The 144,179-nt window shown below is 46.7% G+C and overlaps 2 protein-coding genes across 6 annotated transcripts; both read left to right on the top strand.

Moving 5' to 3' along the window:
* The first annotated feature begins 2,768 nt into the window (after window positions 1-2,768).
* On the top strand, window positions 2,769-27,466 carry LOC135250617 (uncharacterized). Its single transcript, XM_064327127.1, has 10 exons — window positions 2,769-3,348; window positions 3,754-4,867; window positions 5,122-5,188; window positions 5,343-5,915; window positions 6,018-6,142; window positions 6,469-6,529; window positions 6,776-7,128; window positions 10,282-11,201; window positions 15,171-15,384; window positions 27,335-27,466. The coding sequence occupies exons 2-4, from the start codon at window positions 3,995-3,997 to the stop codon at window positions 5,444-5,446; spliced, it is 1,044 nt and encodes a 347-aa protein (XP_064183197.1). The 5' UTR covers window positions 2,769-3,348; window positions 3,754-3,994; the 3' UTR covers window positions 5,447-5,915; window positions 6,018-6,142; window positions 6,469-6,529; window positions 6,776-7,128; window positions 10,282-11,201; window positions 15,171-15,384; window positions 27,335-27,466.
* Window positions 27,467-53,672: 26,206 nt separating this feature from the next.
* bcor (BCL6 corepressor) lies at window positions 53,673-114,626 on the top strand. 5 transcript variants are annotated; one of them, XM_064327125.1, is made up of 14 exons: window positions 53,673-53,693; window positions 69,619-69,697; window positions 70,754-73,744; window positions 75,654-75,710; window positions 76,111-76,276; window positions 78,758-79,021; window positions 80,408-80,749; window positions 84,872-85,176; window positions 88,716-88,991; window positions 97,728-97,894; window positions 100,967-101,112; window positions 107,761-107,838; window positions 109,943-110,093; window positions 113,548-114,626. In XM_064327125.1, the coding sequence occupies exons 2-14, from the start codon at window positions 69,695-69,697 to the stop codon at window positions 113,837-113,839; spliced, it is 5,238 nt and encodes a 1,745-aa protein (XP_064183195.1). In that variant the 5' UTR covers window positions 53,673-53,693; window positions 69,619-69,694; the 3' UTR covers window positions 113,840-114,626. The 5 variants fall into 5 exon arrangements, with proteins under 5 accessions (XP_064183195.1, XP_064183193.1, XP_064183194.1 ...); XM_064327123.1 differs by lacking the exon at window positions 53,673-53,693 and adding an exon at window positions 54,677-55,583; XM_064327124.1 differs by lacking the exon at window positions 53,673-53,693 and adding an exon at window positions 65,802-66,425.
* The last annotated feature ends 29,553 nt before the right edge of the window (window positions 114,627-144,179 follow it).

Genomic DNA, 144,179 nt, shown 5'->3' with positions numbered 1-144,179 from the left:
GAAAATCTAGGAAAAATACTTAAAATTATTTTTTCACTATGAAACTTCTTCTACTGGCCTTAATTAGTGTAATCAACATTTTAAATGAAAATGGTTCATTTCATGTATTTGCAAACCCCCCCTGTATGGGGATTGACCCGGGAACATTTTTGCTGTACCTAAAAAATGAACAGAACAGGAGGGTTAACAACCACCTAAACAATCTCTCATACAGACTTTTTAAAGGGAAATTACATTGCTGTGGTGGAAATGATGGTGATACTGTGTGACAACTATATTTTGTGTAAAAAATAATATTGACAACTGTCTCACATTAAATACTAAAATGTTTTTTTTATTATTTGAGTATTTGTGTATTTGAGTACTTTGTCCAGGAACATTAAATGTTTTCATATAAATTATATTTTTACACTTTATTTTCATTGTTGATTTTTAAAAGTCTGGGTGTGGGACAAGGGCAAAACAGTGATATTGAAGCCTATAAGGCTGTTGAAAAGTAAGAAAAAATCATAATGGACACATGGTAAAAAGTTTCTAAGATGGTTTTATTGTTAATTTAACAAAGAGAGAGGGAATTGTACAAAATTATATGTATTTTTTAAAATATGACCAAAGGACATGAAAGTGCTTGTAGTCTAAGAACCACCTATATATATATATATATGTATGTATATATACACTAGGGTTGAGCCGAATATTCGGATGAAACGAGTATCCGGTACGGATAATGTACTTTTTACGAGCACGAGTACCATCCGAGTAAAATGTGTCAATATCCGTACTCGTGATGAAGGAAAATCCTCATTGGGTAGCTGTGTCCAGTGTCCACATCATTCCGTGATGGCCAGCCACACACAGAGATCCTCCTCTACACAGAGCCTATACAAAGTTCGCTGCCGCTGCACCATACAACACAATCTTGCCATCGTCACAGCCACTCTGTCCACAGGGATCTATTATCTAATGTAATTGTCATATATTCTCAATAAAATAAAGTTTGTAATTGTCAGATTCGGCTCAACACATTATTCTCACCATAGCTAAACACACATTTACTGGACATTCACAAGTAAGCACATATTACTGATTACAAATGGACATTTCTAGCTTCTAGCATCTAGCTTGCTACAGTGCGGCCAGTTAACTAGCTGGGGCTAACTAGCCAGTCAGCTAGTGACTACATGATATATTACATTACAATTACATTACATTACAGGCATTCAGCAGACGCTCTTATCCAGAGCGACGTACAACAAGTGCGTCAGTTGAAAGTGCAGAGGTGCAGAAAAACACACTAGAGTGAAGTAAATATAAGCATGTACTTGTATTTAGCGATCTCATACACACACTCTACTAGCATCATTGACATCCTAGCATTCTTATACATCCACTGCACTACTGCAATATCACTTTTTGTTTTTAGACGTCGTCGCTCACCTGGAATCACAAGATATACAGTACATCGTGGTTAGCCAACTGCGTCTGCCCCACTGACTTTAATGGGTCGCGATGAGACAATTACGAGCACGTTGCTTGTCTTATGTTGATATAGTAAATAAGGCTGTATTAGTATTACTAAATGTGTGAAGGCGATTTTTAAATACAGTTTATTATGTGTATTTTTACTGGACTTACATTTTAATAGGTAATGATGTCCAGTTATTTCTCAAAAATACGAAGTAACAACGGGCAAGCACCAGCTATAATAATCGCAGGGATTCAAGCAATTCGTTTCACAATTCCCTAGCCCAACATCAGTCTGCTCATCGGTTTAACTTTCACTCCGTTTGTAATCGGTGTCATATTAAACACAAACCCCAATAATAAACAAACACAGAGCGGAAGTTAATTTAGGGCCAAGCGCATAACGTTGCTGCTGCAGAATTCTGGACTTCTATGACCTCACAATAGAATAACGTGACATCACAGCGGAGGTCATTGCAGGTGTTTCTTGGAATTAAATAAATAGAGACAAATTGCAAAGAAACCATCCTGAATGTGGTTTATGAATTGACTGTAATCTTGACTATTCTTAAACCAACATGGATTAACATGGACATCGTGTCCAAGTTACACATTGAAGCCAAAATCCGAAAGGTAGGCTGTTATCCACTATTTGGTATACCCATTGTTATATTTAAAAAAAGAAAGACTTTACCGTGCTTTTTAAATGTGGCTTGTAGATATTTTTGCTGAACTACAGTAGTCAATTACCAAATACAGCTAATTTAATAAATTAATTTCAAGTTTTGATTATGATCTTCAATCATAATTGTTCATTCTGACTAATATGATCACAATTACTGAATACCCACAATAGCTAATAATGTTTTATAGCTAATCTAGAACTACATCTGAGTTTTTGTTATTTTTCGGGGCAACATAGATGTACTTGGTATTCGTGAAGGCCTTAACTGTCTATGAACCTCTCATGCTGTGTATCTAATGCTTGTGTTTAATTTAAGAAACGCATGTTGATTTCATTTTTTAATAAACAGGAAAATAAATAAATGGACAGCATTGTTTGTATTATCTGAAATCTGACACATTTTCTTTTTCTACCGAAGGATTGCGGCATTTTGCACAGCTGTGTGGAGTACATAGCAACAACTGTACTCTGCTGGAGTAAGAGCAAATATGAAGAGCAGGTAAGAGATTATTCTTCCTGAGGGAGGTATTACAGCGATGACTATTAATATTAATGCACATTAGTTTAGTAACCACACAGTTTTGTTAACCCTCATTTAAGATTAAATATTAAATACAAAATGTTTCACAGGTGAGTTGAGCTGCACAGTCAGGCTTGAGGGGTGAAACTAAACAACCCACTGCCCATTTCACAGTGTAGACATGATTTTACACACCAGCACAACACAACCTTTGTCTACTCCACTTGTCATGGTTCTGTCTTTTTGTTTCTCTTTTTCCTTTTTTGGGCCGCCAGATGGCGGTAGTCTTGTTCCTTTTCCCTGCTTAATTGTTTTATTGGTTCCAATTATTCTATTATTGTTTTTCAGTTGTGTCTAGTTATCCCTTCCCTCTGTGGTCTGATTGTGCATTGTGCCCTCCTGTGTCTTGTTAGGGTCTAGTCTATTTAAGTCGTCTTCTTCCCTGACTCCGGGTGCTGGTTCCTTGTGTTTTCGCTTGTGTTTCCTTGTGTCTTGCCTGAGCGTTTGCCCGTGTTTCCCCATGCCTGTTTTTTGTCCACCTGTTTCTGCCCTGCCCGTTTAGGTTCCCTTTGGATTTTCTGTTTTCTGTTTTTGAGTTTTGTAATTAAAGTCTGTATTCAGACTTGTGTGCAGATTTCAGACGGACACCTCTGAGCAGCGAGATCGCCTCATTCACCTGGTAGGGACGGCTCACGGCCACTATACTTCCTTTAGTTACTCATTCAGAATAAGCAGCCCCGGTATCTACTGCAGGCCTCTGGCTCAGGCAGCTCTGCTGCACAGAAACGCCCTAGTGATGTCATCAGAGTAAAGTCCAGAGAGGAGAAAGATGCTATGAAGCAGGAACACTTTTATTAGCAAACTGTGAGGTACAATGAGTGGCTACTGCCAAGCAGCTAATTGCATTCTGCTCAATCCCTATATCTGTAATTACAAGGTCACACCATTGCATACTGTCAGTAATGCTGTCCCGTCAGTAGATGTAATGGGTCTGTCAGTACATGTAATCGGTCTGTCGGTGTGTAATGGGTCTGTCAGTAGATGTAATGGCGTGTCAGTAATGTTCTCCTTGTGCTGTGCTCAGGTCTGGGAGGTGAATATGAGGTTAAAGCTGCAGGACATCTGCAGAGATGTAGGGATGAGTCCCAGCAGCTCAGAAGCCCCTCTAATGAGTGCCCAGGATACCCAGCGTGCCGCTCTCGCTGACCTGTGAGAGCGGCCCACTGCGAGAGCTGGCACAGGCGCTGGCACACCCGTTCACCTGCCCCCCCCACACCCTGTCAGCAGTGGTGGGGGACGGCGTTACCGACCTGCTCGGCGCCGTCATGGAGCCAGCCAATCGCAGAGCGTCGAGCAGGGCCATCAGCGAGGTGGCGGTGGGCATGGCCATATGCGTCCATGACGACCTGCACGCTGCGGGATGGGCAGAGGAGCGGGCTTTCGGGGTGCAGTGCTGGAGGTGGGCCAGGTCCAACATGGTGGGGGTGCTCCACAGAGACCTGCTGGAGCAGGCCGGCTCCCCTGGAGCTCTGCAGGCCGTCCTGAGGGGGAACAGCGCCGCGGTCACCTCCGCCATCACCACCGCCATCGCCAAGGCCCTCCTTGCGGCTGCTGATACCACACTGAGCGCCGGCCCTGCCACGCCTGAGGAAGAGGAGAAAGAGAACGTCCCTGCGGCAGAAGATCCTGTGAACACTGCAGTGGAACCAGAGACGCCAGTGGCCCAAGACAAGACATCAGTGGTTGATAGTGAGGCATCCACAACTTCAGAGGAGGAAATGGACTCCTGCGTGACATCACTGGCGGACAGTGACTCACCAATCACATCTGTGGTGGAAAGTGAAGCAATGGACTCCTGCATGACATCACTGGAGGACATTGACTCCCTAATGACATCTGTGGTGCAAAGTGGGGCAGTCATGAGATCACTAGAGCCAATGGACTCCTGCGTGACATCACTGGAAGAAATTGGCTCAAAAATGTCATCGCCGGATAATAGTGATGCAGTCATGACATCACTTGAGGAAGTAGACTCCTGCATGACATCTCAGGAGGATATGGACTCACCACTGACACCACAGATGGAAAGTGAGGCACCAATGACATCAACGGTGCTAACTGATGTGGCCATGGCAACGCTGGGGGGGATCCCCACGACTGAGGAACCTCTGGTGGAGGAGGGAGGAAAGCCAGATGGAGTAAGTACTGTATGAAAAGCTCCTCCCACTGATTCAGCACCCTGCACAGCATGTCTGCCAATCAGTGATGTTATCAGGATATCAGGGCTTGATTGGCAATTTTTTTTTGGCTTGATTGTCTGTGATTGGTTATTTCCAATTGTGGAACATGGACAAATGTCCTGATGAGAAGTTTTTTTTTAAAAAGAGAAAAGTGTGATTGTATAGTTGAGATGTTCCAGACAGTGCTTAATGAGATGTGTGTGTGATTGCAGTTTGACATGGAGATCCCTGTTCCACTGGACACTGCCGCGGGTGATACACTCCTGGACCTTCCACACAGTGAGTCACAGATAGTATGCGCTGGGTGGACACTGTTGAAAATGCTCCTTTACTTTTGCACCCAGTGGCTAAATAATCACAGTTAGCAGCTCCCAGCACAGACCTCTACACAGAGAGGCTGTGCTGAAAGGAGTCTCTCCCTCGTCTTTTTCAGAGGAGAAGAAGCAGAAGAAAGGAGTCAGGCTCTTCTTTGCCCGAGTGTGGAAGGCCCTGAAACGCAGCTGCTGCTGCTGCTGCGTTTCCACAGAGACCGACTGAAATTTTAAATGTTTAAATGTCTGTGTGTCTGTCTGTGTGTTTGTGTGTCTGTCTCTGTCCTTTTTGTCCTTTTGTCTGTCTCTTGCCTGCCTTGCCTGCCTGCCTGCCTGCCTTTCTGTCTGTCTGTCTGTCTGTTTGTCTGTTTCTGTCTGTCTCTCCATTTTAGATCTGGCCATCACCAAGAAGAATTACTAATTAATAAAGCGCACAAAAACAGCAAAAAGAAAAAAACAACAAAAAAAAAACGAAAAAAGGATTTTTGCTTCAGAGTTTGGATTAAACAGCGAAGGCATTTCATCACATGTTGCAGTGATGACAGTGTTCGCATTTATGGCATTTTCTTGTGTATTCTTAGAAAACAAATGTTTTAAAATATTACTTTCAGGATTGCAAAAGAAACCTGTTGAATACAGATGGGACACTGGAATGATACAGTGAAATGGAAGCCAGGACTCACACTTTGGTCCTGGTGAGTACACAGTGGTACAGTGGTGTGTTTTAGTGGTACACAGATATGTGTCAGCTGAGTCTCTGCAGGTTAGCACCACTGTTCCTGTATGTCTGATTACAGAGAGGCAAACAGTGATGTGATGACATCACAACTGGCAGCGGATGCCAGCAAGATATATGGAAACTACAGTATCAGTAGAGATGGACAAATCCACAGTGGCAGACGTCATTTACCAGGACGAGAGGGTAAACCAGCAACGACCGTCATCAATAATCAAGGCCCCATCACCTACAGTGCTTCTGCATGTCATTTTATTAGTCGTCATTGCACAAAGACTGAAATATTATGAGCTTGTGAGCAATGCACAGCTTAGGCTGGGTCTCTGTGCGTATGAAAGTTGGCCCTGCATGCAGGCTGCTCCTGCTATCCCAGGATTCAGTGTGGCTGAGGATACGCACAGGAAAGCAAAAAGAATGTAAATTTCCCCCAAAATGTTTTTTTACCTACTTACAAGGTTCTACAGTGGAAAATTAATTATTGTTTTCTGATCAAGTTTTGTCTATTCACACAGCTCCTCCACACAGGCCAAAATGTGGTGAAGTTAAAATGTTTTCTGGATGGACACCGTGCAGGTAAGAGACTGTATGAGTGACCAGCCAGTAGCTTTGAACAAGAAACACATGGAATCAGAATCACACAAGGGAGAGCACATCTGTGTGCCTCACAGCTGGAGCAATAATGGGGTAATAAAGCAGTAATAAAGGGGTAATAATGGGTTTATAACCATTTGCACATGTTTCAGGGTTGCTATATCTGTTGGCTTATTACCTGGTAATTACCTGGTATAACACAAAATGTGTCCATTTTGTGTTTATCAGGAACCATCCAGAGAGACTCATTTCAGGGGGAGCCTAAACAGGTGTGAGGATGAGTTGGTGGACTTTGCGCCCTGACCCCCCGGATATGCTGGATTTATTAGGCACAGTGTGAGCAGTGTGTGTTGCTGTTGCTGTGTGCTGAAGTGGTTAAGGATGAGAAGCTTCTGTCGTAGCCCCCAGGCTAGGAAGGGCTCTTCCTGGCCGACCCTAGGGCTGGTGGACAGGCCTGCAGCAGGGATGCTAACACATGTGTAGCGTGGATGCTAGCACATGTGTAGCGTGGATGCTAGCACATGCAGCAGGGATGCTAGCACATGTACCCCTGCACAGAGACACACATCCCCACTTTGCAGGTATGATTTGCGAGAAAATTGGTTAAAGCGCTGTATGATTCTTCTTGGAACAATGTCTTTTGCTTTTTTCTCATTTATCAGAAATAACTGGTAGATTTATAACACAGTTTTACAATGAACATATTTTTGCTGTGTGAAACTTACATTTCAACATAATTTCCTGGTCAAGCTCCTGGTTTGTAACTCACTCAGTCACTCACTCGCATTTAGCAGGCTGAAGATTCTCCACAAGGGGGAGCTATTATTTGTATAGCATGCATTGCTGGAAAAACACCGTGGCTCTTAATAGTCTGGGTCATCTTGCTAGGTTACCACAACAAAAAATGATCAGGCAATGTAACACACTGAAGTCATTGGAAACAGGTATCATAACGTTCAAAACGTAGCTAAAGCGTATCAACTACTTGATCTAACGTTACTGTGCATAATTTATACAATATTAGCTACGTTTAGCTAGCTAGCTAGCTACAATCAATGTAGTTAGCTAATTCATAACTATTGCAGGCTTATTACTGGTCAGCTAGCTACCACAAGTTTGTTACCTGAAACGAAGTCAGTGCTAGAGTGAGAGCACCTATTCGACCACCTTCGTTCGACAGACGGGAAAGCGTAAACTGATTTACAACTATATATGAAAAAGGCGAAATATCGGTAACAACCCGTACCTAGTTATGTAGAAAAAATGTCCTCGTTATCCTCCTGTGGTTATTTTTTCAGTACTTTCACCATTTTTTTCCGGTGCCGGCAAATAAGTCAGCGGTGGTCCAGCGCTACCTTTGGTTGCTAAGCGGACATCGACCACCCCATATAAATTAATGGAACTTGCCATAAATTTGCTAGTATACTGTCGTGCGTATTTGAGGTTAATATGAGAAAGGGTGGTCTCGATCAGCACGTCTAGGAATTCGTACATATTCACTGTTGTAACCCAAGTCGCAGGACGCAAAATAGCCCTTAGGAAAGCAGTTTGAAATTATGAAGTAACCTTGCGCGCTCTGTCTACTACTGTCTTCACACCGTCAGTTAATTAAAAAAAATAAATAAAACCAGAGTAACAATCAAGGCTGCAAATAAATAACAGGCTGAATCTTGCATTGTGTACTACCTATAGCACATAACTACTTATTTGACCACCACCCACACACACACACTCTCTCTCTCTTGCATTTTTATGCTATTTTATTTGAAACACTTATACGATCAGTGATTATACAATGAGTGATACAGAGTGTAATTTGATTGACACTGAACCAGCAGTCAGGGTTTGCTCAACCTTACAAGGCAGTGAGGATCAAGTCAGTGGCAATATTGCATCTGGTGATGGTGGTCCTCCTCCAGCAAAGACCAAGAGGACCTCTGCAGTATGGGACTCTTTCACTGTTTGTGAAAGGGATCCCTCCAAAGCCATTTGTAAGCTTTGCAAGTCCAAAATCAGCAGAGGTAGGGATTCAAAACATTATAATACAACATCTCTACATAATCATCTGTTATATGTTCATCACATGAGAAAGCCCTTTGGATCAGGCACCCCCTCCACCTCTTCTGGCAGCACTCCTTCTCAGGGCACTGGTCAGGGTTTTCCCTAGGTTTTCAGAGGGCTTAGGCGCTCTCAACTATATTTTGGAACAGTGTTTTTTTGTTTGTTTTTTTAATATGAAAAAACGCTTTGACCAGCGGTTTTCATCAGAAAAAGACGTTATGTGTTCACGAACACAGCCTAACTTTGTTTAGATACCAAGCCACGTTAGAGTTAACGTTAGTTCAATCGAGGTATCTTTATGTAACGTCAACTAACTAGCTTCACTGGCTAACGTTGTACTAAATGTTTTCCTGACCGTGAAAACTGGATTACTTGTTTACATTTTGGACAGATGTGGCTAGTGGGTAAATCTATCGCTGTCTCCGTCGCAGCACTTCCGTCGACACAAGCAAAATCGAAATCGCTATCCTAAAATTTCTTCTTACCGTGAAGAGTGCCTGACCCGCAACCGTAGTAATGTGTTAACAAAGCGGCACAATTATATCGAGAAATACCATCTTTGGGAAAAAACGCTATATTCTGTAAATGCATTTAACCTACCATGCATAAAAACACAAAAACGCTCGTCAATCACCCACTTCTATTTATAATTCCATCATAGCGCGGAGTGTTTAGAACCATAAAGCCACCTCTCCATTATTATTTTATTTTTTTTTGTCAGCGCATCACCGTTGTTTTTACATTCATTCTGATATGGCACCTAAATGCCTTTTTACGTTCATTCAGCTTAAGGCGCTCCGCAAATTCACCTAGGCGCTGCACCCAAGCCTTTCTATGGTAGGGAAAACCTTGCTGGTGTTCAGGTGGGTGCTAAGGGCTCACCTTCCTCTCCCTCTTCACCGATACTCACTGCATTTGCAGCCAAGCAGCAATTCCCAGAAAACCACCCTCGGTCAAAAAGAATTACAGAGATAATAGGTAAAATGTTTTGCACTGATCTTGAGCCTTTCTCTGTGGTGGAGAGGAGTGGTTTCAGCAAGGCCGGCCCTAGGTTTTTGGTGGCCCTAAACAAGTCTGTCGAGCGGTGGGGGGGGGTGGTTTACCTGGTAAAATCTTTCATACATTAAGTTGTTATGAAATGTTCTGTTGCCGTTCCATTTTCACTTTATACCGCTAGTTCAGCGATAGGGGATGAATAACGTAAATACGAAAATAACGTTAATTACCTTCGATAAACATTGGATCGTGTGACCCCCCTCGTGGTCGTGTGGCCCCCCCTTGCGGTTGTGGCCCTAAACAACCGCACATAGTATTTATGCCCAAGTATAAGATCCCATCGAGGCACTATTTCAGTCGAACTGTAGTGCCTGAGTTGTATGAGGCAATGAGAGGGGAGTTGGTCCAGTCACTTAAAGCAGCTGAGGGAGGTGTCATAAACCTCACTACTGATCTCTGGATCAGCAACCACAATGCTCATGCAAATCTCTGTATTACTGGGCACTGGTGTGAATGTGTAGGGGAGTCTTCAGTACAGAGGAAAGCAGGGCTGCTAAATGTTGGTGTGCTGGACATTGAGCACACATCAGACAGCATTCTGTGCTGCCTTAAGGAAAAGATAAGAGAGTGGGAAGAGTCTGTTGGGCAGTCTATTACAATAGGGTTTGTTGTTTCAGATAATGCAGCCAACATGGTGAAGGCCTTGAGGGATTATGGTCACAACATCCGGTGTTTGTCCCATATGCTTCACTTGGTGTGGCCAAAGCACTGGAGCTGAACAAGATTGTGACATCTCTTCTCTCCAAGTCCAGGAGCATCTCTGGCTTTATTCATCGCCCAAGCAAAGCCACCAACAGACTACATGAGCTGCAGATGCAGCTGGACCTCTCCCTGCACACGCTCATAACAGATATAAAAACAGGGTGGAACTATATGTTCTGTATGCTCCAGCGGCTGGTGGAGCAGTGCAGGGCTGTGCAGATTACGACACAGGAGTCCAATATGGGTAAAGCTCCAACAATCATCTACCCAAATGAATGGAGGTTAGCATCAGACATGATGCCTGTTCTTAGTCCTTTTGAGGAGGTCACACGGGCACTCTCAAAAAGTGCGTCCACCTCTGAGGTCATCCCCCTACTGCATGGCTTGTGCTCCATCATCAGGTCACTGCATTTGGGAACTCTTGCAGTTGGTGAGGATGAATCTGATGTCATGGCTGGTGGTGATGATCAGGATGCCACGGTGGGGCTGGGGCAGGATGTTGCTGCTGAGTCCAGGGAAAAGCTATGCACAGCAGCAAGGAAACTGGCAGCCAATCTGAGTAGACAACTAGAGTGGCGTTTCGAACCCATCTTTTCAAACTCCACATTTCTGCTCGCCACTCTCCTTGACCCCAGATATAAGGCCAGCTGTTTCCCAAACAGTGTTGATGTGGAGACACTGAAGAGGACATTAGTCCATAGGATGGAGCTCTGTGGTGCTGTGGCTGCACCTGCAAGAAACACAGAAGAGACACCTGTCACCAGCAGCTGCTCAGTCTTCTCCTTCCTGCAGAAAAAGAAATCGGCTACTCCAATGAGGACACATGCACCATCAGGTAATGTGGAAGCCTACCTGACAGATGGGGACATCAGCCTTACTGATGACCCAGTGAAATACTGGTCAGGCAAGCTTCAGTGCTGGCCCAGTCTTGCACATTGTCCACCTATAAATGTCCAGTCTGAGCGTGTTTTTAGCACAGCTGGAAATGTGGTCAGTCCACAGCGTGCAAACCTAGACCCTAGCCATGTGGAACAACTGGTCTTCATTACAGTTAATGACGATTTGAAAAAAAGCATAGGACTATTTGATCAGTAGAACAATCTCTCTCTCTCTCTCTCACACACACACACACACACACACCCCCACACCACATAATTAACACTGTTTTACTTTGTGTAGAAATAACAAAACAAAAAAAACAAATAAAAACGTTAGGTAGTAAAAAAGCCCTGTGATCACACACACAAACATCACACTGTTTAAATTTAATTTTTAAAAAGTAAAAAAAAAAAATCTATAAAAAACAAAGTTATGCTGAGTATGAAAACTCTAGTTCATGCATTTTACTTCATACTTCTTAAAGTAATAATCTCGAAGATTTTCATTAAAATAAATGTCTTTTAAGTCACTATCGCTGCATTGGGTAACACAATGGTGATTGAGCCTATTTTTATATTAATTTATACTATTATTATTATCATAATTCATGATTAAAAAACTTGGTGTCTGTGGCGACATTCCCAGGAAAAAATCACAAGCGGCGCAGTTAGTGACGCGTTTTTCATCACCCATCAGTGGTTGGTCCGCCAGAGAGGGTAGGCGGAACTAACGCAAGGCTCGCTCTTCAACTCACTTGTGTGTGAGCGGCGTACTGTTTTTTCCGGTGTCTGCATGCGTTACAATAACAGAGAAAGGGGTTAGGGTTAGGGGTTATGGAACCCTAAAAAGTTTTTGTGTAACATGAGAGATCATATTATTTGTTGATGTAGATTTCGTATTACATTTAATGACAATGTAACTTTACTAAATTACATTACCAACGTCCTGTTAGGCCCCACCCACTTCAGGTGTAAGCCCCGCCCATTCCGAGTACGGATACGGACACAGATAATTCGGTTGGTTGAACAGATACAGATAATGATGTACTTGCTCATCCCTAGTTATATCATAAAATCATAAAATGTGATACAAATATTATACTGTATCATTAGGGGAACGGGAGACCAATGATATATTGTAAAACAGTGAGGGAATTATTTAAATAATAGCAATAATTGTAAATGTAAAGCAACCGTTTTAGGTGCTCAACACAGTTGTAACTACTTCATTGATGTAAAAGTGCATAAAAGTAATTGGATACTGATTTAAATGAATTATGCTGGAATAAGGTGCAATTAATTTGTAAAAATGTGAAAAGTTTTATGAAATTACATTTCAATCACATGTAAATAATTACGTAGGTCACAGTAACAGGGCTGACACTTTCCAAGGCTTGAGTGACAAAAAAAAAAAAAACATTTATAATCCATACAATTTAGGTGCCTGAGTTGGACCAGTATGTTTTCCTGTAACTCACACATCCTCTTTTGAATAGAAAGTTTAAAAAGTAGAAAATTCATATTTTAAAAATAGCATATTACCATGTTAAAAATATACCAGTTTGGGAAAATGACTCAATTACACTTTTCTGAAAGGCGTTTTTACTTCCAAACTCCCTTTTCCATTTCATAATGACTTTTCAAAATGGCAAGACCTCCTGTCAATTAACATGAGCAGGGCGTGACCACTCATAGTCATTGGTTGCTCACACATTCAGGTAAAAGCAGCAGAACTCCAAATATCGGTCTGCATGTTAAAATTATACATAGTAAGCCCTAGTGCTACAGCTTTGTGATGTACTAGCCACTTCATGCACATCCATTCCCAACATAGGGTGCAAATCAATAAACAATGCAGCCACACAGTTATTGAATGAGTGCAAATCCTTTATTGGACTAAAAGCAAGTCGCAAAAACACAAAAAACGCACAGGTTAAATTTCATAAAGGAAAACGCTACATCATTCTAACCAATTCTAACACTCCTGTGATTAAGAACATTACTTGCTTGCTAGGTAGCTAGCGGAGCTAATGCGGCTAGCTGTCCCACTTGCTATTCCTGCCTTGCCGGGTTGGTGAACTGTCTTCATGGCTGTCTCCCAGAACACAAACAGAAGCTAGTTTTAACTAGTGACTAGCAAATAAAAGTTCCTTTATTTAGATCCAACACCCAAAGGTTTGCTTGATTGTTTTCATAACTATTATCATTAGCACATTAACTAGATAACGCTAGCTAGGAACATCGGTGATTAAGAACCTACTGTTTGGTAGCTAGCAGGGCTACTGCCGCTAGCCACGCCAGTCACACTTCCCGGCTAGAAGGGCTGTCTTTTTTATAGAGCTTGTAAGTGAAAACGTCACCAAGCCACTCCCCTCGTTTTCCCGTAAATTTGGCAATGGGAAAATGAATGGGAAATTTTCAATAAGCAATATTTTTAGTTACAAGTTGGGAACCAGTTAGCTATTGGTATGCGGTACTCATGACTTATGAAATATGAAATCAGCAGCACGTTTGACCCATGACAAGTACCAGGTACAACATTGTGTGCGTTTAGTATGCTTAGGAACTACACATGCCTACTACACATTAGGTACTATGCTCCCGACGCACGCTTATATCATCATGACTCAGATGGAACATGCTTGCACCCTTCTACTTCTAGTGTCACTTTGATATCGTATTTCCACGATATTTCCAATTTTTACATTTTATCAATTTTTACATTTTTCCAATTTTATATCTACATATTTGCATTTTCTTGTTCTTTAGATGGCTACTACTACTACTAGCTGGCTAGGTTAGTTTCTTGTTAACGTTAACTAGTAATTTTTACTGTGTGTATATAAATACTTAGCTAGCTAGCTAACTGTTATAGATTTTTTGATTTTATAGCTATAGTCATTATTAGCTTTTAATCTTAGCTAGATTAGTATTTAGGTAGTTATTTTATATTTTTAAAACTTAGCTTGCTGGGTGTTCGCCAAGATGGCGCAGTGCTTTGCCCCAAGCTGCAACCACGAGTCTGATGTGGACGCCTGTTCCTTCTTCCAATTTCCAACGCACGAGGTGCAGAAGCGAAGTTGGACTAGACTTGTATGGTAAATGGACACTAAATTTTTTATCATTTTACTAGCGAAAATAACCGTAACGTTAGTGTTGAAGACGCAGATGTCCAGCTAAAATGTAATAACATTAACATTACCGTTACACGCGCAAATTGGACTACCTAACACAATCATACATTTTCAACAGTGTATATTTATTTCTTTTGAAAACTGCTCAAGTATGCTTTGCGAAGAAACTAAAACTGCCACTGTATTATCCTTAATCGCAAATTCAGAATTCACTGGTCATGCTTGTTTGAAAATGTATGCCAAGCAAACAACTTGAATTTTAACCCTCCTCTTGTGTTGGGGTCAAAATGGACCCATTTTAGAGTTTAACATCACTGAAGTGCACAAGTGCTGGACATAGATAACTAAATAAAACATATACACATGCATTTTTTTTGTAACTGAATTCTTAACATAACAGGAGGGTAAAGTGACTTTAGTAAATGCAATCGCTATAGCGACACATAATGAAATGTAATAAATATCTGTGTCATGTAATGTTAGGATAATGACTTTTCTATTCGGTCGCTGTGATGCCGTTTTATATGGAAGATTGTCACTGACTTTATGAAATATAAAGTTTAAACCAGCTCGTTAAGTGAAAAATTATCATAACAGACGGTAGAAAAATTGTACTGGACAAGGCAATATTTTGTGTATTTACGGCAGACATTGACACGTGAATAAACGTTTATTATCAACACTGTCAAAATCACTAATTGTCTGCTTAATGAACAATGTGTTCAAGTATTGCACAGTATGTCTAACTTATTTTTTTATTTTTTGTTTGTTGGTCTGCATGTTTTCAATTAGGCAAGCTGACAGGAGGCCCAGCAGCAGATCAAGGCTTTGCAGCTGTCACTTTCCAAAGGGCAAGGAGAAGGGACCTCTTTGATTTCCTTGGCATGGTACTCCATCAAGTGAGGTTTGCAAAGTCGGTAGCGATTCAAGTGGTACTCCTGAAGAGGGCAGCGATTCCAATGAGGCTCGCAAAGTCAGCAGCGACTTAAGTGATCCCCCTTCAGAGGTATTTACTCCTGAAGTTCAAGCCATCATTGAAGAGAGTGAGGTCACTAATGCACAAGCCAAGCTCCAGTCTCTAGTTGAGAAGATTCAATACTGTAGGCAACGGTATTCTGCTTCCCAGTTGTCTGAAACGGTTATTAGAGACAGGATTGCCAGACAAAAGAGCCTTACAGGCTTTTGTGGGTTTGTGGTGCGGTTTCAGGACACACTAACTTACTACAGTGGGTGGAGGTTGGAAAATGTCTGTCATTATAAGACCAGATATTCATGATGTTAATTAAGCTGAGACAGAACTACCCATCTGTTCATCTGGGGGAGTTGTTCCAGTGCAGCACAGCCACAGTGAGTAATATTGTGTCTACATTCACTCAAACCAAAGAGATTTGAATACCAAGAGGTGACACTCAGGTCATTGTTCTGCAACCGCCTGAAGAGGCGCTCACGTAGCAGTACCGCCATTATGGACTGAATCTGCCGAATTCTGAAGGTGATTAATCCAGACAACAACATGAAGACTACAAATCAGCCGTGGGGAAAAGTATAGAAAAACCGAAAACAGTGTTCAGCAATAAATTGTCAGAACTATCCAAGTACAAGTCCAGAGCTTGCCTTTCACTGGTTCCCCAAAGATCCTGATGGTAATTTTTTTTTCAAATTTATTCACAAAAGTGTAGAAATTGAAGTTTGACTGGACTTGTCAAAGTGCAAGCTAGTTATCGACATGGCAGTGGCAGAAATACCATTATTTACATGCTAACGTTAATAACAACGATTCCTTGTCTGTCCTTTCACAAACGATAGATTTTAGTAATAAATTGGTATAGGTTTTTATAGAAAAAAATCAGAATAAGACAGTGATTGCCTTTCACTGGCTCCCTATAAGATTACAGATAATTATTCAGTTAAACTAGACCAGCCAAAACTCCCTTGTTTTATATGGTATACGTTAGCTGTTCTTGTAAATGACATGCTAACGTTAGCTAACGAACGTTAATTTATTCCTGGCTTGTGTCTGTCCATTCACAAACGGTTGGCTATAGGACTAAATTATAATAGTATTGCAGAAAAAATCCAACTAACGTTAAGACAACCTGATTAAGACATGATGTAAACATTGCCACGGTCTTAGTCAGATAAACATAATCCGATTAAAACATGTGGTCCGGGCCAATATTATTATTCAAAAATAGATTTAGACATGTAAACAGTTTATATTGAAGTTGTCATATGTATAACTTATATATGACCTATATGATCTTTAATAGCCACTGAAAATGTATTACATAGACTCCTACATTTTAAATGTGATAGCCTATATGTATTCGTTTTACTCTCAAAATGACAACGAGCAAAGTAAATATTCTGACCAGTTACACATTTCAGCTGAGATCAAACGCTGCTCTTGCCATTACCTGTATATAGATTTTGGTGAATAAACTGCAAATTCGCTATGCATTTTTATTTTCAGCAAGACGAAACGTTACAGCAGTGGCAAAAAAAAAAAGTCCCCGATTTTATTCTATGGGGCCTTGGACATGGCGCTTAAGAAATCTGGTCACCTTACTATTTGGGTGATTTTCTAGATCTGTTTCTCCTGTCCAGTCCGTGGTTCAACAATTGCAATGTCACAAAAGTGAGATCGTAATAGTGAGAATTACTGATGATTTATTATTTAAAGGAGTAACATGGTGGTTGAACGTGACACTTCCCAGTTGTCTTTAGGCAACAACACAAATGTGCATAATTTTTTTATTATTCAGTCATTTCAATGTACTTTAAAACGTATTTTTCTAAGCCTAAATTTCCCACTATAAAAGTTCACCTGAACCGTCTGGGCGTGGTAATGAGAACTGTCAGTTAGCTATGATTGACAGACCGTGCCCCGCTACCCCCATGATACGCGCTCTTTTTGGGAGACTGAATTTTCACAAGCTAGCTAGCTTAGTAGTATATCAAGTATCGATAGATAGCTAAGGTAAGGACATTGACTTATATCCAATTATAATTTTTGCTATCTAGCTAGCCAAGTTAAGATAAAAGCACAACTATAACGTCCTCATAAAAGCAAACTAGCTAGCTAACGTTATTGATAACATTGCCTTATGAAAGCAAACTACCTAGCTAGCTAACGTTAGCTAGCTAGCTAAATGAATATAACCAGAAATAATCTAATAGTCCTTAAAAGGCACTCTAATTTAAGTGAACCTAACATTAGTCAAATATTTGCATTGTCTTGCCTGTAAGCCAGCGGCGCAAACTATGGGTCTCGAGTTATCCATGGGTTTACGGGGCGTGGAAAGGGGAGTGGTTACTGTATTCGTGACGCACCAAGTTGACAACTTTCTCAACCGGTTGAAAATAGGACGATAAATTTAAAAAACGCATTTCTCCAAAAATACAGAACGGACATACTTAATACTTTACTCGTTGTGTTTCTTCAATGCCTCTTGTGTAAATAGCACATAAAACCGAGAAAGTGTGAAAATCACCATGGTACTCCTTTAATGAAAGTGTCAACATGAAAAGGGAAGTGTATGACACTGACCGTAAACAATCAACTTTCAGTCCAAAATGGCGGCGGCCTGGCTCAGCAGCTGGGTGTAGATGTTACATTACATTACATTACATTACATTACAGGCATTTAGCAGACGCTCTTATCCAGAGCGACGTACAACAAGTGCATTAGTTCAAGGTGCAGAGGTGCAAAAGAAACACACTAGAGTGAAGTAAAGATCGTAGTGCCAGAAGTGACCACATAGATCAGGACTCCAACCCTGTAGGGCAGGGGTGGCCAACCCAGGTCCTGGAGAGCCGCAGGGTCTGCTGGCTTTTGTTTTTACTCGGCACTTAATTGATCAATTAAAGCAGTTGATTACATAGTTAACTCATCTCACCTGGTTTATTTTGTGTAAGTGGTTGTTGTATTTAAGGTCAAAACAAAAACCCGCAGACCCTGCGGCTCCCCAGGACCGGAGTTGGCCACCCCTGCTGTAGGGTAACCTTTCCAGCAAACAAACAAACAATCCTGCCAAGTACAAACTAGCACTGAAATCACATTTGCCTAATCAGAATCAGGCAAAAACAATCCTGCCAAATAAAAACTAACGTGATCGTATTAGCCTAACTAGGTACATTGAGGTAAATAGAGTAGAGATAAACTAGAGGCTAGGGAGGGGTGGGGAGAGGTGCAGCCTGAAGAGATGAGTCTTTAGTCTGCGTTTGAAGGTAGTCAGATTCTCTGCTGTTCTGACCGCCACGGGGAGGTCATTCCACCAGCGAGGGGCCAGGACAGACAGCAGACGCGAGCGGGAAGTACAGACACGAAGAGGGGGAGGTGCCAAGCGTCCAGAGGTGGCAGAACGGAGAGGTCTGGCTGGTGTGTAGGGTCTGATGATCCTCTGGATGTATCCTGGTGCTGACCCCTTAGCTGCCTGGTATGCAAGCACCAAGGTCTTAAATTTGATGCGATGTTTGATGTTGCATTGCACGAACCAATGAGGTGTCGCCTCTTGGTATTCAAATCTCTTTGCTCAAACGCTCCATGAATTGTTATTTAAATGGGTAATAATCAGTCACATGTTCCAATAATTTTGCTCACCTAAAAATTGGGTTGTCTGATAAAAAAGTTGATATGTTCTAAGTTGTTTAATAAATCTAGATAAAAATACCAGGAAATAAAAGCTGAAATTCGGACCTGTCATCTCATGTACATCTTTTGACCTCAAACTCAATTGTCTTCAGTGTATAGCAAAAACAAAGGAATTGACTTTGCTGTTCCAATACTTTTGGAGGGGACTGTATATAATGCGTGTGTCCTATATAGGATATTATTTATTTGGCCAATGCAATACAGGACTGAAAAGTGTTCTTCTTTACAATTCGGGGCCCCACTTGAGAAAGCAGCTTGTCGAACTGGGCTTCTGGAACAGCACCTCATTCAGACGCAGCTCCTGCACCAATCGATGGAACTCCCCGTGCTTCTTCCGTGTCAGCTGAATGGGGTGAACCCAAACACGGCGACAACGGCGGCATTTTCGCACACGGATTGCTGCAGCGATCGCAATTAGCTTCCTCTGGTCCATTTCAGATAATGATAAAAACCAAAAAGCCGATTTCTATTTATACAGTGTTCTCCCTCCAAATATTCGAAAAAAGCGGGAATGGATCCTATTTGACATAAATATTTAAATCACAAAAATAAATAGGGAGCCTAGTTTATCATAATAATTCAAATACAAAATGCAATCTTACGTTTTCATATTTTTACATTTTTATTCAAACTGGATAACGATAACATGAAACACGACATTAAACCCAGTCAACATTTAATGAACACAACTGTCTGTCAAAAATAGGTGACACTCCCACAAACAGCCGATTGTATAGTGTGGCTTCACCGTTATTTAGTCATACATAGGCTTGGGCGATCGTGCAAAATTTCAGTCGTCCAGTCGGCCCAAGTTTAGTCATACACATGATCATTTTCCACCGTTCTGCACACAGACCACGGAAGAAGTGCAATGGATCACTCTCCCTGATTTTGACCCGGTATTTTTCCAAGGGCCTGTATGCACACGAAAAACCATAATTAACTTTACAAATTAAAAGCAAATGTAGTCTAAGTAAAGCTCAGCTGTATAAATTTTAATGAGTAATTATCGCATGTTAGTAACTAGGAAGCAAAGTTATGTTGATTGTACAAAGTTGTTATCCGTTTTATATTTACAACACGTATTTGAATCCATTTTACTGTACACGTTGACTAACATTAATATAGCAAATTTGTTAGTTAACTGTAGCTAGCTATTACTAAATTCTTGTACATGAGTCTAATCTAACGTTCCATGTTAGCTAATGCTAGGTAGGCTATGCTAACGCTATGTTTTATTTAAACATGTAACTGTTTTCGATTAGCCGATATAATCCAGTTTTGATATTGTTAGCAAGTAACGTTGAAGGAAATTGGTTGCTTTGTAACATTGCAGGACGCAAACGATTATATTAGGCTTCTACATATTTATTATGTTACTAGGGAGGGCAAAATGGAGTTTTAGAATTTAGACTGCAGTGTGTGCTCGTGAATTCGCCAATACATTTCTCATAGAAAACGTAGTTTGTCCACGTTTTTACTTCACAGCAGTGGTGATAAAACTAACAAGAAGTGCTAGTGTGTTGTTAGCCTTTACTGATCCCCCATATGAGGTTTATATGATGTAGCTAGCATAAGCCAATAGCAATAACCTATAAAATTAGCTTTTTAATGGTACTTAGTCAGTCGAACCAATCACGCAGCCTTCACGTCCACCACACAAAGGTTGGATAAATTTGTATACAGCGGGAAACAAACAGCGGGAATACAGCAGCGCGAGACACACACAAAATAGGGAAAACACAGGCAAGATTGCCACACAGCCCCCATCTAAAGGGTCGCTAGTCTCCGACGACCCACAATTTCTAAGCGATTTACCTCGTAGTCAACTAAATAATTTGGTAGCCGTCGCTTCCGAGTGGGTCGGCCCGTGGTGGGCTGTGCCGTTTCCTCCGCTGCCGGTGGTGTAGAGGGGACAGGGCTGCTACCTTCTTGTCCGACCGCTTCGGTGGCGGTGTGGTAAGCGCGAGTCGGTCTTGGTGGAGCACCACCAGGCGCCCTCGATTTGGCATGCGCATGCGATACGTCACCTCACTCAGCCGCTCCAAGATCTCGCCAGGCCTACGCCAATGTGACTGCAGCTTAGGGGACAGGCCCTTCTTGCGCACTGGGCAGTGGACCCACACTTTATCACCTGGCTTGAAGGCCTGCTCCTTGCAGTGCTGGTCGTAGGCACGCTTCTGTCGCAGTCCCGCAGTGTCCTGGCCCTGGCGAGAGAAGTCGTGTGCCACTCGCAGTCGTTCCAGCAGCTGGCGGAAGTAGCATGCCTCTGTACGGGCTGGTTCCCCGTGCTCGGGCGGGGCCCCCGAACACCAAGTCCACAGGCGTCATCAGGGCGGCGGGCGTGCAGAGGCTAGACTCCTGTACGGCAGTTCTGTAAGACCACAGGACCAGGGGCAGGTGGCGGTATCGTTGGTGCTGGCCGGCGAGGATTGTGAGTTATGCAGTCAGGGTCTTGTTGAAACGTTAAACCAGTCCGTCGCTCTGGGGGTGGAGTGGAGTTGTGCGGGTCTTGGCTACTCCGAGCCGACAGCAGACTTCAGCCAGCACCCGCGATTCAAAATTTCGCCCTTGGTCGCTGTGGAGTTGGGCGGGGACCCCGAAACGGGCAAACATCTCCTCGACCAGCTTCCCCGCTGTTGTTGCAGCACTTTGGTCTGGCACCGCGTACGCCTCGGGCCATTTTGTAAAGTAGTCCATAGCCACAAGAACGTAGCGGTTACCGGCCTCAGTGACAGGGAAGGGGCCGAGGACGTCCACCCCCACTCGCTCCATCGGGGCCCCCACCACGTAGTGTTGCAGAGGGGTGCGGGAGCGCTTGGTAGGCCCCTTGCATGCCATACAGGAGTCACAGCAGTGGACATGCAGCTCCACGTCCCGGCGGCACCCAGGCCAGTAAAAGCACCCCCTCAATCGTCGCAAGGTCTTGCTGTTCCCGAAATGGCCTGCCCCCACCGAGCCATGCACCAACCCGAGGACTTGGGGGGGCGTGGGAGGAGTTGGAGGAGGTCGCTTCCAAGCCCGGGTGCCTGCACCGCCATACAGCAGCCGTCCCCAGCTCAAGGTTCCTCCTTGCCTAGTAGGTCTTGAGCTCGGGGCCTCACTCGAGACCTCAGCCCATTTCAGCGGTGTTCTGCCTCCAGCCAGCCTCACCTTTCTAGCGTGCTGTCGGTCCTGGCCTTCCCGCAGCTGCCTGCGACATGGCAGCACCCGCCTCGCTGATGTTAGCGGTAGCCACCGCTAGCCCACCTGGCTCTATCTTCCTGTCGCTGACAGTCTGACAATCTAGCTCGCACAGGACAGCGGGACAAGCGTCAGCGTGGTGGTGCCGTCCGCCTGGCTCGATCTGGATCGCACTCTTGTAGCTCTCTAGCCACCGTGCGACTTGGCCTCAGTGCTGAAATTAGGAGCAGGTGGCGAAGTGGTCAGTGCGGAGGCGGAAGTGGCTACCTTGGAGTGGCCACCTCGGAAGTGCCTCAGTGCCTTGACTACGGCCAGCAGCTCTCGGCGGGTCACGCAGTAGTTTCGCTCTGCCCGGCTCAGGGCACCGCTGTAGTAGGCGACAGCTCTCTCTCCATCGCTGTCCTCCTGAGAGAGGACGGCTCCCACCCCCACGTTACTGGCGTCGGTGTCGACGATGAATGGGCGGTGCACGTCGGGATACGCCAGTACGGGGGCCTCCGTGAGAGCTGTTCTGAGCCGGGCAAAGGCTTCTGCGCATTCGGTGGTCCAGACGAACGGCTGGTACTTGTCGGTGAGGCGATGGAGGGGACTGGCAATGGAGGCGAAACCCCGCACGAACCGCCGATAGTAACTCACCAACCCCAGGAAGCTGCGCAGCTCACCTACATTTGCTGGAGTCGGCCAATCCCGCACAGCAGTCACTTTAACTGGGTCGGTGGCTACCCCTCACTCACTCACAACGTGCCCCAGGAAGGCTGTCTCCCTCCGGAGCAGCTGACACTTCCGGGGATTCAGCCGGAGCCCAGCCTGGCGAATCGCCTTGAGCACGTCGTGGAGGTTAGCGACGGCGTGCTCGAAGCTACTGGCAGTTTCGGGGGACGGTCGACAACACCCTTTCCATCAGCCGCTCGAACGTGGCAGAGGCATTGCACAGTCCGAACGGCATCACGCGGAACTGCCACAACCCTTGCCCGATGGTGAAAGCGGTTTTAGCCTTAGCATCCTCGGCCATTTTGATTTTGATCTTTGCGCGTTACACCGTTGAGGTGCCGATATTCCACGCAAAAATGCCACTCTCTTCCGCACTAGGACAGCAGGAGCCGCCCACGGGCTGTTGGAGGGCTCAATGACGCCTGCAATGGCCATCTCTCTAACCTTCTTCTCTGCCCCCAGCCGCTTTGCGAGTGACAAACGGTGAGGGCGCAGACGAACCGGTGTAGCGTCACCAATGTCAATAGCGTGCTGCACTAGCTCGGTCTGCGTGCATTCCTCATCGTGGGCAGTGATGAGGTCTGCATTGTCCTTCAGCAAGCGTTCAAGCTGTTGGCATTGGTGAGGGTCGAGGCCGCTGCAGCTGCGTCGCCACAGCTCGCGGACAGCACTTACCGTCTCAACAGAGGGGGGGGCAGGTTGTGACAGTGGGGCAGGCGAGCCACGCTCTGTGTTGGTTAGCTGGGGCGGCGGCTGGTGAGGGTGGGCTGAGGCTGCTCGGCGACGGGTCCTCCTGGCGTTTCCTCTTGGGGGTGGCGTGGAGGGGGTTCCTCTTGGGGGTGGCGTGGCCGAGGGTGGTGGCATCGATGGAGAGCCAGGCATTGGCGATATGATTGGAGCCTGACATGTCTAGTTTGTAAATCCATTTAAACTATTCACCAATCAGCTGGGACTTTAAGGTTATAAGGTGGGATGTACCGAGTGTCCAGCAAAAATATTGACCTGGACTGCGTCGCAAATATAGACCGTATAAAAATATGGACGAAGTGCTTCATGACGTCACCCACTGATTTGCTATGGTTAGTGCTCACTGGCGCATGAAGCCTAAACTAGGGCGCAGCCACATTGCCCGTTGCAACCATCGCAAGCGCAGTGGAGCGAAAGACGAGTCCACGACTACAGGAAAATCTACCCCAACTACCTTACATAGACACTCCCGCATCTGGACAACAAGCGTGGCCTTGCAACCACAGAACCGTACTGTCATAACATTTAAAAAAAGTTAATTGTGCAAGATACGTTTAGTGTTACGATATTTACATAGAAAAATTGATAAAATAGATAATTAGCTAACTAGCTAGCTAGTAATATAGACAGATAGATAACAGAACTCTAGATAGCTAGGCAGATGTATCACAAGATAACTAACTAGCAAGTTAGCTAGATAGACAGATAGATCGATAGCAAGACAGTAAAAGCTTGCTCCCCTGAGCTAAGCAAATCGCGCTAGCTTGTGTTCTTAAAGAAGCTTCAAAACTGCTTACAAATCTGATTTCACTTACAACATATACAAATTATAAAAGACGAGACTTTATGAGAATCAACTGAAACCCCAAACTGGTCAGAAATCGCGTTTTGACATAAAACCTTGTTTATCTGAAAATGTCTCAAATGTATTAAAGGAGTACCATGGTGATTTTCACACTTTCTCGGTTTTATGTGCTATTTGCACAAGAGGCATTGAAGAAACACAATGAGCAAAGTATTAAATATGTCCGTTCTGTATTTTCGGAGAAATATGCGTTTTAAATTCATCGTCCTATTTTCAACCGGTTGAGAAAGTTGTCATTTTGCTACGTCACGAATACAGTAACCACTCCCATTTCCACGCCCCGTAAAGAAATCTGACAGGACACACCGTCCTGCTGTTCAGACAATGCAAATATTTGACTAACGTTAGGTTCACTTAAATTAGAGTGCCTTTAGATTATTTCTGGTTATATTCATTTAGCTAGCTAGCTAACGTTAGCTAGCTAGGAGTTTGCTTTCATAAGCCAATGTTATCGATAACGTTAGCTTGCTAGTTTGCTTTTATGAGGACGTTATAGTTGTGCTTTTATCTTAACTTGGCTAGCTAGATAGCAAAAATTATAATTGTATATAAGTCAACCTCCTTACCTTAGCTATCTATCGATACTTGATATACTACTAAGCTAGCTAGCTTGTGAAAATTCAGTCTCCCAAAGAGAGCGCGTAGCATGGGGGTAGCTATGGTAACGGGGCACGGTCTGTCAATCATAGCTAACTGACAGTTCTCATTACCACGCCCAGACGGTTCGGGTGAATTTTTATAGTGGGAAATTTAGGCTTAGAAAAATACGTTTTAAAGTACATTGAAATGACTGAAGAATAAAACAATTATGCACATTTGTTTTGTTGTTGCCTGAAGACAACTGGGAAGTGTCACGTTCAACCACCATGGTACTCCTTTAACCGAAAGAACTGGAGAGAAGAATCCTTAGAATAGCGGTTAGTACAGTTGAACGCAGCACACAACATTTTTGGACCTTGGACTTTTAAATGATGAGATCGTATGTAGCTAGCTAATGGGAATAAAACGACAGCATCACACCTGCCCCTGAAGCACTCTGCCTGGCTGCGAGGATGGGGAAATCCTTATATGGTCATACGGTAGTAGGACAAGCCACATTGCACGCACTGAAATTAACCCAGATTTGGGAATTTTGGCGGAATTATTTTAAAAAATCAGACCCAGGGGAGACATTACAAGGGATGGGATTAATTAGTTAAACCATCATTTCTTGTGTAAAAAATTTATTGACTTTATATTTCCTCAGAGAATATTGGCCTCATTTCAGGCTTTCCCCATTGACTTAACATTGGGTGGGCGGGGTTTCAAGTTCTTTTTGCAACCAGGCGTTGCAGTTCACGCAGTAGCCACTAGGGTAAAAGGCTTCACTCATAGAGGCGAGTTATTGTCCCTTGGACCCAAATGACTCACTTGTTCACTCATTCACTATTCCCTATATAGTGGGAAATATGTAGCACACTACATAGGGAGTGAGCGGCAGAACGAACGTTTGCTTTGGGACACTGTTGTCATCACCCTGCGCCGCTACTATCTTTTGAATATCTGTCACACAATAACGGAAATTGCATTCGTTATTTATGTGGCGAGAAAGCAATGTTGTCTTTGGTCCCTGATAAAATATTTTTTGGACGTAATCTTTACATGTATATATGAAATTCTCGGTTAAATATTCATTAATAAAGGCATCGACCAAATGTATAGTAATACACTGTTCAAAAATCTTTTATCAGGGACCGAAAATGACGTTTTGCTTGAGTTGCACTGCTAGTACCGAGATTAGCTAGCAAGCAGCTCTCCAGAGAAAAACCGTTAACATTACACTTGGCACTCTAACAAAAATTGGTGACTTTTTTGTATCGAATATGCAAATATAATTCATGATTTGACATAACTAGGGACAACTTGCATTTGCACAAGGAGCTACCGCTCACTTGTTCCAACCGCCATCTTTGTTGAAAAAAAAAAACTGTAAAGCCCTACCGCAGTGTATTGTGGGATGGTGGGCTTCCGGATAGTGTGCATAGCTTGTACCCTACATTTTGTAGTGCATTGTGGGGCAGAAGTAGTTCGCTATATAGTGTGCTACAATTTTGTTTCTCAGATGGGACACGCTACAAAATGGCTGGTGCCAAAAGTAGTGCACTATATAGGGAATAGGGAGTGATTTGGGACGCAGCCCTGGCTATCAGTCAGAATTCTGAGAGTTCGAACTTGCACCAACTGCCATAAATGAGCGCGTAAAATCAACCAGTAAGAGCCATTGTTATGTCACTGTTCCCAAACTCCATAAATGTAAACAATGGAATGTTCAGTGAAATTGGTCTGTTTTCGGTGCCATCGGGGTCCTGCTGCTATCATTGGTGGAATGTTCGGAAAATGTGTGTTTAAAAGCTACAAAAACAGACCGTTTACCACATTAAATTTCCACTTAAGGACAATTATTGTCTACAATACGTTACTTTAAGGTTAAACTGATATTTTAATTACAATATTCGTGTTGATTTCCGGAAATATTTTTTTTCGGTTGCCCTCCCTAATGTTACACATTTAAAATGTCCATACAAGTAGACTCCAGCCATTTTTTGCATGATAACATTTTAGTACTTTTGTGTCTTTGCATATAGCCTAGTTGAGAATTATCCATTAATACTAGTTTTTACACCAAGTGAGCGTGGCAGTGAAAAGGAGAGTTATCAAATACTCTAGGCTAATCTGATTGAGCATTGAGAAAGGTACTAGAAGAAGTAAACAATTGAAATTTGCCAAATAATAAATTTATTTTCTCTTTTCAAAAGGGACACTGCCTACTGAACCGAGGAGGATCTAATCACCTGATCTAATTTTTTATAATAAAAAAACATGAACTAAATTACTTGACTGGTTTCTTTTTTAAACAACACATTCAATTAGAACAGTTTAAGCCCTTGTTGTGGATATTATTTTGCTTTAGTGTGTAATTGTATTTAAGGGGTTACTGTAAAATAAGGTAGCCCGAGCAGCCCATATGAGAACCAATAAATACCCACTGGTAGCCCATATACAGACCTCTTGTGGCCCACAAGGGCCCAAGCTGTAACTCACCTTGGCCCCATTATTAACCCATGCTGGTAGATACATGTAGGGCCCAAATGGGAAAAACCTGGTTTGACCACAGGGGCCCTATATGGAGCCCATTAATGCCCCATCATTAACCCATTTGGGCCAACACATGTAGGGCCCACATGGAAAGATGCGGACAAAACTGGATAGGCCCCAGTTAGGTAGCCCGGGTAGGCCCCAATTGTCAGCCCATGTGTAACCCATGTGGGCCCCACATGGACATGTTGGCTGGAGTCTGGCTTGATTGACAGTTCATTTATTCAGTAGGTGAGAGTATAAGCTTTCTAACGATGTATAACATGTCTAATTTTGCATTTGGAATAGCATTTTATAGGTCAGCGTAACCGAAAATTTTCTTATCGCATTCACTTTACTCATTCACTGTGGTACCGTAGCAGTAAAAGAAGCTGCACCTAACGAAACGTTGTTAACGATTTTTCGTAATTTCTTGGAAAATACTATTTACTATTATTATTATTGAGGACTTCTGGGCATAGCTAAGCCATATATTTGCTGATAGACATATCTGACATCTGGAGCAAAACAGAAGCGGGTTGAACTGTATCGTTGATTTACTACTGTACACAGATAAAATTTCATCATTAATATGTAAGTATTACTGCTCAAAATATTTTGGTTACACACGTTATTTTTGAAATTGAGTGTCTTTAAATAGGTTAGTGGTATTATATAATGTGGATATTGTACACTGCATTGTAAGCGTTAGGTAATAGTTTTTGTGATGCATGTAACAGTGATGGTTAGTGGAGGACACGCTAAAAATAAAAACCAAAAACAGACCAAAATACACAGAATCCTCGTCCACGTCGTCAGCCAACAAAACATAACATAACAAAAACAAAACAGAAGGGGGAGTGACGACAACAACTGGCGTATATTTATTACATACACAATGGGACGCCGTCGCTGATCCACCACGCCACTTGCTGTGGTCACTAGTTTTTCATACTTCCTAGTCCTGGTTTTAGCAAAAGAAACGGTAACCGTTCCCACGAGTCCTGAGCAGCGCGGAATGGCACAGAGCAGCCCTGGTAACGGTTCAGCCCTACGATGGAAAAAGGGCCTATTGAGCTTCAAAACGTGTTTTAGAGACCCACGGAGAGTCAATGGGTGACGTCACAGTAGCTTTGTCCATATTTTTTACAGTCTCTGGTTCAAACCCTGCCTTTGGCTTATTTCACCTGGTCTTAATGCTAAATCTTCAAGTTCTTTGGTTGACTGTGTCTCATCCTTTCAGCTTGCAGTCATGAAAACCACATTTCATTAATACTTAAATAACAAACAAGCATCCACATGCTCCCAGTCTGCTTGGACCCCGACAAAAGAACTCCATGACTGCAGCTGTAGTCACGTCAGAGGAGGGAGTAGACGCCCCTGCAGTGTCTGACGATGTTCCCTCAGCAGCAGTGATGCCAGCTGACGAGGTAGATGGTCCTGGTGCAGCGGAGGTTGCTCCAAAATATTTCAATAATGCCCCTGAAAAGATTATACATTAGATTTTTTTTTTTTTTTTTTAATATAGGCTGGAAGACATTACATAGGTATGTTATATGTATCTTATCCAAATAATCCAAATTATCCAAATATGATCTACAAAAATACAATTTAACATAGCTAGAAAGCAAAAGGTTAGCGTGAAACTATTTGGGGCAATTTGGACATTTAATATGTTATGTATTAAAATAATAAATAAAAACACAAATTTAATGTTGCAAGAAAACATTGGTAGCTAGTTAACAAGCAAAGCTAGCCTTTATAAATTATAAATGATGCTTGCAATCCTACTCATGTTAGCTAGCAAGCAAATAGCACGAAATCAAGCTTGTTCTAATGAAAAATGTTTCAGCTAAAATTAATAATACATTCATTACTTTCTAGCCAGCTTGCCAGGTTAAAATGATTGTGGAACTGATGTTCAGTTTAATTCGTTCAAAATCAAGACACGACTTTAATGTTGCAAGAAAACATTGGTAGGTAGCTAACAAGCAAAGCTAGCCTTACAATCAAGGAGGTTATTCGATGCTTACCCTACTCAGGTTAGCTAGCAAGCAGTGAAAAACTAAAAAACAAGCATGTTCTAATAAAAAACATTTCAGAATCAGCATCTAAATGTCATAATGCATTTATTACTTTCTAGCCAGCTTAGAACTGACTGTAGCTATGTTCCACAAGTATTAACCAAGGAAAATAAGCCAAACCATGCTTGACAAACATGAGTTTTTACAATTCCTTACGACAATGAATTATTTTTCACCACGTAAATAATTCAGTTCATGTAAGTAGAGATGGGCAACCCGGCTTCAAAGAGTAAAAAGACTATGTATTTGCTCCACCGCCACACACTAAACCAGCTGATTCTAATTAGCATAACTCTTCAGCATGATAGGAAAACTAATTATTGTAATCACCTGGTTTATTGCGTGTTGGTGGAGCAAATACATGGTCAGTCTTTTTACTCTTTGAAGCCAGGTTACCCACCTCTGCATGTACGCCTAATGCTGGCCCCACACTAGAGGATAATTGGGCCGATTTTGTGCCCGATTCGCTTTTCCCGACAATCGCGGGGTCGTTCCCGATTCGAGGCTGGTCTGAACCGATTATCTGCCCAAATGATCCTGTAGTGTGAGGGGTTTACAGACATAATCTTAATGTTACCGACTGGATCGGAATCTCCCCAATCTCAAATCGTAAATATCAAACATGTTTGATGTTTACGACTTTAAATCCTGTAGTGTGAAAGGAACAGCGAAGGAATATTGAGCAGAAACCCGCAATAGCCAATGAGAGCGAGCTGACCGGGAAGCGTCACCAACCAAATTTTTGTCGGCTTGCCGAAACCGAAGAAGTTCTCTGCAGACGAAATTATTTTATACACGATGCGGTTAGGCAACCGCATGTAGCAACAAAAGTATCAGTATTGTTGTATTATGTATATATGTAATTATTGTAACGTTGCTGGCAGTGTGGTCTCCATGGAGACGGGGAATCAGCTTGTGGAAATAAAAAAAAGTCCCTGGAATCGCCACACTGAAATCGTTTAGTATAAACGCCAAGTGTGTGGTCCTGCGTCTTCACTGAATCATCTGGTGTTTTGCGTTCTTATGATTCAAATATTAAAAATCAGTTAAATCTGTCATTATGTCTGTGGTCTCCCACATTTTTAAAATCGGTTAAGATTTGAAAATCCTCTAGTGTGCACCAGGCTTAATGTTGATACACACTCTTCTCTTGAGCGTCTAGCAGCGATTATAGCCTTACAATCGAATTCTGAGTGACTGGAGATAAAACTTTTTGTTGTACTCCACGTAGATCATAAACCCTTGAATATAAAAACGACTCATTGAAATCGGTTGAAAAATGTAAACATTCTAGTGCTTTTTATCCAGAAAAACTGCAGCTCCCCCGTTTACTTGCATTTTTTTGCCAGTCTTGCCTGGACCAATATGGCGGCCACGTTGATGGATCGCAGCAACGGGCCAAAGCGGCCAATGCGGCGTCTACGTATATGTCTATGCGAACAGATCGTTGCCAAATATCACATGATCTTAAATCCACCAATAACAAATGTTCAATATGACACGTGATTATTTTTTGTGTATTGTGTAATAAAGCAGCACTTATGTGTTCCCTTTGATTAAAGAGTACAGGCTCTTTCAATAAACAATTAGTATCTATCAACTATATAAAAAGTTAAACACTTTTATTTAAATAACTTTGAAAAAAATAAATGAGAAAAAACAATATAGCTATTAAACAAATTATAACCACAAATATATAGACAAAACTAACTATAGACAAAAATATAGCATGAGCAGATCTTATTAAATTTCACAAAGTATCAATACAAATGATTCATTTTAAACTATTCACAAGATTGACTTAAAAAAAATGTTATATCCAAAATATTTTTAAAAAATAAAATAAAAAATAATATAAAATAAACATGTACAAATATTATTTACGAAAGGGTACAAACTATTTTTATTTTTTACATTTCTTTTTAATGTCCTCTAGTCACTTTGCCATGGTCTCTGTGTTTGGGCAGTATATTTTGCCTTTGTACTGGTTGTACCCTGTTGCGTCAGTTCTGAATTGCTCACATTTTCTGCATGAATTAACAGTCATGGTCTTACTGAATGACTGGTAGGTTACTCTGCCGCCAGTGCACCTGAGGGTAATCATTAGGTAGTATCCAGGTGGACTGGAAACATGCTAGGACTAAGAAGGCATACAAATACACCCCTTCAGTGGCTCTGTTATGCTATGGGGGACATTTTCCTGGTATGGTTTGGGTCCCCTTAGAGGGAAGGGTCACTGCAAATCAATACAAAGTTATACTGATTGATAACATTTATCCTATGATGAAACATTTCTATCCTGTTGGGAGTTGTCTCTTCCAGGATGACAATTTCCCCCATCCACAGGGCATGAGGGGTCACTGAATGGTTCAATGAGTATGAAAATGATGTGAATCATATGCTATGGCCTTTGCAGTCACCAGATCTCAACCCAGTTGACCACCTCTGGAAGATTTTGGACCGATGTGTTAAACAGCGCTCTCCACAGCCATCATCAAAACACTAAATGAATGAATATATTTTGGAAGGCTGGTGTTCTATCCCTCCAGTAGAGTTCCAGAGACTTGTAGAATCTATGCCATCATCATTGAAGCTGTTCTGGCAGCTCATGGTGGCCCAACACCTTACTAAGATACTTCATGTTGGTTTTTCCTTTAATTTGTCATCATTCTGTATATCCATAATGCTACGAAGTGCTGGTGGGAAAGCAAAAGGATGTTCTTTTAATGTGGCCCAGTAAATGGTGAAAATATTTCAAAATCATTTAAAATTGCAACGTTCTCTTATCAGGCATGCAAAAGGAAATAGATGGAGCATTGGATGATTTGTTTGCATTATGCTTATGAAACACACAACACTATTTCATTTCACTTTAAAAATGATTATCATAATATGATCATTATGACAAGTTTAATTTGTACAAAACTTTTTATGAGTAGACTCAGTTGGTGAGGGTTTTCAGAAAACATGACAATGCCATTAATATTCAAAAATTGAAGTTTTAAGTCAAAAGTCAAGTGGTAGTGTTTCAATAAATTTGAGTTTATCACTGCTGTGAAGAGTAATGACAGGTATTGACCAGGAGATGTCACTAGAGAGGCAGGTGTCAAATGCTTCATGACCCTGACACTTCAACTAACATTCACTTCACCTGTGTCATTGATTTAGAAAGCTTTACTCTGCCCATCACTACCTCAAAGAAATAACAGCTTATGCCACGGAAGCCTGTCCTATGGCGAGAAGATAAAAATTATCCTTTTGTTTGCCCTGCATTGGCAAGAACGTCATTGAAGAACTGGAGATGGTCTATTAGTGGGTATCATCAAGGTAGGGATCCAAATGAAAAGACAGAGTTAGGAAACATAGGTAAGTGCGGGGGAAAAAAGACTTTACTTGGAACTTGGAGCACGAAACACAAATAACAACCAGGATAACACAAGTGAGCAACACTAAATGAGGGACTAGACACAGCACAGCTAATGGCATGTAAACATAAGATTAAATGAGTACAAGGTGGGAACAAGAAACTTAAATACACAGGATATCAGGTGAACCTAATAAAACAATGACAATTGGAAGAAAAGACAAGACAAAAATGAGAAACTCTAGGTTTAAGGAACTGGCGGCCTCTAGTGATCAGAAACAGGGACTGTGACAAATTGGTGTCCCTCCTTCACCATGTCTAGAACAGGGTTGAGATAGGCCTAGATTGCTGGAAAGTGATGAGACTGAACATAAAGGCACAGAAGACTGTCCTGCAACAGTGTAAAAACGCACACCAGAGTCATGGGTCATCCGTTTATGCAAACCTTCAAAATGAGCTGACTGAACTTCAATGAATTAGGCATTCATTGGTCCACAGATGTTCATGCAATTGCCTGTAAGGCCAGTAACTGCCAGAACGTTAAAAATATTTATCCAGAATCTGAACAACCGGCCCTGCAGTTGACTTACAATTACAACCCCTTATTTTCAAGTCCTTCATTACAGTGATTGTAGACTTTTGCCAGGCTTTTCTCCGATTCTGAGGATATGCTCCACAGACAACTGGGGATTTTAACATAGTCTGTTTTGTATGGGTGCATTTCTTCACACTCACCATAGGCACAAGTTTTTGACCCTAGTTGTACATACTGGCCATCTCCAATGGACGCACAAGGCATTGACAATGTATGGGCTCACCAATCGATTGACCACGGAACCGATCGTTTTTTGTTCCATAACACGCGATCAGTGACCAGCAGATTTAATTTTACTTTGGCTGATCTGTATCCCAGTTGTCAGAAATGTGAGCAGAGCCCAGGCCCTAATCGCCTTCTTTCCCATTCCAGGAAGAAATGAGCGTCGTTAGCACTACAGTGTTCAATAACCAAGCCCCCTGCCTCTCCCGCGGCACCCCAAGCTCTGTTTTTTAAAGTAATTCCCAAGAGTCCGAAAGAAAGCACCACAGGCGCGGGTGAAAATCTTTGTTGTTAATAATACCCAGTTACGTTCCCTGAATGCAGCAGATAGCAGCAGCAGTCCGCGTCATCTTTTTTTCCCAAATCACTTTAGCGCAAACCACACCCTGTAGTTGCAACGAACGTTCAGAATCGATTCCATTGGTCAACACGACGAGAGCGCTGACGACGTCCCTCCATACCACTGACAATACAAAAATGGTCAGTGGCATATTATTTGGGTGTTTTTGCTCCCTTACAAATATAAGGGCATTTTATGGCTTCTCCCCCACCCCCCCCCCCCCCCCCAAAAAAAATTCCTACACTGTGCTATGTTATTAACTGCATCAATATACATGGATTAAATCTAATAGGAATCTGAATGCACATTTTGAAGGATCCATGCCATGGCGTGTCATTTGCAGCAAATCAAAACGATAAGACTGGGTGGGCTGGTGGGACGTCTTCAAATACAGTTGACAGTCAAATCAAATCGCAAGCCAAATCTAACCAATCAGCCCTCTCATCGTGTTTTCGCGCTAAATCTTGTTGACCAATGTTGCAACTACGGGGCGTGGTTTGCGTTAAAGTGGTTTGGGGAAAATAAGGACGCCAGCAGTCCAGGCTTGCCATCCTCACTCACACCACAGTACTGTAGAATTATGGCAAGCCCTTTTAACATCTAATAGCTTGTCTGGATTCACATTACAGATATCTGTAATTCATTTATGACTAGTCAAAATGCTAATTTAAGATATCTCTAATTACATTTTGACTAGTCACTGGTGGTTTTTTTACCTCATGTGCTTGCTATTTGGGGGTACAGATGTAGCAAGCCATTAATTAGTCTAGGTTTATTATTATTATTATTGTTGTTGTTGTTGTTGTTGTTATTGTTGCATGTTCTCCCCCTGTCTGTGAGGGTTTCCTCCGGGTACTCTGGTTTCCTCCCACAGTCCAAAGACATGCAGGTCAGCGAATTGTAGACTCTAAACTGCCCATAGGTATGAGTGTGTGCATGAAGAGTGAGTGAATGGTCCATGGTGTATCCTGCCTCTGGCCTAATGCAAGCTGGGATAGGCTCCAGCACCCCCTGTGACCCTGACCCTGATAAGCAGGCATAGGCTCCTTCACCAGTTCCTTTGTTGTTGTCTTGGGGTTCAGTCGAACCTATTGGACCAAAGTTCGTTCAGCCCTGGGAGTTAATTTGTGCCTCCTTCCTGAACGATGCAGTGCCTGTGTGGTCCCACAAACAAACAATTGTTTGTACAGATGCATGTGGTACCTTCAGTTGTTTGGAAATTGCTCCTAAGGAGGAACCAGACTTTTGATAGTCCACAAAAGGCAGTGGCTCTAAAGGTGGGCCCTTAAATACAGCCACGGGTGCCAATTAACTCCCAATTAACTCATAATTATGACAACTGGCCGATCAGAAGCTTAAAAAAGTCCTTACATCAATTTCTGGAATCTTCCAGACTGTTTAAAGAGACAGTCAACTTGGTGTATGTAAACTTTTGACCCACTGGAATTCTGATATAGTGAATTAAAGCTGAAATAAATCTGACTCTAATCGATTGTTTTAAAAAGATTGCTGATGTGAACAAAGTAGATGCTCTAATTGACTTGCCAAAATAAATGTACGGTAACATGAAATGTGCAGAGTTGTGAAAAACTAAGTTTGAATATCTTTAGCCTAGGTGTATGTAAACTTTTGGCCTCAACTGTAGACCCATGTTTCTATTCAGTGTATATAGCTCATTTCACTGTATCTCTTTCATCATATCGACTGATAGGACGCTTGGTACGAAAACATTTCACTGCTAGCTAGTTAACATCCTGTTTTACTCATCTGACATATTTTTTGGCTAAGTTCTGATTTTTTTTCTGGTCCAGCTAAACAAGCAGTAACAATGAATTGTATAAGAACTAGAGGAGAAACATGGTCACGTGGTTCAATTCAATCCAATTCAATACTTCTGCATGTGATACCACCGCAAGATAGATGCCACGGCCCAGGAAGTCAGCCATGTATTTCCTATGAGTGTTGTAGAAATTGATAAAACTCTCTCCTGCATGAATTAGGTGCCAAAAGCACACATTGTGGCAATCAACAGAAACAGGCAATAACATATTACATTTTGGATCAAAATGTTTTGTAGGCTGAAAATAATAAAGAAAAATATGATCAATTATTACCATTCAGAGTGCATTGACTATGTGCACTGATCTGTAATTGGTTAAGAATAAAACCAATCAGATTTGTAACAGGGTCATGAGACAACCATAGCTTCACAGCTTCATCACGTGACAGGGCGCATCTGCACTGTTGCTTCAATTTTAGTTCAAAACCATAGATAGCCTACAGCTACATAACTGTGGGCACAGCTAATTAGCTCATTAGCTACTTGTTACCTAACAGTTATGAAGTTCGTATCTCAGATAGCTAGCGACTATTGCCTTTGTGTTTTTGTCTTGTGCATAGTAATACGGTTTCAAATGCTTTGATGCTAATAATATTTCAGAGGACAGAACATCTCAAGATATACAGTGCCCCTTCACTTTTTCCACATTTTGTTATGTGACAACCTTATTATAAAATGGATTAAATTCATTTTTATTCTCATTAATCTACACACAAATTCCCCATAATGACAAAGCGAAAACAGGTTTAGAAATTTTAGCAAATTTATTAAAAATAAAAAACTGAAATATCACATTTACATAAGTATTCAGACCCTTTACTCAGTACTTCATTGAGGCACCTTTGGCAGCGATTACAGCCTCAAGTCTTCTTGGGTATGACGCTACAAGCTTGGCACACCTGTATTTGGGGTATTTCTCCCATTTCTCTCTGCTTTTCTCAGGTTCTGTCAGATTGGATGGGAAGCATTGCTGCATAGCTATTTTCAGGTCTCTCCAGAGATGTTCAATCGGATTCAAGTCCGGGCTCTGGCTGGGCCACTCAAGGACATTTATAGACTTGTCCTGAAACCACTCCTGCATTGTCTTGGCTGTGTGCTTAGGGTCATTGTCCTGTTGGAAGGTGAACCTTTGCCCCAGTCTGAGGTCCTGAGCACTCTGGCACAGGTTTTCATCAAGGATGTCTCTGTACTTTGCTCTATTCATATTTCCCTCGGTCCTGACTAGTCTCCCAGTTCCTGCCACTGAAAAACATCCCCACTGCATGATGCTGCCACCACCATGCTTCACCGTAGGGATGGTATTGGCCAGGCAATGAGCGGTGCCTGGTTTCCTCCAGATGTAACGCTTGGAATTGTGGCCAAGGAGTTCAATCTTGGTTTTATCAGACCAGAGAATTTTGTTTCTCATGGTCTGAGAGTCCTTTAGGTGGCCAACTCCAAGCGGGCTGTCATGTGCCTTTTACTCAGGAGTGGCTTCCGTCTGGCCACTCTATCATAAAGGCCTGCTTGGTGGAGTGCTGCAGAGATTGTTGTCCTTCTGGAAGGTTCTACCATCTCCACAGAACTCTGGAGCTCTGTCAGAGTGGTTCTTGGTCACCTCCCTGACCAAGGGCCTTCTCCCCCGATTTCTCAGTTTGGCCAGGTGGCCAACTCTAGGAAGAGTCCTGGTTCCAAACTTCTTCCATTTAAGAATGATGGAGGCCACTGTGTTCTTCAGGACCTTCAATGCTGCAGAAATTTTTTTGTACCCTTCCCCAGATTTGTACCTCGAAACAATCCTGCCTCGGAGGTCTATGGGCAATTCCTTTGACTTCATGGCTTGGTTTTTGCTCTGACATGCACTGTCAACTGTGAGACCTTATATAGACAGGTGTGTGCCTTCCCAAATCATGTCCAATCAATTGAGTTTACCACAGGTGGACTCCAATCAAGTTATAGAAACATCTCAAGTATGATCAATGGAAACAGGATGCACCTGAGCTCAATTGTGAGTGTCACAGCAAAGGGTCTGAATACTTATGTAAATGTGATATTTCAGTTTTTTATTTTCATAAATTTGTAAAAATTTTAAGAACCTGTTTTTACTTTGTCATTATGGGGTATTGTGTGTAGATTGATGAGAATAAAAATGAATTTAATCAATTTTAGAATAAGGCAGTAACGTAACAAATTGTGGGAAACGTGAAGGGGTCTGAATACTTTCCGAAAGCACTGTACGTTGTCAAACTATGTAGCATATGATTAAATGTATCAGACTATTTACTTGTAAGGGGGAACAGCATAGCTTGTTGGCTACACGGTAGTTTGCAAATAGCCTGGTCTAATTAGCTTCCTAGCTAGATAAGCTGGCGGTTATAAAGGCAAGATTTGTTATTTTGTACATAATAATATTATGGGTTCATATCTCAAGTTAAGCATTGTTAGACTATAGCATAAAAGATTACACGTATTGTATCCATATAGGCTATTTACTTTTGAGTATCCTAGCCTAAATCCTACGGTTACGTCTGTGTTCACACAGCACCAATGTACTAGCCTACCTAAACAGCTTGCTAATCTAGTTAAGTAAATAGCTATTCAACTAAACGGTTATTTTAGCAACTACTCGACTCATTTCTCCGGTATCGTCATGGCATTTTGCAATAAAATCACAAGGTCATGTTACTTGAAACAATTTAGAAAACACTGGGTAACATTGCTTTTGAATACAGCTTGTTTAATTTGTATGAGCTAAGACAGCCAATATTTTTTCATGTAAATTGGCACAATTTTGATATCAGTACTTTTAATGGCAGGCCTAGATTTTAATTAATGACTTATAGACAGTGGTTTATATGTGTGAGTAACTTTTTTGTATGTTGAAAATGTGTTTTTAATCAGTACTCAATCAATGTACTGTGCTCATTTTGAGTAAGTGATAATAGCATCCTTTACTATGAATGACAAGTAAATGAAAGTGTAGTCACGTTTTCAAAAGGAAATGTTTTTAATGGGCTGTTGCCGATGACAGACCTACTAATTGTCTGTATGTCGGTAGATGATATATAGGGCTATCTAACATTAATTTTAAAATGTGGCGTTGTAGGGTAGCTACAGTAGCCTAGCTACCGGTACAGGCACAATGTGACCGTTTTCACTTAAAGAAAATCAATATACTTGCCGTGAAGGAGTCATTATCTTGCATATCTTTATATACGACTGGTAACGTTTCTTAATGGACCGCAGTGCAATGCTGGTTTTAGTGCTTCATTTCAGAGCCATGTGTAGTAACGCTGTACACTCAGTCTGGTGTCTCGTTAGCAAGGTAGCTAACGTTAAACTCTGTCAAAACGGGGGAAGGAGAACTGTCTAAAGTGTGGGTATATTTTATTTTGATTTCAAAAACATAAATGAGTTTCCCGTAAAGATTGGCAATAGAATGGGTCATACTGAAGAACTCAGTGACTTCCAATGTGGCACTGTGATAGGATGCCACCTTTCCAAGGAGTCAGTTTGTCAATTTCTGGCCTGCTAGAGCTATACCAGTCAACTGTAAGTAGCCTACTGTTATTGTGAAGTGGAAACGTATAGGAGCAACAACAGCTCATTGGCAAAGCGGCAGGCCGCACAAGCTGACAGAATGGGACCGTTGAGTGCTGAAGCGTGTAGTGTGTAAAAATCATGTTGTCAGTTGCATCACTCACTACAGAGTTCCAAACTACCTCTGGAAATTATGTCAGTGCAAGAACTGTTTGTGAAGATCTTCATGAAATGGGTTTTCATGGCTGAGCAGCCGTACACAAGCCTAAGATCACTATGTGCAATGCCAAGCATCAGATGGAGTGGTGTAAAGCACACCACCATTGGACTCTGAAGCAGTGGAAACGTGTTCTCTGAAGTAATGAATCACGCTTACTGTCAGTGAAGTCTGAAGGACAAATCTGGGTTTGGCAGAATGCATAGTCCAACTGTACTGGTCCGAATAGTGCTAACTGTAAAGTTTGGTGAAGGATAATGAATAAAGAATAATGGTCTCGGGCTATTTTTCATGGTTTGGGCTAGGCCCCTTGGTTTCAGTGAAGGGAAATCTTAATGCTACAGCATACAGTGACATTCTAGAGAATTGTGTGCTTCCAACTTTGTGGCAGCAGTTTGGGGAAGCCCCTTGCCTGTTTCAGCATGACAATGCCCCTGTGCACAAAGCTAGGTCCATAAAGAAATGGTTTGCTGAGTTTAGTGTGGAAGAACTGGGCTGGCCTGCACAGAGCCCTGACCTCTACCCCTATCAAACACCTTTGGGATGAATTAGAATGCCGACTGCGAGCCAGGCTTTAAGTCCAACATCAGTGCCCACTGCTCAACGTCTCAAATGCTCTTGTGGCTGAATGGAAGTGAATCCCCGCAGCCATGTTCCAAAATCAACTGGAAAGCCTTCGCAGAAGAGTTACGGCAGCAAAGGGGGGTCCAGCTCTACATTAATGCTCATGGTTTTTTAATGTTCATCAATTAGCTACATATGGGTGTGATGTTCAGGTGTCCACATATTTCTGGAAATGTTGTGTAGTTTTGGAGTTTATGCTAGCTGCATAATGTTAGTTAGCAAATGGCTAAGGGTGCTGTGGGCCATTGCCAACAAAAGAACACTACAGATGGGCAGAGTTTTTTCAAGGTCATCAATAAAAAGAGCAAATTTCCAGTTAACAGCACATTATTTGTTTTGTTTTTGGGAATATGCATTGTGGACTGTCAATGTTTGCTAGCTGGTGTTCCATTCACAAATTAATTGATCTAACTTGCACATTTCAGATCAACAAATTCAGTGATCTGCTGGTTGGATTGCTTGGGTTAAATTGTATAGTATGTTCTTATACAGTGAGCAAGCTAATTTATTTTGGCGGTTTTACAGTAGTTGGGGTGAGTTGTTGTAAATTACTCATTTGCTATTGTCTATCAGTGCATTCCACCAATGATGAAGCTGAGATTTAACATTAACTGTTTTAAACGGATGTATTCAATGTTGGATTAGTTGTAACAGTCACTTCATTCAATAATGTCTTGACTATCTAATCTATTGTTTCTCTTAGGTGTGGTGACTTGTCATCCACTAGCGTAGTGCTTAAATTGAGCTCAGTGTCTTTGGAAAAGAGTACTGCCATTTCTGAATTTTAAATGCTTGCATCCAGCTAACAGCTATGTGTAGATTATTATGTACACCCTGCCTGGCCTCTTAAAAGTGCAGTAGGTAAGTTTAGAGAAACAAGCAAGAGAGAGCTAGATTTTGGAAAAAAAAAAAAAAAAAAAGAAAGAGGGGGTTCTCCCTCAAATGCCCCTCCCTCTAAACACAGGCACACAGGCTTGCCTGACATCCATTTGGAGATTGTGGGCTCTATTTTCCAGCCAGCACGTGGTGAGCTGGGAGAAGTCGCGCTGCCGAAATGGTATTTTCACCATATATTTTCACGTGCCTGAGCGGTTTGGTCATTTTGTGACTCGCCGTGCGCCAAAGTGGGAAGAGAGCCGCTGCTGGGGCTGTGTCAGTCAATATTGCATGGTGCAGTGCAGTTTTCCAGTCTGTCATTTGCACCATTCGCCACCCACTTGCCACTTGCCTATGACGTATGGCGCAGGTCATTGTCTGGCGGATTGGTAATTTGGGGCCTTTACCATGCAATGCCCGCACGTTTCACAGTCTATTCAAAAGGCAATCAACAGTTTTCCTGGATCATATGCTGTCAAATTTGACTTTGATATAAATCCCAGAAGTAGGAATAATGCATTTATTGCTCATTGTATTTTGTTTTGTTTTTTTTAATTCCTGTATTTATTTCTATTTTTAATTGTTTATGGCTGTTCTTATATTGCATTGTGGTCCCTGCAGTAATGTATTTCGTTCTTTTTCTTACATCAGTCTGTAATGAGATGAATGACAATAAATGCAACTTGAAAAATCTTTTCATTTTAATATCAACATAAAACAAAAGTAGTAGTAACAAAATGTAGAAATGATTTGCATTTGAGTGGAACTCATTACAAATTCCTATATGTATTAGTCTATACAAACATAATTGAGCAGTCTAACCTATCTTACTGCTGGAAATATTTTAATCAGCTTGAACATGTATTTGCTTGTCCACTGTCTAGTATTTTTCTACATAAAATAATTATTTGTGTGAAGAAAATAACTTTTTTGGCATATGTACTTTATTTCAATTTACTGACGGTCACAGAATATCATTACCACTCGTGGTCAGGACGATATATAGGGGAGAACCAGCAGAATTGTAAAAATGTTCACTTTTCATTGAATTAGAATTAATGCAATCAAGAGCTGTGTAATTACAGTGCAAAGAGTACTAGTCTGCTACAAAAAATACATTAAGTTTAGTGTACAATTTAAACAAACATTAACATAATCCAATGTTCCAAGTATGAGCGGGACAGTTAACAGAGTTAACAAAAAATAATTGCATAAAATTTTACTATCTGCAATATTCACAGGACAAAGCTCTGTTGATTTTTAACAGCATACTGGGCGTTAATGTTTAAACCAGCAACTAATTAGGAAGGTCACTTTATTTATCGTTTATTGCCAAAAACGGAACATATGTGGCATTGGATCAGTTGCGGTTTTGTCATGTTTTAAATACGCTTATTTTGTCTATGTAGACAGGCCAATAGGGAAGAGTAAAGAAATTTCTTTTTAAGACAGATTTTACTTTAAGCTTTAAGTCATTTGTTGGCCAGTTACTGATCATGTGTGAGGTGAAAACTTGCTTTGTTGCTTAGCAATGTCTATGGGTAAGTAATACAATTCAAACCTATGCTGATTCGGAATCAGGAGATAAATAATCGAAATATGTGTGTTTAAAACATGTCAAAACCACCACTCATCCAGTTCTGCACAGTTCAGTTAAGCCATGCCATTGTTGTGAATGATGGACTCGTGTTATAATTATAATAGAGCACTTAAGCTAATAAGCTACAGGTATAATGGGAAATTAGCCCATAATAAAACTGGCCCATAATAAGCATTTATGTGATGTTGTGATTCTGATGGAAGAAAATTTGAAGAAGTTTGAACCAATATCTCTTATTTATGAGATTTGTTCAACTCGATTTTAAAAAAGTGACAACCCAACTCTGCACCTCCTGCAAAGGAACATCTTGTGAGACACATCATTACACGATTGTCCATGTCTTCCAATGCAGCGGTAGACTACAGAAATTGGCAAGGCCCTGCGGCTCTAAACGGGAATTAAAAGAGGTCATTTGATTGGCTATTAACAAACGTAGTTGCACCACATCCACATGATAGTATATTCAGCGCAACCCAGCCCTGTTGGCAGGTGTGCCACGTGCTTCAAGCTGTGCGCCGCTCATCTCTGGTCCTGAAAATAGCGACAATCACAAGCCACACCCAGTGCGCCACATGCCATGCCACTGACTGCGTCCATGCGCCGTGCAACATTGATTCCAGAAAATCACTGTGGTTCATTTGAGTCCCAGAGCCTTAGAAATGGCTTTGTGACTCGTTCCAGACTAATATATTTCAACAAATTTATATTTCAACAAAGAAACTTTGTGGTGATTACTTCACTCTGATGGTAACATTCAATATGAGTGAGGTTCAGATTCAATAGAGCTGGTTGTAATCAAGCCTGGCAGTCTTCAATCAGCTATCAATTACATTTGTTGATTGGGTAACTAAGGGGGCAGTTGCATTTTTAGATGGGTGATATGGGTGTTTGGCAATTTTTTTCATTAAAACAACTATTTTAGAAATGTGTATTATGTTTACTCAGGTTCCTTATGTATGTGTAATGAGAGCTGCATCTGATACAATTGTGTGATTGCATGTAAATATCCTAAACGGTGATTGGAGCAAGATAGCTGTGTCTGATCCAGTTGCGTCTGTGCAACCCTCAACAGTACAAGAGGATCAGGAAAAGACATTGTTTTGTCATTCATTTAAATGTTGTTATGGTACTGACTAATACCGTAACTGCATTTAAATGAATGACAGAACATCTTGAATAGGTGTTTCAGCCACATGTTTTATACAAGTCATGTAGGTTAAATCATAATATGGATGATTGTAGGCTTTTTTTTGCCCATATTATGGCATGATACATCTGTCCGGTCCAATGCAATTGAGGTGCCTGGTTTGTAGAAAGGAAGTAAATAAAAGCGGTGTAATGTCCTCACATTGGTTTTGTAGGAGTGACTGCTAAAATCAGTCGGATCTGCATTACAGTTTAAAATTTCATTTCTGGTCCAGATTAATATAGCCATTGCCCACTCTGGTAGACAGGTTGGGCGGCAGACTAGGGCCAACCATAAGATCAAAGATAAATTGCACTTTTTACAGGAATATTGCAGGCCAAAATTTGTTTGCCTCTCCAAAGCATCTCATTGCCCCCTCTGCAAAAGTGGGCAAGTACTGGGGCATCCTGGTAGACCACGGATGACCACAGTAGTGGATGACCAAAGAATACTTTCAATTGTGACGGAAAACCCCTTTTCAACTGTCAAACTGATCAAGGACACTCTCCAGAATGTAGGCATAGATATGTCAAAGACTACAATAAAGAGAAGACTACATCAGCATAATATCAGAGGGTTCACAGCAAGATGCAATATGTCAACCACTAGTAAGCCTCAAGAACAAAATGGCCAGGTTAGAACCTAAAAACTAAAAAGCTAAAAACTACATTTTAAAAAACTGGAACAAAATCTTATGGACAGAAGAGATGAGTATTAACCTGTACAAAAGTGATGAAAAGATGAAAGGGTGGAGAAAGAAAGGAACTTCTCATGATCCAAACTATACTTCCTCTTCAGTGAAACATGGAGGTAGTGTTAGGGCTTGGGCATGTATGGCTGCCACTGGAACTGGCTCACTTGCATCTGTTGATGATGTGACTGCTGACAGCAGCAGCAGGACGAATTGTGAAGTGTATACAAACATCTTCACTGCTAATTTTCTACCAAATGTCCAAAAACTTTTAAGGAGCTTCACCTTGCAGCAGTGCAATGACCCCAAACATACTGCCAAAGTAACCAATGACTTTTTCAAGGCCAAAAAGTGGTATTTTCTTTACTGGTCTAGTCTATCATCTGACTTGAATCCAATTTAACATGAATTTCACTTTCTGAAGACAAGACTGAAGGCAAAACACCCCCGAAACATACAGGAACTGAAGAGGGCTGTGGTACAGGCCTGTCAGAGCATCACCAGGGAAGACACAACAAGAAGTATGAAATGGGGACATATTAGTCCAGTACTCAAATCTCTTCACTGGCTGCCTGTCAAATCCTGAATCGACTATAAGATCTTGCAGTTTGGCCCTTGACTATCTTAGTGAGTTACTTATTCCTTACTCTCCTCCAAGGTTACTTCGTTCACAAGATGCTGGTTATGTGAAATTCCACATGTATCTAAAATTACAATGGGCAGTAGAGCCTTCTCTCATAGAGCTCCTGTTTTATGGAACAATCTCCTTACGTATATGCGGGCTTCAGACACACTCTCTGCCTTTAAGTGTAGGCTTAAAACTTACCTCTTTAGTCTGTCCTATAGATAGCCATTCCTATAGTCCTATAATATTGTCAAATGGTCATGTATAATCATGGAGTCTATGAAATTAAACACTGATGTCTGGGCTCGGTAGGGACCTTAGCATTAAGTGTCAAGCTCGCATCAACGGAGCGGTCAAACTAGTTAGCTGAGCCTCCAGTGTCAACCTGGCCCTACAGAGTTGACACACAAGGTAGTTTAGCATCAAGTGTCTAGCTGACCTTAACCCTGTCTTCTTTGTTTCTCTTTCCATGGGGTCCCACCTCCTACCTCGCCCTGAGTTCAAAGACCACACCAGCCTGTTTCCTTGGCCTGAATCCCCAGGATCGCTCCAGTCCTGTCCTTTGCTCCATGTTCATGGACTGCTTCAGCCGTGTTCCTCCCCTGCCCATGCCTTGACGCTGTCTGGAGCTCCAGATCCATCATACGGCTCCTCTAAACTGCACTATTCTAACTATATCATTTGGCCTTCTACTATTACTGTTAGCTTTCACCTCAGCTGTAACCTGTTCAATTTTATTTACTGTCTACTACTTCACACGAGGTTGGCCAATGGAGGATGGACTCCCCCTCTATAGCCGGGTGTCTCTCGAGATTACTTCCCATTGGGGAGTATTTCCTCGCCACCGTTTGAGGGTTTTACATTACATTACAGGCATTTAGCAGACACTCTTATCCAGAGCGACTTACACAGCTTTTTACATAGCATTTTTTTTTTACATTGTATCCATTTGTGCAGCTGGATTTATACTTAAGCAATTCAGGTTAAGTACCTTGCTCAAGGGTACAACGGCAGTGTCCACCCAAGAATCAAACCTATGAGCTTTTGGTTACAAGCCCAGTTCCTTACCCACTGTGCTACCCACTGGGAGTGTTTTCTCTTTTTGCTCTGTCTCTTGCCTTGCTACTCTATTAAAGAATTATTATAAATTAAGTCTGTGACCCATAGACTTCACCAGGTATTGTTTTCAATTCAATTCCATTTTATTTGTATATTGTTTTTTTTTTTTTTTTTACAGAGAACTGTCACAAAGACACTTTACAAATTCTATAAACTATAATTGATATTTTAATTGTCTTTGAATTAGGTCATTACAGAGCTCATTTTGGGTATGGCTAGAGGTTGCATATAGTAGTTTTGTAATGAATTTCCGAAGGTGGCCACTAGATGGGGATATTTGATCACAATGCTTGCACCGTCTTACCCTGCAAAGTTTGGTTACCAGTATACCAGACGCAGTTTATCTAGGAAAAAGGGGGAATTGCGTTCCGGTTTCGGTCCCATAGTAGTAGCCTAGCCTAATGTTGTCGTTTCGTTTTTAGACTATTATGGTGCGGAATAATACAATTATTCCTGATGACCGTATTAAAATTTGTATTCCTGGACAATTAACCGAAAAACGTTCTCGGGTACACTTGTATACCTGGAAGACATAATTTGTCCCATATTTTGATGTACGTGAAGTAGCCTATATTCATTATGGCCTACTTCGGTCATATTCATACAGATTTATCCTATTAATTATGCGTGATTTTGGACGCGAACATCGTCCACAATATATATAGCCTACGGTAGCATATAGATTAATATCATTTGCTTTTTCTTGGGCAGTTAGTAACATTTTACCTCTTATCTTCAAAGGGGAGTTTTCATTTTGCCTAATTATATTCTATCTATTTATTTATTAATTCATTATAAATAAATGGTTCGCTACACCCTCATTAACTGGATTTAGGATTTTATAGCTGATACTCTGGAAACTTATATGGTTACTGTCATTGCGGAAGGGATTTCCTAGCTCCGCTGGCGTATCACTCTAAACGGAGCAGATTTCCTTGCGGATTTAAGGCGAGTTGTAGAAGATAGGACGTGGACAGTATTAACATACACTTGAGACAGTTTGGTCTGTCTGTTTCCATGTAGGCTAACAGTTTTGTCATTATTTGGGCAAACGGTCTTGATTAGGTTAAACCAAAGGCACAGTTCCGCCTGATATTTTGACACCATAACCCGTCATTAGACACCATTGCAAAACTTAATTTTTTTTTTTTTTGGACGGTTTCCTGTCAAATAAATAAATAGTCGATGGGAAGGAGGCTGTCCTAGAATTGTGCTGAATCTGGGCCACCGCCCTCCAGCCAGGTAAACTGGATGCGAAGTTTACTCCGTTGAAGAGCTTGCGGCTTTTTTCTTTTGACATTCGACCTGCTTATGCGTAGACGGTTGTCTAAGATGATCTAAGTAGCCTAACTACGTCACGCGGTTTCGTTCCGTTTCCCAAATGTAACAACATACAGAGAAATATCATCTCAGTTGAATTCCAGTTCATGCGATGCTGGCGCAAACACAACAGTATAATAAAATAGCCGCTTATTTCTTAGTTCTTTCGGGGGAAATTACAGACACTCAAACTCCCATCAATCACTCCCCTTTCCGGTTGTAACGAGAGCATTGGTTTGCGGAAAGGATGGATCGTGCCTGCCGTTGGGGATTTCGTGTTGATTGCACATTATCACTGGCAGGCTGGGCTCTATTGCTGATGGACGACTCGCAGCAGCTTTTTTGCGTCCCCCACTTGGGAAATGCACAGCCGACCACTCCCGCCCCCGGCTCTTAATACAATATGGGTCGGGGTAGGGTGAGAGAGGGGTCCTGCGGTGTCAGAACAAATTAACCACTGAAATACCAATGCTCGGCACCACGAGTTTTCAATCCTTTCACTGATTTTTATGCAGCCTAGATGTAGTTTTCACACACTGGGAGCTAACCATATAATTATACGAGGCATATGAGTTATTTGTTTCCTTAGATCATTTGACGTTTGAAATGAATGAAAATGTGAGCACGGTGAAGGGCACGATTAGCATTTTGTTAACCCGATTCTGTGTAGTATATATTCATCTATAGACTTATTACAAAGTGGTTATACCTCCCTACACACAAGCAGTGTTTTCCCACTTGATTGCTAGCATATAGACTAGTTTTGTTGTTTGTTTTAAACACATTTGAAAAGTGGGGTTCTTTTATAGAAAATTGTATGTTTTATGCTTAGCTATATAGTTATTTGTTCTGTTGACTAGGTGCTTAATATATTTGTGGCCTACTTTCCATTTTTTAAAACCAGTATCTTCATCCCTGGTCCTGGAGAGCCTCGGGATCTATTCGTTTTTGTTGTTACTCGCAATTAATTGATCAATTAAAGCTGTCGATTAGACTACACAGTTAACTCACTGGGTCTGAATTGGTCGCTGATAATAAGCTGAGAAATAACTTGAAAATAAAAACCAACAGAACCGCTGACTCTCCGGGACCAGGAATGAAGATCACCGTTTTGAACCATTTACTTTCATAATCGGCATTGCGCCATCAAGCATTCAGAATTGAGGGCGTCTATTCTACATTGTTTATTATGAAGAACCAAAGTCCTATGGACAGCCAGGTTGAATTATGATTAAGAGAACCGGGCGAACACAACAAGGAATTCACAAGTGTCTTGGCAGTCCGAACACATGGTTCTCTCCCACAGAGTCCGGCAAATACCTTTTCCGAACAGCTGTTGTGCAGACGTTGGTCAAATATCAGAGAAGTCACCATTAACCGAAAGTCATTAGCCTACTGACAGTCTAGGTATAGCGGCCCTATGTGAGTACGAGAGGTCAAATTAATCAAGTATGGAAATTAATTTACATGAATTCTGAGACTTCTTTCTTGGGAAGAAAGCGGTCTCGTTGAATGGCTTATTTAAAAAGAAAACTTTAGTTTTATGTGCGTTTAATTGTCAAATACTTACTCTAACCTATTTTTTATCCTTTTATATAGCTTGGCAGATGTAGTTTAACTTTCCTAAAATAGTAAAATTATTTTTAGTATTAATATTGTAGCGATTTCTACTTTGAGCCATTGAGTCCATTTATTAACTTGCCAAGTAAACGTAGCTAAAGGTAAACATTACATGCGGCCAATATGCAAATGACTGGTACAAATCACAATGAAGCCTGACTGGCTATTCCCCAGCCCAATCCTAGCTATTCACAAACAGGTAAGTGTTATACAACTACATCAACTATACACAGATGCGGCGGCCGGTTACAATATCATAAAAAGTAGGCCCAGATGGCGGTTCTCCTGCGTTACAAGTTCAAATATCCTGCCATAGGTCGTCATCAATATCGTATCTTATTGAACCTATGTTTTGTAGTTGTCCATGACCATGAAATGCACTTTTGTACGTCTCTTTGGATAAAAGCGTCTGCTAAATAAATGCAATGTAATGTCATGTAGCCTATATTTACTTGAAAAGTGAAAATTTTCTAGCCGACTAGGACGTATCTTGGCTATATCCTGGTAAAACCTCGGCTATATTGGGATTAATTTAGTCCATTTGTTAAAATGTCTATTAACCTAGATTTCCACCCCTCTCGATTCTGATTTGTGCTCGCTGGGGGGTAAGGTGTAAAACTGCAGGAACGAAAGTCCAGTCCGAGAAAAGAGTGCTCCTGAATTTTTTCAAACCTTCTGTGTATTTTAATTTTAGTAATGATAGAAGCACGGACTTATGTTACTTTCTTACGTTTTAAATACTACCCATTGGACATTACCGGGCATTTCTTCTGAATACTTTAATGTTCTTAACTTTACTTGCGTTTAATCCTAAATGAATTCTCTCTCTATCTCTCTCTCGCGCGCGCGTAAGACAGTTACAGAGTTTTTAAAATAAGTCGAGCGGGAAGTCAAGATGTTAAGTAAGTCAAGATGTTCATAAATCTGTTGAGTGCATAGTAATCCATTAACCACTTCCTATTTTATACTCTTTAATAGGCTCTTGCTTTGTTTCATTTTTATTGGTAGGATTAGGGATGGTGACGCTGCGATATACATCATATTTTTACCACGACCAATGTTATGTTATTTAGAAACAGTGATGCGAATGCATCTCTAGTCAGGCTGCTCCTGTCCATGGTCAGCGCTACGAGAGGCTGCATTCGCGCCCCAACACATCGTGTCAGGAAAATACAGAACAAACATCACGGTAATACAATTTGTTTATAGAGCTCCTTTACTTAAGGATGAAGGGTTCTTTGTCGGGCAAAATTATTCAATCTAGGAGCTTTCACACCTCCCATGGTTCCATAAAGAACAAAAAGGGTTCCCCTTCAAGCCAAAGAACCCTTTCAGAACCCCTTTCTCTGAGTGCATAGGCTACACAGCACTGATGGTCATCAGTATAACGTAGTCTTGTAATACCCCCTCCCCAGTTTTCTAAATGCGTGTGTATAGTTTTGCGCATACAGAAAGACTTTTGCCTCATCGGCCATAGCGCGGCGAACCTCAGAGCCTTCTGATCCGTATCAAATTGCATTTCGGGAGCGAACGGGAAAACACCGCCGTCGTACGCCACCTTTACTCTCTCTTCGCCTTCTTTTCTAAGGAGTACTCGTAGGCTGCCTTCGTACACACGCATTTATAAAACATACTTGTTTGTGTTTAGCGAACTATGTATGAACTTGCGCCAATATGTAGGCAAATCTAATTTCTCTAGCACAATTTTTGAAGTGACGTCTATTCAATTTTGAACGTGGTCAGATAAATAGCATAGACCTAATTACCACTTCACTGACCACCAAACAATAAAGGCAAACGTTTTAACAAAAATAGTTTTAATAGTAATTCTGTTTCCAGATTTGCAATCATTTCCGCATTTTGTGGTCTAGGACTATTTTATTTTCGCTGCCACCCCATGCTTCGGCTCTCGATTTTCTCAAGGGCGTAAATTTCGAGCAGCACTGGTGCGTACTAACGTACTGAAGTATTGGGATAGAGTGCTGTGCAACCGACTGTCTCCCCGGCCACCCTTGTAATATATAAGCAAACAGGAAATTACTTTCCACATAGCAGTACTAAATCAGAGGTGCTGATTTAATTAGAGGTGCAAGATGCAGTATCAGAGTTAATTATACATTGAACATTTTGCTGTACATTTTGCTTAAATACATTCAAGTCTAAAAACATAAATAGGATCGGGGCAAGGCTAAAATCTTTCTGCTTCCACTTGTTATTTTGTTGTAAATTCAGAAACTTCACTATAATTCGCCACATAGGCCTATTTTCAATGTGATTTTTAATCGCAGGCCTACTGGTGTTTCGGGGGCGAAGTACGGATGATTTGGCTATCGTTTAATCTGTCATATTCGTAAATTTATTTGTTTCAATAGCACTCACAACCCCGGTTCGCAATTAAGCTTCCAGTTGTGCATGTTGTCCGGTTTTGACAGTCCCTAAATCTGGCAACCCGAGCTGTAACCTATAACTCATTTTCTCTAATCTGCTTGCAGGAACAGTAGACCTACGCGACACTCCGGTGAATGCAGTTCCTGTGCTTAGCAAATATTTTCAAGACCAGCCTAGGATGTTTTCTAGAGATTTATTAACTCCAAATGATCTCAACCATGACGCCGTCGGTAATTTCCTAAACTGACGGAACTTCGCTAAACTCTGCCTTTGTAGGCTACACCCGCTTGGACCACTAAAACGCAAAATCTTCAGATATATAACCGTGGTAGGCTATATAGAGCGTATCATCACAATGACAAGAGTGAAGACGAGCGTTTCAGAGGTTTAATGTCCGCGTCATGAATTCAGAAGAGCAGTCGTTTTCAAGCTTAATGCTGATCATTTTGGTAGAGTCAAACAGAGCCCTTTGTCCACCCACCTGCAGGCGATCGTTATTAAATGGTAAACATCTGTTGATTGACCCGACTCATTGCACGAACCAATGCTTCTACACATCTTATCGTGCCTTTGGGTTGTACATGAATAATGGGTGGTGGGGGGTTAGGGGGCTAAAAACTCGGACACGTGCCTGAGGCTGACTTGTAGCCTATTGTGACTTGTTAATACAGGCTTGTCGTATTGTGGCACTATCTAACTCTTTGTTCACGATTAACGCCAATAATGCAGACTAAGTAATAATTAGGAAATTATATTGTAGAATAGTTTGTTTTGATTACATGAAAAAAGTTTTGTCATGTAAAACGCCATGACTTTCACAGTTTGTGTGTTCCTTGTCACTGTTTTCTGTACAATTATGTGCGAAGTTCGCCACGTTTGTAGGGGCTATGGGTAAACAGACAGCAACAGGCAGGGTCCTGCACTCTACGTTTCACTGTTAGTGCTACGTACTGACCATTGTGTGTAGGCCTATGAAGCAGTGTTTTTGATTACTCGAGTAGGGAATCGAATATAGCCTACACTTCCGTTCAGGACTCTAGTGCAAGAGCCGCCTTGTGTCCTGTCCGTGAACCCTGCAACCCATGAAAGCTGCATTTGCTAAAAGGTGTAAATTGCACAAGCGAGTCAGTCGCGGTGACAATTACTCAGCTTAAATGAAGTTAATTAATGGTTTATACCGTTAGATATGTCTTTTGAAACCCCCGACTATTACTAATATTACACGAAGTCATTAAAATAGGCGTAGTCTGCGCCTTTAAATATTTTGTGAAGCGCATAGATAGCCTAATCTGTACCGCAAGCAAATTTAATTCGTGGGACTTAATTCTGGATTGCATCTAACTGTGTCTGTTTGCTACTTGTGTTGTAAAATAAAATAAGTAAACACACGTTTGATGGCGATTTTACGTTTTAATTAACTTCTGTAATAGAATCTATTCACGTGCTCATTGCGCATGCCTGATCAACAAGGGTGATGGGTAGCATATCTCAACCACCCCCTCTCCATTCCCCCTTTTTTAACGTTTCAGCGCTTGTAAACAAATTTATCACAGCAGTAAATACTGGTTGGTTTCATTGATATTTCTACTTTTTTTATATAGCCACAGGCCCCAGCTCTTTGAGAAATCCTTCCCGCCCTATAAGCGCATTGCACCGCCGTATGACCTTCGGGTCAGCTCCCGAGGGGTTGCGCGAGGGGGAGGGCTGCTGTCAGACTATACAGGCAATCCTATTACGGCCACAGCGTGCGTGATTATCTTGCTTCCTGCTGTACGGCGTAATAAACTGGTCTTTTACAGCTTGCTTCCAGGTAAATATAGCGCACAATGCTGCAAATACAATCGCGGCAAGGTATCCACATATAAGTGTCAAAATACAGACTCAGACTCTTCGTTCAGATCTTTCGTACAATCCATATTAAGGCTTTTTGTTTTGTATTGTTTGTTTCACATATCGCCTACAGCATTTAAAATGCTGTTTTTACTTTATCCATCATTTTACACAAGGTCATGCTTACCAGTCTTTCGTAACTTGCACAAATAGTTCAAAGTATGCCTATTGCTGAAATTTGAATTTCTAAAAACTTGTGAATTAGGTTGTAGCCTATATCGGTAAACTACGAATCAAATATAATCTAGGTTGACATTCTAAATTATGAAATCAACGGTATAGTCTGCTGCACGGGTTACACTTGTTTTCATCCCATTTTTCTGTAGCCTAGACATGCCTTTCTTGCTTGCTACTCCGTATGTGACAAGGACAACTAACTGCTTTATTCTCATTGAAGATCTATTCGTGTGTATTTTTGGACATTGGCCTACCAGCACCCATGAAAAGTACTCAGCAGTATGTACATCGCGAAATTACATAGGCTACATGCGGTCTTCGACCTTGGTCTGGACATGAGAATTCGGGTTAAATTCCCATGGGAGATACCACAGTTATAATTCCGTGAACCGTGCGCATTTTACTGTAGCTATAGGCTGCTTGTAAAACATTAAAGGAATGCCGTATATGGACTAAGGGTCTCCAATTTAATGTATTTAAAAATATTTTCAAATTCACAAAATCATCTTTGCAACAGCATCTTTAAGTATAAACTAATCCATACTACGAATAAATATTTAGTTTGGTGAGATTACATGGAGTGCGTCCTAAACACAGAGGAATGCCTTAAGTGTAGGGATAATGTTAGGCCTATTGTTAACATATTTCCGCTTTGTGAGCTAGCCTATTTTTAATGGAAAGCGAATGGAGACGCACGTGCAATTGCTGATCGTTTCCCGTCCCGCTTTCTCGTTCGCTCGAGACATTTTTTCTCTTGTTTTGTTTTACACAGCCGCCGAGCAAAGTGTGCTGGGGGTTTATGGTAATTGCGGTTCCCCGACTGGCCTTCTGGGTAAAGTCTGTGAGTGGGAGCGAATTGCTCTCCGCTCTCATTCTCCGTCGCACGCACGGAGACTGAAGCAGTTGGTGTCTCGGGCTGCTCAGGGCGGCAGAAAGAAGGAACGGGAACTGACAAAAAGGACGTAAAGATAAATATTTGAAACGTTTGATCGAGAAGCTGAATGGAAGGGTAGAAGATATCTTCAAAATGGGAATTATATATTCTACGCATTTACGAGGAAGTGCATAACTAGGCTACTAGTTACACTTAAAATCGGCGTGTGTTCGGTTTGAGCTGTTACCCAACATGGCGCTGCGAGGCATAACCAGGCTAAATTAATTGCCGGAGTCCAAGGACTATCGCCACCTGTACCCTTGTGTTATAGCCTACACGGAGATTTAACCTTGCATTCGATCATAGGAATATACTGGTTTGGATCTTGGTTTCTGAGGATGTCTATGAACCACGTTACTTTTGCGCATTTTTCCCCCCGACTGGAAATACACAGAAACTTCGGATCGCTACAAAAAAGTACTTGGACTGCCTTTAGCAAATGTTAAACAAGAACACTTACCACTTCATTTTGCCCTTTTAATTAATACAGAACGAATCGCTCCGCGTTCTATCGACCGCTGTTGTTTTGCTCGTGACGGTGGTCTGAGTTTGGCTGGAATGTTTGCGCTTCTGTGAAACAGGATCTTGTCTGGTTTGAACTGATCAACTCGGAAATTTTAAACAGGAGAAATAAGCGTGATTTTCAATATACGATTGGATTCTGCACTGCACTGAGAGCTATATCAAAATTTTGTCCAGGTAAGAGAAATAGCTTGTTTATTTGAGCTGTTCGCTGCATCATCGGTTTCTTTTTCAAGTTGTTTTTTTTAACCCAGTACCGACGTCGAACGATTTGCGTTAATTTGCCGCGAACAGTTCATGGAATTTCATAAACAACTGCGACCTTCGTGGATTGTTCCGACCTGAATGCTGCGTTTTATCCGTAGCGATAGCGAACCTATTTGAACAGTCCTTTCTTCTTTACGTTTGCTTTTCACACATCTAGCTAGACTAACGTTACCTTTTACCCGAAAGTGTCCGTGTTGTGTACGGGGTTGGTCGATGTTAAATTGGGCTACTCCAATTGTTTTAAGCGAATCGGTCCGAACTGGATACATCCTTGTCATAATGAATCGGTTCCAGCGCCGCGATTGGGCTTCCCGATTTGCGGACCAATTTTACAGTGGACCCTCGTAGGCTATATTCGAGGAGAAAGTGTGCTTGTTTTTAAAGAGAGAGTTTGTGACCGGTTTAGCTGAATGAAATTCAAGGATTTGTTTTTAAAAGCCGGAGACGTTATCATAAAGAATATGACCTCCTGGACATCCACTTATGTTTTGTTGATGAAGGTAGACTACACGTTCCTGTGTCCAAGAAATCATGCGGGTAGGCTACGGATACGAGCCTCGCCCTGTGCACTTGTAGTATAGTCTACGTGCGAATGTGTAATTCAGCACGGAGGGTATCAGTAGCCTACTGTTTGCCTATGTGTACGGGAGGGCATTTGAAGGTTCGGATTCGTACCTCGCGGGACAGAGTGCAACTGTAACTCCACGAGCCAGGTGGATCCATCGGGGGTGATGCATGCGAAGTCCCCATCCCCATTAGAACACAGAATGGCTGTTGCGAGCCAAACTGCAAGAGTGTATTCTACTTTGTGCCTATTTCTAGATCTAGAATAGGCAACCTTCTGAAACATTCGTAGACTACGCTTGTCCTAAATATCAGCGGGGAATCTTTATCTGACCCGCGTAACTGTAAGATCTGACAGGTCTAGTCCTTAAAAAAACGAGCTGTCCTCATGACGACGTTCATTATCCCTGGCGTTTGGTGACTGAATTTAATTTGAATGTCTGGCTTAATTTGACGCAACTAATTGAAAACCAGCGCGCAAATACGAACAATTGCTCAATCAGCCCAGAAGCAGTCTAGTGAAAAGGTAGGAAGTTTGCCTGTTTTCAGTGGTTATTCTAGACAAAGTAGCGTATCGTTTTAGCCCAGTTCCAGGAGATTTATATTGAGGTAGGACCGGTATGAACATTTTGTGAATGTGTGGTAAAGTCGCAGTATTGGTAGTACTAGCGCAAGTTTTGAATGTTTTGTAAAAGGATTATTTCTTAACCCGGACTAAAGCTGGTCGTGTGAGCAATACCCAGTACAGTTTCCACGAATAGGCTAAATGCCATTTATGAAACGATCCATTATTAGGATCGTTCGGGGGTTTTAATTTCGTAGGGGAAAGCGTATTACAAGGCTGACGATGTTATTCCCCAGTGAGAAAAAGCCTTAATCTAGAGGGGTGGAAGTCTAGGTTGAGCGACGTCTTGACATGAACGAACTAGGGTAACCACAATATAGCTCAGGTTTTACGTGGATGTAGCCTGGCTACGTCCTAGACGACTCGAAAACTTTGTAAACTGGGTAGATTCTACCATTACATTACAGGTATTTAGCAGAGCGACTTAAACTTTTTACATTGCATTTATACAGCTGGATATATACTGATATAGTGAAGAAATGCTTAACCAATGCTGGTTAAGTACCTTGCTCAAGGGTACAACGGCAGTGGATCTACCCGGGAATCGAAACTGTAACCTTAAGGTTGTAAGACCAGCTCCTTACCCATTATACTACATTACCGTCACGCAAACCTGAAAAATAATGAAGCTGGTAGATGTTCAATGTGACAGTTCACGGAGCGCTTCATGTGCCCACAAAAAGTTTTCCCCCAGAGAATAAGCGGACACGCTATTGTTGCTATTTTACAATCAACCGATGATCCAAGTCGGATATTTAGCCTTATGTAGGGCTATTACAGTACGCTACACGACTCGCTGCCTATAGACGAACGAATGAAATGGTAGAATTAACTATGGATGATTCGTTAATACGAGGCTACTTATTGAGAATCCGCTACGCATATCCCAGCATGAAGTAGTTGCACGTAACGTACACAAACCTGTATTTATAGAGTTATAGGCTACCCTATAGATTACGTACATTTTTATTTATTCTTTCTTTGGAGAAAGGGTTTTCAGTGTTAACACTAAATACAGTGTATAGGCTATGGGAAATGATTTGGGAAACGGACACTTTCCTTCTTTCGTCATTCTGGACTTCTCCACACAACTGCGGATTTAACAGGACGTACAGATAATATTGGAAATTAATTATAGACCGAAGTTCAGACGATAAGTGTGAACTAAGTCATACGACTGTGACACGCAATTGTGGTAGCATAGAAACCGTCGCGCCACATTAGATATCGATAAATCTTGGCTCCAATATCAATGCATACGTTTTACAATTTTAAGTTAAAATCCCAAATTGATGGCATAGAAAATATTAATCTGACCAAATTTTATTGAAAGACCTTATCGGACTTAGCCTGTGGAAAATGACCCCGCAGCAAGTGGGCTAGTCTAATTATGTCGTGTGTCGCCACTTCATTGTCATTTTTATTCTTTAAATTTAAGCAAAACCATCCCACGGCCCACTAAACTCGTGAAATTAGAAGAACTTAAGTTTGATTTCTACCTTATCCATTGCCTGGATTTGCGGTAGTAGCGGAGGGAAACTAAGATGCCTTTTCGTCCTATAGCGTTTCCACCGTCCCCCATATGTCAGTGTTTCTAATTCGTGAAACCATGTCTTTTCAAAATTAAGTTTTTGAATGCTAAGTGGTATGTCCCGTGGAAAACCAAAATCGTTGCCTAAACCTTAATCTAATATAGGCTAGCCTACTGCACGCTGGTAATTTTATTTCGTTACTGGGTGTACGATTTTATTCGAACATAGCCTATCAGTAGCGAGAATGTAGGTTTCTGCTTCGTCGCGCGATGTAAATCCATTAGGGACTGAGAATCAAGTTGCCATTGAAATTAGCAATAGCCTCAGTCTTTTAAAATGTGATTACTTGAGCAGACATCACATTTAAAATAAGTTGGCAACGTCAGAAATACCCCATAGTGTTTTGTTATCAAAGTTGCATGAAAAAATCATAGACAATACCCTGCATCGCAAGGGGATGGCAAGGCTTAGGGAGGGGTGTGGTTAAATTAGGCTACACGTATTTTTGATAGTGGAATGTTAACTATGACAAATCGGAATAACCATGTTGGCGTTCCCGAGTGCCGCTTTTCAGGTCACGTGGCGCAACGTTCCGCTGATAATGGTTGGCAGTTTAGCCACACAAGGTCGTGGTTTTCTAGCACGTCCACATGCTCTAGTGCTGATAGTCGGCGTGGGCATGTAAACAAAAGGACTTTAGGTAATTGTTTTGCCTTTGATGAGCAGTTTCTATTTGTGACAGCTCTGTTTCCCGCGGGGCAATGTCAAAATGTTAATTTGCTATGCAATGGGACGGTTCACCGGACTGAAACAATGGAATACTGTCCCTGTACGTGTGCGTAGGATACTTATGGATGTGTTGGCATATCAAAATTCGCATAGACATTTTTATTATTTGTTAACTGGATTATTTTAATGTAGACTATAACTATGTTTTATCATTTCACATTTGTATACTAAGGGTTAACGTGCTGTTGTTAGGGAGGTTTTGATATTTATGCGAAATTTAAATGAGCTATTAGGACTAACCATTCATGTTCGAAGAGTTATTCGCTTTTGATAGGCGTGGCGCATGCGACAGTCCCCTTGCTTACTCCGTTAAACTATGGTTTTAGAAAAGTATTTTGAGATTCAGTAATTTTATGGGAAAGCAAGCCAATATCACCTATCACTTACCATGCCCTTTATCCACGGTCTTATAACGGTCTACAAGTAAAATAGCAATGAGAATACCAGGACTTTGGCTTGGACGCTGAAAGCCTTTGAAATAACTTTCATTGGAAGAGAGAGCTCAAACTCCATTCTGTAGACTTTAAAAAACCTTGTCGGTTTGGGTGCTTTGCTAATTTTTAAGGTTAGATTTATTTTTTTTATTATTTATTTTTTTATTTATTTAATTTTTTTTGGGGGGGTGGGGGGTCTTTCTGATGCCAATAGTGGTTTCCAGTTAACAGTAACGTCACATTTAGCATAGTTGGTGGTGACGGCGGTGTGTGCGTTTGGCATTTAACTTAGACAGATAGATAGATAGATAGTTAGTTTATCTATCTATCTAAAATGAAAAGCTTTTTTTAAACACGTTGTTCATAGTTCAAATGTGGAAAAAGACGGACGCGTTTAAAGGCCCAGTTCTCACAGAGTTAATAGGATGCACAGTGCCATCGTCAACCCTGTCGTCCATTTTAGCGTTTTAAGATTAGGCCTCCTTTGATAGTCAATATTAGAATATATGGCATTAGGCTGCAGAGATCTGGTTTCAGAGTTTGCTCCCGGCGGATACGTCATGGTTTGATTGAAGTCGCGCTCAGTCCGAGTCTCCCCCGGGACTGCAGCCTGAAACAGGAGAGCTCTTTTCTGTGTTTCAGAAAGCCTTTGTGCCGCAGGAGCTCCGCGTGCACGGATCGCTGCGCTTTCATAAGAACGTGTTACTGCCTATTCTTGCATTGTTTTCTCTAACGCTGAATATTTTACCCAGAGTTTGAGATTTGGAACCATTGCAGAATTGGCACTGGGTGTACACTCTTAGTAGAGTTGTTCCTTGTTAAAGCGTAGTAGTTTAGCATGATAGGGATCACATTAAATGCAGAGTCGACTATTTATGCTGGATGGTTTCCTTACTAATCACCCTGTATCCTCCACAATGCTGGGCAGTAGTCAGTGTTGCCCATTTGTGTAGAAATACTGCAGATACATATAGATTAGGATAATATTTATTTTTTTGATGCTGTTGTATTGTGTACAGTTGTTAAATTCTCAAAACCTGCATTTTCGAGGAGCGCTGGCATCACCAGCTCTCCCACAGCAGGTCCCGACCTGAAGACATCGTTCTAGTTTTATTATGCCACTGCCTTAGGGCTTTGACTGCTGATGAAACACTGTAGAAACACTGCCACTTCACATCCTGTGCGAAGATAGGACGCTGAGAAACATGCGGAAAACCGTTTCCCCTGTTGAGCTACTGTGCATTGTATGTTTATCCAAATACGCTTACTGCTTACCTGCAAATAAATAAGCTTGTATTGTGGTCTGGGCCACCGTATTACATTGGTGGCTGTTGTGTTTCAGCTGCCGAGCCCTGAAACGGCCTTCACTATTCTGGGGGTCGCGCGCTTTTCTTACTATGCAGAAGGGTGGTAGCTACGTGGGTCTCGCATTGATTCAGAAATTACTCGTCGTTTTCAAAAAAATTGGCAAGCACCATAAAATTGTATTCACTATTCACCCAAATGGATCGCCCCTGGTTACCAAATGGACTGGTCGCGCCCTTTAACAATGAAACGTCAAGGCCAGTTTTGATAAGAGGCGACACGCAGGGATCGATTTGCATTTTGAATGTTTGGTGACATAAAGAACCATTTCAGTCGCTTTCGTATTTGTCTTGGAATTAATCTGTGATTTCGACTGAAATCATAGGCTTTGTTAAAACACGGACTATACAATGGTGCTGTTGTTAGTTCTGATGTAAAATGTTTTTTTCATCATTGCACGCGCTATGCGGTCGGGAAAGAACGAGGCCTGTTTACAGCTAGTGCAAATAAAGCCACAGCTGTTTGGTTGTCCGTTGAGTTCCACCTCTCTTGGTATTTTCCCTCTTCCTTTCCACTCCCTAATCCCCTCACCAGCTCGACTGCATTCTTACAACGACCTTATTATAATGTAGGGTTTATAGGCTACTTAAACTTGTGGCACCGTTAGACCTACTTCTTGCCTTACTGGATTTTCCCCTTTTATTGGCTTAGCCTGTTTTGACTCGACCGTTCCATCTCTGATTGGAGTAATTATGTGGATCGAAACGACACATGCAGTGATGTTTTAAATGGGTGTTAATTCTGTTTTCGGTCAAAGAAAGCCATCTCCCTAAAAACAAGACTGTCTTCCTTGAATGCAACATTTCCTTTTGGCCAATAGCCTACATGTCAAGTCCCCCAGTGGTACACGCGATTGCCATGAGGGATTGCTTCGTGAGCACAACAAGCAGACCTAAATCATAAAATGTAGGCTATAGGCCTACGTGAGAATCTGAGTGAAAACCACGGCTCGATGATGTATTTGAACCAGTTACTGGTAGACCTGATCGACGGACAATTCCCTGTCCTGCTTTAAGCGAGATAATGGCTCAACTGAAGGCTATTTTGGGTGTGATCTTTTTGTTGGACATTACGGAAATGATCCATAGCGTTGTCACGTTGGTTCGTACATTTAGGTTCATAGTTCTACTCGAGCCTTTAGTTTTGTTTAATTTAAATGTAAAAAAAAACATGGCACCGTATTGCTGTTTTTGACGTTAAGTAGGCAATGGAGGAGCCCAAATATAAAATTTAATTAAACTTGAAGTTTGTTTTCTTTCGTGCAAATATAACTCACTTGTAAAGCCATGGTGTGCCGTTGTGTCTGCTGGTGAACAAAATATCAAAGTTCCCTTGATATTCAAAATGTAGGCTAGTGTACGTTTTATCAATGGCAAGCTGGGTAACTGGGCTATTTTAATCTCAGTTTTGTTCTGCAGTTGCAATTGAGGAAATTGCGTATTTCGTCTCGACAGATGAGGACGAAACTGTCTCGCACTGCACATAATGTTATCAGAAGGGCTATAATGAGAAACCGCCAATCTCAGCGTTGTACTTTAAGTTAATTGTTAGATGTTTTCAACGTTTTAAACACGGAAATTTGTGAAGAACTCGTCAGGCGCTCTACGTTCGCTGTAGCGCGGGAGAGAGCAGACCTTTGTGCTGCGCAGGGAAGAGGGTAGGAAAGCGATTACGCGTTCATTTGCTGTATAATCAGGTGTTTTCGATTCCCCGTGTGTCGCTTTCATTCTGAAGGGAGAGGAACGGGATGGGACGGGTTTTATTTGATCGATCGGCGAGTCCCTCGGCAGCATTGCTTTGTCATTGCGGGGAAACAGTGACCCCGTCACCTTCAATTATGCAAAACCAACTCCGCGAGTGTTAAATTCTGTTCCAAATGCCCTTCTCTTACTCTGTTTGGATTACACGTGGTTTGCACTTCTTGTAAATCCAAACAGCGCTGACGTATGTTCCAGTTGACAATATCATGGACTACAAATTCTTAAATTTTTCCAAAAATGTTTTATTGAAAACGTAATCTTTATACATAGGCTATATACAGCAGTTTCTTGTCTATTCGATAAATAACGCAGCAGTAAGGAATACCGTTGAACCAAAACGATTATTGTCTTTAGTAACTCCAATTAAAAGAGCCGTAGATGAAGATATCTGTGTGCGAGTTATTGGCAACGAAAATGACCAGCCTATTCTGTGTCACTACCATGCCGCGGCGCCTCTCTTTATGTCATTGTTCCGGTCCCCCTCTCTGGCAGGCGGAATCCTGTGTCTTTAAAATGGCGCGGGCAGACTGTTTCCGACACGCAAGCAGCCTCGCTGTATGGAGAGAGGGAGCGAAAAGTTCCTTTGTGATACATGTTTATGCTGTGTATAGGGGCTCAGCCCTAATGTGCATAGTCTGTCTACCGCCTATACTGGTAGTTGTGTTGCTAACGAAATGTAACAAAACAAAAATATTTAGAATTGTAGCTACCTCGTGTGACCTGTATCAAAAATTATCCATGGTGCTCAAAAGTGGTCCTTAATCGCATAAGCTGTTTTTGAAGCTTGTAGACGCTACTGCAGCGTTGCATAACCTTACAGAAAGAAAAAGAAAAACATTTTAACTGGCTGCAACAACACGCACTGGGGTACAAGAGAGTAATTTGGTTGTTTGAGTATTAAGAGCATTTTATTTTAACTAAGCGTGTTGCCTGTGGCTACGATTACAATTTCGGTGAATAATCGATGTAAAGGAAAAGGTAGGATTTGTTGACAGTCAGACGTACTAGTTTTGTTTGACGTTTTCTGAAATTTGATTTTCATTTCATTTTGAGGTCGTTTGGTGTGCAATTTAAAGTCTGCCATCGGAAACTCTCCCGGAGTTTTGCGGAATGACTGCTCGAGCAAAGCATCGCAGTGTTTAATGAAGCATTTGCGGTTTAATTAAGCGGTTTGCTATGTACCCATCAGTGTAGAGTAGCCTGTGATATTGTCTGTCGTTCCTGCTTTCCGTCCATACATGAAATAAACATAAATAAAACTTTAAGACATGACAGTTTATTTGATGTTTTTTAGATGAGATTTCTGAACAGCATACGTTTATTTGCCTTTGGTTACATGCTAGGTCCATTGTCAAAACGGAATATCTAGCCCATAGGTGTGTGTCAATTAGTGGATAAAATAGTTGCACATTGCTTATGTCGTCTTTAATAACTGTTCAATAAATACCATATTCTCCTATGAATTGGGCGGATGGACATTCAGTCAATTGGTTGGTGTAACAGAAACACAGTAGAATGTAGCAGTTCACAGCGTGTTGTATTTTGGTTAAGGGAGTTGCTCTTCATTATCCCTAATTATATACCGGTGAACCAGAGGAATTGTCGTCCAGGATATTATTTGGGATAATGATTGGGGGGGGGGGAGTTGTAGCCCTGGACACTGGCGCAGTGTGTAGTGTGCGCAGAAATGCTCGCCTTAATCTTGGTTTAAATTTTTATCCAATTTGTGGACTGATTATGGAGCGTCACACTACATCTTTAAGAGACCGGCTTGAGCGCCACATAAAGCTGGCAATCAGCTAGAGAAAGAAAGCGAGAGGGCGCCAAATCGCAGCTCCCGAGTTGATGCAGCTGGGGTATCGCGATCGCTCTCTCCCTCGCACTGACACGCTCCTCCCGTTGGAGATTCTAGCGCAGCGCTGGTGGCGAGCGGTTCATTTGGGGAACCCATTATTATATTGAACAAACTGCGTGTGGAACCCCCCCCCCCCCAACCTATCCCGTAGATGATGTCATGATGTTGTCACCTTGCTCTCTTCGTTACAGCTGGAATGTCGCATGTAGTGTGATGTATCCTTGTGTTTTCTTTAACTGCAACTGAGCGAATTTAAGCCAGCAGAAACCATTCAAATATCTCGGTAAATTGACTTAGTGTAAATAGTGTAATTACACACATTGTGATGCAATACGAGATAGATAGGTGTCACCTTGCCTATTGGGATTATGCCACTGATCAAATTACTTTTGTATTTTTGCATTTTATCGTTCTTGACTTGACTCAATCGAGTCTATCCGCCGTGGTTTTTTAAAAATAAATTACGAGCAAAATTGTGATTAGACAAAGCTACATACGTGCTGATTTTACGTGTTCAGTTTACTACGAACCAAGGAGGTTGACTTTACGAAGTAATCTAGTGCACTAGCACAATTTCAGAGATTGGGCGCCATGGATTTATTGTAAAACGAAGTGCGATGCAAGAACGCGCCAGTATTAAAACGCTCTGAGATTACATATTCTGTGCGACCCAGCCAGCCCATCCCAACAGAAGGGTGCCCGAGCAGGGAGGAAGAATGTCGCGCATGTAACAGCGACTTGTCATCCGATTAATTTGATGGACATGCGACCTCCGAACCGCAAATTTGCTGCGTTCGATTAATCACTATTATGTTTATCGAATTTTCATTAAATATTCCGTTATTGTTTTCCCAAAATCTTTCGAAGGAAAATACGACAGGGTTGAACTATTGTGACAATTAAAGAGGGTTCGAGAGTTTTTACGTAGATATTGTATTGAAACCATTGTTCTGCAGATTTCCTCTTTGAGGAGTAGGCCTAGTAAAGTTTTGGGTTCAGATGAAGTTCGACGACAGGATTTAGCATGTCGGGTTTTGCAATGCGTTCCGTTGGGTTTCTGAAATCCAGTTGTAGTGGTCTGTATGTTCTACAGTAGCTTTTTGAATAGAATTCTCTGGTACATCAACCAGTTAAATATTATGAATGGTTCATTGATTAAATATTTCAAATTGAATATGAATTAAACGGTCTCATTACGTTTTCTCTCGTACTGTGGCCTATTACATTTAGGCTGAATATACTGCCATGACCAAGGCCAAAGCTTTATTTGATGTGTTAATTTGCTCGTGCACGGAAACTGCTCTTTGCTTTTTCGTTTAGTCTTGGGCAAACTCTACGGCGAAGTTCAAAGGCACACGTGTGTGGCGCTTAAACTAGCCTACACACCTGAGTATTATATTACGCCCCACTGCCGCCGAGCTTTATGGCTTTAGGAGGCCATAAAATAGAAGTAAAGAATTTAAGGCGCAAGGAGTTAGACCAATCATAAATAATTGACTCGACCGCAGCGGACTTGGTGCGCACGAAAAGAAATCACGATGAGTGATTTTATTTAAACTGAAAACGTGCAAAACTATACCAACGGGGTTTCTGCAAAACACGTTCGTTTGTATTGCTCCATGGTTAAAGAAGTTTACGTGGAAATACGATATGCCGATTTTGGGTGAAATCGTGACCAGAGTTACAGACCGAACCGTACAAGACCGCAGTTGCAGCCTGCTATAATTTGACCAGACACTTTTGGAAGCCGGTTTTTGGAATTTAAACGAAACTAGGGAGGAGAGGTCACTATGTAACACCCCTTTGTAATGAAATATTGACAACTGGAGTGAGTATAATTTGGAACAATGTTCATAATCTTAATGTGGTTAAATTTAACTTTTGCCTTTCTAAGCCCTTATGTCCAGGGTGCCCATCGTATTTCTAGTTTATTTTCGTGTCACTTTAAAGTTTCTGAAGCTTCTAAAGTGGATAATTTCACAAACCCAGTTACAATTTGCGGGGTAGACTTTGTCGCCGTGCCGTCACGAGACACTGCTGGCTAGCGTGGTCTGACCGCAGGTTAGGTTTCCCTTTATCTCCGTTAAGCCAGTGTCGTATAACCTACTAACAGGTGGCGTGGCGTGTTTATGTGGGCGGCATTTGCATCCCAGGAAAGCGGGCATGCGAAAACCTGTATCACCGCTGGCCTCTAACGCGGAGGGAAGGTGAGATCTTGTTTCCGAGAACCAAAGGGTGGAGATGAACGAGAGCATGTTTTCTTGCGGTGATTTAGAATTCATTAGGCTATTTGTGGTATAACTGCTGACTGCCCCCCGCCGTGTACCCACCCCTTCCTTTGTTGTTTTGTCTCGGCTGGACTCTCTTTGCGCTGTGTAAAATGACTTGCCAGCCCGGAGGAACGGCAGTGTTTGTGAAGGCATGGGAAAGCCGTTTTGTACGTAACAGACGGCAACGGCTTTTTTGTGGGCAGAGTAGAACACGGGTTCACTCCCTCTAGGCTGGAGTGAGTGTTCAGGCTTCGCTTGAGCTCGAGCCATAACAGAAATGGGAATGGCTCCAAACTCGGTAGATTAATGGATCCGAGGCCACTGTAATAAAACTGGCATGCTGGGATTTAGAGCTGCCGGTAGCGGCAACGGCAGAAACAGACGCGCTTCTTTACGAAAAAAAGGGAAAGGGTTCAGGAGAACGTGATTTATTTTCCCTCTGGCTTTATTGTCCCTCCCCCACACACGCAGGTACAGCGCCGTCCTCAGGTAATTGCCTCTTGCAATCAGAAGTGCTCCACCGCCTTTCTTTAGCGCCACTTCTGTATCTACATCCTTGGCTCAGAAAGATGTTGCTTGGCCAGGGCCGGCAGAGTGGAACACTTTATGATCCAGTTTTCGCACAAGTGTAGCAAGCTGGAGCCAAGCCTGTCTGGATGTGGCAGCAGGGGGAAACGCCTAAATTCACAGCAACATGTTTGCTTAGCACAGGACACTATGCATACCACGCAGATTCTGTCACTGACGTTTCTTTTTAGAACCGTGTGTTCATTCGAGCGTGTGGGTGATGAATTTTTATTTTCAAATATTCAAAGATAATCACAGTGGATTGTCGTTCTTTTGATCGGAAATTACTATCACAAATAAGTGATAAATTAGTGCTTAGACTCTGGCTTGGTCCTCATGCCCTTGAATATATCCATACCTTGGTGTGGTATGGATATATTGTCATGTTTTTTTTGACAATATTACTTTTTTTCAGCAAAAATGTATCTGTCAAATGCACTATAAAACCCAAAGGTTTAGTTTAAATTGGCTGAAGTAGACATTATAAATTTCATGGAGAAGATTTTCTTTCCACTTTTTCTTGGTGAAGGAACAATGAGTGCTTCATGAAAATCTTGATTGCAGTAGTTAAAAAAATATCAGCGTTGTTTTCAAATACAAGTTAACAGGTAACAGGTTTTTTTTAACACAATATTTAAATTTTTTCAGCAAAATTGTATTTGTTTGTGAAATACATTATAAAACCCAGAGGTTTAGTTTAAATTGGCTACAATAGATGTTATGCATTTCATATAAAGGCTTTCTTTCCACTTTTTATCTTTTTTTTGGTGAGGTAACAATGAATGCTTCCTGAAAATCATGATTGCAGCAGTCGTTGCAGCCCGGATTAGTTTTTTTTTTGTTTTTTTTTTTTGCCGCACGAGGTGTTTCTCCCTGGCAGGGGGTAAATGGCCTCGCACCGCGGTGGCGTGTGATGTATAATCTTTCCTCTCGCTGGCAGCGCTCTGAATGTGCGGGGTCAAGGAGGGTACGGAGCAGCGGTGCCGAGAACGCCATTCAGCGCTCGCCCCCCCACAATGCAAGTTTGCTCTTTCGGACTGGGTGGCATTGGGTTCCGGGAAAAGAGAGAGAGAGAGAGAGAGAGAGAGAGAGAGAGAGAGGAAAGGAGGGGAGAGCGCACAAAGGCCCTCGGAATGGGCTTTGCTCTTGCTTTCCTTTCCGGGGGCGCATGCTTTAATTGGAGGGAGGAGAGATTGAGGAGGTGGTGTGATAGATGTATCCCCCACCGCCCACCCCACGCCGGCAGCAGCAGTGTCTGAAGATAAGGACAGGTCGGCATTATTGAAATACAGAGCCCGTAAACCCATCAATAACCGCGGTCGTATCGCAGCCCGGCAACGCCTCCCTCCCCTTATCCCCCAATGCCATTTCCCGGGCGCAGGCCCTGGCAGGCAGCGCGCACAGCGATTGCATCTGCCTCTGCGGTGTAATGATGAAATTTTCCTTCTGCCGGATGACAGCCATTTTGCCCCCCCCCACCCCACCCCACCACCACCTCCCCCCGGATTATGAGATCGCTGCGGAAGTATTCCTTATCGACTTGTGCGTGCGTTCTTTTCCCCGATAAGGGACGTGTGTGTGCGCTTCGTCTCTGCTCTGGAGGTCAGCTTCCCGGCCAGGGAGGCATGGTCATATTACGGAGCAGGAAGCCTGCCACAGCGAGCATTCCCTTTGCTTTTGTGCATTCTTATGAAGTCAAAATGCCTTATTTAAGCAGTCAGTATCACATTTCAGCATTCATCCGATGAAGGCCAGTGCGGAAACATATTAACTTGATTAAAGGATCCTTCTACCAGCGTTGCGCCATCTCACCTTGCCATTGCTTTTCTGGAGCACGAATGCCGGATATTAATTTTCATTTAGCGTGTTATTTTACAAGGCAAGGTCCTGCAAATTTCCGTATCTTACATGTGGTTTAGATGGGAACAAAAGAGCAGCTTTGCCATTAATCGTTTAGTAGGTTTTGGGATTTAAGAGGCAGGCATGAAACACTTGCCATACCTTTTTATAATCTACAGAAGTTTTAAAGGAATGGTGTGTTGTTCTTTATAACAATTATAATGAACATAACAATGTTCAAAAGTTTAACAGAGAATATAGGTTTGCTGCTGATATGATGACTATAGGAAGGTTAAGCTTGTTGTGTTTTGAGTATTTATTCATTTATCATTTTTATTTGGACAGGACGGTACCTGTAAGTTATGGTGAACTCCAGAAACCCTACCTGGAATTAAGAGAAGGGACCCACATCACACAAAGCATGGTAAGTCCTCTGTCGCAGTTGGCAGCGATTCCTCTTTTAACGATGCCCAAAGCCTGCGCGGGAACTTCGCGGTGTCGCACTAACGCTTACTCTGTCTGTGAATTACGCGTGCCACGACGTGCCAGGATGTTTTTTCGCCCTTCCTGAATCGGCGCGGGCAGCTGCGTTTGATTACCATCGATCGTGACTTCGCTCAGCCAGGACAATTTGCAAATGGGCCTACAGCTTATAAAATGAAATGGATCAAAACTGCCACGAAGGGATGAAACTTAATTAATGTGCTTCCTGGTTAGTATTCAGCAGCAGCAGGGCAGGTCGCATGCATTAGTCAGGCCAGGATGCCCTGTGCCCGCTGGCATGGATGGGTCGTGCAGATCTGTGGTCACATGCAACGTTGCCCTTGGACAGGCATCAAACGTGTCCGTTTCCTGCCCCCCTTATTTTGAGCATGAGAAAAATCATGAACGGTTACGTTTTTGAAGCAGCGATTCTGATTTCAGGAAGTATTCCTTGTGTAGGTTCTGTATCTGCCTGAAGTGACTTTTTGTGTTTGCGTAATTCTGCAAAGTATCTAGCCTCTCCAGTGCCCTCAGCTGATGGTCAGGTGGCTATCCGTGTTTTCACACAGCCGTGATAAAGCAAAAGGTTCTCACCTGGAAAAGGAAAGATTCTCACCTGAGTGTAATGCATGCGTGCGTATGCATTCTCTGTGATTTGCATTGGGTCATGTAATGGGCTAGTACCTCGGAGTAGAAAAATACTGCTCTTTGACTATTTTGCAGTTTCAAAATGATCATATTCACGTTCTATGGTTTTATTTATTGTCTTATGTGGGTAACAAAACGCTTCCGATTGATGTGTGGATTCTGCTACAGTGAAAATGTGGGAAACAGAATATCTTTAGACGTCCTTCGTTCTAAAGGTGTGTGTGTGTGTTGCATATTTGATTTAATATGCATTTTACTTGAGCACTTTCAGTTGCTCTGTAAATGAATTGTATTGCTATTCTTATTGTTCTGTATTTTCCTGACACGCTGTGTTGGGGTGTTTTTACAGGTGGATGCGAGTGCGGCCTGCAGGATGAACCCTCTCGCAGCGCTGGCCATGGACCGGAGCAGCCTGATGAGGGAGAGCCTGCGCGTTCACGGCGGGGTGGTCTACCCGGGGCTCCGGGCCCTGTCCGCTGAAAAGCCCAGGGAAGCGGCCGGCGTGCCAATGGGCTACGACCTGCACTACAAGCCCGACATGGCACTGGAGAGCCGGAAGCCTGCCGGCAGCTACGTCAGCCTTTACAAGAGCCCCAGCCCCGCCCCAGGCCTGCAGAAGCACCTGATGGTGCCTGGAGCCGGAGGGGACGCCCTAGGGCTCGACCGGCGCATGGGCACCACTGAAAAGCAGGCAGAGCTGGGGCTGAATGGTAGCAGTGCCTACCTGCGCCTCCCCTGGATGAACCCTTATCCGGATGCCGGGATGTACCCCTTCCTGGACTCATCCAAATATGCTGCTCTGAACATGTACAAGGCCTCTTTCCTCTCCCAGCCATCCCCTTACCTGGCCCAGCACCTCCCCTACCAGCCCCTCTGTGGGGGGGCGGGGGGCAGTGCCGCTGGAACGGAGCGTATGTTCTATATGTCCCCTTACCCCCCTCCTCCAGCCCCCATAACTTCCCCCCTGGCTCCTCCCCTGAGGATCCCCACCGCGAGTGTGGCCCCTACGGCCCTGTCTCCACTGGTGCACTGCCAGGACAAAGGTCTGCAGAGCATTGGGCCCAGGATCCACCATGAGCCCTCTGCGTTCGGCCAGCAGCTCCACCAGCCGCCTCCCCAATCCCTCCACCAGTCCCACAGCGACCGGCAGCACGGCAGCAGCTCAAAATCTAGCCGCACCGCCTCCAGCAAGAGCTCGGGTAGCGCCGGGGGTAGCAGCGCTAGCAGCAGTACAAGCATAAATGGCAGTGGCAGCAGTCTCCCGGTGGACTCCACCTCATCCCTCCTGATGCAGTCCTCCCGTACACCTGCCTGTCTGCCTCAGACCCCTGCCCCCCCTCCGCCGCCCCCTCCTCTACTGGACAATTCTTTGGACTTCCAGAAGTCGCTGCTTCGAGGCCCCCCCTCTTCATCTTCCTCCTCCACCTCCCCATCCGTGAGCCACCCTTTCTTTATGACTGGCGTGAACCCGGACCACCATTCCCCAGCCCGGCCTGCTGGGCACAAATCAAAAAGCAAGGAGGGGGGCTTGGAGCCCTGGAGTGGCAGCGGGGGTGAGCGGAGGAGCAGCAAGTCTCCTTCGAAGACCACATCTGAGAAGCCAGCCCAGCAAGGTTCTGCTAAAGATCCCGCTGATAAGCCGCTGGACTTATCTGCGAAAATCACTGATTTTGGAGCAGCTCCCAATGGGATCCCCCCTAAATTAGAGGCCATAGCCAAATTGGGCAACTCCCCCACAACCCGATATGGGCAGCTACCCTGCCGAGACCTCCTGAAAGAGACGCTGTCCCCTTCCCCTATAGTTAGCACTTCCTCCAAACCCCCAGAGAGGCCCGAGATTATAAGCACTTTACACTCTTCCTGGGTGGTACCTGGGCCTGGCCCCACCCATAACCTGGACTCCAGTCAGAACCTTGGCACCTCCGTTATCAAGAACAAGAACCTGGATCGCGCGTTGCCCCAGCAGCGCAGCTCCTCCTGCCCCCGGATTGGGGAACCTAATGGGATCCCTGCCCCCACACCCACTCCTGCCGTGGTGACCCCTGCTGGCCGCCCGGCCTCCACATCCCCTTCCCCAAAATTAAACGGTGAGTGGCCCAAGCCTGGCTCCACCATTCCTGAGAAGTCCCCCCAGGCCAGCCAGCCTACCTCTGGGAAACTGGCCAAAATACCCAAGAGGCCCGAAACCCAAGAGATCACCTACAAACCTCCACAGTCTCACCTGGAGAATGGCCAAACCCCTGGCCACCTGTACCTGCCCCAGAACGACACCTTCCTGCCACCTTCCATAGCGTACGCCAACAGGTACCTGCCGTACCCAGATGGAATGTCCCTTCCTCACATACCGCTTCCTGGGAAAGGCCCAGTTTACCCCCACCCTGTCCTCCTGGGTAGTGGAGGTCTATTTCCTGGACGAGTGGCGCCCCCAAAGCACGGTCTCCCATACGGGCTGCCGTCCAGTCACGGGGAGTTCCTGACCTACCACGAATCCCAGGAGATGGTCCACCCCCTGATGTCCCCCCATCTTGGGGCTGGGCTAGACCCCAAAGTCAGTGAGCGGCTCGAACGGAGGCCGAAGACTCAGGAAAAGCTCAGGCTCCACGAGGAGCGCCACCACTCCACGGAGCCAGTCGACGGAACTCACAACAGGCCCAACAGGGAGATTGAGTGGTCTGCAGGCCAGGGACTTAAGCCCCAGAATAAGCTGCCTGCACCCTGTGGGAAGGAGAAGATCATCTGCATTGACCTGATCCAGGATGATGTGGATGGAAGCTTTCAGGCCACAAAGCTAAGCCCCCCCACTGGGAAGAAAGAGGAGCCTGCCAGGCCTTCTGGTGAGGGAGAGCCAGAGCTAATGCAGCTCCTACTTTCCCGCCAGTTGGCCGAATCTGACAAGCAGCTGGAGCCCCATGGAAAAGCGGCGCTCCAGGAGCCAGACGTCCGTCGAGACCATGCCTCCCCTGAGCATGCCGTCATCCAGGGCGCGGAGAGTCCCGCCTGTCACAGCCCACTCCCAGACTTGCTGGAGCAGCAGACCCTGCGCTGTGCTCGAACCTCTGGAGACAGAACCGCTGGAGACAGGACTTCTGAGCAGGCTGACACCCGGCATGAGTTCCACAGCTTCCAGAACCACATAGACCCGGTTAAGGATGTCCCAGAGGATGGAGAGTCCCACGAGGAGGATGATGATGGCAGCCATGGCTCCTCCAAGACCAGGAGGTCTAGCCTGGCTAAGAGGATCGCTAACTCCTCCGGTTATGTTGGCGACCGCTTCAAATGCGTCACCACCGAGCTATATGCAGACTCCAGCAAGCTGAGCCGGGAACAGCGCGCCCTACAGGTCAGTTCTTGGTACTTCTCCCCTACATTGAGGGAGCAGGCAGTGGGAGGGGTGGGAATGGGAGTTTTTTTGTTGTTCGTTTACAACATGGTTGCTGGGCACTCGACAGTCTTTACATAGGCAGAAAGGAAGTGGTTCACACTCAAGTCCACGTTTACAGATTCCTATTCATTACACACATGCGATATGTGAGTTTGGATTCAGAATGCAATACTGATGCCTATTTTTGCGATCTCATTTCTCGCTGCACCACTGTGAATCCCAAAAGCAATTGATTATTCCTATTAACCGCAAAAGCTATTTAAAAACGCTTGCTTCCCGAATTGTTAAAAATACGTACGTATATTGGTCTGACAGCAGATCGTTCTGTGGTTAACTATCCAGAACGCTTCGTAGGTCATCAGCTACGCATGCTCCTTATCGGCAGCAGGCTGCCCCCCACCCCTGCGCATGGCGGCTGAAGCAGTGCTTGGCTACCTGAGTGAAAGGGTTAATGCATTGCATGCGTGGGGGTGGGAAGGGTTAACGCAACGCGCTGCCTGCGGCCGCACTGCTCGCCGGAGCAGAAGCACGTCTGCAGAACGTGTCTGCCTGCAGCCCCACGGGTTCGCACTGCTGGAGGGGACTGTTAACCTGCGGGTGAGCCGGGGGTAGGTCGTCCCGCACCCCTGCCTTTCTACCCTCCCCCAAAGGACACTTATCCCCTTCAGCCAAATACAGAGTCTTCCCGCCCCCTCCCCTCTCCTTCTCCCTCCCTCTCTATCTCCCTTTCTCTCTCTCCCACTCCCTCTTTTCCTTCTCCTCTCTTACTCGCTTTCACTCCCTGTCCCCTCCCTCTCTCTATCTCACTCTCTCCCTCACTTTCTCTCTTTCCCACTCCTCTCTGTATTGCCCTCTCCCTCCCCTTTTCTCCCTCTCTTTCCCCCTCTCTCTCTCCCACTCCTCTCTTTATTGCTCTGTTCCTCCCTTTTTCTCCCTCTCTTCCCCCCTCTCTCTCCCACTCCCCTCCCTCTTGCTCTCTCACTCCCTGGCTCTCTCTCTCTCTGGCGGACTCTAAGCCTTCTCCCCCTGAGCGCCCCTCCTGCCCTCGCCGCGCAGCGCGTCGGCCCCTCTCCGCTCCCAGCCGCTGCATGCGGGAGACCTGGCTCTCCCCGCTCTCCCCGCGCCCCCCTCCCGCGAGCGCGCTCTGTTTGCACTGCGCTCAGTCGACCGGAGCGGATTAATGCCGCCCCGGCTGTCATCTGAAAGCGTCTGTTAACGGAACAGCGAAAACCCGCAGCGCCGGCTCCCGCACACACGCTCGCTCGCTCGCCAATGCGCGACCCAACCACACGTAGAGCCGCACACTCACGCACTCACGCGCACGTTCATGTTTTCATTTCCAGCACAGCAACTTTCCAGACAGCTCATTTGTAGATGTCTCTGTGTTTGTTTACCCGTATGTCTGATTTCACTCGTCCATTCGGAGCGAGAGATTCTCCGTCAGCCAGGGACAGCTTAAATGTATATTTTATGCCTTGTTTCTATTTGCTGTGATTTTATGCATTTGACGAGTCTCGAAGCAAAACTGTTACAGCTGAATTTCTGGATTTTAAATTGTCAAAATATCAAGATTAGTCTTCTTTTCTCTAATGCCAGTTATAAATAATGGGCTTAATTTGGTTAGAAAAAGAAATGGAAAGTAACTGTTCATACTTTTCAAACTATTCCGAGTATGGCAGCCTGTCATAAACTGTCATTTTGCCCCCCCTCCCCCTACACTATAGTCCAGAAGTGAGAATGATGGTTTTGTTTTGGCTCACTGTTTCATTTATTTTAAGTTTGCACATTTGTGATGTCACAGTGTCAAGATGTGTCGTATAATTGAAATGATTGACAGATACATTGAGCACCCATTTTAATTGCTTAGATGGAAGGCTTATCACAAGAGGACAGTAATATAAGTCAACCTGCTGCTAACTGTGAGGTCAGTTCTTTAAATTTTTTATTACAAATTAAAACGTTCAAATGAATTTATTTTGCAGGAAGTTATGACAGTCGGCCAGGCTCTCTCCTCTTACCCAGAATCGTCCATGTTAAGGAGGCCAGTCTTGTTAGAAATGTTTGTATAACAGGAAATAACAGCAGGAACATTTCCCAGAAAGCATGGAATGCACTAAAAAGATTTGCCTTGGTATAAATGTCATCTTACATGCTGCCTTATTTGTTTGTTAGCCCTTACTTTTTAAGCACTGGACTGAGGAAAATAATTTTCTCTGAAGTGGTAGAGATGCTGTGTGGCCAGGTTTAGAAGAGGAGCAGGGAAGCAGATTTTTTTGTTTAGCTGTGCGTGGTTCGTTTCATGGCGGCGGCGTGTATGCTTGTAGCGTGCAATGATGCGCTTCTCTGAGCTGGAGCTGAAGGAGAAGGAGGGAGGCGGCGGCCCGGGCCGGGAGCTGGCAGACGGCCAGCACAGCCGGGGAGACTGGGACTGCAGCCAGCGCAGCGCCCATCCGGGGGTCACCGCCCCCCCCACGCAGGCTGAGAAAGACGGTAAGGAGCCCCCGCGCGCCCCCCCCCTCCCCCCCCCAGCGAGCTCGATACGGCTCCGCACCGCACGAGCACACACACACACATGCACGCACGCGCACTCGCAGTATGTACCCTACGCAGGACACTTACACACACCACGCATTATATCCTACACAACAGCACGCATGTACACATACACACTCTCACGCACAGACACACATTATTTCCTACACAGCAACAAACACACACACACACAGACAGACATACATTATGACCTTCACAGCAACACGCGCACACACACACACACACACGCCTCTTCTTTGTAGAGAGTTCTTTGTTGTGTTGTGAACGGTTGAATCATGGTGTTCAAAGTTCTGGAGAGAGACTCGCTGTGGTGACACATCTCTGGCCTGGCTGTGTGACAGCCTGTGTTAGCACGTATGCGGCGTGTTAGCCCTGTGTCAGCGTCGCTAAGCTGTCAAACAAAGGTGTGTGTGTGTGTGTGTGTGTGTGTGTGTGTGTGTGTGTGTGTGTGTGTGTGTGTGTGTGTGTGTGTGTGTGTGTGTGTGTGTGTGTGTGTGTGTGTGTGTGTGTGGTGTGTGGTGTGTGGTGCGTGTACAAGCTGGACAAAGGGAAGAGTTTTTCTTGGAATGACCATCCAGCTTGTGAAGTTACTCTGGTTGACTGCAACCGTTGGACGGTTTTATGTCATAGTAAAGATTTTTCTTCTCAGTGTTAAACACGCAGTCCTGCAGCATTTCGGCTTTCCTTGAGAAATATGTATGTGCTCAGACAGATTCTGGCTTAAAATACTACCTGGAATCTCTGGTGCCTTCCCCGTTTTACCAGGATTGCTCCTTTTATATCGACGTTTTCTCACTTTTTGTAGAGATATAAGTGTGAACTCCTGTGAGTTATATTCTGTACCGTATTCAGCTTTCCTAGTTTGGATGTATTCATTTACTTTGTTATAGCTTTGACTTTTTGCATGCCACGAGAGCATTTTGTTTTATACATTTTTGTTGCCAATTTGTGGAGACGAGTTGCTTTGTACGTCTCCTATATTTTTTTTATATCTCTCCTTGTTTACGGAGTTTAAGTGCATCCAAGTGAGTTTCTCAATTAGGCGGCTAATCTGAATTTCAAATGAGAGCGAGTGGCTCATTATTGTGCACTTTGTGAGCGCATTGTCTGGCCCGCTTTGCGCAGAGTGTGTGTGTACCCAAACTTTGAGCCAGGGCTGATGAGGCGGGGGGGCCGGACGGGAGGAGGAGGAGGGGTGTAAGGAAGACGCCTGTCGCCGAATGCAAAGCGGGGGGTTGACCCCTCTCTGGCCTGCTTTTCTCCCCTCGTGTCTGGCAATCATTGGACATTTTTATGTGAATGGCAAGGCCGCTCGGTTGCTATGGGCAAAGTGGATAATGTTGCCATGGCAATCTTCGCCGCCCCCACCGCCCCCTCCCCGCCCCCCCTCCAAACTCCTTGGCGTTTGGTTGCTGTCGCAGCGGCGATAAGTTATGGGATGCATGTGTCAGGAGCTGTGTGATTGCCATTCGCGAGACCGGGTGATTTAAGGCGCTGGCGGTTGGCTGGGGGGGTTCGGGCACATCTGTGGGCCTCACGTGAGAGCTGAGGGGAGGGGGGGGGGGGTGTTGGGGGGGGGACCGGGTTCCTGCTGGGACCGGAGCTACGGCCAGGCCCCGCTGCCATCGCAGGCACGAGCGCAGGCCCCCGTAGCTCGGGCTTTGATCTGCCGCAGCGGGTCTGGCGGCACGCAGGCATTCTTAAGGAGCCTTCACACAGCCCTCGTGCGTGTGGAGCGCTGCGAGGGCGAGGGGGGGGAGGAGGGGGGGGGGGAGGGGAGGGAGGAGGGGGACTTTCCCAGGGCGCACTGGTGCTGGAGCCGGGCCGAGCTGACGTTTAAGGCTAATTAAGGCAGCGAGGCGCTCGAGCCAGCGAGTCCCAGGCACGCACTGTGTGGGAAGGGCGTGGTGGAGGTCAGGCGCAGGGGGAGGGTGAGCGGGGGAAGGGGGGGGGTGTTGTTTTCGCCTCAGACTGCGTTTTCCACTCCTCTTTCCCTGTTACGGTCCAGAGAAGCCCGTTTGAAGCTTTGAACGCAATTGAGCTTTCTTTTGATCAAGTAGTCTTCTCGCTATATTTTATTTTCTGAAAAAAAATGCACAGCTCACACACAAACAAACACACACATGCACGCAAACACACGCACACACATACACAAACACAAACATGCACTCATACACACTCACTAAGGTTGAACACACAATTACAGATACGCACACACACTCACACGCGCGCACACACGCACACACGCACACTCACACACACTACACACACCACACACACACATCACCACTCACACACACTCACAAGAAACACACACACATTCACACAAACACACGCACACACACACACACACACACACTCTCACACACACACACAGGCTGTGCCTGATCCTTCCCGTCTCTCCCTGTCTGTGTCCAGGTGCGTGGCCCGCCTGTGTGAGCAACAGGGTTCCTGTTCTGCAGCGCTGCGGGGTGCCGCGGGAGGCCCCGCCCCCCCCTGAGCGGGAGCAGGGGAGGCCCCACCCGGAGAGCAGAGAGGGGGAGGGACAGCCCGAGGGGGGCGGGGCCGCGGAAGGGCAGCCCCCGGAGGACGTGAGCCCCGGTGCCACACACGCCCGGAAGCGCACGCCAGGCCTGGAGGAGGGCCAGGACGTCCCGGCCAAGAGACCCCGGCTGAGCACGGGTAAGGGCGCGGCACCTCTGTCCCGTTTCCCCCCCATCCCCCCGAGCGCCAGTCCGGCTCTGTCTGGCCCCCCCGTGGGACGTCCCTGCACCGTCGTGGAAACGAAGCGAAGGACCGTGAAATTGGGATTGTGGGAAGAGCCTGCGATGCTTCGCGAGTCTGCAGTCGTCTGAGTTTGGGAAATCTGGGGGAGTTGTGGGAAAAGAATAGAAAAGGGACGAAATTTATTGCAGCAGTTTAATTGAACCCGCCCACACAGATTTCAAGCACGCATTTGTTTACTGTGGTTCTGTAGCGACTCACAGATAGACAAGGTATGCGCTGTTTTTGTTACATTCACAATCATGTTGGAAAGATTTCGCAGGGATTCATATTTCTATTCATTTTCCTGGATGCATGCGACAGCCCTGCCTCCTCCCCCCTCTGTTGGAAGTAATTTAACTGTAGTGTAGCCCCCCCCCCATCCCCCCCTCTGTGAGGGAGGAGGAGCGGCTGCGATGGTGAGCTCTGGTCTGCCTGTGCACCGTTGAGCCTACCGAGGGGGAGGGGCGTTTGTCGAAAGAATACGGCGAGGACTGAGAGGGGTAGGGGTTGAGCCCTGGTTTGGGGGAGGTGCTGAGCCCCGGTTTGGGGAAGGTGCTGAGCCCTCGAGGTTTGGTGAGTGAGGCAAGCCCCTTGTTTGGGAGGGGCTGAGCCCTTGTTTGGGGAGGTGGCCGTTTGGGAGCCCTTGTTTGGGGAGGGGCCGAGCCCCTTGTTTGGGGAGGGCGAGCCACGGTTTGGGAGGGGCTGAGCCCGTTTGAGGAGGGGCTGAGCCCGGTTTGGGGAGGGGCTGAGCCCCAGTTTGGGGGAGGGGCCGAGCCCCTTGTTTGGGGGAGGGGTCGCCCAGCTTATTCATAAAAACGTTGCCTCAGTTGAGCCAGTTTAGCCTCTTGCCCTGGCGGTCAGTGTGCTTGTCACCCACACCCCAGCCCCTGGAGTACTTACGCCCGGTCCTCAGATAAACTCATTCTCATTACGGTAAACTGCGCCGCATTTATTATTAGCATAAACTGTCCTTTAAAGAGGAGAGTCCCAGACAACTGGCCCGTGCTATAAAAATGTTGAGAAACATTGGTGTAGATGGGGTCCTGTTGTGAAGTGCTCTGTTTTGCACACATTTACATACATTTTAGCAGACGCTCTTATCCAGAGGGATTCACAAAGGTTATTTCATTTTATTTATTTATTTTTATTATGATTTTTTAATATGCAGTCCATTTATGCAGCTGGATATTTACTGAAACAATGCGGGTTAAGTTGTTGAAAGGTGTGAGGGCGGTTCCCCACTTGGGAGTGGGACCTATAACCCTGTACCCTTATGTGCTCTCTGTTAATATGCGCCCTCAGATCTGTGGACCGAGGGGGACGTGACGCACCCCTCCGACCGCCTCCTGGAGGAGGTGAAAAACCTGAAGGTGTGCATCGAGCTGACGGGCCTGAGGCTCAGCAAGCCGCGTCACCTGGTGCAGCTGCGCGAGCTGTGGGGCGGCGGTGGCGGCGGGGGCGGCTCCCCCGAGAGGCCCGAGGCAGAGCCCGCCCCCGCCCCGCTGCCCGGAGCCTACCCCTCGGAGGCCGACGGGGACCTGGAGCTCAGGGCCGGGTCGCTGGAGGAGAGGACAGCCAAGAGGAGGCCGGAGGTCAACAGGAGCTGGTGCGACAGGGTGCTCTGCAGCAGCAACGCGAAACAAGGTAGGTACAGGGGGGAGGGGTTTCCACGTGCTCGGGGGAGGGAGACAGGCTCGGGCAAGGCACCGCCCTCCTCTGATGTTCTCAGCTCGGAGCGGGGGGCGGAGCTGTGGGGGGCGGAGCTGTGGGGGGGCGGAGCTGTGGGAGGCGGAGCTGTGGGGGGCGGAGCTGTGGGAGGCGGAGCTGTGGGGCGGAGCTGTGGGCGGAGCTGTGGGGGGCGGAGCTGTGGGAGGCGGAGCTGTGGGGGGCGGAGCTGTGGGGGGCGGAGCTGTGAGAGGCGGACTGTTACGCACTTAACGTTCTCAGTGTGAATGCGTCCTTTGTGCTCTCCGCACGCCTCCTGATTGTGTAATCACGGTTCAGCCGTTATGTTGCCCCGAGGCTATGAAAATCAGTCTCCATTACAGCATCCGTCGGTTCGCTTTCATTTCGGGGACGACGGCAGCGGCGTGTAATGTTGCTGTCGTTAAGATAACTTTTATGTAGTTGTTGATTTTTACCCTCTTTTTTTTCTGTGTTTTTTTAATTTTTACTCACTTATTGGATTCTGTGTATTTAACACTGGTTATTACTCCGGCGTGAGCCATTTTAGACGCGCGCTTCCCTGTACGATGGGAGCTCTACAAATAAAGTGTGTTTTTATATTATTTCTATTGTTGGCAAAGCGACTGTTCTGGTAGGGAAGGGAATATGATGACAGTTGGCTGCTCTTGGGGGGTTGGGGGGGGTTGGGGGGTTGGCGGGGGGTGGGCGGGCGGGAGGGGAAATTCGTGTCGCCCTGTCTAGTGCGGTTCGTTTGTGCGTACGGGGTTCCGCTTGAGCCTGATCGGTTTAGCCGCGAGCTTTCACCGCGAGCGCGAGGCGAGCGCTGTCACGGCAACCGGGAGGAAAATGTCAGACGCGGAGCCTTTCATCGCGGACGCGCGAGGGGAGACGCGGCGAACAGAGGCGAGAGCGCAGCCCCACCTGCCCCCCGCGCTCTTTAAGCGAATCACCCGAAACTGCGCTGTGGAGAGGGGGGGGGGGAGAGGAGAAAAGCCCACGAGCAGCTCCTCCTCCCGCTCTGCGCTCTCTTTGTTTCTCTCGCTCCCTCTCTCACTCGCGCTCTCTCCTTCTCTCTCTCCTCACTGCTCCTCCCCTCACTCGCTTCTTCTCTCTCTCTCTCTCCTCCTCTCCTCTTCTCTCTTTCTCTCACTCCTACTGCGCTCTCTCTTTCTCTCTCTCTCCCTCACTCACGCTCTCTCTCTCCTCTTCAGGCTCTCACCTCTCCTCCCTCTCTCTCTCTCTCTCTCTCCCCCCCCCCCCCCCCTCCCCGGCTGCACGCCAGCGGTAGCGTCTGTGGCTGAGTGACGGCGGGCGGCGCGCCGCTCCCTGGCTGTCTCCTTAATGACATCGCTCAGACGCCGCGTGCCTCGGAATAATGAGCCGTGGCTGGCGGTTAAGCGCCCGGGCGGCGGCGCGTCCCGCGGTGCCGAGGTGCCCCGCCGCCCGTCACTCGCCCGCCGGGCCGGGCCGGGCCCGGCTCCGCACGGCCGCCCTCTCCCCACGCCCTCTCTCTCCCCGCTCTCCTACCTTTTTTTTTTTAAGCGCCTCGCTGTCAGCAGAGAGCCGAAGGCTCCCGCTGGATCGGCCCGGCGCCGCGCCGCTGTAAATCAGAGCGCTCCCCGGCGCGTGCTAACGGGCGAGGTCGCTTCCCCCAGATGTTGCCGTCGGAATGCGCCTCCGGCAGCGCGGACGGCTTCTCTGTGGAGCAGGGAGGGTCGGCTGAGAGGCGTGCGGTGCGGGTTCTCTCTGGAGCAGGGAGGGTCGGCTGAGAGGCGTACGGTGCGGGTTCTCTCTGGAGCAGGGAGGGTCGGCTGAGAGGCGTACGGTGCGGGTTCTCTGGAGCAGGGAGGGTCGGCTGAGAGGCGTACGGTGCGGGTTCTCTCTGGAGCAGGGAGGGTCGGCTGAGAGGCGTACGGTGCGGGTTCTCTCTGGAGCAGGGAGGGTCGGCTGAGAGGCGTACGGTGCGGGTTCTCTCTGGAGCAGGGAGGGTCGGCTGAGAGGCGTACGGTGCGGGTTCTCTCTGGAGCAGGGAGGGTCGGCTGAGAGGCGTACGGTGCGGGTTCTCTCTGGAGCAGGGAGGGTTGGCTGAGAGGCGTACGGTGCGGGTTTCTCTGGAGCAGGGAGGGTCGGCTGAGAGGCGTACGGTGCGGGTTCTCTGGAGCAGGGAGGGTGGCTGAGAGGCGTACGGTGCGGGTTCTCTGGAGCAGGGAGGGTCGGCTGAGAGGCGTACGGTGCGGGTTCTCTCTGGAGCAGGGAGGGTCGGCTGAGAGGCGTACGGTGCGGGTTCTCTCTGGAGCAGGGAGGGTCGGCTGAGAGGCGTGCGGTGCGGGTTCTCTCTGGAGCAGGGAGGGTCGGCTGAGAGGCGTGCGGTGCGGGTTCTCTCTGGAGCAGGGAGAGTCGGCTGAGAGGCGTACGTTGCGGGTTCTCTCTGGAGCAGGGAGGGTCGGCTGAGAGGCGTACGGTGCGGGTCTCTGTGGACAGGGAGGGTCGGCTGAGAGGCGTGCGGTGCGGGATCTCTGTGGGCAGGGAGGGTCGGCTGAGAGGCGTGCGGTGCGGGTTCTCTGTGGAGCAGGGAGAGTCGGCTGAGAGGCGTACGGTGCGGGTTCTCTCTGGAGCAGGGAGGGTCGGCTGAGAGGCGTGCGGTGCGGGTTCTCTCTGGAGCAGGGAGGGTCGGCTGAGAGGCGTGCGGTGCGGGTTCTCTCTGGAGCAGGGAGGGTCGGCCGGGACGCGTACGCCGGTTACGCGCGGTCGTGAAGCGCCCGCCGTTTTCCAGACGGACAGCTCGGCGCGGGTCCCGGAGACGCTCCGCTAGAGTCGCCGTTCGGCTTTGAGTGACGGGGTGTGCTGCTTTTTCTGTGTTTTTTTTTTTTTCCCCGCGCTGCCTGTCAGCCAGCGGGGGTCTTCCTCCCGGGCTCTTCCCCCTTGGCGGGCGCGGCGGTGCTTCCGAGCGTGCGCTGGGGGAACGCAGATGCAGGAACGCCGCTGGGGCAGATCGGTGCCTGGTGTGTGTGTGTGTGTGTGTGTGTGTGTGTGTGTGGGAGTGAAGGGAAAAATGGCCTTTTAACTGCTGTCCCTGGGGGCCTGTAGGATGGGGCATTAATTAGCAGCTCACATCACACACACACCCAACGCTGCACAGACCACCCACACCACACACATGACACACACACACACACACACGCACGCCACACACACACACAATACACAGACCACTCACACAACCTAAAACTGTGGACACGTGTAGATCACACAGCACCATCACACACACACACCCAACACTCACACACCCCTACACCACAGCCCCTGCACACACACACACACACACACACCACACACCCTACACTCACACTCACACACCCCTACCCCTACACACACATGTCCACACTGCACACACACACACACACCCCCCTATACACTCACACTCACACACCCCTACCCCTACACACACATGTCCACACTGCACACACACACACACACACACACACGCACACACACACACCCCTACACACACACACACACACACCCCTACCCCTACACACACATGTCCACACTGCACACACACACACACAGGCACGCACACACCCCTACACACACATGCCCACACTGCGCGCGCGCACACACACATGCATAGATACACGCACAGACTTGATTTATGCACATTCAGGTTGCTTCTAAAGCAGAGGGAGATTTACGTGACTATCAGGAAGAGGCCACAGTACTAAAGGGTGAGGTTGTGTGATAGGCTCAGAGTGTGTGTGTGTGTGTGTGTGTGAGAGAGAGAGGGAGAGAGAGGGCACGGTTTCCTCTTTCTGCTGTTCTGCAGATTTGCTTTGACACGTATCCATTAATAGTGGGAGGGACAGACTCATGACTGCGTTTATAAAAGAGCGCAAACTCCAGCAGCTCTTGTGTTGTCTTAGCTGCTGTGGCTCAGGGCTGCTCTTCTGTGGCTCAGGGCTGCTCTTGTGTGGCTCAGGGCAGCTCTTCTGCTGGGGGCCGGCTGTTCTTCGTTCTCGTTGCTCCAGCTCCGGCTGCATGTGACGGCTGACATTAACCCTGCCCGTGCCACTGTCTCCACAGACCTGAGCCCCGCGCACAGAGACTGCCTGGACCTGCCCCCCCTCGGCCCCACCCCCGCCCGGCTCTCCGACAAGCGCCAGAGGCTGAAGGAGCATCGCAAGGTTTCGGCGCTGGGGCCCGCCCTGCCGGACGCGGGCCGGGACGCTGACTCCGCCCACAGGCCGCGCCGGCTTGGCGAGTCCGAGAAGCCCAACGGCAAGAGGCAGTGCAAGACCAAGCACATCAGCCTGCGGGAGCGGCGCGGGACGTCCCGCACCGCCGAGGACTGCCCCTGCCCGCACCCGGACGCCAGCCGCGAGCAGACGGTAGGTGTGCGGCAAGCGCTGCGGCGCGTGGCGGGTTGGGGCAGACGGGGGGGGCCCTCAGCAGCGGGGGTCCGTGCGGGGTAGACGCCCTGTTTCGCCGCGGCGGGGTCGGCGGAGCACGTGCGCCGGCGGCCCCCGAGGAGCCGCGTCTCCCCTCCCGGGCGTTAGTCACGCCCGGTGTGCCGTTGCTGCGGCGACCTCCCGGCGCACTGGAGCGCGAGCGCTGCCTCCCAGCGGAGCGCTGAGCCTGAGCAGGCCCCTCCCCCCCCCGTGAGAGACACACATTCTTTACATAACCAGCAGTCCAGGGGCGTGTGCGTGTGTGTGAGTGTGTGTGTGTGTGTGTGTGTGCATGCGTGTGTGTCTGTGTGTGTGCGTGCATGCGTGTGTGTGTGAGTGCGTGCGTGTGTGTGCATGTGTGTGTGTATGTGTGCGTGTGCGTGTGTGTGCGCGTGCACACGTGTAAAATTAAGGGCCTTTGTTTAGACTGTGGAATGCGTGGGTCGTGGCTGGGTGTGGTGGGGTGTGGTTGGGCGTGCGCAGTGCTTGGGTGTGTGGGTAGTGGTGGGGTAGCAGTGGTAGCTGACAGCTGGTCCAGTATGTAATTCCTCTGGGGGGGGGGGGGGGGCTGGCTCCACTGCCCTGCCTGTCTCCCCCTTCCTTCCCTCTCTCCTGTTCCATCCCTTCCTCACTTTCATTCTCTCCCACCCTCTGTTGTTCTTCCTCCCCCTTTCTTTTCCTCCCTCTCTCTATCCCCTCTCTTTCTCCCTCCCTCCCCCTCTTTCATTCTCTTCCACCCTCTCTCTTTCCCTCCCTCTCTCTATCCCCTCTCTTTCTCCCTCCCTTCCATTCTCTCCCACCCTCTTTTCTGCCCTCCCTCTCTCCCTCCCTCCTTTACTCCTCCCTCACCCTCCTCTCTCTCTCTCTCTCTCTCGCACTGCTCTCCGCTGCGCTCCCTCCAGCATATCGTTTGCCCTGCATACATGTGTGTACGTGTGTCTGTATGTTATCCCTGTATGTGTGAATATGCAGTGCTGTCCATTAGTATTTTGGGCACTGACTTTGGCTTTCGGCTCTGTACTCCATTACATTGTATTTGAGATCAAATGGTGACTATGAGGTCACTGTGCAAACTGTCAGATTTAATTTGTGGGCATTTATAATATATGTATGTATGTACTATATTATATATATATATATATATATATATATATATATATATATATACATACAGTGAGCTCCATAATGTTTGGGGCAGACTTTTTTTTTCTGGATTTGGCTCTACTCAACAATTTTAGATTTTCAATCAAACAATTTACATGTGGTTACAGTGCACATTCTTAGCTTTTGTTTAAGGGTATTTCTATCCACTTTTTTATCCATTTCAGATTCACCATGTAGTAATTACAGCACTTTTTATACATGCCCCCATTTTAGGGCACTATAACGTTTGGGACATATTCATGTTATGTAGATGACAGTAGTCGTGTTTAATACTTTCCACGCAATGACTGCTTGAAGTCGGTCACCCATTGACATCACCAGGTGCTGAGTGTCTTCTCTGGTGATGCTATGCCAGGCTTGTGCTGCAGCCATCTTCAGTTCCTGTTTATTTTGGGGATTAGTTGCCTTAAGTTTTCTTTTCAGGATATGAAACCTATGTTCAGTTGGATTTGGCGTGTGACAGTGACTTGGTCACTCAAGAATTTAACAAGTTTTTGGCTTTAAAAAAACTGCTTTGTTGCTTTAGCAGTATGTTTGTGATGATCATAATTGTCTGGCTGTAGAGTGAAGCGCCGTGCAAATGTGTTTGGAGGTATTTGGTCGAACTTGAGCAGATGAGATGTTTCTGTGAACTTCTGGATTCATTCTGCTGCTGCTATCAGCAGTTACATCATCACTGAAGACAAGTGAGCCAGTACCTCTGGCAGCAATGCATGCCCAAACCATAACACCCCCAACCACAGATAGGGAGGGGGGTCTTTGGATCTTGGGCAGTTGTTTTTGGCCTCCATACTTTGCTTTTGACATCACTCTGTCTCTCTCACAAGTGAATCCTGGTCTCGTCTTTCCACAGGACCTTTTTCCAGAACTCTGCTGGTTCTTTTAAGTAAAGTGTAACCTGGTCATCCTGTTTTTGCAGCGAATTAGTGATTTACATCTCGCAGTGTAGCCTCTGTAGCTCTGCTTATGAAGTCTTCTGGAGAATAGTGACTCCCTTGTGGCTTCCTTGACTTTCATTGGCACCACTCTGGTCCTCGTGTAGATAAATGCCAATAACAGGCTCCAAAGGCAATCAGAAACCTAAAAGCAAGGCTAGATACTGAAAGCTCTCTTATACCTGCACTAAATAAGCATTTGAACACCTGAATAATCAGAAACACCTGTGAAGCCATTTGTCCCAAACATTATGGTTCCCTAAAATAGGGGAGACTACCTATAAAATGTGCTGTAAATTTCTGAACTAAAATGTATAAAAGTACCCTTTAATAAAAAGCTGAGTGTGCAGTTTACCCATACATTAATTGAAATCTAAATTTGTGGATTGCTGAGACAAATCAAGAAAAAAATGTCCCAAAAATGATGCTCACTGTATGCATGTCAAACGCATGCAAATAAACACACATTTCATATGCTCTTCCATATGAGCAGTAATGCATTCTCTCAGTCCATGCAGCGTGGCAGGAGGGTGCGTGTTCGGCTGCCAGACTCAGCGTTTACGGGGTATAAACGGATGTGTGGCGCGTCCCTGCCCCTCCCCGCCCTGCCCCGGAGCCGAGCTCTGGCGTTCATTCACACCCCCTGAGCACGCGGGCCCTCACACCGCCTCCGTGCATCCTGAACCCGGAGCTGGGAATAATTAACACTTCCCCCCCCCCCTTCACCCTGGACCTGCGCCCGCAATAGAGAGAGGGAGGGAGTGAGTGAGGGAGAGGGGGAGAGATGGAGGGATGGAGGGAGAGAAGGGGGGAGCTAGATTTTTATATGCAATTTTCCAGACCTGTGTATTGATTTATTACAATTATGTCTGATAATGATGTTTTTCCAATAAATGTTAACGAAAAATATTTATATATATATTATCTCGATATCTTTTTAAATTATATGCCTGTAATCTCTTTCTGTGGGCTTTGGCCCCTTCTGTAAATGTAGTATCTGCAGCGTGAACTCGAGTTTTGCGTTCGGGTTTGAGAAGGGGGGAGAGGCGTGCTTTTAAGATGAGCGCAGCTGAGCGCTGACGTGCTGAAAAGCTCATTTTCGGGAGCGGTGGCTCTCTCCCTCCCCCTCTCTCCGCTGGGTCTGGCTGCTTTGCTGTGGAATCCTATCTGTCATTTTCTTCTTTTTTTTTTCCAATTCGGGGAAAGCCAAGCGGAGCGAGTCAGGTTGACACCACTCCAAGGCGCAAAAAACAGAATCGGGTTGGCGCTGTTGGTGGTGGGAGGGGGGTTGGGGGGGGGGGTGTGAGGGTGTGAGCGGATGCGGGGGGGGACTGTACGTCATGGTGAAATGAGCTTCTTCCTTTCCCTCCTCTCCCTCAGGCCGCCCTCAAGCGAACCTCCCGCAAGAGGTCAGCCTCCCTTTCGGATTGCGACTCTTCCCCCGTCAAGCCCCGGCCCCCGTCGCCCCCTCCCTGCCCCGCTGCGCCCCTCACCCCGCTCCAGACGCCCGCGGCCCCGCCCTCGCCTCCGCCCGGCGGGAACCCCGCCCCGGACACGCCCGCCAGCCGGCCCATGCCCCCCGAGGCCCGGAGGCTGATCGTCAACAAGAACGCCGGAGAGACGCTGCTGCAGCGGGCCGCTCGTCTGGGATACGAGGTGCGTGGCTTTGTCTCTCTCTCGCGCTCTCTCTGTCCCTCTCTGCCTCTCCCTCTTCTCTCTCTGTCCCTCTCTGCCTCTCCCTCTCCCCTCTCTCTCGCTCTCTCTGTCCCTCTCTGCCTCTCCCTCTCCTCTCTCTCTCGCTCTCTCTGTCCCTCTCTGCCTCTCCCTCTCCTCTCTCTCTCTGTCCCTCTCTGCCTCTCCCTCTCCTCTCTCTCTCGCTCTCTGTCCCTCTCTGCCTCTCCCTCTCCTCTCTCTCACTCTCTCTGTCCCTGTCTGCCTCTCTCTCTCTCCCCCTCATGCTCTCTTTCTCTCTCTCTCTTTCTCTTTGCCTCTCTCACTTTCCCTTACTCTCTCCCTCTGATTCTCTCTCTCTCTCTCTCCCGCTCTGTCTTACTGGCTCTCGCTCTCTCTCTGTCTTGCCTCAGCGCTCTCTCTCTCTCTCTTCTCTCTTCTCTTGCCTCTCTCGTCTTGCCTCACCGCCTCTCTCTCTCTCTCTCTCTCTCTCTCTCCTCCTCTAGTCTTGCTGGCTCTCGCTCTCTCTCTGTCTCTCAGCGCTCTCTCTCTCTCTCTCTCTCTCTCTCTCTCTCTCTCTCGCACCTCATTAATTCTCTGCGAGACCAGGCTGTGACACGTGAGCGTCTCCGACAGGCACGAACAATCGCTTAGCGCTCGCCGCGCTCGCATCTCCCACGCCCGTTAACCCTCTCCTCGCCGCCCGGCTCCGGATCGCGCTCGCTCCTTTTCCCCCTTTTCTTTTTTTTTCTTTTTTTCTTTTCTCTTTTCCCCGTTTTTTTTTTTTCCTGAAGTCACGGGGGTTCCCGTCGGAGAGAAGCGATCAGTGTTCAGGCGAAGGCTCTGGGAACACCTTCATCCGTGTCTAATTTTTCCCGGGATTAATGAGACCGTGGATTAGTGATGGCGGAGGGACTTTGAAAAGGCAGCGTGGAGCGCAGGAAATGAACGATTACCGCGGCAGCCGGCCTTGTTTTATGCCCCTCCAACCAGAGACTTTAACGGCTCCGGGCTAACGGACTTTTTTTAGAAACGTTTTTTTCTTTTTGCAGTATAGTACAGCGCTTGTTTTCAAATGCACCGCTAGACGTGATGGAAGTAGTATGTTTTAAAGTGTAAAATGAAGATCTTCATCTTTCATAAATTGCGATTTAAGTTTAAGGAGGGAGTTTCGTAGGTCCTGACCAGATCAAAGCCGCCAACGTGGAAGAAATAAAATGAGAAATTATGCGACCCTTTAAGGATCAAAGCCGGCTGCACAAAGCACAGCCTCCCTTTATGGGTCCTCCCCCCTTTTCTCTCCTCTGGAAACAGGGGGTCAGAGCAGACCTGCAATTAGCTGCACTCCGTCAGAGAAGCCAGGAATTCATCACACGTTTAAAAACGTCATCGCATGAGCGTATATTTACAGCGCACCTGACCTAGACCCCTCCTCCCTTTCTGCATAGGGCGTGTGTGTGCGTGTGTATGTGTATACTGTGTGTGAGTGATACTGTGTGTGTGTGTGCGCGTGTGCGTGTATACTGTGTGTGTGTGTGTGTGTTTGTGTATACTGTGTGTGTGTGTGTGCGTGTGTATACTGTGTGTGTGTGTGTGTGTGTACACTGTGTGTGTGTGTGTGTGTGTGTGTGTATACACTGTGTGTGTGTGTGTGTGTGTGTGTGTGTACCGTGTGTGTGTGTGTGTGTGTGTATACTGCGTGTGTGTGTGTGTGTGTGTGTGTCTGTGTGTGTATACTGTGTGTGTGCGTTTGTGTGTGTGTGTATACTGTGTGTGTGTGCGCGTGTGCGTGTATACTGTGTGTGAGCGTGTGTGTGTGTGTGTATACTGCATGTGTGTGTGTGTGTGTGTGTGTGTGCGCGTGGGTGCATGCTGTCCCCTGGCCTGCTCCAGTGGCCTGGCCTGTTCATTGGGACATCTCGGGCAGGGCTGGCCCACCTGGTCTCACACTGTTCCACTGCCCTGTCGGATCGCACACACCGCTACCCAGCCCAGCTCCGTTTACCCTCCTCCCCATTCTCTCTCCTTCTCTCGCTCACACTCCTCCTTTTGCTCCCTCCCTCTCTCTGGTCCACAAGGATGTGCGCTCGCTCTCTCTCTCTCCCTCCCTCCACCCCTGCCGTACTTCATTAAGTCGTTCTGCCCTCTGTGACAGGAAGGCTTCTCTAAATTACCCTCCCCAAGCAGCCATTTTTCTTTCTTTAGAATTTTTTCCCTCCGTTTGTCAGATTCTCCCTTTTCATCCTCACAGAATTTCCCTTTGTCTCCCGCTTCACGCTGCCGGTAGATAAGAGGGCTGTGTGTGTGTGCGTTTGTGCGTGTGTGTGCCTGTGTGCGTGAGTGTGTCTGTGTGTTTGTGTGCATGTGTGTGTTTGTATCTACGTGTTTGTATTTGTGTGTGTGTTTGTGTGTGTCTGTGTGCGTGAGTGTGTCTGTGTGTGCGTGTGTGTGTTTGTATCTACGTGTTTGTATTTGTGTGAGTGTGTGTGTGCGCGAGCGTATGTCTGCGTGTGTGTTTGTATGTATGTGTGTGTTTGTATTTGTGTGCGAGCGTGTGTCTGCGTGTGTGTTTGTATGTGTGTGTGTGTGTTTGTTTTCGCGCGTGTTTGTGTACGCACGCCTGTGAACACACTCACCGCCGACCCATCGTTCTTTTCTTTCTCTTCTTTTTTTCCGTGCACCACTTTGGCATTTCTGCTTTCAGGCGGAATTGCTCTTTGCCATTAGAGCTCCATCGGTTATCCGACGAGGGCTCTCCACGGCGCGGCGTTTAATTATTCCCGCTCGCGAAGGCGCTCTGCGAGGGCGCTGCTAAACGGGGGAAGTTTCGGGGCCATTATCCGCCCCGCCGTCCTCAGGACCTGCCCTGTCACACCGCCGCTCGCGTCAGGCCTCCTTAATTGGACCTGTACTCTTTCGGGGTGGGGGTGGGGGTGGGGTGGGGTGGGGGGAAGTGTCAGTCACAGCGAAGCAAGGGTCAGAGCGTCTCTGATTGGCTGGAGCCGTGTCCCATTAAGAACCCCAAAAACCCTTTGTTCCTGCAGCGCTGTGTAGCCCTGTGTAGCCCTGTGTAGCCCTGTGTAGCCCTGTGTAGCCCTGTGTAGCCCTGTGCCTTTTGGCCGTCTCCTGCGCTCGGGTGTGGAAGCGAGCGCATGACGCAGGTTTATTTACACAGGTTTTCTGCGCTCGCGCTCCGCTGAGCGCTCAGCGCGTGGGTTACGGCTGCGAGCGAGAGTGTGAACTGCGTTTCTACCCCCGAGGCGGGCGGACGGGGGGAGCTACGGCGCCGGCGTAGGGCTCGGGGCTGGAGTTTTCGGGACGGCTGCGTTTTTCCTCTGTGTGGTTTTTTTTTTTTTTTTTTTCCGTCCGCTGCCCCGGTGAGACAGGAAGCGGCATTTCTAACTGCGTGCGTGCGATAAGCTGCCGGCTGCTCCCTGGGGCTCGGCGAGCTCGGGGTGGGGGGGGCGTTTCATCACGCGGATCTGTTTACCCTCCCCCCCCCCCCCCACGCTACCCCCCCATGGGGCAGCCTTGTCAATCCGCCCTGCCTCTCCCGTGGGCCGCTCCTGCCGGATGTCCAGCAGTTTGTCTTTTGTTTACCGATTCTGCTTCTGTCTCTCCACGCGCCCGTGTGTGTGTGTGTGTGTGTGTGCGTGCTTGCTTGTGTGTCTCCACGCGCCCGTGTGTGTGCGTGTGTGTGTGTGTGCGTGAACGCATGAGTGCATGTTTGTGCGTCCAGGAGCAAATGTGTTAAGAAGCTGGAAAAAAAAAATGCATTTCTTCAATACAAACTGTTAAATGCGATTCATGGTTAAGCTTCGGTGAGATTTTAGCTGATTTCATTTAATGTCGCCGTCGTGCGATTATGGCTGGGAGTCCTCCTGCGGAACAAAGGAGGAGCCGGCGGCTCGCTTCAGAAGGCTAGCGCTCCCTGGCGCCTCAGCACGCGCTGCGCTCGTGAGCGCGTCGTTCGGCTCGGGCTCTCTCCGCTGCTTCCGCCGTCGTCGTGGGTAACGGTCTCCAGTCAGTCAGTGTAATCGCCAGCCAAACCCCCCTCCCCCTCCCCAGCACAGGGGGGAGCACTGTCCCTCCCCTCCCCTCTGCATGCACCCCTCTGCATATTTCATGTTAATTTAGTTTTGTGATTCTTGTGGCTGCACATGAAAGCGCTCTCTCTCTCTCCGTCCCTCTCGCTCGCTCTCTCTCCCTTTCGTTCTCTCTCTCTCTCTCTCTCTCTGTGGTTTGAAGGCATGCCGCCGCTGTGTTTAAAATGTTAATGCGGGGAGTTGCAAATGAAGTCTTGGTGGTTTGGGCTGCTTCCCCCAGTTACCTGCTGCGGTTACTGCCAGACTCCTAATAATTCCAGGAAGGCTGAAAGTCTCACTTAACGCACATACCCGTATGCACATACACACATGCACACTAACATGCTTAGTCTAACACACGCACAGCACCTACACACACACGCACACAGACTCCCGTTCATACACTCTCTAAGCCCTGTTTGATGCCGTTTTCTGTGCTGCGGAGTCTGCAGTAGCTCAGACCGTACCTCCTCTGCTCCCCACACTGCCCCTACCTCCTCTGCTCCCCACACTGCCCCTACCTCCTCTGCTCCCCACACTGCCCCTACCTCCTCTGCTCCCCACACTGCCCCTACCTCCTCTGCTCCCCACACCGCCCCTACCCCCTCTGCTCCCCACACTGCCCCTACCTCCTCTGCTCCCCACACTGCCCCTACCTCCTCTGCTCCCCACACTGCCCCTACCCCCTCTGCTCCCCACACTGCCCCTACCTCCCTGCTGCTCCCCACACTGCCCCTACCCCCTCTGCTCCCCACACTGCCCCTACCCCTCTGCTCCCCACACTGCCCCTACCTCCTCTGCTCCCCACACTGCCCCTACCTCCTCTGCTCCCCACACTGCCCCTACCCCCTCTGCCCTCCCACACTGCCCCTACCTCCTCTGCTCCCCACACTGCCCCTACCTCCTCTGCTCCCCACACTGCCCCTACCTCCTCTGCTCTGCTCCCCCCTGCTCCCCACACTGCCCCTACCTCCTCTGCTCCCCACACTGCCCCTACCTCCTCTGTCCTCACACTGCCTACCCCCCTGCTCCCCACACTGCCCCTACCTCCTCTGCTCCCCACACTGCCCCTACCTCCTCTGCTCCCCACACTGCCCCTACCTCCTCTGCTCCCCACACTGCCCCTACCCCTCTGCTCCCCACACTGCCCCGTACCTCCTCTGCTCCCCACACTGCCCCTACCTCCCTCTGCTCCCCACACTGCCCCTACCCCCTCTGCTCCCCACACTGCTCCTACCTCCTCTGCTCCCCACACTGCCCCTACCCCCTCTGCTCCCCACACTGCCCCTACCCCCTCTGCTCCCCACACTGCCCCTACCTCCTCTGCTCCCCACACTGCCCCTACCTCCTCTGCTCCCCACACTGCCCCTACCTCCTCTGCTCCCCACACCGCCCCTACCCCCTCTGCTCCTCACACCGCCCCTACCCCCTATGCTCCCCACACTGCCCCTACCCCCTCTGCTCCCCACACTGCCCCTACCACAGAAGCACAGTGCTACACACGCACACACAGGCACACTGCTACTCCCACACAGCCACTGAGTGCCTGCCAAACTCCCAATTAAAAGCTGCACTTAGTGCTGCGTAGCCTTTTCCACCACGGTCTTTACCGGAGCCGCCGGCTTGGCCCCATTACCGCTCGCCAGCGGCCGTGGGGGGGTCGCGGTTGAAGCGGCCGCCGGTGTAGCCGCAGGGGTAGGAGTCTGGCCGCGGCGCGGAGCGAGAAGCCAGCTGCTCCTGCCGTAATTGAAGGTTTTTTTTTTCGCGCCGCCCCACCTGAGGTCACCAGCCGAGCAGCGTGGGTAATTTGTGTAAACAGAACGACGTCAGCGCAGCCATTAAACACACACTGCGTTCATTACCCACGATCCTCCTACGCGTCCGCGCGCGTCCTTTCATTTGTTTTTCTCTTTCTAGCCGCCGCGCAGGCTGGCGTCTCCCGTATCCCCGTCTCTCTCTCTCTGCCTTTGTTTGGATTCGCAGCCGGTGCGGTCGGCGGCGGCGGCGTTGGCGCGGTGTGTGAGCGTTTGCGTGGCGTGCGAGCGTTTGCACGGTCACTAGTGCACACGCCTCGCAGGTTGGTGCCGTGAAGGGTTAAATGTCTGCTGAATTAATTTTGATGCATTGATTGCAGCCGAGGACGGGGAAGCACTCTAGAGAAGGAGATTAAAAAGGGGAGGGAGGGGGAGGTTGGGGGAGGGGGGGTGGAGAGCGTTTCATTTTACTGCAGAGAAATCAGCAGCTCACTGCGATCTACAGCTTTCAATAAGAGCCGGCACTGACTCCCCCCCCCCCACCCCACCCCCCCGCTGGTTATTAAAGAGTTTTATTGTCTGTTTAATGCAACGCTTAACTCCCACTGCTGAAAGCCAGCCTCCTGCGTCCGGGAGAGGAATTCCCGGGGCTGCCTCGCCTGGCTTTCGCAATCCCCAGGCCAAATCCCAAATCCCATCCCGGGTTGTTTGGGAGGCTGGAGAGGGGCTACTGCTCCCACAGCTCCTGGTCTGGTCCACCACGTGGGCTGAAGGTTCCATGGCGTAACGGCATGTCTTTTTTCAGGACAGCCCCCCCCCCCCAGCTGTGAATTTAGCCTCACACCATGTTATACGCTCCGTTTGGCCAGCGGAGGCGTAGAGCTTTCCTTGCTGGGTCTCGCAAGCGAGCGCTGAGGGCCAGCTGGGTTCCTCCTGTCGGGAGGGGTGCGCGAGGGAGGGCGCTCGTTAGCGTGTGTTCCGTTTGTTTGCATGGGGCCCAACCGCAGCTTTATGCCGTATCCTAGCTACCGATTGTCGTGTCGGGGGAGCGGAGCTGCAGCGGCGGCAGGAGGGGCCGATTCGGCACACGCAGAGTGTGCGAAGCGAGCGAGCTCCCGAGGAGTGTTATCAAGCTGCGTTCGAACTGTTGTGTTAACCTGCGAGCTGCCGACTCTCCCGCAACCCTGTTCTCCTGCTTTCATTTTTATTTTATTTTTATTGTGATTGAGAACGTAAATCAGAAGGAGCTTGATTTTTCTGCATTTACACTGAGGTGGAATATAACATACTGCAGTAGAAGTTTACATTTATTTATTTACATTAGCCCATACATTATTAATTGTTGAAACATCTAGATATAACAGAAAATGCATTTTATTTAAATACAGACTATTTCAGTATACGCCACTTCCGCAAGGGGGCTTTGTTTTTGCTGTTATTTGTACAACACCATTAAAGTGCGTTTGCGTTGCACGTGCTGGTTTTGCCCTAATGGGCAGCAGTGCCTAGAGCCGTTCTCTCCTCTGTGAGCGACAGCGTCGAAACACGGGTGAGCTGACTAGGTTCCTGTCTTCGGAGTTTGGAAGGGTTATTGAGCGCTGCGATGGTTTCCCTTTGATTATTTCTTTCTTAAATGAGCAGGATCGGTGGTTTGAAAAAAAAAAACTGGCTACGATTGCAGACCTCTGAAATGAGCCTTCGCTGTGCAGTTGAATCGCCTTCCCCCTCTGTATTTTCTAGCCAAGCGACCACCGGTGGCTGTGCGATCTTGGAGTCTGAGTCACCCCCTAGCAGTGTTTACCAGGTTTTTGATCAGCGCGTCAATTTATATCCACCAGGATGCCGCTTTGAAAAGATCCGCTGCCCGTCTTCAGATTCGATTATCGATGACTGACGCCGTCACTATCGCTCTGGCCTGCCTCCGCTGTGTGTGGGCGGCTTGTCTTGAAGACGGAAGCGGATTTAGAAACCGCGAGATTAGGCAGGTCTGTGGATTTCATTCGCGAGCCTCCGTCCGTTTCTGTTTTTTGTTTTGTGTAAACTAGGCTATGTTACACTTTTCTCCTCGGATGCAGTAACGGGATGTTCGCTACGTATTGGGGGGGTTGATCACGAGAATTTCCCGCAGTAGTGAGACATCCAGTCAATTTACGTCTCCGTCGCGGAGATTATTTTTTTAAAAGACTGAGACCAGGCTGGCCGCAACCTCGGGGACCGGAAGGACCGCGTTTATTATCCAGATGTCCAGCGTTCGTTTGACCGTTTCTGGTAGATTGGATGTGCTGCTCAGCCTCCCCATTGCTACAGAATGGCTTTATGAAAGCTGAGGCCCGCGCTGCTGAAATTTGCATAGAAATAGAAATGTGAAAAGATTGTAGCAGTTGAAATGAGCCGTTTTCTCCCTGAGTCTCGGGATATTAAACGGAGGCGCCCTGCTCACCCCAGGCTCTGTCATTCATATATATATATATATATATATATATAATTTATTTATTCTTATTTTTCTTTTTCTTTTTTAAAACAGTGTACACTCTAATAACCCACACATTATAGCAATTATCAACACGCTCCGAAACTAAATCACAATCAATTGCCGTATGGGGAGAAAGGGAGACGTGGTGTGAAAGTGGTAGGAATGCGCCTGCATTGTGTGGTGGGCGGCTGAAGGGAGAACAGACAGCGCGGAGGCCGGCGAGGGTGGCGGAATGTTTTATGAGCGCCTCGGTTACTGACGGGGACACGGCGCAGAAAGCCGCTGGCCTTGTCTGTTGCCGTGGAAGATTGCATTCCAATTACAGCCATAGTAACCTTGCCGTCTCCTTTGCTCTCTCTCTCTCCTTCTCCCTCGCGCTCTCTCTCTCTCTCTCTCTCTTTCTTTATAGGAAGTGGTGCTGTACTGCCTGGAAAACAAGGTGTGTGACGTGAATCACCGTGACAACGCGGGCTACTGCGCCCTGCATGAGGCCTGTGCCCGTGGCTGGCTGTCCATCGTGCAGCACCTCGTAGAGCACGGAGCCGACATCAACTGCAGCGCCCAGGACGGAACCAGGCACGAGCCTCCGCCAACCACACACACGCTCGCTAACTCTGATTCACGCACGCACACACGCACGCTAACTCTGCTTCACACACGCTCACTCGCTAACTCTGATTCACACACACGCACACACACACTCGCTCGCTCGCTAACTCTGCTTCACACACACACACACGCTCGCTCGCTAACTCTGCTTCACACACACACGCTCGCTCGCTCGCTAACTCTGCTTCATGCACACACACGCTCGCTCGCTAACTCTGCTTCACACACACACACGCTCGCTCGCTCACTAACTCTGCTTCACACACACGCTCGCTCGCCCGCTAACTCTGCTTCACACACACGCTCGCTCGCTCGCTAACTCTGCTTCACACACACACACTCGCTCGCTCACTAACTCTGCTTCACACACACACACGCTCGCTCGCTCGCTAACTCTGCTTCACACACACACACGCTCGCTCGCTCGCTAACTCTGCTTCACACACACACACGCTCGCTCGCTAACTCTGCTTCACACACACACACGCTCGCTCGCTAACTCTGCTTCACGACGCACACACGCTCGCTCGCTAACTCTGCTTCACGCACACACACACGGTCGCTCGCTAACTCTGCTTCACACACACAGCTCGCTCGCTAACTCTGCTTCACACACACACACGCTCGCTCGCTAACTCTGCTTCACGCACACTCGCTCGCTCGCTAACTCTGCTTCACACACACTCGCTCGCCCGCTAACTCTGCTTCACACACACACACGCTCGCTAACTCTGCTTCACACACACGCTCGCTCGCTAACTCTGCTTCACGCACACACACACGCTCGCTCGCTAACTCTGCTTCACACACCTCGCTCGCTCGCTAACTCTGCTTCACACACACACGCTCGCTAACTCTGCTTCACACACACGCTCGCTCGCTAACTCTGCTTCACACACACACTCGCTCGCTCGCTAACTCTGCTTCACACACACGCTCGCTAACTCTGCTTCACACACACGCTCGCTAACTCTGCTTCACACACACGCTCGCCTAACTCTGCTTCACACACACACGCTCCCTCGCTAACTCTGCTTCACCACACACGCCGCTCGCTCGCTAACTCTGCTTCAACGCCACACACGCTCGCTCACTAACTCTGCTTCACACACACCGCTCGCTCGCTCCGCTAACTCTGCTTCACACACACGCTCGCTAACTCTGCTTCACACACACGCTCCGCTCGCTAACTCTGCTTCACGCACACACACGCTCGCTAACTCTGCTTCACGCACACACGCTCGCTCGCTAACTCTGATTCACACACACGCACACGCTCGCTCGCTAACTCTGCTTCACGCACACACACGCTCGCTCGCTCACTAACTCTGCTTCACACACACGCTCGCTCGCCCGCTCACTAACTCTGCTTCACACACACGCTCGCTCGCTAACTCTGCTTCACCACGCCCTAACTCTGCTTCACCACACACTCGCTGCTCGCTAACTCTGCTTCACCACACACACGCTGCTCGCTAACTCTGCTTCACGCACACACACGCTCTCGCTCGCTAACTCTGCTTCACACACACGCTCGCTCGCTAACTCTGCTTCACACACACACACTCGCTCGCTCGCTCGCTAACTCTGCTTCACACACACACACACACGCTCGCTCGCTCGCCAACTCTGCTTCAGGCACACACACGCTCGCTCGCCAACTCTGCTTCACGCACACACACGCTCGCTCACTAACTTTGCTTCACGCACGCACACACATGCTCGCTCACTGACTGATTCACACACACGCTCGCTCGCTAACTCTGCTTCACGCACACACACACTCACTCGCTCACTAACTCTGTTTCACACACACACACACTCGCTAACTCTGCTTCACGCACACACACACTCACTCGCTCACTAACTCTGCTTCACGCACACACACACTCGCTCGCTACTCTGATGCACGCGCACACATAAAGACACTCACTGTAAATCATGCGCACGTGCACATGCTTGCGCATAGACACACACAGACTCGCTCAAATACCCTTGCGTACACAGCCCATCAGACGCGTTCATAGTCTGTCAGACACGCACAGTGAGAAACGCGCGCGCGCGCACACACGCGCACACACACACATTGCGGAAGAGCAGAAACAGGCTGAATCTCCTTGACTCCCCCAAGCTTTGTCAGCAGGCTCCTTCTCTCTCTCCTTGAGCGTGCGCTACCAGAGCTCCTGTAATTACATGTTTTATAATTATGGGCTAACATCAACAAGAGGCTTTCAGGAACTCAAGTCCGTTATTTCAGCGTGAGCTAATTAGAGCGTGCGCGGCAGATTATAAAAAAAGAATGAGGCTGTTGTCATTGTTGTAATCTGCAAAATGTAATTAATGTGAAAATGCTTTTAACTAGTATACTGAAGGTTTCATAAATAACTCTGAAAGTGAATAGTAAATAAACTGGATTTAATCAGATTCTTTCGATCAAATCTGTGTATGTAGCGTGCCACGTTCGTGTGTTTAGATTCTGACTTGTCAAGGATGCACAAAATTTATATAGGAAGCTCAAATCCATACATGCATTGATTCAATCGTCGTGTTTCATCTAAACCGCAAAATCATGTAAGACTTGAAAGTATGGCATCAAGCTTGATGCTGAAAGTATAGTGTAGCATTTGTATGGTCAGTTTTGGTGATGAGGCTATGATGGTAAATTAGATTTTGTGAATATGGTGTTCAGTTTGGTACGTGAGAGCGGCGTTAAATTTGGTACTTACATTTACTTCAGGTATTTAGCGCATGCTCTTATCCACAATAAACCGATTATATTTTTATATGCCCTCCATTTACCCAGCTGAATATTTACAGGAGCAATTCATGTGAAATACCTTGCTCAGTGGTACACCAGTGCCCCAGCTGGGTATCGATCCAGAACCTTAAACATGCTGCCCCTAATTTAAGAGTATGGTGTTAAATTTGGTGCTAGAGGGTATGGTAGTTTAGTACTTGCGAGTATGTTGATGAATTTGGTGTTATGTGGAGTTAGTTTTGGTGAACTCCGCAGTGACCAGTTGTTTGTCATCTCCACAGGCCTCTTCACGACGCTGTGGAGAACGACCACCTGGACGTGGTGCGGCTGCTCCTCTCCTACGGAGCCGACCCCACCCTGGCCACCTACTCCGGGCGTGGCCTCCTCAAGATGACCCACAGCGAGCTGATGGAGTGCTTTCTGTTAGGTGAGCCCCCCTCCCCCCCCCCTCAGAGAGAGGTTGTGAGGCTCCTCTGGCTGCCGTGCTTCTCGGAATCGGCCTGAAAAAAGGATGCTGTTCACCCTTGGCGCGCGTCGCCGCGGTATCTGGTTACTTAGCAACGGCTTGTGTGTTTACTTAAGCTCGAGTTTTTTTTTGTTTTTTTTCCCCTGGTGTTTGGATTTGGGCTTGTGTGCAGACTTGGCCTTTTTTTTTTTGTCCCCGTTTGTTTTTTTTCCCCTCTTAGGTTCTGGGTTTTTTTTTTGTTCTTTAGAAAAGTGAGCCAGCTTTATTTTCCCTAAGCTGCAGCCGTGACGGTACGGAATAAGCTGATATGAATCTGAGCTCAGTGAGTTACGGGGACACCCAGGGATAGGGTGTAGACTGCAAGATTAAAGCGTGCTTGCGGGAGGTGTGTACTCGTGTTGTCTGAATGGTGTGTGTGTATGTGTGCGTGAGTGTGTGCCTTACTGTATGTGTGTCAGTGCATGCATGCGTGAGTGTGTGTCTTACTGTGTGTGTGTCAGTGCATGCATGCGTGAGTGTGTGTCTTACTGTGTGTGTGTCAGTGCATGCATGCGTGAGTGTGTGTCTTACTGTGTGTGTGTCAGTGCATGCGTTCGCAAGTGTGTCCATTGAGGGCTGAATGAGTGCTGTGTGTGTGTGTCCAGTGGAGGACTGAATGTGTGTGTGCGTGTGTGTGTGTCCAGTGGAGGACTGAATGAGTGATGTAGGTGTGTGTGTATCCAGTGGAGGACTGAATGAGTGCTGTGGCTGTGTGTGTGTGTGTGTCCAGTGGAGGACTGAATGAGTGCTGTGGCTGTGTGTGTGTGTGTGTCCAGTGGAGGACTGAATGAGTGCTGTGGCTGTGTGTGTGTGTGTGTCCAGTGGAGGACTGAATGAGTGCTGTGGCTGTGTGTGTGTGTGTCCAGTGGAGGACTGAATGAGTGATGTAGGTGTGTGTGTGTCCAGTAGAGGACTGAATGAGTGATGTGGCTGTGTGTGTGTGTGTGTGTGTGTGTCCAGTGGAGGACTGAATGAGTGATTGTGTGTGTGTGTGTGTGTGTGTGTGTGTGGGCAGGTAGCACAGACAGGGCTCAGCTCAGAGCAGGAAGGAGCTGTGCCATTTCTCAGAGCAGGGAGGAGGGTAGAGGGGGAGAGAGACGGAGGGAGAAAGGGACTGAGAGCGGGAAAGAGAGAGGGAAAGGGAGATAGATGGAAGGACGGAGGCGGAGAGGGGGAGAGGCGGAAGAAAAGGGAGAGATTGAGGGATAGAGAGAGAGGGAGATGGAGATTGGGGGATGTGTGTGAGGTGGAGAATTCCACAGATATACATGCACTGGAGCATTCCTCACCCTGCCCCTCCCCCTCACCTCCTGAGCCGTTTGTTAGCCCCGAGCCTTATTAATCAGCACGGCCTACCGTGGGAGTGTGTGCCGCACGTACACACACCTTCAAACACACACACGCACACACATGCACGCACACACATACACACAGGCGCGCACACTTCTTCTTAGCTGTCCCTCGTGTCCGATGATGACGCTTGCTCCGGGGGACTGGGGGGGGACGGGGGGAGGGTTCAGCGCCGTTGACGCTGGTGCCACTTTGTGTGGCTGTGGAGGCCACACGCACACAGGCACGCACAAACACACGCGCACACACCTGCTTATGAGGGCTCTGTGTGTTTCCTGGGGCAGAGCACGTTTCTCTCGCAGGCAGAGAGCAGTTAGCTTCCAGCCTGACAGCAGGGCTGGGGGACCCAGCGTGACTGGGGGGGGGGGGCCTGGTGAGACGGACATTAATCCTGCCCCCGAAACGGCAGCATCCCAGCGCTGCCAGCTGCCCAGCCCAGCGTTTCAGTGTGCACGTGCCCATGTGCGTCTGTGAGTGCGTGAAGAATATGTGCGTACGTGTGTGTGTGTGCATGCGTGCGTTTGTTTGTGTGTGTGTGTGTGCTCAGGTGTATATGCGTGTGCATGAATGTGCACACGCGCATGAGTATGCGAGTATGCACCTGCGCTCGTGTGTGCGTGTGCGCTGTAAGTGGAACACTAGCCAGTTGTACACGCTGCCATTCTGCATCAAACCCCACTTTGGCTACCTTCGGCGAGCATTCCTGTTGAAAATGAGTGGCGCTCGTTTATGGACGCACAGTGGGGGTGCAGTGGGGTTCGGCCGGCTGAGGGCCGCTCTAAATCCACCGCTCCGTTTGTGGCAGTTTGCCTCTGCTGTTTTCACAATATTACCCTGTAGGTTTGAAGCGCTTGTTTTGCAGGTCCTTATTTATAAAAAAAATTTTTAAAGCAATTTTTCAACTCCTTGAAAGTCACAAAAAACAAACCAAAAGAGAGACTCAGTTCAATGCTGTGTAACTGGAGTATTTCCTCTGACTAATTGAGGGGCTACATTACATTACATTACAGGCATTTGGCAGACGCTCTTATCCAGAGCGACGTACAACAAAGTGTATAACCATAACCAGGAACAAGTATGACGAAACCCCTAGAGAGAAGTACCGGTCCAAGTGCAGGGAACAACCGCATAGTTCAACTTGGACCCTGGCTAAATGAACTGGGTAGCTAATTAAAAACTTTGCTGGGTTTAAAGAAAAGCAGTTACTCAGGGTTTTTCCTGGCATGAAAAGGGTCTTTGGTACTCCCCCTCCCCCCCATCAGTGGACCGGGGTTAATTTGGAAGAGCATTGTCTCCAGCTTTACTTCACACACAACACCGGACAGGAAGGAAGTGAATGACCACCAGACAGCTATCCATCTCCTTTACAATAATTATCAGGCTTTAGAGGACTCGCAGGCTGCAGACATTGTTTTATAAATGTTTTATTGGCCTATTCTGGGAAACAAAGACATAAAAATAGGAACGCTATGCTACTTCTTGGCCTAAGATTGTTTAAGCCTTAAGTGTATAGTTTCGTGCGTCTCACGCGCAGTACACTCAAGGGGATGGAGGACGTCAATGAAAAAATTTGGCATTGCGGGAAATAAATGCGCTAAATGAAGTTAGCCATCTCTAACTCTTGACTGTAATTCCAACACAAATGCATGATGCTCCTTGGAGAAAATGCGCAAGCCTCCCACCCTATGTGCGATCTTATTCTGTAAGCTCTTATGACGGTCATACTTGATTACCTCTATTTTTCTGTTTTAAGTGTGGGTGAGTGAACGGACTCGACCTGTAGTTAATCAGCTAGCTTTAAATTAGCCAGGCTGAAACTAATACATAATAAAAAGCCATCGGTCAGCTATACTTGCAAATATACGTATATGCACATACGCCCTTTTACCATAGAAATAAAGATTATAGAAAACTTTTGACTCCAAAGAATTACATGTTATGAAACAAAAGATTAAGAAATGACAGGATTCACTGGCTAGCGAACATGCTAATGACTAACTCTACCACTAGGATGCTAGTTAAACTAGTCTATTAAAAAATTTAGAAAATATGGATTTCAGCATTTAGTTTAGGTTATTGACATGAAATGAAATGTTTGCTTAATGTGCTTATGTAATATTTCTCAACTAAAAATAATAACAAGATTAAAATTGGTGAGCTGGGCTAGGATATTATGGCTTGTTTACAGCTTCCAGTGCACCACGTGTACTGTATGAGAGGACAAATATAGGCCTACGTTAACACCTTTGTGCCACACACATGCACAATGTGACGTTAGCAGTGTGTTTAAAGTGCACCTGTTTGCACTGTGTGCATGCACGAGTTTAAGCGTGTCCACGCATGTGGCCCAGCGGCGTCTGTAGAAGTGGCACCTCGTTGCTGTAGACAGACAGGACAGCGTTGCACTGTGACCTCCATTAGACTGCGCGGGGCAGGGGGCGGGGCTCTAGAGAGTGGTACACACCACGGTGAGGTCAGGTGAGCAGCAACCTGTGATCTCGCAGCGTGGCACCTCCCCCCATTCCCCTGCTAATCACTGGCACCTGCTTGGAATTTTAAATGCCTTCCCCACACTCTCTCTCTCTCTCTCTCTCTCTCTCTCTCTCTCTCTCTCCCTCTCCCTGTTGCCAGTAGCTACAGGAACAAGCTTGAGCTACACAAACCCCATCCCCCTCCCCCTTTTTACCCTGCTAGGTTTTTCATTAGCATTGCATTTCTGCCTTCTTTTTTGCCATACGCAGAGGGGAAATGAAAGTCTGAAGATTCCCATATTCCCATTGCATATAAAGTACACCTTTACCTGTGCCAATGTATGGTAGCGAAGAATCCGTAGCGCTGTCATAATGGATACAAACATGGCGCACAGGAAGGGTGGAATCCATTGGCTCCTGCACGCTGCAGTAAATGTGAAAGCATCCTGCATCCGTGCTGGCGAGGGCGTTAAGTTCAGTTAGCATCACGCTGCATTACATTCATTCAGCAGACGCTCATCCAGAGACATTTACAGCGTCGGAGAACGCACGTTCAGCTAGCTGGCTTACACGAACACAACCGTGTTTGATTCTGAACGTGTAGCGGCATTTCTTTTGTGTTGTTTTTTTATTTATTTATTTCTGAAAGCTTGTTGTGATGGCTGCAGCGTACTCTCCCGCCTGACGGAAAGGTCCTCGTCTGTAGTTAACGTTCTCCTGCCTTCGGCTCGTTGTGATGAGTGGCTCTCCAAGTCTTCCTCATTCTCCGTAATAGCGCTGCTCTCCCGACCTACCACGCTACTCCTTTTTAAATCTTTACATCTTTTAAAAGCCTGCTGATCCCTCTAACAAATCCTGGGCGCCTCTGACATGAGCATTTCTGGAATTTGGGATTGGTGCATTTTACTCTGACAGTCCTACCCAGAGCCAGAGAACTGTCAGCAGAGCGCTGCAGATGGCCGTATTCCTCTGTCATTTCCAAAGAGCACCAAATCCTTTGAGAGAAGGAAGGATGTAGTTGAACATTTTCTCGTTTCACATGGTTGGAAATGTTTCTGCTGCATTTAAAGATTTCAATGACAGAAACAAGAAAACCAGCCAGTAGTACACGCTGCCATTCTGCATCAAACCCTGACCTAATTCCAATATAGAAAATTGTCATTGTAGCAGAGCTTGTGAAAACATAGATCCATTTTGTTAAATAATACAGATTGATACAAACCAGTATAGTTGTAATGGTGAGTGAAGTTGCTAGGGGATTGTCGCCACAATACTATAAATCTGGTTGATTTTGAGGCAGTACGAAAACCAGGAATGATTGGATTACCTGGTTCTCCATTTTGCAATTGTGCTAAGTTAGCCAGGATTTGCAAAGCCTACCAAATGCATCCAACACAGCTGGCGATTAGTGTGTGTTCTTTAAATGAGAACGTTCTGCATCATACAGATGTACAGAAAGTATGTATCTGGTGCTATTTTCAAGTAAAAACGAGCATTTGCATCGGTATTGGAGCACTAGTCTGATTTTGGGGGCTGTCCTGTTTGTGGGTGCAGTGGGGAGTGATCTCTGAGCTGGGTGGGGCCGGGGAGCAGTGGACACATGGCCTGTGACCCCCCCAGGCCAGGGCAGATAACGCGCCACGCTCTTCTCTGTCCACTTGATTCATCATCCTGCAGTTTTAGCACGGCCCAGCACAGAAATCACTCCTGCCAATCAGCCCCTCCTGTGATATACACCCCCTCTCCCAGTCTGCTGCCTCTCACCTCTCTCTCTCACACACACACACACACATGCGCACGCACATACACACACATACACTCACACGCATGCACACACACACACACATAAGCACACACACACTCACACCCCCCAGTCTGCTGCCTCTCACCACTCTCACACACACACACACACACACACACACACACGCGCACGCACACGCACATACACACACATACACTCACACGCATACACACACACACACACATGCACACACACACACACACATGCACACACACACACAGTGAGGTGAGTGGTGAGAGGCAGCAGACTGGGGGAGTGTGTGTGTGAGCGTGTGAGTGTGCATGTGTGTGTGAGTGTATGTGAGTGTGTGTGTGTGCGTGCGTGTGTGGGTGAGTGAGTGTGAGAGCGCGTGAGTGTGCGTAAGTGTGTGTGTGTGTGCGTGTGTGAGTGCGTGCGAGTGCGCGTGTGTGCGTGCGTGAGTGTGTGTAAGTGTGAGAGTGTGTGTGTGGGTGTGTGAGTGCGTGTGTGTGCGTGCGTGAGTGTGTGTGAGTGTGTATGTGCGTGCGTGAGTGTGAGTGTGTGTGTGTATGGGTGAGTGTGTGTGAGTGTGAGAGTGTGTATGTGCGTGAGTGTGAGTGTGTGTGAGTGTGAGTGTGAGAGTGTGTGTATGGGTGAGTGTGAGAGTGTGAGAGTGTGAGTGTGCGTGAGTGTGTGAGAGTGTGAGTGTGTGTGTGTGTGTGTGTGTGAGTGGGTGAGTGTGTGTGTGTGTGTGTGTGTGTGTGCGTGTGTGCGTGGTGAGTGGTGAGTGTGTGTGTGTGTGTGTGTGTGTGTGTGTGTGTGTGTGTGTGTGTGTGTATGGGTGAGTGTGAGTGTGAGTGTGTGTATGGGTGAGTGTGAGTGTGAGTGTGTGTGCTTCCCTGCTGCGGGGGCAGGAGCGGGAGGGTTAGTTAAAGTGGGGCTGAGCGGCGCTGGTCCCTGACGTGCTGTGCTCCTCTCCTCTCTCTGCAGATTACTTCTCTGACCTGCAGGGCCGCACCGACGCCGACCCGCGGCTGTGCTGGGAGTTCTACGGCAGCTCCGTGTGCGGTGAGTCCCTCCCCGAGAGGGGACCTGGGGTCAGGGAGCGGGGGGGGGGGCAACGAGCGAAAGGCCCTCGGGCACGTCACCGCAGGGGGGCCCACACCCAGCCGCACCACCGCAGGGGGGCCCACACCCAGCCGCACAAATTCAGGCAAAGCCCAGCCTCGTGTGATCGCTCCCGCTTTCTCTACTCTTACCCTCCCTCCGTGTTACAGAGAAACAAAGGCTTTAAGGCGCACCCCCCAGTCTCCCCCCCCGAGCTCGGGGTGACACGCTTCAGCCCCCTCTCTGACTCCTCCTAATGTGCGGGAGTTTTCCGGGGCCGTCGGGCGCTAGCGGCGCGCTAATGCGGCTGAATTGATGAACGTCAGCGGAGGGCGCGGAACGCGCGTCGCTCCGGCGCTTAAATGGGCTCTCTGCCGCCGTGCGCTTCCCCCCCCCCCCCCCCAAATTCCTGGAATTACTGCACAGCCGTGACACAGCCCTCGCCGGATTGCCGTCTATTTTTGGATTCTCTGAGTGCTGCTTCGGAAAGGAAAGAAAAAAAAGAAAAGAAAAAAAGGCTTGCGTGTAAAGCAGCTCCCTTGGAGAAAGGCTCTGTCTGATCGCCAGCGCTCTCTCTCTCCCTCCCTATTTCTTTCACTCTCACTACCTATTTCCCTTTCTCTCTGTCCTTCTTTCAGTACTGCTATCCATCTTTCACTTTTGCTCTCTATCTCTCTCTCTTGCTTTTGCTCTGTTTCCCTTTCACTCTTTCTGTCTGTCTCTTTCTCTCTCGCTCTCTCCCTCCCCCCATTTTGCCTCCCCCGTCTCTCTCGCCTATTTCGAGCCTGGTCTGCGGAGGTCCAGTATAGGGACTGTCCCAGGCTAACAAGCACATCCTACATACACATAGTTAGTTCATGTTTGACAAAAGTTGACATAATATTCAACACTAATTCCTCTTGCCGTATTTAATAATTTGGCTGTTTTTCTGACTGATGCACCTGCAGCTGGGGCCCTGAACATTTGGCCTCTTTGGAACGGTTAGTTGCTTTGTAAACTCACACATCGAAGCGCCGATTGTCAGACCTTTTTCATAGCTTGACACGCTACTAATTGCCATTCAGCTTAATATGACTTACCTGTGGAACTGCAATTGCAATTGCAAAGGCAGTCAGCACTTTTTTCATGTGCGGTTTCCATTGTTTTGTCTGTGTGTACATTTGTCTGTGTGTAAATTTGCACTACCTATGAATTACATTATATTAATTTGCACGGGTTAATAGGATTATATTTCTTGTTTTATATTTTTTTCTATACAGTTTAGGAACATTTAAGCAATACTAGGAAAACAAACTAGCAATTGTAAACATTCCAACTTCAGCTGCTACAGAATTGTCCGCTGTATTTATTCAAGATTGACCGGAAACAGCTTATGTGTTCCGATGGAAACGGCACAGCTGAAGGAATTGTGGGATTGCAATTGCCAGAAAAGTGTGCAGTGAATGCGTACTGTTTATTTATCAGAAGTTGGTATGCTATCCAGGTACTTAAAGCCAACTCCATTTTGAGCACTACAAAACTCCAAAAGCCTTGCGTCTTGCATACTCAAAAATGTGTGTGTGTGTGTGTGTGTGTGTGTGTTGTGTGTGTGAGAGAGAGAGAGACAGTGTGGAAAGGCTGAGACGAGATTTTGAGTAAACGTATGAGAGCGTGACTCATTTGAAGCGGAAAGGGCCTTTGCCGGTAGCTGTGAGCTGTGAGCGGTGAGGTGGGCGTGTGTCTCAGGGGCCGGTGCAGCGCTGCCCTGCGATGCACGAGCGGAGAGGAGCGGGCCGTCTCCAGGGAAACACCTGGCAGGGGCCAGCGGCAGGAGTGACGCCGCGCTCTGTTTGTGTAGCAAGGCTTGACGCAAATCACTCTCGAGCCAGGTCACACGCAAACTCCCTCAAACCCCGCCCGGCTCAGGCAGCCCAAACGTTGTGTGTGTGTGCGCGCGCATGTGTGTGTGTGTGCGTGCGTGTGTGTGTGTGTGCGCGTGCGTGTGTTCGCGCTTGCGTGCCTTTGCGGTAGGAGATCTCTTATTCACCGGTGCCATTACTTTTTGTTTTGTTTTCTTAACTCACAGAGCCGGCGGACGACCTCTCCGCCTTCGACGTCCTGGCGAACCCCCCGGGCCCGACGGAGGGCGAGGAGGAGCAGAGGGAGGTGTTCGAGTTTGAGTTCTCGGACCGGCCGCTCCTGCCCTGCTACAACATCCAGGTGTCCCTGTCCCAGGGGTGAGCCTCCGCTTTACTGCGTCTAATGAGGGCATTCGTCACTGTCGCCTCCAGCGCCGCCGCCGCCCGCGCCGCTCGGCCCCGCGCACCGCGCAGGGGGGGGGGGGGTGGGGGGCGTCGGCTTTTAGCGCGGGCCCGAGAACCGGCGAGCCCCTTCGCAGCTGTAATCCCGACTGTGCGCGAAACATCTGGCGCCCAGTCAGGTACCGACGACCAGAGAAGTGCTTCTCGTTTGAGCTCGCGTTGGTGAAGACCCGGCTTCGGCCCGAAAGCAGGAGCCGTTTCGTTCCTTCTTTTAAGCTTCGTGAAAGGCTTTGTTTTTTTTTTTAAGGTTTGTCTGGTCTACGCAGCGCCGCTCACCCGTTGCAGCGGAAGCTGAAAAATTGTAAATCCCACATTTTTATTAAGCGCTCTGCTGAAAGGTTGGTAATTACCGTAGCAGTCACCCAGATTCCCGCGCCCGCGTTCATAACTGCCCTCATTTAGGGCTTTTAATTAAGTGGCCGGGCCCAGGACGGTTATTACTGGAGTATTGATAAAGTAATAAGTCTCACCTGGGGCTGGGGGGGGGTTGTTAGCCAGCTCCCTGCTGGGATTTGTCACAGACGCTGTCTGGGAGGAGGTGATTTATGGTGTTTCGGGGCGGTGGGGGTGGGGGCGGGTGTCGGTTGATGCCTCTGAAGTGCGAGCGAGCCTGACGCTGTGAGCGAGGGCCTGCAGCCGCGCGGCCAAAACACACAGCCGACCGCCTCCCACCGCGTCTGACTCACAGGCTCCGTACGGCCGGCCCCAGCGTGCTCTCTCTCTCTCTCTCTCTCTCTCTCTCTCTGTCTCGCTCTCTCTCTCTCTCTCTCTCTCTCTCGCTCTCTCTCTCTCGGTCTCTGTCTCTCTCTGCTCGTCTCTTGTCTCTCTCTCCTCTCCTCGTCTCGCTGCTCTCTCGTCTCTCCTCTCTCTCTCGTCTCGCTCTCTTCTTTTCTCTCTCTTCCCTCTTCTCTCACTTTCCTTTCTTCGCGTGGTCTCCCTTTTGCTTTCTCGCTTGCTTTCTCTTGCTATCTCTCGCCATCTCTGTCTCTCTCCCCGTCTCTCGCTCCCTCTCTCCGTCTTCCTCGCCGTGTAGCGCTGTGGCGTGTTGTGTGTCGCTCTGGCGTGTTGCGTGTCGCTCTGGCGTGTTGTGTGTCGCTCTGGCGTGTTATGTGTCACTGTGGCGTGTTTGTGTGTCGCTCTGGCGTGTTGTGTCTCGCTCTGGCGTGTTATGTGTCACTGTGGCGTGTTTGTGTGTCGCTCTGGCGTGTTGTGTCTCGCTCTGGCGTGTTTGTGTGTCGCTCTGGCGTGTTTGTGTGTCGCTCTGGCGTGTTGTGTCTCGCTCTGGCGTGTTTGTGTGTCGCTCTGGCGTGTTGTGTCTCGCTGTGGCGTGTTGTGTCGCTGTGGCGTGTTGTGTCTCGCTGTGGCGTGTTGTGTCTGTTGCGGTGTGTCTCGCTGTGGCGTGTTTGTGTGTCGCTTGCGGTGGTCGCTTGGCGTTTGTGTGTCGCTCTGGCGCGTTGCTTGCGCTTGGCGTGTTTGTGTTCGCTCTGGCGTGTTTGTGTCGCTCTGGCGTGTTTGTGTGTCGCTCTGGCGCGTTGCGTTGCGCTCTGGCGTGTTTGTGTGTCGCTCTGGCGTGTTTGTGTCGCTCTGGCGTGTTTGTGTCTCGCTCTGGCGTTTGTTCGCTCTGGCGTGTTGCGTTGCGCTCTGGCGTGTCGCGTCTCGCTCTGGCGTGTTGTCTCTCGCTGTGGCGTGTTTGTGTGTCCTCTGGCGTGTTGTGTCTCGCTGTGGCGTGTTGTGTGTCACTGTGGCGTGTTTGTGTGTCGCTCTGGCGTGTTGTGTCGCTTGCGTGTTTGTGTCGCTCTGGCGTGTTTGTGTGTCACTCTGGCGTGTTGTGTCTCGCTGTGGCGTTTTGTGTCGCTCTGCGTGTGTCTCGCTGGGCGTGTTGTGTTCGCTCCTGGCGTGTTGTGTCTCGCTGTGGCGTGTTTGCGTGTCGCTCTGGCGCGTTGCGTTGCGCTCTGGCGTGTTTGTGTGTCGCTCTGGCGCGTTGCGTTGCGCTCTGGCGTGTTTGTGTGTCGCTCTGGCGTGTTTGTGTCGCTCTGGCGTGTTTGTGTGTCGCTCTGGCGTGTTGTCTCGCTCTGGCGTGTTTGTGTGTCGCTCTGGCGTGTTTGTGTGTCGCTCTGGCGTGTTGTGTCTCGCTGTGGCGTGTTGTGTCGCTGTGGCGTGTTGTGTGTCGCTGTGGCGTGTTTGTGTGTCGCTCTGGCGTGTTGTGTCGCTGTGGCGTGTCGCTGTGGCGTGTTGTGTGTCCGCTGTGGCGTGTTTGTGTGTCGCTCTGGCGTGTTGTCTCTCGCTGTGGCGTGTCGCTCTGGCGTGTTGCGTGTCGCGTCTCGCTCTGGCGTGTTGTGTCTCGCTGTGGCGTGTTGCTGTGGCGTGTCGCTCTGGCGTGTTGCGTTTCGCTCTGGCGTGTTGTGTCGCTGTGGCGTGTCGCTCTGGCGTGTTGTGTCGCTGTGGCGTGTTGTGTCGCTGTGGCGTGTTGTGTCGCTGTGGCGTGTCGCTCTGGCGTGTTGCGTGTTGCGTCTCGCTCTGGCGTGTTGCGTTCGCTGTGGCGTGTTGCGTCTCGCTGTGGCGTGTTGCGTCTCGCTGTGGCGTGTTGCGTCTCGCGTCTCGCTGTGGCGTGTTGCGTCTCGCTGTGGCGTGTTGCGTCTCGCGTCTTGCTGTGCGGTTGCGTCTGCTGTGCGTTGCTGGCGTCTTCGTGTGGCGTGCGTCTCGCTGTGGCGTGTTGCGTCCTCTCGCTGTGGCGGTTGCGTCTCGCTGTGGCGTGTTGCGTCTCGCGTCTCGCTGTGGCGTGTTGCGTCTCGCTGTGGCGTGTTGCGTCTCGCGTCTCGCTGTGGCGTGTTGCGTCTCGCTGTGGCGTGTTGCGTCTCGCGTCTCGCTGTGGCGTGTTGCGTCTCGCTGTGGCGTGTTGCGTCTCGCTGTGGCGTGTTGCGTCTCGCGTCTCGCTGTGGCGTGTTGTCTCTCGCTGCTCGGCGCTCTCGCTCTCCCCGCCGCTCGGCGCTGCCTTTTATCTGGCAGCTGCGCTGGTGTTCTCTCCCTCCGCGCTGATGCAGTATTAATGACTCTCCTGCGCTGCCTGACGCGCTCTCAGCCCTCCTCACATTTCCGCTGCGCTCCCCCACTCCACTCAGCCGTCCGCCAAAAGGCCTCGTCTTCAAAACCTTTTCAAGTGCCAATCGATTGGGTAGCATCTTTTACTCCTATCTGGCCCAGTGTGCGTGTGTGTGTGCGCGTGCGTGCGTGTGCGTATGTATGTGTGCGTGTGTATGCGTGTGTGTGTGCGTGCGTGTGTGTGTTTGTATGTGCGCGTGTGTATGCACCAGAGTGAAGTAACGCGTGCAGATATTTGCATTCTGAACCCCCCTCTCCCCCCGCCCCCCAGCCCTCGGAACTGGCTGCTGCTGTCGGACGTGCTGAAGAGGCTGAAGATGTCCGCGCGGGCCTTCCGCGCGGCGTTCACGCACATCGAGGTGGCCACCATCGCCGAGGCCGAGTTCTACAAGCAGGCGTCCCTCAGCCAGCTCTTCTCCTGCCCCGACGAGCTGGAGGGCTTCCTGCCCGACAGCAAGGAGCTGCTGGACCTGGTGGAGATCAGCGCCGAGCTCACGGCCCTGCTGGGCTCCTCCCTGGAGTGCCTGGACGGCAGCTGGGACCCCGTCGCCATGGCGAGGTGATGACCCGGCCCCCGGCCCCAGGCACGGACTCGCACGTGTACATAGTGTACATAGCCGATTGATGTTGCAGACTGGACGACAGGAGGTTCCAGCTCTGTTCAGGACCGACTCTTAATTTAACATCCATCTTATTTTTATAAATATAAATATATGAATATATTTCTTCTGATTTTTGGTTTTATTTTATATATGGTCCTATTTTTACTTTCCCTTCACGTAAAAAAAAAAAATCTCCATGCCTAATTTGGAGAGCTTGGGAATTGGTCAGAAACAAACAGGCTTTAAAATAGAGGCTTTTACACACAGTACTCTAATTTTCACTGTGCACCTCAGTTTTAGTTTACAGACCTGCCTAGCTTGGCCAGGTGAATGCATATCATTTAGAAGCTGGAGTTGTTTTTGAACATGGTGTTTGCATTCATTGGAAGAAGATGCCCTTCTGAGTTTGTTTCTCATGGAGCTCAAACTTCAGGAGCTGTTTTCTGCCTTTCTTCAAATATTGGCGTTTTTCTTTTCTCTTATTTAAAATGAAAAATTTAAGATATTTTCGTGTGTTTTTGTAAAATAAAAAAGGTTTTAAGATACTAAAACAATATAAGCCGTTTGGTGGAAAGCGTGCTTTAACTTGTAAATAAGGGGTTGTTATTTGCAGTAATTGTTTCTGATTGGTGTGTTTATCGTTTATGCAGATGTGTTTAAACTTTGTAATTAAAGAATACCCCATTTGTATTTATATTTTACAAAAAAAATCCTTTAAAAATAAATGGCAATAAAAGAGAATCTTCAACTCTTGTGTCAGGCTCTTAGTTACTGTCCCAGTATTAAACTCGTTAACTATTAAAAACCTTTCTTGTCATCATTCATTACCAAGGATTCATTTTCAGGCCTTTGTCAGGAACTTGCATGGTTTGGATTTAGAACTCTGATGATGATCAGACAGCCATAAAAATTGCTTCAAAAGTTGTCAGATCAAATGGATCATTGTAGACCTATATTATGGCCCTGAAATGAGAATTCATTCTTTTCAGTCCAAATACAAACATGAAAAAGTATGTCATAGGAATATTTATTTTAAAGGATGAAGACCGGTATGCCGCAGGGCAACGAACTCTTAACCCGTATTTGAAATCACCTGTGCATCCGGGGTTTGACTCTTCGCTATGACACCAGGGCAGGGCCGACCCTTCCTATACGATCACAGTGCGTTGCATGTGGGGCTTATCCTAGTTTGCCAAACGCGTTTTTATTTGTATAAACTGAAAATAATAGGTCCCAACTGAAATTAAGAGGTATGATTGGTGGGAGGCTGTGTGGCAGAAACTGAATGCGTATTCCGAACACGAGGGAAGTTTGCAAGTACGAGCTTCCTACGAAGAAAAATCAAGTGGACCAGCTTTCCAAATATTAATGTTATACTAGAAAACCCGGACATCATCTCTGAGTCCAGAGCTGACGTCATGAATTCTCGTCTCAACCACCCTGATCCGCGATCCGTTCCGCTAGCTATACCACCTCCTCCACGGTCCGCGCTAAATGTTCGCCATCGGTCGCGGACAGCACGGGAAATGGCTCTGTTATTGGCCACGTCAACAATACGGGGTTATTGTAGGCCTGCAGCAGTTCACCTTCAAATTGAAATTCATTTGAGATTTAGCCTACATCATAGCTGCAAGACGCAGATACGCCACTTTAAACCAACTTAAGTGATAGAAAAAAATGTGATAAATGAATAAACTGGTAATTAAATACGCAATTAAATATAATAAATTATATCTCGTTTATTTAATGACATTTTACTTCCGAAGGACACTAATATGTCCATGAGCTGCAAGAGACTCAGAAACGGTGTAGGCTACCCCTGCCTTAGAAAATGGTAAATTCGTAAACAAGGAGTGGATTATAAGAACACTGGGTTCTTCCCTGAGCAATATCTAGGGTTGTTCGGAACTGTTTTGAAACCCCTGTTTTCGTGCATCGAAAGATAGTTCCCTTCCGTAAATCAATCCACAGATGCAGTAATAATGTTCTGGGTACAACTGGGCTTCCCAACGGTGTTCACTTGTTTTAAGCGCTAAATTGTACATAATAGTGTGTTAAAAACGAACAGAATGTTTTTTGCAGTAAAGGACCAGTGAAGACTAAAATTCTCATTTGAAGACTATGGGCAAGAATAATGGCTGTCTGTAATGTTCCATATTGCGAAGTAGGCTAGTTATGTGGGTGCTTCAGCTCGAATGAATAATATCGCATATAGGAACATATGACGGCACACCAACATCGAATTCACTCGAGCATCTGGAATGAGGCCTGGTCAGAATGTTTTTTTTTTCTGCTGGTCTTTAACAAGGCGAGGCTAATCTCGACAGAGAATCTGTATCCCATTAAGTAGAAGCTACAGCGTAAGGCATTAGGCTGTTAAGTATCAATATCCCCCGGCTCTTCTCTGGAGCCCCTGTTGCGAAGTGTCAGGTGGCGCGTGGGTCAGGGAAACGGCTGCGATGAGAAACGTTTATTTCCCAGCCGTTGTCCACGAGTCCAAATATGTTGCAAACGGTTCAGTGGGCTCATCAATTGTGAGCTCGAACATCGCACAGAAATGATGGCCCCAACTTGTACACAGAGAAAATACTTTAAGTTCAATGTAAATGCAACGTTTGTTTTTCGTTGTTTGCACATAATTCTAAAACTATTCAGAAAGCGTGTTTCGGTGTGAATGTTTGCATGCTAGTCTCATTTTTAAGTGTAGTGTTTTCACGTACACGATATTCGCCTCAGTGACTGCAATTCCATTGACTACCTTTGCCCGATAGGAGATGCCGTAGTAAATATAAGAACCGGGGACTACTAAATCCGTCTTTCTGGAGCGTAGCCTATAGTTGACTTAAGAGAAAGAAATGGAACAAAATTTGAGCGCGCAAAAATTATTCAGAGAAACTGCATAGTCATGAGATAAATTTACTGTAACGTAGGCAACCATAGTTGCGTGTGTGTTTGGTTAAGACGAGTAAGTGACCGTCGATTTACTATTATGTCTGCAGCAGTTCGGAAGTTGCGCATGTTGGACACCAACTGCATTCGATTCATAAGTGGTTAAATCGTGTTTTTCCTTGTGCGTTTTATGAGGAATATTCAAATTAAACATTTATAGAGCTTTTTACAAACGCTTTATATGAAACGTTACAGAAATGTTAATAACCCCATGTAGGCCCAGCATGCACAGCCGTGGTGCTTTATGTGACTCAGTTTTAGCCGCTACGCCGCAATTTGAAGGCCTCTGCCCACAGGGTGATGAAACTGAAGATCAGGGAAAATTCATGTGGATTTCAGTGTTTTATTGCATTTTCATCTTTTGTTAGTTCTTCTTCTTTAGGCGCATCCTCACAGAAAATCCGATGACAGAATCCGCGAAGAACGTAAAATAATTAATGTGAATTGTGTTGTGATGGAGCTTGAATATTTGGCCATTGCTCAACTTCTGAAAAGGATAATATCCTATATCTCCTAGGCTGCAATAAGCCTATAGGCCAACCAGAAATGCCTAAATTAAAAATAAATAAATTAAAATAAATTCAAGGGTACATGAATGTAAACATAAATAAATTAATTGATAAAGTCTGACGTACATGGGTATTTCTGCATTTATTTTCCTATTTATTTATTTTCGAATTATTCATTTCTGTACTTATTTCCCTATTTGTATCCTGTATCATTAATTTCTGTATTTATTACTGTGTGTATGTGTTTCTTGATTTATTGATTATATATTTATTTTCGTAGCCTATTTATTTCTAGTTTTTGTCCATATCATAATGAGGGGTGCAGATTTTACAATCACGCACAGAAATCAAGCCCAGAGTGGAAGAATAGGAGGTAGGTGCAGAGAGAGATAGGGTGCATTCCACCCACTGATTTTTCCCCTTTCCAGGTCTCATTTCTTTCTCCTGGAAATCGATCAAGGTGCACCATCTTTGAGAATATTCCAACCTGTTACATGCTTCTCCTAGGAGCTGGGAGCTAGAAGGCGCCAAAAGAATTCTTGAGTAAGGAAACACGAGTGCATCCTTTTGTGAAAGTATTTTTTTGGATTGCGTAACGTATTATGATCGAACTGTGGCAAGTAACGGAAGCAAGGAGGTAAAAAAATAAGCGGTTGGACTGTGCAGTTCTTAGATGTCAAGATGTCTGATCGACCAGACGCTCTGTGGCCCAAACTTGAGCTGTGCACCACACAACAGTAAATCAAGTTAAGATCCGGTCCGTGTGAGAGGTTCACCATCGGTCCTGAACATCACAGAAAAATAGGCCTATATTTACAAAGATCGGTCTGAGTTGAAAAAATCCAATCAATTGGTTAATCAACTGTCTATTGTCAACAGGCTGTTAATTAATTAGTTAGTTAGTTTATTTATTTATTTCTAACAGATCAGACCTCCCTGGAGACCCATGTCCGTGGTTGTCTTTCTTTTCTCATTTTCTGTGAACAAATACAGATGGCTGTTTTATTTGAGCTATCTGTTCTGTAGCTACATGTTCGTATGCCTTCGCAATGTGTCACTGTAGGCGATTATGTGAATTGTATTGTATGTAGATGCATATGAAATGTCATAATGGAGTCCGTTTAAAATACTCAACTTAGGCCTACTATATTATGTCATTTGCAGCATACAACTTAGTAGTAACACACTCTACTATTAGTCATTTCTATAACTGGCAGCATAAAACACTGCATTAGGTTTAACTTGCCTGGGGTGTCTGCACTTTTGACTGGCTAGCAATCCCAGCAAGCTAGCATGCTTTATCAAAACTATGCAATCTGTTTGTCACTAAAAGACTGTTTATGATTAAACACATTTGGTTTCCTTGACATAAGCCTACACACAATACAGCACCCAAAAAATACTTCCAGTAAAAAAAGTCACTTGCCTACAGCCAAAACAAACTTTTATTTGGCAGTATCACCAGAAATATTTTTTGAAATCTAATGCCATTCGTTGGGGACAAAGGGGGGGGGGGGGTGATTCTGAGTTTTCAGCCCAACCCAACCTCATTGTTTCACACTGAAATACGTTGCTCTAGTTATAAGGCAACCACTGAAAAAGCATCTGTTACATTTGGCCCCCTCTCCCCTAAAACAGTCGAAGCAACCGGCTTTTAAGACGTGTACAGTCGATCTACGCACTCTGGTATTGATCAACCAATGGGAATAAGGTGACAGCGCAGCATACTTCGATTGACAGCCCCCACGCCACCCCAAGGACCAGGAAAAACATAAATAAACATTAAATATATAGAAATAAATACAGAAATGAATATGCACAAATATGCATAAATACCCATTTATATAAGATTTCATCTATTAATTTATTAATGTATACACTCATTTATTTTTTCATTTTTCTTGTATTTATTTATGTTTAATTTGAGCATTTTTGGTCCTCCATAATAGGTTTACCTGAGGTGATGTTGACCATCATAATGAGAATTCAAATATTTTAGAAGATAGAGTCGAACGAACAAACGGTAAACGCTGCTGCCGCAAGGTTCAAGGACGGACTAGTGCATTTGGAGAGTAAAAGCGGTTGTTGGCTATATATAGTGTCTGCTTCAACACCGTTGCCATTATACCATTGTATATGGACGCTTGCAATAACTGAATAGTGGAGTTAGGTCGCAACCATGAATAAAGTAGGCTCGGCCTATAATACGTTCGCATGAGGCTAAACGAGCGCTGTGAAATGACAATGTCATATAGTGACAGGCGCGACGCAACTTATATATTTGGAGATGACTAGCAACCGTTTTTACATTAATTTAATGAGGCCAACATTTCTGCTTTAGTTTCCGTAAAAGCATTTGGAGAATTCCACAGAAAGTGCGAAAGAACATGGAAGAACACGTTCATAAAAATGTGCCCGAGAAGAATATAACTGAAAATTTAAGACGGATTACATGAATAGCCTAACTCGTTTCGTGACGTTACTAACCAAGCATGTGATGTTATGATGGAGAGGGATTGGCTCAAGGCCAAAGCAAATCAAATTCCAAGATCAACAAAACAGTTCGGTTTATCTCTCCGCTGTTCAAACACAACGCTGTGCCGTGCTCTGCTGTTTGGTGAGAACCATTGGTTGGGTGAGATCTAAGAAACCGCGGCGAGTTCCGACTGACACGTTGTGAAAAATCATGCGGTCAAAAAGAGTTCAAGAAGAAATAACGCGGAATCTACAGGAAAAAGTATTTTTGTCGTGTGGGTAGACGTTACAGACCTTTACCGTGCACTGTCTGGCGTTACTCAGGTTCTGATTTTTTTTTAACGGACGTAGGACAAATTCGGAGAACAGTTTTTAGATGCACCAATTAGGCACCGTCAAGATAATTTATGCCAGCGTTCAGAGGGAACTTCTTTTTTTTAAACTGTCCGCTCCGTACACGGGAACTGTTTGGTGTAGTAGCCTAACAAAGTATAAGAACTAAAGAACAGATACCGTTGAGACGGTTTCACCAACATAAGGTGAAGACTCGTTTAAGATGCGACGCCCCACCCCTTCTCATATGGCAATGAAGACAGGAATCGATTTAAACAAATCGGTGTGCTTTCTGGTCAGGGCTCCCAACTTAAATTTGCTGAGCCAGAAATAACCCTCATTGTCATAAGAGAACGGGCAAAACAACTTTGCAGGAGAGCACTGGTTCTCCTAGATCATTTTCAGCTGTAGAAGTTGTGTTTTTTATTTATTTATTTTGTCAGCGTTGCTGTCAAAACAAAGCAGCGGGATTGATGTCTTTGTGTGTTTGCGTATCTGAAATCATCAATGACTAGTAGCTTACATTCCACCTGTATTTATTCTGACAACCGGCAAGCAGAAAATAGAGCCTACCTCTATGCGATGCACACCATTTATTATTTTATTAGCAGACACTCTTAACAATGACAACTTACTTTTTGAAGGTTACGACATGTTATTTGATGGAGCTTACTGTCTCAGGTCTCGTGCTTTGCTTCCTGGAAAACTCCCTGTTTACCAGAGTCTTTCCATCCGCTCTCGGCGGACTACGGGACACTCCGCTCTGCACTGCGCCAGTATGCATCCTGGGGTCTGTTGTTTACACAACCAGATCAATGTGTTCTTACACACAAGGGCAACCAAAACAAATACAAGCAACCAGTTTACACAACCTTTTAACGTGCCGGACCTCGGATAATGTTTTTAGCATTTAAAGCAAACATCTAATTCTTTCGGTTGCAGTAGTATTTTCACATGATCCATTTTTACATTAATTAAAAAGAAACAATGAGGAGACTGAGGCTACGGTTACACTAGTCTTTTCATGCGACTTCTGGAATCGGAATTTGAACATCCGATCACACCAGGCCACATTTGAGTTGTGTCCACATTTGACAGTTCAATGCGAGCTCTTGTGATAAGATCTCAGTTCGGATTTCATTATCCCGCGCAATATGTATAAAAAATAAAAATAAACGGAAAAGACATTCCAGTGGCTTTCGGTATTCGTGAGATTGTGTTCTTTTTAATTATATTTAAACTATTGAGTAGTCGAAGTAGGGCCCGCACCAGGCGTGCACTGATCAGGAGGCAGCAGCGGAGGCGTGCTGTTAGTACTGTTTGCATCCACTGTTCCGGTCGAGAGGAGGGTATGGGTCCACGAACGTAGCCAGCACTGGTGGAGCCACATTGTCCACAACTTCACAGATTCCGACTGGCTTGTCAATTTCCGTATGCGAAAGCATACGTTCGACCACATTTGTCATCAGCTGCAGCCTCGTCTCCACCGTCAGCACACTCATCTCCGTGCCCCCGTGTCTGTGCTCAAACGAGTGGCTATTGCGCTATTTCCTGACGTTTTTCCGGTGAAAGCGTTTTGAGATGGCTGATTATGTCCAGACTACAAGCAATTCCGAACACAATGTGTGCTAGACCACCTCGCCAAGTGGTCAGATCCGAACCCAATGCGAGCGATATCCGATTTGTGCGCGGCTATCACGGGTCACTTAATGCAGGCTCGCCTGATCGGATGTTAAAAACGCAGAGAAATCGGATTTAAAAGAGTAGTGTAGCCTGAGTGACAGAGGAAACGTTTCGACACACCCCCCCCCCCCCCCCGCGTTACCACAGTCACAAACTGCCACTGTGGTCTGAATAGTCTGTTGGCACACATCTGTCATTTGTTTTTCCTAAAGAGCTTTCAAGCTTCAAGTGATGCCAAGATATCAGCGAGCCTGTAGGAGGAGGAGGGCGAAGGATGTCGGCAGGAAAATATGCAGACTCTACTGACAGAGACTTTAAAATGAAGCGCTACAAAGATGGTGGAGCAAGTGACAAGAGGGAATTGTTAGTTTTAAAGTGAATTTTTTAAAGAAGTGTCTGCAAGTCTTAGCAAGATTGGAGGCTAGTTCGCCAGAAATTTATTGGACATTAATTGAGACAGAGCTGTTATGTGACCCAGCTTTGCGCATATTTAGGCTACTGTATATGAATTTTAAAGGAGCACGCAGCAGTTATTTTCAGAGCTAATCATGAGTTGTTGGTCACGTAAGAATGTGTGGCCGCATGAACGAATTCATCAAGTTATTCCATACGGGAAGGTAACTCCCTAACCAAATGTCAAACCTACTTCATAAATATGCATGAGGTAGCATTGCGCATGCGTTCAATAGTGCCCAAGCCAAACTTGTCGGCTACTTGTGACAAGTTTGCAAAAATTCCGGACAGAAGGACAGAATATCCAGCTAGTTGGTCCCCTCGGGACTGCGTTTTTCTTGAAACAGCACCAGTTCATCTGGTGCCACAGGCCGTGTCAAAGGAGTGTGATGTTGAGCATCTTGCGAGCATGCGCATCCTCAAGTTGGCGTGTGGAGGAACCAGATGCGCTCTGTTCCCAGAGGTCACTGGGGCTACCTTCAGCAGTCTTGCCTCAGCCTCGTGCGAAACGGAGATGTCAGTCGCTTTGCCTAGGGAGCCAACAATGAAGTTGTGTCACTTGTTTGTCCCTGCCGCGTGGCTTCCGTTGTTCTTGCAACATATCACACCGTCCCCGTTTCCTACACACGCACGTCTTGCAGACTTCTGATTGGTCACTGCCTTATGTTCAGTTACTCTGTCAGAGAGTGCTTCAAGAGCCATATGTGACTATGAGGACGCTACGCATTTCACCAGATACAGTGTGTCGCAGATTCAAATAAACCTACATCTTCCTAAATTAGGATTTTTCTACGATATTGTGTGATACTGCCTCGACGTAAAATACACATATTTACCCACGTGTGTACTTTAGTGCCGCGCACACTTTATAATATGCTTAGAGGTATGTGTGAAACAAGTTTTATGATGGCTACATCTTAGACTTGATCATCTTAGCCTTTGTTATTTAATCATTACAACACATTCTCAAGTCATTAACAATTTGCAACATAACATTCATTAGCCATGCAGATTAAGTGTGGAAACACCTAATTAATGGAATATATATATTTAATATATGACACCGAAATACCTTCACATAAATTTATATATCCCATTTAACATATATTTTACCATGGTTTCCAGGAATTAAACTTATACTTTTTTCCTAGTTCTGTCACCTCCAGTTCTCACCCCAGTGACAAAAAGTGATTTGGTGCAAGGAATGTGTTATATAATAATTACAATATTCTTTCATATTGTGTTTTTCAGAAATAATTTTGGAATAAAAAATAACACCAATTCATCGAATCTTAATAAAAGTACATTTGCTGCTTTTCTGAGATGGCCTCAAATATAAATGCATTGCGAATTCCAGTATGTATGTAGTATCCAGTCAAATCTGAAAGAAGTCTGCATTTTGGAATGTTTTCTAAATACAATTAGGCACTCACAAGTAAACATACAAAGTGTTGTTTGTCCGTGGGGTTAGAATGGAAAAAAACTGTGCATGCTTAATTAAAAAACAATTAGATGACAGTAGCCAGGGTAATTATTCTCCCCCTCATCAGATTCATTGTAGTGATGGCTAATCCCCCTCTTATCTATTAGCAGTGGCATTGAAGGCAATTGACTACAGCGTCACATTTCAATGAGGGCTAGAGGTGCAGGCTGCAGCAGGGGCTTACAGGGGGAATGGAGGGATATCGGGTGGGTGGACGTGGGGGTGTGGGGCTGGTTTTGGGTTGATGCAGGCAGTGATGGCTGTTGGGGAGGGTTCTGTTGTTGAAACGACTTGCCTGAAATCCTGTTTTAGGGGTGAGGGGAAAAAACTTGTCTCTGATGGATAAAATAAGCTGGAAACTAATTAATTCTGAACAGGCCATTTATGGCACAGGCCTCTGTGGTTCCAGAGTGTCAGCGAGCGAAAAACAGGGAGGGGGTGTTTGCAAGCAACTTCCGAGGAAGCTGAGAAAGGCTGCCCAAAATAAAGACGCATTATTCTGCCTCGTGAAAGAAATCAGAGTGGCAGTCTCCAAAGCTTCAGGCAGCGTGCTATAAAAGCACTGTGACTGCTTTCTGTGACGATATCATTGCTTAAAAGCAATGTTTTAAGTGGATGCTCGGCGCAGCCAAGGAGCGTGAATTTTGGGAAGGGGGGGGGGTCTCTCCGGGAGAGATGGGGTGGTGGGGGTTCTGTTCTGTCCCCTGGGCCTCCTCTCTGGGGTCTTGAGCAGCTCCAGCTGTCGACAGGATCTGGCAGGCAAGTCTGGAGAAACCCGCTGTTCTGCAGTTCCCTCCCCTCCCAGAGCTCGCGTCTCCCTGGGCTAGAATCCCAACTGGGCTTGCATGGCGGGGATTGGACCAGTGGTATTAAATGTGGAACTTACAAAGCCGAATACTCAATAAATCGCCATTACTGAAATCCTAGGGCCATAGACATGTATTTTTATACAGGATCGGTTTTAAGGTGTACAAGCATAACATGGCCACATATACAGGACAGACAGCAGGCAGTTCACAACACAAAGAGCTATGTTTTGCAATGACATTGAGGTTCAAGAGAGCTAGAAATATGACTGGCTGTATATTGCTGCTGTGTTTGTTTATGGACCAACTTGGACAAATTAGAGAGATTGGGGAGGACTTTTGCTTTCAGAACGTGGATTTTCCACCTCTGAAAAAAAACTGTCTAAGCGCTACAATAAGGTGCAATCAATGTCATGCCATGTATCTAAATTACTGTTAAAGCCATGGATCCAGCAAGTTCGGTGGGGTTTTAATAAATTATATGAATTGTATAGCCACATTGTAATTTCCTAGAGAAGTTTACAAAAAGAGATAAAAATAAGGGAACTTAAAATAGTCTAAATGAAAAAAATCCAGTTGAGTAATTCCATCCATCCCAGGGCCAGAGACCTATAGTACTTTGCAAGAAATAATTATTTGTAGCAACATTATTTGCACCTAGGAGTTTTCTTCTTTATAAAAGCTATCATAAATCTGTGCCATCAACCAAACCTGAGATTTTATTTGGTAGAGATGCCAAGACAGTCTAGGAATTTATTGACACCCTCTCACTTTATGTTTTATGATGGAGACAGGAGGGAAGGAGAGAGAAAGAAACAACTTTTCATGCAGAAGACACTAGGATAAGACTGGAAACTCAAAATTGACCCCTGCCTCTTGTACTACTGGAAGGAAAACCCTGGGAGCAATGTCCAATATTGCTTTGTCAAGCCCAAAGAGCTCTGGTGGGGGGATTTTTCATCTCCCTGTCTGGACACAGCCAAAAACAATCACTGATGTGTTAGCTGAACCCCTCTTGAACTCGAACATCGAACAATTAAAAACGTGTGTATCCCATTCCGGAAACGTGCATTCAATGTGCATTTGCAGCCTCACGGACCGTATACACGAAAGAAATAACATCAGAAAAGCACCGTGCGCTCAAAAACATGTTAGTGCGAGAGTCGCGCTTTCCGGGAGATAACAATGATCCAGCCATCTGTTCGAGTAAAAGCACAATGGCAGTGCGGCTTTTAAGGCTTGCGTGGCTGTGAGCTTGATCTAGAACGAGGGACTTAGAGGCGGGGCCTGTCAGCGCACGAACAACACCAACCAAGACGGTTCAGATTGCAGGAAGCTCTTTGCACGCAGCGGTGCCTCCAACAGCCGTTATTAATCAGCGTGATCCACCTGCAGATCGTTATGGATCGCTTACAGAAACGCCGCATCCCTTCCATTGACTGCGCGGTTCTCCGAAAGAAGCTCCGCGAGTCCGCATTGTTCTTACCCTGGGTGCGTCCCATTCTACAGTCTATGGTTCAATTACTTTTCGTGACTCCAGATGTCAATTTCCCATATGTATATAAAGCTATCTTTTTTAAAATCCGTTTAGCTTTCCATACTAGGAAAGGAAGCAAGGAGGTACCTAAATAAATGGTTGCAATGCACCTCTTCTTTCCTCCACTACCACCTCGTCTCCTCCATTACCCCGGAAACTGATCGTTGTGCCCTCCCTCCAGTGTGCCAGTATTGGAGGAGACGAGAGGTGCAGCTTCAAACTCGGCTCCTCGCCTCCTCCCAGTGAAGGACACATCAATGTATGCTGCCACGGAAGTCTTTTCACATGTCTGGGTGACATCATCATGCTCCCGCCCAGGTTTGAAAGACCATCCCACAGAATTTGACATTCAAACTTAAGAAGAGCGGAGATGAGAACTTCAATTCCCCCAATTATGCTAGATATTTAGCCAGATTCGTGTGTGATTCAGTAGTTTATTATCGCACATAGCCTAACAGGCTAGATTGCTCACAACAGATAGGCCTAACAAAATGTCAGCGACAGGGAACGCGGTGCGATAAGCTGTAAACTGTCTCCCGTTTCAAATTTTATTTCCCCATTCCACAGTTCTGTTGAAGTGCTCTGTTAATCATTCCGTTAATCATTGCTCTGTGGCAAGGGCATGTCTTTAGTTTGAATATTGGGGGCATTGAAATACATGAACCCTGAAAACTGCGACCTTCCAGGGGGGTCTGGGGGGAGACCCCCAGAATAATATTTTTTAAATAACAGTGAAATGATCGGTTTTGGTGAACTCTATGGGGATATTAGCCTTCTTCAGATTACTAATCAGTAAGGCTGGGTGTTTGTCATGGGAAATATTGGATGAAGTTTCAGAGTCACCGCTAAGTTGTTGAAAATCCTTAAAAACTGGGAAAAAAGCTGAAGAAACAACGTATTTCTTGGTAAACACATATTACCCCTTCTTTGTCACCATTGATTTCAATAAATATTTCGGAAGGTATTGCCAAAAGTCTGTTGTAGCTATATGAAAGTGGATTTTTTTCAGCTACTGTATTCTGTGTATGTCAAGGAATCCAAAGGTAGGCTATGTAATCGTAAGCAGTCTTTTAGTGACTAAAAGATTGCATAGTTTTGATATAGCATGCTAGATTGCTGGCATTGCTAGCCAGGCGAAATGTGTAGACAGTCTCCCCTCGGGGTTTGACCTAACACGATGTTTAGGCCACGCCCAGCCGTAAGAACTAGAGTAGCCTATGCAATTAGGGAAGACCATGGCTGGTTGGCACAAAGCTATTTCACTGAACATAATATTTTTATTTATTCCCTAACCTTTCCCTAATCTATGTGACATGAAAATTGATTTGCTAATATTGCTCTCTGTGCACATTGTCTAACCATTTTTTTATTTTAGTTTTGATATAGTCTACAACTCCGCATTTTAGTTACAGTCCAGAAGGTAACCCAGATAACAAAATAAATTGAATCAACGTTGATGGCTTACATTAATTGTAAATTGAAAATGCTCATAATGTTAATTGTCGAATTAACTTAAAAAATTTTAATCAAGACTAACATTGGGTCATCTATGAATTTTTTTTTATTGTAGTCGATTTGATATAGAAACAACATATTATGAATAAATTTTACAAAGACCTCTATTGACAAGTCTCAATTAAAATTTGATGTTAAATCAACATTTAACATAACAAGCACTTTCAATAGAAGATCAATGTAAGGACTGGCATTTCGCTATCTGAAAATTATTTTAAACAAAACCTTGGCGGAATCTGTAGTGGTTAGCAGTAATGCTATTCACAGGAGTGCTCTGATGGTTGGTGATTCAGCTAGGCGCAGGATGGAAATACCTGGAGAGCTTATCATCTTGCTTCTGCCATAGCCTCTGATAATAGACTATAGCCTAGCTAGACTAGCCCAACCCAAATACAAAATCCAATTGTGCATTTTAATATTGTTTTTTTTAGATTTTATTCAAACTGGACAATAACACAACATTCAACCCAGCCAACATTTAACAAAAACTTCTGTCTGTCAAAAAATAGGTAACAAGCAGCCGATTGTGGGACGCGGGAGCAGTGCCAGGTGATTTTGGTGAAAACAGTGTGGTTTGAAGGCTGATGGTGAAAACACACTGTCTCCGGTGTAAGTTCACTGTCTGTGTCCCTTGCACCACGGCAACCCCCTATTTCTGGTTCCGTCGCGACTGCAATGTATCGACCCCTGATTGGAAACAATGCTATCACATGATTGTGTACTTTGAAAGTGTTATACTTCCGGTAGCCTCACTAACCTGTGAGCTATTAGCTAAGATGGCTACCTAACTAGCTAGCTGGCTAGCAGTTGTGAATTACACAGAAAAGTTTGCTAAGATGGCAATATAAGTAGCAAACAGCTATGAATTACATCGATAATGCTGCTAAGACAGCTACCTAACTAGCAGTTGTGAATTACAGATATTGAATGTTAGCTTCCTATGTGTATACATGTATAAATGGTTGGTACAAGTGGTTTTGCATTAAATCCCAAAAGCAAGCAAAAAGACTTTGCTATATAGTGCCTACTTTCTTATTTCAGCATAACCGTGTTATTAACGTGTCATCAATAATGGAACTATTGAATGGGGAATTAAAATAAGTCAGTAATTCCAACATGCCTTGAAAATGAATGAAGGCGGTGTTGTCACCTGGATGAATCTGTTTTGTGTGTGCATCCACCGTGAAGCCACACAGAGCACAATAAAGCGCAACAAACCACTCCTGTGTTCCACAATCGGCCCAATTCATGGGTGTGTTTTCTATTTTTAACATACTGTTCTTTTAAATGTAGGCTATATCAAGCCTATATACTGGAAAACCCCACACAGATTCCTCCTTGACAGAACTATGTAGAATGGGGAAGTAAAATTATCAATGGGCGACAGTTTACATGTCGCGTCTTTGATATGATTGGTTATCGCACTATTTTCCCCATCACTTCTGGTCGCTTCACCAGCTTGCCTTCCACCGCCAGCAATCCCAACATTGATTTTATAGAACAAATCGTAGAGTCTAGATAAAGAAACCTGTTGTGAAATTGGATGGATATGTTTAATAAAATTTCAATTTGAAAATTATGTATGATTTTGTTTAAAGTGGGAACTATTTCCTGTGGCCCATGCACTGGAAATAAGTACCTGTATTACAAAAAGTATATTTCAATTTATAATTGTAAATAAAAGCTGTAAAATTAATTTGTTCACTTGTACAACCTCTGAAATCATAAAAAAATGTCGCTACAGGCTGGTTTGATTTTCAAGTACATTTTCTTGCTTAACACTACAAACCCCGAATGCCCCATTGCAAAGTTGGGGACGTCAGAAACATACACATAGGCCTATCTAAACATCATGCAGCCAAAAACTATCTGGGCCAATCGAAAACATTCACCAAGCTGAAAAAAATATTTTTTAAATCTGAAATTGAACTATCCCATTAATGTATCAACTTGCATGTCCTTGCCATCTGTGCAGTCTCCTCCCCCACTGGGCGCATGTGTTGGGGGCCGTGGCAGTTTAAAACCGCGTTCATGAAACATCTTTTTGCTGCTCAAGCCGGCTGAACACTGTTTCCTAAGTGTTCCGACTATTATGTGTGCTGGCGGCGGAGCGCGAGAGGCTATACTCGTGATAGACTGTTGAGGCAGAGCGCTATTCACCCCTCTCTTCCCGTCTCCGATCTGGCTCCTCTCGCTGCGGCGAATAAATGTGTTTCTGAAAGGCTACAGCTGCTGTCTGGAGCAGTGGAGACTGAGCGACGACTCATTTTTCCCACAACAGAAAGGAAAATACACAAGGTCGTTGGTATTGATAGTCTCTAATGAGAACTCCGAATCTCCTCTTATTGGTCCTTAGCGTACAGTCATCAGACACTCACAAATAGGCCTACTCTTTTTCCTGCGGGTGCTGCGCGGCGGAGATTACCACCTTTGGAGGCAGGGGTGTTACGCGATCGCACGTACACTTTTTTCGCCTCCACATGCACATACAAGTACAAGGTCACACACAGTGATGGATTATCTATCACGAAGGCGCGCACATATATTCACAACACAGTTAGAAACAATCCTTCTGCGTGCGCCGGTACACACACGCAGGCTCGCTCAAGATATTAGCGGATAGAACGCTGAAAATCTATTGAAAGTCGAGACGCGTGATGACGAGGATACCAATAAAATATGCATGAACTGGGGCCGTGCTTCCGTATTACCGCTGCTCGTGAGACCAGTCAGCTCAAATGGGAACTTTGACATTACCGCGCAGCGGACCTCCTCAAACTCAATACTCTCTCCGCTTTTCCTCCGCAGGAACTGATGTGGAACCACGCGCTCCGAAGGCGATTTTTCTTCTTCCAGGCAAACAGCAGGGCCGGTCCGTAGGCTATGAACTCGAACCACATTCATCAGCGCCAGCGCCGAGGCATTCCCAGGAACAACAGACAAAGGCACTCTCCTTATTTCGCGATGCTGACTCTGAGTAATCGAGGAATATGGCTCAGAGGCATAATGGTGCACCGGGATCTTTGGTGTGGTGCAGGCTGTAATACCAGAAACATTTTAAACATAAATACAAAGCTCAGAGTCAAGATGAAAGACATACATTTCTAACACTAAGGTGCCCTCACCTTATCAAAACAATGCAGATATGATAAAGAAATAATGTAGCCTACGAGATGCCACATGGAGCAAACCTAGATCGCCAGTGTTAATAGTTGTTTCGGTTAAATGTTATTTCGGTGCATAAATAAATTTGCATATTCAACAACAAATAATTGGTTGTATTTTTTTATCCGACTTGAACTAATATGAAACGATTGCTGCATACATCTTAGGCGATTTTCTGTTAATTGCATTGTATAAGTATTGAGATCCAGCTCGTTAACCATTTTGAGTGTGTCTGGTGAATCGCGCAAGGGTCAATGCTGTAGGCTACGTCTGCCAACATAGCCTCCTTTATCACGCATACAAACACGCACACAGAGAAGTAAAACACGTTTGGAGGAAAATCAGAACTGGAGCCAAGGGGACGTTGGGTGGAGTTTCCGTTTTTTAGTCAAATTCCCTGACAGGAGCGTTCGCCCCCTGCGGAAACTCCCGGAGTGTCAACCTAGCACTGGGCGCCTGCCAGCGTCTTCCCGAGGGCAAACACCCCAGCCTAGCGCTCGGTAACTAGCAGTTCCTGTTGCTAAAGAGGAAGTTTACGAGGCAGGACTGTCGCCCACGAGCTCCTAGCAGCCAGCGCAGAGAGGCTTGCACGATCGCAGCCGAGCCCCTCAAAGCATTAAATTTAATGCTTCCTGTTCAGCCTGCACGTCTTTCATTTCGGGCCAGCTGTGGGCTTCAATTTAAAATTCGTTTTTTTCTGTTGAGCCTTGGCTGCCAGTTACCGTCATTTAACCAGTGTTGTACTGGGGCCATGCGAAGAGCCAAACAGCTGACTCAAACCTCTCTGGGCCCCATATTAATCCCTTTGTCATGGGAGGGCGTGCTTCTGCTGTTTTACGAGCACTGAAAAATAATTCAGCGGCGAGGCCAGTTTGCGGCAGGCACATCGCGCGCCGACATGCCAGGGGCTGCAAATGTTAAATTGTATCCAATTACAGCACGCGCGGCGATAAGGGAGAAATAATTCTTTCCGTATGACAGCGAGAGATTCGATTATTCTACGGGCACATAGGCTCTCGTACCAAGCTAATATCTTTGAACCCGTGAAAATCCTTGCAATTGGGAAGGGGTGAAGATTTCTTTTTTTTCATCAAAGGGTTAGACGAGAGAGAAACCGCTGCGAGGAGGCAGGGTAGGCTATGCCACGTTCTGTCTGCTGTGAATCAGAGTGATTTATTCCTTGTAAATCTAAAACTGCTGTCCTACAATTTAACCTTGTGAACAAAAATGCCAGAAAACAAATGTTCCATCACAATGGTGTAGTTGATCAGTACTATTATTTATTTTTGATTTGTTTGCAAGTTAAAATGAACAGCTATCGGACGCAAACCCGAGTAAGCGCAGGCGGATGTGTTTATCAACGTTTGTATCATGAGAAGCGTGACCGCGAACTTAATTACTTAAAATATACCTTTATTTTAACTGACACCAACATGTCGACACAAACTGCTTTTAAAAACAGCCGTACATATATATATGTGGAATTTAGGGTGACGATGTTTGCACGTGTGAAACGCGGCTGGCGCCATAAAACGGATTTTTAAAAAACTTTGAGATAGGAGCGAGGTATTTTTATCATTAGACCATTTCTAATAAAGATAAGAAACCATACAATCTGATCCTTTATGACTAAAGAAGACAGGTAATCAAAGTGCGGGCGCACACACATAATTTTTCATGTTCAGAAAGAATGGTCCGTGCGTGACTCAGTCTCTTCTCTAGGAATGAGTAACAGCCCGGCGTGCGTAAGCGGTGTGTGTAAATTATGCAATAAAGGCATAGAGAAAGTGGGAACTGAAAGTAGGGTCCCGCGGCTGGAGGCCATTTTGCATATGAAATAACTCAAAACGCCTGCACGCGCACATGCCTGTATTTAGCATGCATTTGCTTGGTCACTTCTCCGCGAAGCCACCAAAATACAAAACTAATAAATAAATAAATAAAAATTCAACCATATTTTAGCATACCTTATTCTACTAATTAGTATCTCCAAAAGATCTTTAGCTGCTGAATGAAGTGAGCTAGGTTAGGGGTGGAGTGAAAACCTACAGGACAGTAGATCTTCAGGAACAGGGCTGTTCAGTTATGAATGACACGATAGGACGTAAATTAACAAACATGTTTTTTTTCTTCAGAAATTTTGTATTGTTCCTTTATTTGATCAACACTTTAAATTCAGTAGACCTGGATTCATCGCGATGTAGTAGCAGCGCTGTTGAGATTGCTTCTTTCCACGGGGTAGTAGGCGACCATGTCACAGGCAGGACAGGAGTCTGTGAAATCCCTGAAACTCCACGCTGGGTTCTGAGCTGTTATCCATTTCCCCGCTGCAGCGTGAAGGTGACGAGGTGCGCGCCTGAGTGTGTGGGACTGTGGGGCGGCATTTCCCCGGTGCAGTTGCGTACAAGGGCTGCGCCGGGCTTGTCGCTCCCACAGGCTCCAACTCTCGAACAGCGTCTGTTTTACCGCCACCTCTAAGCCGTCTCCCAATCGCGTGGCAACTACGGCGGCTGACAGGCTGTCAAGGTGTCTCCTGACGGGGTCGTGTCAGGCGCTGTGGCAGCCGGCGCATCAAAGCGACAGGCCGGTTTGCTCGTGGCTGCGCTGGGGGGAAACGAGCTGAGGTGAACCCCCGTCTGCTGCCCCGCTTTGCGTGCGAACGCCTCCCCCCCCAGCCCCCTCCCCCCCCCGCTGTAGCCGGCCTCACACTGTCATAATCATCCAAAAATATACATATAATATACAAATATAGAGAACACTGCATGCTTATATTTAGTAAGCAGACCAAATCTTTAAAAAACAAAGTTATATGACACATTACATGTAGTTAGATAAAGTAAAAAAAAAAAATCTAAGGTGTAAATAAAAAAGCAACAACATGATACAATAGTAAACATATACTGTGTGTAAACAAGAGAATACAACAGGAATACAAAATTGTTCTTTCAAGCCACAAAAATCTCGGGATAGTGCACTTCCCCCTCCCCTCTTTCCCACACCTCTTGTCTGTGGGGCTCTGCGTGCTGCGTCCTCTGCATGTCTGACGGCTCGACGGCAGCGCGGGGAGCTGCAGTTTTATGACATTAAATATTAAGAGCCGGGAATTAATAATGGAGGCTGACAGCTCGTCTCCAGTGTCTGCCTGGCTGTCCTCCTGCACGCGGCTGGGCGCAGGCCTCGCTCGCCCCCCTCCTCTCTCTCTCTCTCTCTCTCTCTCTCTCTCTCGCTGTCTCCGTTCCCTCAGGGACCCCTGTCCTTCAGAGCCATGTCCGGGGAGTAGAAGAGCACGTTGGTGTCGTCGTCCGAGTCGGTGAAGCCCGCTTCGTCCGCGGGCGAGTAGCGGACGGCCCCCGGGTGGTACTCGCGGATCTGCGTCCGATCACAGAGCCTGGAGCGCAGGGCCAGCTGCAGGGGGGCACACGGATAACGAGGAGGGTCAGCACGCGGTCACCCCCCTCCCCACCTCCACCCCCACCCCCACCCCCTGCTACTGCCGATCCATGCTGAATGTATTTTAGCGATTTACTGCCTTGCAATAAATATTCATCCACATTTACAGATTTAACATAAAGGAATGGACCAGCCCCACCCCCAGCTGTGCTATCCTACTCTGCTCAGTGGCACACACACACACACCAGTCCTAATAGCACAGGCTAAGCAGTGTTCACACACACACACACACACCAGTCCTAATAGCACAGGCTAAGCAGTGTTCACACACACACACACACACACACACACACACCAGTCCTAATAGCACAGGCTAAGCAGTGTTCACACACACACACACACACACACACACACACACACAGCAGTCCTAATAGCACAGGCTAAGCAGTGCTCACACACACACACACACACACACAGCAGTCCTAATAGCACAGGCTAAGCAGTGCTCACACACACACACACACACCAGTCCTAATAGCACAGGCTAAGCAGTGCTCACCCACACATACACCACACACACACACACACACAGCAGTCCTAATAGCGCAGGCTAAGCAGTGCTCTCGCACACACACACACACTCACACACACATTAGTCCTAACAGTGTAGGCTAAGCTGCGCTCTGGCACACACACACACACACACACACACACATTAGTCCTAACAGTGTAGGCTAAGCTGCGCTCTGGCACACACACACACACACACACACATTAGTCCTAACAGTAGGCTAAGCAGCGCCTCTCTCTCCCCTCTCTCTCACACACACACACCAACACACACACATAGTCCTAACAGTGTAGGCTAAGCACGCCTCATCCCCCGCTCTCTCTCCACACACACACACACACACACACACCATTAGTCCATAAAAGAGGCTAAGCAGCGCTCTCTCTCTTCTCACACACACACACACACACACACACACAATACACAAGCTAGGTATGGCCAAGCAGCCTATCTCTTCTCTCTCTCCACACACACACACACACACACACACTAGTCCTAACAGTGTAGGCTAAGCTGCGCTCTCTCTCTCTCTCACACACACACACACACACACACACATTAGTCCTAACAGTGTAGGCTAAGCAGCGCTCTCTCTCTCTCTCTCTCTCTCACACACACACACACACACACACACATTAGTTCTAACACTGTAGGCTAAGCAGCGCTCTCTCTCTCTCTCACACACACACACACACACACAGAAAGCACAGCACAGAATCAGACACGTAAGCATGGCTGATCTCCCCCTTCTCTGCCTCCCAGCAGAACCGCAGCAGTAATTCAAGGGTGGGCTGTGGAGGGGGGGGGGGGGGGGGGGCTGAAGGGATTAATTGATCGGCGTAAAATTGAGCTTCGTTAGCACTCCCCCTTTAGCACTCCGCTAACTGCAGCATAACAGCAGCGACCAGGGAAATGGAGCTTTCAGCTGTCTGAGCCACAGACGGACGGACGGACGGGCGGACAGACAGTCGGACAAACGCAGCCTCGAAGGAAGAATATCAAGCTCTATGCCCCCATCCCCAGCACTCCAAACCCTCGCCTTTTCCAGGGATCCCCCTGGGACAGCGCCCCCCCGCCTCCCCCCCCCCCCCCCCGCCCCAAACGCGTCCTTGTCACATAAACACGCATTAATCACACACATCTCCGCTGGCATTTTGTACTGAAGGTCACGGCGCAGCACGCCGGCGCAGCCCCGGACGCGCGCGGTAAACACGGCCCACTCAGCCGCCGCCGCGGGAGGGGACACCTGCAATTTGACGCCCGGCGCATCTAATCACCGGCTTCTCCGCGCCCGGCTCCGGCTCCGTCTGCGCTAATGACATGGTAAACACGGCCATTTAACGGCACAAAATGTCAGCGCAACAGTTGAGCCGCTCTCTCCCAGCCTCTCCCTCCAGCTTCTTACATTCCAGCCGCTGGGAGGTGGGGGGGGGAGGGGCTGGGGTTGGGGCGGGGGGTGGGGGGGGGGGTGGAGGGTTTTTTTTCCCGGGAATTGCAAAACGTTTCCAGCGGGAGCACGTCTGAAGGGCAAATTCAAGCAAGAAGAGCTTCTTTGGTATGTCGTAATGAATTTTTTTTTTTTTTTCCCCCTGCCAGACCAGGGAAAAGGAGCCTTGAATGAACAAAAAATAACACGAGAGAATAAAGCAGAGATGGATAAAAGCCAATCAAAGGACAGGTTGCTCTAAAGAACAGACCAAGGCCTGCCCCCAGGAGCCCTCTTCACTCAGATCCCGTTTTAGTCGCGCGCGAACGAGCCAGGATTCCGCACAAGTCCCTCGGGCAATTTGTTGGCTGGAGACCCCGAAACATTTATGGAAACGTTCTGTTTCTACATGTGTGTGAACAAAGCTGAAAATTTAACGGATCAAACCTGCAGGACTCATCTCACGATGCAAAGAAACCCATCAAGTGGCGTTTAAAAGAAAATGGAGCACATACACAAAATAAATGCTAGCGTACCTTCTTTTCTAAAGTTCCCACAGGTGTACATGTATAGTAAAATATAGCATATATTCCTATTTAGCAAACTACTTGGCGAACTTCTGTTAACTTCTTTGCCTTCTAAGCCAGAATGAACACAATCATACCTAGCCAGGGCCATAACTATGCATTTCCCCTATTCTCCAGACCTGCATCCTTAGCTCTTTAGGAGTTTTGGACAGCTGCTTGATTAGACAGCAGTTGCTGGCACCCTCATGTGTGAATGCCATGGACTCCACAAAATGCCGGCTAGTCCTTGGCTGTGTGAAGAGAAGCCGCTAGGATGGCTGGTAAAGTTCATACAGCAGTGCTCTGTGCTCCATGTGTGAAGGCGGCCAGTGTAAAGGAAGTCAGGTTGGTGTCATGTCCCTCCTGCGGTAAACAGAAAACGGGGAAAGGAAGCGGCAGTTTGACCAAAATACAGCTGTCAATCTCTCAGCCAGGCATTTGGGACCGCCTCCTCCCCCGTCGAATTACAACAACAAACGGACTCGTGTGCAGGGGGCCCAAAGGCAAAGGTGGGTGTGCCGATCCGGAAGATTCTGGGAAGAGGGGGGAGACACAAAGGAGAAAAGTAACCCTGCAGAGAACCGTTGGAACTTAAGTCTGGTGGAGCAGAATCTGATAGGGAAGAAAAGGAGGAGAAAGAGTTAAAAAAAAGCGGATGTAGGTAAATACCCTGGAGCAAATGAGTGGGATTACGCGCGCTTTCCTGCTCCGCTCCCCTCCTCTCCTCTCCAGCTGATCCGATTCTGCAGCCCTGCCGCTACGCTAATCACCCACAGACGACTCCCTCCAGCCGCCGTCCCCCCCTCCCACCCCCTCAAGTGACGAGGCGCAGGGCAAACCCCGCCGCTTCACAGCAGCTCGCTCGCCCGTCTGCCTCCCGCCGCTACGGCACGACCAGAGGCGGGGCCAGTCTCCTTTAAGGGGCGGGGTTGCCCGGGCACGAGATGTGTTAATGTGTGCTCATGCCGAACAAATTCCAAACAGACGGCCCTCCCCCCCTCCCCTGATCCGAGCAGCGGCGGTGGGACCTGTTTCCAGGCGTCTGGGGTTGATGAGTCCCTCAGGGCCTGGGGAGGGGTGGAGGGGGGGAGAGGTGTTGGGGGGCGGGTGGGGGGAGGGTGAAATCAGACTCTGCACTCGGAGAGGCCCCCCCTCTCGCACGCCCGCGCTCCGAGCCCTGCGCTTTCATTCGCTGTTATGACTTGGAAATGTATTTTGTGGTTCACCCTGGGAAACCAACCCCCACCGATAGCAGGAGAGGAAAAAGGAAGAGAGGAGGAAAAAAATCAATAAGGCAGAGAGGCCAGAGTGATACGAAGAGGAAGTGGAGGGCTGTGTGTGTGTGTGTGGTGTGTGTGTGTATAAACGTAGTCTCTGCGTTCATGTGTGCGTGTTCTTGTTTGTGTGCGCATGTGCTGTGAGCGCATGCCTGATGCGGGTGTGTGTGTGTGGCACGCCTGATGCGTGTGTGTGTGTGTGTGGCATGCCTGGCTGGATTCACACTGTGCAGTCTCAACAGATCACTCGTCTTACAGAGGTTCATCACCACACACTGCCTGCCAGACTCAAACTCCGCTTAAAACCATCTGCTTTTACACGGATCAGCCTGCTTTTACACGGATCAGCCTGCTTTTACACAGATCACCTCTTTTACACGCTGCTTTTACACGGATCTGCCTGCATTTACACGGATCAGCCTGCTTTTACACGGATCAGCCTGCTTTTACACGGATCAGCCTGCTTTTACACGGATCAGCCTGCTTTTACACGGATCAGCCTGCTTTTACACGGATCAGCCTGCTTTATGTGGATCTGTATGCTTTTACACAAATCAGCATGTTTTAAAACAGATCAGCCTGCTTTTACACGGATCAGCCTGCTTTTACCTGGATCTGTCAGCTCTTACACAGATCAGTCTGCTTTTACATGGATCAGCCTGCTTTTACACAGACCAGCCTGCTTTATGTGGATCTGTCTGCTTTTACACAAATCAGCATGTTTTAAAACAGATCAGCCTGCTTTTACATGGATCAGCCTGCTTTTACACGGATCAGCCAGCTTTTACAGGAATCAGCCAGGTTTTACACAGATCTGCCTGCTTCTACACGGATCAGCCTGCTTTTACATGAATATGTCTGCTTTTACACAGATCAGCCTGCATTTACACAGATCAGCCTGCTTTTACACGACCCATCATGCTTTAAAACAGATCAGCTTGCTTTTACGTGAATCTGTCTGCTTTTACACAGATCAGTCTGCTTTTACACGGATCAGCCTGCTTTCACCCGGATCAGCCTGCATTTACACGTTCTGCCTGCGTTTACATGGATCAGCCAGCTTTTACACGGATCAGCCAGCTTTTAAAGAGATCAGCCCGCTTTTACACAAACCAGCATGCTTTAAAACGGATCAGCCTGCTTTTATTTGGATCTGTCTGCTTTTACACAGATCAGCCAGCTTTTGAACAAATCTGTCTGCTTTTACACAGATCAGCCTGCTTTTACATGGATCAGCCAGCTTTTACATGGATTAGCCTGCTTTTACAATCAGCTGCTTTTCACGATCGCTGCTTTTACACAGATCAGCCTGCTTTTACATGGATCAGCCAGCTTTTACACGGATCAGCCTGCTTTTACACGGATCTGCCTGCTTTTACACGGATCAGCCTGCTTTTACACAGATCAGCCTGCTTTTACACGGATCAGCCAGTGTTTACATGGATCAGCCTGCTTTTACACGGATCTGCCTGCTTTTACACGGATCAGCCTGCTTTTACAGGAATCAGCCAGCTTTTACACAGATCTGCCTGCTTCTACACGGATCAGCCTGCTTTTACATGGATCAGCCTGCTTTTACACGGATCAGCCAGCTTTTACACGGATCAGCCTGCTTTTACAGGAATCAGCCTCCTTCCCCTCTCTCACAGAACACAGACAGGCGCTCTCCTTGCCGCTTCCTGTGGCTCTGGGGCAGGGTACCTGGATGCCCGTGAGACTGAGCTGCCCCCAGGTGTCTCTGTCCAGGCCGAAGACGACGGCGTTGGCCAGGCCGTGCAGCGGAGCGGAGAGCACGTGCAGTAGGGTCAGAGAGAACACCGGCTCCCGCGGGTACGAGGCGTTGTGCAGTCTGCGGAAGAGAGAGGCCATATCAGCTAACGTGCACACACACACGCACTCACACTACATTCAGATTACACCTATTTAGCAGACGCTTTTATCCAAAGTGACCTACAAAAGTGCATATCATTGTCACTGGACAACTACAAAACACACGTTCAATAAGGTACAATACTCAATTCGTACAGCTATTTAAAACCAAGTACACAGTTCAGTTCACGCAGTGAACATTATTCTGACACATCAGCTAACATGCACATACACACACACACGCACGTACACACACTCACATGCATGCACACACACTCACAGGAACAGAGGCGCAAACACACACAAGCAAACAATCACACATACGCACACAAGCAAATGTACACAGATATGCAGCAGCACTGACACACACACACAGACACAGAAAAGCAAAAACACACAAACATAAAGAACACACACAACACAGATGGCACACATGCCCGCCCCATTAATAAATGATAACAAATTAAATAATTATTACACAACATCTGAAATATTAAAAGGCATTTTGTACTGCAAATGACAATGGACAACATTCTCAATCCTTCAAATCAGAAGTTTGAGTGAGATACAGATGTGAAAAAGAGAATTTGACAACATTGTTCATATAAGACCATCCAGCATTACTGAGGTTTACTTTGTATAGCTTTCCCTAAATGTATTCCTATGTGATTTTTCTCTTCATGATGTACTGCTGTACATCCAAATAACAGCTACAACAATACTGAATACAAAAACCATAGAAACCCTACGAGAGTAGAGTAGTAGGAAAGATGCAGTGAGCTGTATAACCGGCTAAGGCGCTTCTTATGTCAGCGATGAAAGTAAGTGGCGTCCATGCTGTGTGCTTGTGTTCAGCAGGTTATTCCCCTCCTCACTGCTCAACAGCAGCTCCTCCTCACTGCTCAACAGCTCCTCCTCACTGCTCAACAGCAGCTCCTCCTCACTGCTCAACAGCTCCTCACTGCTCAACAGCTCCTCCTCACCGCTCAACAGCTCCTCCTCACTGCTCAACAGCAGCTCCTCCTCACCGCTCAACAGCTGCTCCTCACTGCTCAACAGCTCCTCCTCACTGCTCAACAGCAGCTCCTCCTCACTGCTCAAAAACAGCTCCTCCTCACTGCTCAACAGCTCCTCCTCACTGCTCAACAGCAGCTGCTCCTCACTGCTCAACAGCAGCTCCTCCTCACTGCTCAACAGCTCCTCCTCACTGCTCAACAGCTCCTCCTCACTGCTCAACAGCAGCTCCTCCTCACTGCTCAACAGCTCCTCCTCACTGCTCAACAGCTTCTCCTCACTGCTCAAAAGCAGCTCCTCCTCACCACTCAACAGCAGCTCCTCCTCACTGCTCAACAGCAGCTTCTCCTCACTGCTCAACAGCTCCTCCTCACCACTCAACAGCAGCTCCTCCTCACTGCTCAACAGCTCCTCCTCACCACTCAACAGCAGCTCGTCCTCACTGCTCAACAGCAGCTCCTCCTCACTGCTCAACAGCTCCTCCTCACTGCTCAACAGCTCCTCCTCACTGCTCAACAGCAGCTTCTCCTCACTGCTCAACAGCAGCTCCTCACTGCTCAAAAGCAGCTCCTCCTCACTGCTTAACAGCTCCTCCTCACTGCTCAACAGCTTCTCCTCACTCTCAACAGCAGCTCCTCCTCACTGCTCACCACGCAAGCTCCTCCTCACTGCTCAACAGCTCCTCCTCACTGCTCAAGCAGCTCCTCTCCTCACTGCTCAACAGCAGCTCCTCCTCACTGCTCAACAGCTCCTCCTCACCGCTCAAAAGCAGCTCCTCCTCACTGCTCAACAGCTCCTCCTCACCACTCAAAAGCAGCTCCTCCTCACTGCTCAACGGCAGCTGCTCCTCACTACTGAACGGCAGCTCCTCCTCACTGCTCAACGGCAGCTCCTCCTCACCACTCAAAAACAGCTCCTCCTCACTGCTCAATGGCTCCTCCTCACCGCTCAAAAGCAGCTCGTCCTCACTGCTCAACAGCAGCTCCTCCTCACTGCTCAACAGCTCCTCCTCACTGCTCAACAGCTCCTCCTCACTGCTCAACGGCAGCTCCTCCTCACTGCTCAACAGCTCCTCCTCACCACTCAACAGCAGCTCCTCCTCACTGCTCAACAGCAGCTCCTCCTCACTGCTCAACAGCTCCTCCTCACTGCTCAACAGCTCCTCCTCACTGCTCAACAGCAGCTCCTCCTCACTGCTCAACAGCAGCTCCTCCTCACTGCTCAACAGCTCCTCCTCACTGCTCAACAGCAGCTCCTCCTCACTGCTCAACAGCAGCTCCTCCTCACTGCTCAACAGCTCCTCACTGCTCAACAGCTCCTCCTCACCGCTCAACAGCTCCTCCTCACTGCTCAACGGCAGCTGCTCCTCACTACTGAACGGCAGCTCCTCCTCACTGCTCAACGGCAGCTCCTCCTCACTGCTCAACAGCAGCTCCTCTGCAGTGCTCAACGCCAGCTCCTCCTCACTGCTCAACGGCAGCTCCTCCTCACTGCTCAGCAGCTCCTCCTCACTGCTCAACAGCTCCTCCTCACCGCTCAAAGGCAGCTCCTCCTCACTGCTCAACAGCTCCTCCTCACCGCTCAAAGCAGCTCCTCCTCACTGCTCAACGGCAGCTCCTCCTCACTGCTCAACAGCTCCTCCTCACTGCTCAACAGCAGCTCCTCTTTGGTTTTCCTGTGCCGGCCAAGCAAGCTGCGCAGCTCGGCACAGGAACAGCGCAGCTCGGCACAGCTCTGCACACGCAAAGCAGGCGCCCTCCCAAATCGGAACTGTAACGGGACGGCCTCACGGCCACCATTAGGCATTCTAAACCGGCTTCTAGAGAATGAGAAGTATTTATACTTCCCTTCCTATTCTGGCATCCGGGCCTGCGCTGCATACAGGTCCCTGAACCAGTAATTACTGTGAAATGTCAAAACAAAGGGCCTCCCCGCGCATTAGAGAGCATTACGCGGAGCGGCGCTCCCACGTGCGGGGCAGTGGGAGGCAGAGAGCGCTGCGGTCTCTGCTGAGTGTCACCGCGCGCTTCCTCCTGGCCCCTATCATTAAAGAGGCAGCCAGCGCGCTCCGCGGCCCGCTCACCGCTTAATTAAACGTCTGGTTCCCCGAGAAGCCCAGCCAATGAGAGGGGGGCGCTGTGTCGACTTCAGGACAGATAGCAGACTCACCTCACACGTCTCTCACGCGCGCATACACACGCACGTCTCTCACACACACGCACGTCTCTCACACACACGCACGCATATGCACACACACACACACACACACACGCACGTCTCTCACACACGCACACGCACACACACACACGCACGCAGGCACATACACACGCACGTCTCTCACACACACGCATGCATATGCACACACGCACACACACACACACGCACGTCTCTCACACGCATGCATATGCACACACACGTGCACACACACACACACACATGCACACACACGTCTCTCACACGGAGAAGCATGCACGCACACACACATACGCACACACACATCTCACATGGAGCATGCACGCACACACGCAGGCACGCACACATACACACGCATGGACACACACACGTCTCTCACACAAAGAAGAGCGCACACGCTCGCACACATGCATGCACACACACACACACACACCAATGCTGCTGTTGGTGTTTTGAAAGAATGCACACTGCCTTCTACGCCTTCAACACAAAGAAACCAGTTTAATTAGTGGTGTGAGAGTCAAAAGCAGTGGAAAGGAAGCAGGCCCAGTGCGCTTCCCTTCGTGAGCGCTCAGAAAGAGCCCTGTGCAGCTCGACCTGTTCAGCAAGGAGAGCAGTACAATGCCCTTATGGGTAAAACCGTTCTCAGTTCTGCCTTCACTTCCGTTCCGTCATCCCACGGGCGGAATTCACATTTCTCATTAGCTCCGTAGCACGCTGCTCGTTTTTATTTTTACCTCAGAAAAAAAAAACTGCCCTGTAACTGAGGTGGCGAAAGGTGACCGGAGTTCATTTTCACGTCTCGCTCGAAAATCGCGCTCGAAAATTGGAAAATTGCATTTGCCAAGAAAACATACCCCCAAAAAGAAAGCAGGAAGAAAAAAAAAAAAGGAAAAGAAGAAAAAGGAGGACAGGCGCCATTTATCTAACGACCTTGCCGCGGCGGAGAGAGGCGAGAGGAATGTTTAGCGAGAGCGGGCCGACGCGCGGGGCGATGAGAGCGACACGTGCGCACGCCGCCGCTTTGATCGCCGCCGGTGCGTCAGCGGAGAGCGCGCTCAGTAACGCCTGTCGCAGGGACGGAGG

Source organism: Anguilla rostrata, chromosome 3 (genome assembly GCF_018555375.3).
Source record: "Anguilla rostrata isolate EN2019 chromosome 3, ASM1855537v3, whole genome shotgun sequence".
NCBI classification, from domain to species: Eukaryota; Metazoa; Chordata; class Actinopteri; order Anguilliformes; family Anguillidae; genus Anguilla; species Anguilla rostrata.
Note: the sequence above shows the minus strand (reverse complement) of the source record. Positions and strands in the feature narration are given on the sequence as shown.

Excerpts from the sequence above, each read along its gene's own strand:
- LOC135250617 (XM_064327127.1), top strand. The coding sequence starts at position 3,995 with ATGGAGCCAGCCAATCGCAGAGCGTCGAGCAGGGCCATCAGCGAGGTG. Across the intron at positions 4,868-5,121 it reads AGGGAGGAAAGCCAGATGGA|TTTGACATGGAGATCCCTGT; the intron begins GTAAGTACTGTA and ends GTGTGATTGCAG. Across the intron at positions 5,189-5,342 it reads ACTCCTGGACCTTCCACACA|AGGAGAAGAAGCAGAAGAAA; the intron begins GTGAGTCACAGA and ends CGTCTTTTTCAG.
- bcor (XM_064327121.1), top strand. The coding sequence starts at position 66,761 with ATGCGAAAACCTGTATCACCGCTGGCCTCTAACGCGGAGGGAAG. Across the intron at positions 75,711-76,110 it reads AACCTGCTGCTAACTGTGAG|CGTGCAATGATGCGCTTCTC; the intron begins GTCAGTTCTTTA and ends GTATGCTTGTAG. Across the intron at positions 80,750-84,871 it reads CAGCAGCAACGCGAAACAAG|ACCTGAGCCCCGCGCACAGA; the intron begins GTAGGTACAGGG and ends CTGTCTCCACAG.